Source organism: Armigeres subalbatus, chromosome 1 (genome assembly GCF_024139115.2).
Source record: "Armigeres subalbatus isolate Guangzhou_Male chromosome 1, GZ_Asu_2, whole genome shotgun sequence".
NCBI classification, from domain to species: domain Eukaryota; kingdom Metazoa; phylum Arthropoda; class Insecta; order Diptera; family Culicidae; genus Armigeres; species Armigeres subalbatus.
This window is the reverse complement of record NC_085139.1, coordinates 125,022,525-125,166,703: the sequence shown is the minus strand read 5'-3', so window position 1 is coordinate 125,166,703 and position 144,179 is coordinate 125,022,525. Positions and strand designations below refer to the sequence as shown.

Here is a 144,179-nt window from a genome sequence, read left to right as displayed (position 1 = left end):
TTGTGCCCATCGGATCGTTGTCGAGAACCATTTTCACCGGGTTATTGTCCGACATTCTGGCTACGTGCCCGGCCCACCGCAGTCGTCCGATTTTCGCTCGCGGTTTGAACGATGGATGGTTCTCCCAACAGCTGATGCAACTCGTGGTTCATTCGCCTCCTCCACGTACCGTCCGCCATCCGCACCCCACCATAGATGGTACGCAGTACTTTCCTTTCGAAAACTCCAAGTGCGCGTTGGTCCTCCACGAGCATCGTCCAGGTCTCGTGTCCGTAGAGAACTACCGGTCTTATAAGCGTTTTGTAGATAGTCAGTTTGGTACGGCGGCGAACTCTATTCGATCGGAGCGTCTTGCAGAGTCCAAAGTACGTACGATTTCCAGCCACTATGCGTCTCTGAATTTCTCTGCTGGTATCGTTATCGGCGGTCACCAGTGAGCCCAAGTACACGAATTCTTCAACCACCTCGATTTCGTCACCACCGATAGAAACTCGTGGTGGGTGGCTCACTTTGACCTCTCTTGAGCCTCTTCCTATCATGTACTTCGTCTTCGACGTGTTGATGACTAGGTAAAGGTATGATATGGAAATGCTAATATCATCTTCCAAACTCGGACGTACATGTTCATGATAGCATTAGAGGCGAAAGTATAGTATAATGCTATCATGAACATGTACGTCCGAGTTTGGAAGATGATATTAGCATTTCCATATCATTGTAAATCGTTTAACTTCACGTAGAAGTAACACACACGAAATCATTAATTTAGGTAAAGGTATGTCATGCAGTAGTTGAATTGAATTATATTAGTTAAAACGAAATTTTACTTACAATCTAGGGTACCTACTCTCTATATTAAGCTAAACCTACATTGCCTCTGGACTTGGTGAAGTAAGGTGTCTATAAGACCAATTGAAATACGAGTACGAAAGTATACGAAACATAAACGGCAAATCGAGAAGTGATACGATTCTTGATAGGTCACCAAAATTGTGAGTAATGAAGAATGAAATTGAGCATTAAGGAACCGTTTTAAATAAAATATATTTTGTAGCTGAAAGCTTACCAAAGCAAAATCTGTGGTCTGCTATTCGGATTTGGAAACCCCCACAACGTTCTTTTAGAATTTTGTACGTGGTACGCGATGATGGAACATCACGAATCGTCGATGTACCAATGCAAAACATGCTTCCATGCTGGTTCGAATGACGCCCGCATGTTTACATGTGATCAATGTCGCCAGTAGGAGCACTTTCAGTGCGCTGGCATCGACGAAGCTGTGCATAGGCGTCCATTTGTGTGCAAGAAGTGCATCTCTGAGCTACCAGGAAACCAACGAGTGCTGAGATCCTACACTAAGGGAATAACGATCACCAAATCGTCCGAGGCTAGAGCCCTCTCCGCTCACCATGCCAACAAAGTACCGTCAATGCGCAGTGGTGATAGTTTCCGGTCATCAGCCGTGAGAGAATGGCTGAAATTAGCGGAAGAAGAAGTCAAGATTAGGCAGAAGGATCGAAGAGGAAGAACAACTCCACAAAAGCGAACTTGCGGAAGCACAGCGGCAGTTGGAAGGAAAAAAGAAGCTATTGGAGGAAGAATCCAATTTGCGTCAGCGAACACTGCACGGCTCGAGAAACAATCGATCCGGCGCCTTCAGAGTCTTTAGAGAAACGGAGCGAAATTCTCTTGCAGCTTTCCGAACGTGGGAGTATTAAAGAATCCGTTGCGGATTCGGTCGACAAAGTGTCGAAATGGTTGACATCTCATCCATCAGGAAGAATGACCGAAACGAAATTAGCTGGTGTACCATGTATCCCTGCTATCAAAATGGTTCCTTTGGCTCCGACTGAAGTACCTGGGGCTCCGTGGGCCTACCAATCAACCACAAATGAAAATAGCTTTTGCATCCAATTCTGCCCAACAAACGGCCTTCGTATCAGTAGTTGCAGCAAAAATACAACCTTCAAGTACAGAACCTGTTCGGAATTCAGCACGATAACTATGGTCGCGATAACCCGTCTGCGATAACTATGGTCGCACAGCGCGAACAAAAGCCTCTACGAGACATTCGTTTGGTTACGGTCAGGGAACCTTTCCAACAATTTGTATCAGCTTCGCATCCTTTTTACGATACGCGGCCTATCCCCGCCAGGTTGGCGTCGTGTCCACCGATGATACGTCATCCTTTCGATCGACATACAGCTGGGGCTAATTTTTTATCACAAGGGCCGTCATGGAGCACACCCATCCAACATAATCCCCTGATGTCATCCAGAACTACGGATTATCTTAATACTTCGGGCGATTCGCGTTTCCAATATCGGGATCCTCTTCAGGAATGTGGCCATCCCATCGCTAGTATAAATACAGGTCAATTTACAGATCCACCACAAGTACGCTACGAAGAGAATTCGTTTTCATCAAGAGAGCAGCCAGGGGTTCTCAACACACAACAGATAGCGGCGCGGCAGGTTGTGGGAAAGGATCTGCCCATGTTCAACGGAAATCCAACAGATTGGCCAATGTTCATCAATAGTTTTGAACAGTCCGCCGTTGCGTGCGGATATTCGAACGCGGAAAATCTCGTACGCCTATAAAGATGCCTCACAGGGCATGCTCGGGAGACCGTGCGTAGCCGACTTCTTCTTGCTGCAAATGTACCGCAGGTTGTCAACATGCTTCGGATCCTCTACGGGCACCATGAGCTGCTAATTAAGTCTCTTCACGAAAGAATAGGGAGAACTCCAGATCCTAGACAAGATAGGCCTGAAACCATTCTTGAGTATGGACTGGCAGTTCGAAATTTTGTCGACCATGTCGAAGCACGTAAGCGCGGCTAGTGAAGTAAGTTTTGAGCTATCTGGGCTCCTAAAAAGCCAGAACGACGGGAAGCAACAGCGTTTAGCAAAAACACAGGAGAGAGCGCGAATCCAGACACATTCCACTGAAGAGCATCCTCGTGTCGAGTGCAAATACACGAATATTTCCGAAACCTTGTGCTGTTTGCGATCGTGAAGGGCATAGAGTAGCTGAATGTTCGAAGTTTAAGCAGCTGAGTGTAGATGAGCGTTGGAAGACAATACAATGCAAAGGTTTGTGCAGGACGTGTCTAAACAACCATGGAAAGTGGCCGTGTAAGTCGTGGCGCGGTTGAAGGATGTCAGTTAAAACACCACATCCTGTTGCATTCGTCGTCTGTTTCAGCCACTCCGACTCATTCGGTGAACATTTCCTCGAGCCCGCTTCCATGCGGCCGAAACCAAACACTGTTCTGGATCACCCCGGTTTTTCTTTATGAAATCAAGAAGAGTGTTAATATATTTGTTGAAGGATCACACATCACAACGGGGACGGACGGGGAACGTGAAGCGCAACGTGTGGCATTCACAGGAAGTGAGCATGCAAATAGCAGGGAAAAATAGCAACAAAACAAAACGTTTCGAATTTCGTAAGGCTCGAACGGTGAGCTGTTTAGTCTTGCCCACACGTGAAATAAGCGATCGTTTTCAACATCTTAAAGGGCTACCGGTTGAAGGATATGATTATGTTCGGCCAAAACTGTTAATCGGGTTGGATAATCTTCTCCTTGGTGTACCGTTAAGACTACGTGAAGGGGGACCCAATCGCTGCAAAGAGTGGAGACGAACTGCTGGAGACGAACTGGGGAGATCGAACCAGAACCGTCAAATGATGATGGGAGAGTTCGGCAAGCATACGTCCGGATATCATCCGGGGTTCTACGGCGACCTGCAGGGAAGCTGGCGGTACTCGACGTGCGAGAGGGCTGTGAACTTCTGTCTGGGGCTCTTACGGACCAAACAAGGTTCACGGAGCGGGGATGTCACGAATGATCGTATGAAGGAGAGATAAATCTCGCTATCGATGATGATGGACACCGACGAATGGGACCAAAACAATAAGTGGGAAGAATTGCAAATCATCCAGGTACAACGAAGTTGGTGTGATTCTCTACAAACTAAATCTTCTTATAATAGTGATTAAAATCTAAAATTCTTAAATTTAATATACGGCTAGATCAACAAAAATCCACGGCATATGTTGCCTATATTAAGATTATATTAGATATTAGATTAATAACGTGAAATATTCCTAAAGGTATGTCATGCAGTTCAACTACTATTATATTAGTTAAAACTAAATAATTAGTTGAAACAATTATATTAGTTAAAACGAAATTTCACTTACAATCTAGGGTACCTACTCTCTGTATTAAGCTAAACCTACATTACCTCTGGATTTGGAAAGGTGTCTATAAGACCAATTGAAATCGTGAGTAGCTCATGCAGTTATAATATGATAACTTATTATAATAATATGTTATATGCAGAGTAAACGAAACATAAACGGCAAATCGGGAGATGATACGATTCTTGATATCGTACGTCTCCAAAATTTTTAGTAATGAAAAATGAAATTGAGCAGGACCAGCTCCCGGCTGAACTTCTCAAACATGGCAGTGAGCAGCTTTTTGAAGTTCTGCACCATACTATGTCGAAAATATGGGGAGACGAGGAATTGCCTGCTGGCTGGTTGGACGGACTAATTTGCCCTCTCTTTAAGAAAGGGTACAGACTGGAGTGCGCCAATTACCGAGGAATAACCCTCATTAATTCGACGTACAAAATTATGTCCCGTATGCTGTTCAACAGATTGGGCCGATCAACGACGGATCAAATGTTTACCCTGAGACAAATCCTTGATAAATTCCGGGAGTACAACATGCAGACACATCTCCTTTTTTTTTTATTTCAAGGCGGCGTACGATTCAGTGAAAATGAATGAATTATGGCAAATTATGCTTGAACATGGTTTTCCGGCGAAACTGATACGGCTGATTTGTATAACGTTGGACGGATCGAAATCAAGTGTAAGGGTTGCGGATGAAATATCGACATCATTTGTTACCTTAGATGGATTAAAGCAGGATGATGCACTTCTACTTGTGGAGCCTAACACAAATAGAGTAAAAATGGTAAATAAGGCCGGGGTTTATCAAATTAATTGTTCACAATGTGATAAAGTATATGTAGGTCAAACAAAAAGATCGATAAATGTAAGGTTCAAAGAACATATTGCAGAAGTAAGTAAGGCTAAGAGGGAAACTGATAAGGGATTCAATTATGAGTTTAGGTCTAAGGTAGCTGAACATGTATATCAGGAAAATCATTCAATTACATCAAACATTAAAATTTTAAGAAATGTCTCTTCTCTGTGGAAACTTGATGTTGCTGAGAGCCGTAGTAAAAGTACCTAGATAAGTACCTAGATAAATTATTATACCTATGCATAGTATAAATAGTGTAAGCTGCGATCATTCTCTTCAAGTCGAGTCAAGTACGACACACTGAAGACGGCCTTACTGTTGTGGTCGAAAAAATTGGTGGAATTCAATGGGATTGTACAAACTCGTCTTACGACAAGTGGATGTTAGGATTATTAAACTCTCATAATGATAGAGAATGCATTTAACTTTTTCTTTTATGGACACCAATAAAAAAAGTTAAATGCATCCATAATCCTAATATTTTCTAACTAAAGAATTGCGGCTCTTCCCAGCGTCATACCCCAAGTAACATTTTAAGTTTTATTCCGCTCTAGGAATGGTTTTCAAGATAAAATAATAAGATCTAACAATAAAACCCGCTATTACATGACAACCTTGTGATGACCACTATAAGAGTAAGATATGTCCAAGTGGCCCTCTCTAGATTACCACTATAAACCTATTATAAGCAGGTATCTGGCAACCCCAATCCTACCCACTACGTTTGACAATAGCCAACATCTTTGAGTTTCCCATTGTTCTATTGAAATTGGGTTTCCCACTGACAATTCTATTTTGTAAACAAACCACTATTCCGAAGTGATTTTTTCCAAATAGACGTAATTATTTTTCATCATTTTTCAAGAACTTGTGCGAAAGTATGAATGCGCGGTGCTATTTCAACAAGAATATTGATACCATTAATAAATTTGTATATTTCAATCGGCACCAAGCGCTCTACTTCGCCAAAATATCACGATATTCAAAATACATTTTCAATGGCAGATTTAAACGATTATGATTACGCCTTCGTATTAAATTAATCGATGATTTTGATGCTGGCATCAGAAAAATGGCCGCTTCGCAGACCCCTGATTATAAGAGTATTTAGAAATCCTTTTTAAACCACTCGCAAAAAAGGGAATTTGGCTGCGGCCGCTGTCAAAAATGTTGCTTATAAAAAGGGAAACAAAACTTTGAAAATGGCAACAAAATAAATTGTTGATGGCGATCATGATGAGGATGACTATAAAATAATTTTCTTTCAGGATTGTTTTTTAATTCACTTCTATCCAAATAAGTGCGCGTTAAATTTCATGGTGAAAGGTAGTGAAAAAATAAAATTGAACACCACGCGCCCTCAAAATAATGTAGTTCTGGACATTTAATTTGAAATAATTATAACAACAATATCGTAGATCTCAATTGAATCAATTGATTTTTCACCCTAATGTATTTGTTATGCATGTCAATCACAAAAAAATGGGTTTTATGCGGTGGAAACATTGTTCAATCATGAATTTCAGGGATAAATTGCTGTGACTTAAAATACTTCTCCATTTTCAAGATGGCCATCTCAAATTTATATCATGAAAATGTTGCTCTTATTAAACACCGTCATAAGCTCTTTGCAATGCAAATATCCTTATTGGGGTAATCCATTTGACCACATTACGACCGAAAATTGTAGCTTTTATCGAGCTTTGAAAATATGGTTTATCACGCTCTTTATCACTACCGTAGAGCTGCTCATAAGATTAATAGGCGTTTGACGTTTGAAGCTTTTTCAGCATACTTATAAGAGATTTATTGATAGCAATAAGAATGACAATAAACCTGAGCACCAGGCTGTGGCGAATGCTATGATAAATCCGCCATAAGAATTAAATAAATCCAAGAAGCAGGGAAATTGTTACTTGGGACACGACTAAGCATACCATATAAGAAAACAAACTATTTAAACAAATCCTAATATTTGCACTAATTTTTTAGATTCAGTAAGATTTTTGTAATTTTTTCTTAGTTTTATAATTCTGGAAATATTTTAAGGATTTTTGAAAAAAAAAAACCTTTGACACCTAGAAACCGGATTTTAATTAAATTTCGTGAAAAACGAATGGCGATAATCGAATTTTCTTCCATTTTCGGGTGTTGTAACTGCATAGCGAGTAGTGTGCACTGTGCATCTATGCCCCACTCGCGAAGTAGTTGAAACATCCTGAAAGGGGGGAAAATACGACTATCGCAAAAGCTCACAGAGCTTCAAATTTCTTTAAAAACCATAGTTAGTGGGAATTCAGAATGACCCTAAAACGAAAAAATCTTGGAATCATTCCACTATTTTTTATTAATTAGTGTAATTTCCCGGGTAGCACAATTCAGATCGATTTGGTTCCAGCAACTGTTTTTGGTCGTATATAGGTCACAGTAGCTCGTGTATGACAAGTGTGCTGCTTGGGTTCTCATAATTGTTCAAGTTCGTTACTATTCATTCAATTAGTCTATGAAAGAAATATTGATTGTACATTATAACAAAGAACCATGGCTCCGTAAAGTGTTATACACGCCTGAGCCTACCAAAAAAACGAAATTGAAAAAAAGTCTACGAAATACCTATTTTTCCTTATTCCACAACTGTTTATCTGTTCAGAACAACGTTCTTCTTCTTCGTCTTCTTATTGGCATTACATCCCCACATTGGGACTGAACCGCCTCGCAGCTTAGTGTTCATTAAACACTTCCACAGTTATTGACGTAGGACTTACGTCTTTCTTTACTATACTGGGTGTCCTTTAGATTTTTGGAAATCGAGAGCGTTACGCTGGAAGGAAAGAATTTGAACGTTACTAGCGCCTTTATCTTTCGATGGATTTTTAAGATTTATATATCAATCGACTCGGACACTCTCCACCATTTTGCCTATTCCATTGAAACTTAAGATTATTAACAATAAGCTATTGAAAATTTCAATTCTTGTCGAAGCCAGTACAAATTTCATATGTAACCAATCCCGTGCATTCCTAACACGGACATCAGAATGCAGTATGTCACGGGCCTTCGGATCTACCGGAAGATTTTCTTTGTGTATAAAAGAAGCAGTGCCTGTCGTGTGCGAGTCATTTCAATTTGTGACAGCAGCGTGTACTGACGTGCTTTTTGCTCGCGCATTTTTCGTTTCGTTCTTTCGTAAACACAGGTAAACACAGCGACAGCATGCAGTCACCAGCGGTAGAACTGCCGGTGGGTCGGCGAATATGCATGAAAGAAGTGGGCGCATTTTTTTGTCATTCTGTGTATGATGATGGTCGGATGCAGTGGTGTCGGTTGCGATGGATGCAATCGCCCATCGCATCGTTCGGAGGTTAACGGCTAGATGCCGATGATGGCTAAGGTAGCGAGGGCAGCGGTGGTGGATGAGGAAGAATAAAATTAGAGAGATTTGGTCTGCTCATCCAGGTGATTGGTTTCATAATCCACATGATCCCAGGATGGGTATGAGTCATGTCATATGAATGACCATATGTTAAGTTGTGCTTGGTACTAAACGACACGTGCATTAAAACATGGTTATACTATAACAGTTCTGATTGCCCAGCAAAAAAATCAACAACACTGAGGAAAATAAAAATTTGATCAAAATAATTACTTTCATTTATTTGCAGAAGGCATTAGCAATTAAAGATGCACAACCAGCAATAGTGTTAATATCCATTTAAGATTAGAAAATTTTGCTGTATTACATGTGAATGTTTTAAAAAAAAGTCCGCAAAAAATAATTTCCAGAGGAATATTAAAATAAAATTTTATCTTATTCTTTGTTTTTCATTTTCTGAGAAATTGTATTATTAAACTTGACGTAGACTCGGAGTTTGGAATAAAAAAAAAAAAAAAATTCGTTGACGTTTTAGCAGTACCTCCTCTATTTTAGTAGGGTTACTGCTCCTTGACTTGTTTCTTATTGTTGTGATTTTTTCAGCAGTAAGCACGCATGTTAGCAAAAAGAAGCAACGAAATTGATGCTGTATTTCTTCGCTTGAAAAACGGGACAGTTCCCCTAAAATAGCACATTTTGCCCAAGTCTGAAAATTTTATAAATAGAATTTTTAAACTTCATATACTATCATCAATAAGAAATCTATAAATGCCCTACATTTGCTTGAGTAAAGCAATTCTAATTATGTATTTAATTATTAGTTTTATTTCCAGAAGTTTTGAATAAACAAATTGCTAATAATTCTACACAGCATGGAAGTTGTCGTTTCCAATATCAATACCTATAATCAATATCCATAGATCCAAAAGTTAAATGTAAATACGTTACGTTTATACAAGTCCTACGTCTACTCGCGGTTATGTTTTGTTGAATAATGAAAAATAATCTTTTGGACTTGTACTAGTACTTGAAATGACAACTTCGGTATTTAGCCGAAAAGTTGATCAAAGAAGACATACGATGCAGTGAGGAATGAGGAAATGTTTTTGTGGTATATGAACATTGACAGTATATGAAACTTGTCATTATGACAAGTGAAGACATTCCACTAAAAAGCTCAAAATATTTTTTTAAGTATATGAAAATTTTCTTGGGGGGGGGCACACGTTGGTCTTGGGAGGGCCAGCCCCCCTGCCCTCCCGTATTTACGCCAATGTTGACCGTCTTTTTGAAGATCGGTCCTTCTGTGCATCCCAGCTGCCAAATGCCCGAATTAGCTGCTATAATTCCCTAATTCCGAATCCTAAGTTCCATTCATTCAAAAAAATGGTAATCTAACCACGAGTACGTTGGCTTCTGGAATGTGTCAATTCATACTGAAAACCATGAAAAATCCACTTTGCACTGAGAGCGAGTCAGTTTCAGGTTAAACAATTTGCTTATTCTTATAACTATATTTATTGCAGGTCTTGACTCAATGGTGTTCGTATACTACCAAGAACTCACGACAGTAAAAGAACTACTTTTAATCCAAACATATACCTAGTTGCCAAACTGATAGTCAGAATCTGGGAAACCGAACAGCTACCGGAGGAGTGGAAGGAAGGGGTTATATGCCCCATCTACAAGAAAGGCGACAAACTGGAGTGTGAGAACTTTCGAGCGATCACCATCCTTAATGCCACCTACAAAGTGATTTCCCAGATCATCTTCCGTCGTCTGTCACCATTAGTGAACGAGTTCGTGGGAAGTTATCAAGCCGGCTTCGTTAACGGCCGCTCGACAACGGACCAGATCTTTACTGTACGGCAAATCCTTCAAAAATGCCGTGAATACCAGATCCCAACGCACCATCTGTTCGTTGATTTCAAGGCGGCATACGACAGTATAGACCGCGTAGAGCTATGGAAAATTATGGACGAGAACAGCTTCCCTGGGAAGCTTACCAGACTGATCAAAGCAACGGTGGATGGTGTGCAAAACTGTGTGAAGATTTCGGGCGAACACTCCAGTTCGTTCGAATCGCGCCGGGGACTAAGACAAGGTGATGGACTTTCGTGCCTGTTGTTCAACATTGTGCTAGAAGGTGTCATGCGGAGAGCCGGGTGTAACAGCCGGGGTACGATTTTCAACAGATCCAGTCAATTTATTTGTTTCGCGGATGACATGGACATTGTCGGCCGGACATTTGCAAAGGTGGCAGAACAGTACACCCGCCTGAAACGTGAAGCAACAAAAGTTGGACTGGTGGTGAATGCGTCAAAGACAAAGTACATGCTTGTGGGTGGAACCGAGCGCGACAGGGCCCGCCTGGGAAGCAGTGTTACGATAGACGGGGATACTTTCGAGGTGGTCGAGGAATTCGTCTACCTCGGATCCTTGCGAATGGCTGACAACAACGTTAGTCGTGAAATACGAAGGCGCATCATCTGTGGAAGTCGGGCCTACTACGGGCTCCAGAAGAAACTGCGGTCGAAAAAGATTCGCCACCGCACCAAATGTGTCATGTACAAGACGCTTATAAGACCGGTTGTCCTCTACGGACATGAAACATGGACAATGCTCGAGGGGGACTTGCAAGCACTCGGAGTATTCGAGAGACGGGTGCTTAGAACCATCTTTGGCGGTGTGCAAGAAGACGGTGTGTGGCGGCGAAGAATGAACCATGAGCTCGCCCAACTCTACGGCGAACCCAGTATCCAGAAGGTAGCTAAAGCCGGAAGGGTACGATGGGCAGGACATGTTGCAAGAATGCCGGACAGCAACCCTGCAAAGATGGTGTTCGCTTCCGATCCGGCAGGTACGAGACGGCGTGGAGCGCAGCGAGCGAAATGGGCAGACCAGGTGCAGAACGACTTGGCGAGCGTGGGGCGTATCCGAGGATGGAGAGATGCGGCCTCGAACCGTGCATTGTGGCGTCAAATTGTTGATTCAGTGTTATCTGTTTAGATGTTAACTAAATAAATGAAATGAATATGCCTAGTTGGTGTTAAACAGCTTGTTTATTCTTCAAAAACTGCCTGCATTACGAAGGCTAATCTTCAGATCTACACTCTATGGAGTTCGTAGACTATCTGGAACCCATGACAACATGTAATACCACTTCGCATGCAAACTTTTATTCTGTTCCTAGAACAACCGAAGTACTCAGCTCATCTACAATAGTAGTTTGTGCAACAAGTTGCAAAAAGATGATTTTTTCAGCACGAGTTGTTCGGCAAGCCTCGTTGGATAAATACTACGAGTGCTTAAAAAATCGAGTTTTGCAACGAGTTGCACACGCTATTTTTTGCAATGACGAAAAATAAACTTTAATTTGATAAATCTGTTCCAACATTGTAGTCTAATTTTCTCCACATGATTATTCTTGCCAATAAATTATGTTGCTGCGGAGAAGAATTAGATTCCATGTTACCGTGCCACATTGCAAAGTTCAATGAGCCGTGAAGCGATAGATATCTTGCCTTTGGAAATTTTTGATGTCATGACCGCCAAACTATTTAATTTATTACGGGGCGCATAGAATACACTATTTGAGTACTTACCCAAGCTAATTTAGCAAAACTTAGTCACGTAACGACTGTTCTGGTGTCGGTTTTTCATTATAGCACCCAAATGAGTATTATAATGAATATTATGCAACCCATTTGAGTTGCATAATGTTCATTAAAGCATCCATTTCGTTGGTATGGAAAAGTAGGACGTTTTATCACTCAAAGACAAACTGTAAACCAGATATTATGATCAGGAATTGCAAAAAATAACTTTTTTAAACTTTTTTTACGCTCCTATAGAGCGTAATAAGAGGAAGCGTTATTTAAAACTTTGAGCGTTGAAAGAGAAAGCGTAAAAGGAGGGAGCGTGAAAAAAATGTTTTACAGTATAGATTACGCCGCCATGAGCTTCAGGGTTTGCCTTTGCTGCGAAGTCTTGCTGAGTTCCAAACATGTATACATTTTTTTCCATTGGCCATATCCAGCTCATCTTTCAAACTTCTACAACTCAACCAAAGTCAAAATTGCAGTTCGACGCTTTTCTTTCCAGTTGATCAGCTGGTTTTCAACAATCCTTGAGATTGAGTTGGCCTTCTAATTTGCACCACGAGGAAACCGGAACCAAAAAGTATAACATCCCTTCAGCAGAAAACTGAACAGCGCTCTCCAATCCGTTGACACGCTCCGATGAGCATGCTCCCTCGATGGAATATAATTAATGACATTCAATTAATCACCTTTTTCGCTTGTTCATCATCTGAACGCCGCGCCGTCGTCGTCGTTGTCGTGAGCCCAGGAAGCAAATTTGCTTCGATGCCCTCAGATCGGAAATCATTATTGGTCGCGGCGATGCGATGTCCAGCTGACCGGCAATGGTGTGGTAGCGGTGTGGTGTGGTGACAGACGGCAAAATGTGGTTTATACCGTGCGATCCGCAAAAACTAGTTTCCGTTAGTTTTTAAGCGGAACGGAGGCGTTTGACTTTGAAAGTTGATTCTGAGTCCAGAGTCAGGTCTGCTGGGGTTCAACTCCGTGGTACAGTTCAAGGGGGGTACCGAACGATTGAACCCGTTTCTAGGAAATATCGTGTGTACGATAATCGACAGCTCGATAACTGACGTTGCTCATTGCTTGAGCAAGCATGAGTAGTTTGCAAATGTTTATGGAGAAAGGATCTCTGTTACTTTGTTGAAAAGGTTCCAACCATTATGATGAAGGTTAATGATATTCATAAAAGGGATCCTGAACGGTAAAAACCTGTCAGTGTTTCTGTTATGAAAATAATAACCCTTAAACATATTCTGTTATTGTCAAGATAGTCTTCCAATGATTTTTGTGGTGCTCGAATTAGCATATTTCGATGAGTTGTTTGAAAACCTTCCATCAATATACAATACTACACTGCCAAAAATATCTATATAACATATATGTGTCGCCGTTATAAATTTTTGCAATAGCTTCACCCTAATATAATCAATATAGAACCACACATAAATTAAATTATTGCTTATTCGGGACCACATATAAAGTTTATTTAGATATATATTTTATTAGTAGTTCGCGTGGAGAATGGTTATGTGTGTGCTGATATACATCATAAGTTAAATCTATGGATTTTTGCCAATAAATATGTGTGGATTTTTAGTAGTGATAACTGTACAAGGTTCTCACATGTATTTATTTTGCTCTTGATTTTACCAAATCGTATTGAATCAAGGTTTAGATTAAATTGAAATCGTTTCGAATAGTTTTTCTTTTTTAGATTTTACGTGATTTCTTTAAAGTTAATTTTTAGTTCATCATTGAAATTGCAGAGTTGTCTGAATTTGTGTTTTGGTGCTTTTGATTTTTATCGTCCTTTCTAGACTGTACATATCTAAACCATCAATACGTATATCGGGGATTGATTTTCCGAGTGAGAACGTTCTGGAAATCCATTTTCATATTCAATTCTATAAAAAGAAAACATTTTTATTCATTCAATTCGGATTAATATCCAAAAAAGGTGGCATGCACTTTTTCAGGATCCTTTGGGACTTTGGGAGGTTTTTAAAAAATAAGGTTGTTCTTCATCTTCTATGGATTTTCTTCACAAGATTTCAAGGTTTTTTTTTTATTAGGTAAACCTGTTTATGTCTGAAACATACATACTTCCGGGAAGCAGAAGAGGGAAGTAGTTACAGATAAAAATAATAACAAACCTGATCCACTCCCAATTAATGAGCTCGCTTGTTTGCTACTGGTGGTCACGCTCTGGAACATCGCCTACACTAAACCATTAACTGGAACTGGATATCCTTGCTCGGGTACAGTCACTTTTAATCGATCAACAGCAAAACATCCTGGACATGGAGGAACAACGAGCCAACAGATGTCTATCGATCAGAATTCGCAGCTTGCGGATTTTTTCCCCCTTCAGCGTATCAAATTCCGCGTCTGCTGATTGTTGGAGTAGACCATCGTGTCCAATGTCGGGGACGTGCATCTAGTTTTGCAACAATTCGTGCCATAGTTTCGTCCTTCTTCTGGTCGGTCTCACATTATAAGCATTTGTGACCACCGCGTTAACACCTAGCTCCATCGGATTGCGATCACGCCTCACGTAGAAGCAATATTCGCAAACTGACACGTGACCTTGTCCGTAACACCTTTGCGTCGATTTACCATCATGATACCATAGCATGAATTAACAAATTGAGAACCAACCAACGGACGATCGGTAGCTCAAGAGATCTGATCGCCCATAGATAATATTTCGGAACGGATATCAAAGCAGTAAGATTGGATTTATCCGGTTCGGTTACTTTTTGTTACTTTTAGTTGTTCATATATTCAAACCGGGTTATTATACATATATTACCTTCAACTTAATAATAGTTAACCATTACAATGGTTGTAAATTGGTATTCCAAAATTTAGTAAATGAATTCGAGTGATTCCAGAATGATTCTTTGCTACGGGAGTCTAATTCAGCGCATCTGGATTGATTATAGCAGGCTTCAGTACAACGGAAAAAAGAAGGGCTTCTGCCTTGCTGGGTCTCGCTCTCGCTTTTTTTTTTTCGCTTCCAAGAACTTGTTCACCTGTTCCTGTTCGTGCACAATCTCGGCTGTTCAATCACTATTGAGATCGCAGCTGCCCAGGCAGTCGACACCGTGTGTAGTCATCACCGTTGCTTATGTTGGGCAAATCTGCGCGCGATTCAGTGACTGGTCTTGAACTTGATCATCGAACTTTACTCGATTCAACTTTTTATTTGTTCGATACCGCTTTTGGCAGCTGAGTTCATCGAAACTGATAGGTATAGGAGTTGTTGAACTTTATGTTTTTTTTTGTGTTGTGAGGTATAACTGAGAACGGATTCGTTCTTTTGTCACATAAAATTCCGCTGTAAAACGTCTAACTGTTTATTTGACTATAATGGATGCCTTCTTGCTACAGTATTGACTCGATTTGGTCACTCTCCGATTTTGTCTACCCCCAATTTTATCATGTATTAGACCAGATTTTATCACCTTTCCACCCAAATTTGTCACCTCATTTTTTTATGAATTTTAGTCGTTCTTTTTATTTTAGTAAACAATACAGCAAACAACAATGATTCTCATTATATTACTTTCGCCGCCTGTGGATTATTATTAATCATTCCTGAGTACCTGTCAAGCATTTTGTAAGTGTTTTTGACAATAAATTACGGTTCTGTTCACGTATTTTGCTCTTCCAAAGCATAAACTAATTCATACTTGTGAAACAAATTAAAAAATTGAAAACAAAAAAAAATCGATTTTGTCACATTTCCTATGCTATCACTCCAAAATTCACCGGGGGTGATAAAATCGGGATATTACTGTATATGTTTAGTTTAGTTTGGAAAATGCCTGGTAATATATTATGTCCGCGTTACTTTGTCTGCAGGATACAGGAAATTGCAAATACCTGAAATCGGGGTAGAGGAAACAAGCATTTGCACACATATGTGATTCCATCACTATACTTTGGGTACAGGAGATTTGTGGTGCAACAATAGACACAAATTTGCTTCTACAAATTCACCAAACAGATATGCAGCTTACCGGAACAGCACCGTCAATTCAGTGTTGGGAAAAACTGAAAATATCAAAACTCATGAACGATTTTAATCTATAGTAAGTAAAATCGCACCCAAATCAGCTCCTGAAAACTCATGGATTTGGATCATCATTGAGTTCTTTTGGGCCTCTGGTTGAATTGAGTCATGTAGGAATTACAATCTTTTAAACTTAAACTACACTTAGCCTAATTTATACTAAGGGTACAAGGAGCTAATTGTTGCAAGCAGAATATTGCAACGATTGTTGTCTAAAATTGGAAATTTGCAATTTGTTGCAATGTCTCAATATTAGAAATTCTATGAAGTTCATTGACCTCTCAAATACCACGAAAAATGGAGATAGAAGAAAAAGAGAACGTCATTTTTGGCAACCGACCCGACGGTAACGAAAGTCGACGACTAACAAGCTTTTCCGGGACGATTTTCTTGTTCAAGGCACTTTATTCTTACAAACATACTTTTCTAGTTATTTCCCTTGAAGAAAAGAAAATAAGCTTAGAATATGCTGCGTTCACCCTCCTGGCATCAGACGAGATATTAATTTGGTATGAGCGCCTCAGATTAGCCATATTGTATTTAATCTACTACTGTGTCCGCCCTCATAGACGCAAGCGAGCGTTCAACCCACTTCTCACACCTCAGATCAACATAGAGACTATTCTATTATTATTGCCTCTGATTACTACTTCGTTGTCAGTCAAATTCGATCACGGTTGACAACTGTATCGAACGAAAGAACACAGCGAACGATGCGTTACAATATCTAGCGATTGTCGGCAGAAGGAGCATCGGCTGAGTACCGCCAGAATCTCGACGAACGGATAAGTGCCATCAACGATAGCGACATCATCAACGATCTATATAGGAGTAAATCCATGGAGCGGTGAGCACAACAGCACGAGAGGTGGTAGGCACTGCACAGAGGCGACCCAGGACGGGTTGGTTTGATGCGGAGCGTCAGAAAGTGACAGACGAGAAGAACGTTGCCAGAAGCCGGATGTTGGTGTCGGGTACCCGATCGAAAAGAGATCGGTACAAGGAAGCAAGAGCAGCCGAAAAACAAACCAACCACAGGAAGGAAAAAGAGTACGAAGTACAAGTTATTAGTGAGGCGCAGGAAAAAATTAAGCAGAACGATATGCGGAGGTTTTATGAGTCTGTCAATGGCGTGCGGAGAAAGACAGCGCCATCACCCGTCATGTGCAACGACCAACAAGGGAATTTGCTGACAGTGGCTGCCAGGTGGAAGCAACACTTCGAGACTGTGTTGAATAGTGGAAGTGACGGTGTATCGGTGAACAGAATAAATATTAGCGACGATGGACAAGCTGTGGAGTCGCATACACTAGATGAGGTTAAAAAAGCTATTAAAAAGCTGAAAAACAATAAGGCTGCGGGGAAGGACCAGCTCCCGGCAGAACTTCTCCAACATAGCAGTGAGCAGCTTTATGAAGTTCTGTACCATATTATGTCAAAAATATGGGAAGACGAGGAAATGCCTACTAGCTGGTTGGACGGCCTCATTTGTCCTCTCTTTAAGAAAGGGCACAGGTTGGAGTGCACCAATTACCGAGGAATAACCCTTAATTCGGCGTACAAAATTATGTCCCGTATTCTATTCAACAGATTGAGACCGCTTGAAAAGTCCTTCGTCGTACTAAGCAGGTTTTCGTGAGGGCCGATCAACGACGGATCAAATGTTTACCCTGAGATGAATCCTTGATAATTTTCGGGAGTACAACTTGCAGACACATCATCTGTTTATTGATTTCAAGGCGGCGTACGATTCAGTGAAACGGAATGAATTATGGCAAATTATGCTTGAACATGGTTTTCCGGCGAAACTGATACGGCTGATTCGTATAACGTTAGACGGATCGGAATTAAGTGTAAGGGTTGCGGATGAAATATCGACGTTATTTGTTATCTTAGATACATGGATGTTAAAGGAGGCTGATCGGAGAGCTTTCGCAGTGTTTGAGCGTAAGGTGCTGCGGACATTACTCGGCGGTAAACAGGAGAACGGTATCTGGCGGCGTCGCATGAATCACGAATTGTACCTGGTGTATAAAGGACTGGATATTATTAAGCTTATACAACACGACATCCTTCGGTGGGCTGGACACGCTGTTCGTATGCCGGAAGTACGTCAAGCGAAAATAATATTTAGTAGAGAACCTGAAAAAGGCCGGAGGCTTTGTGGAAGGCCGTGTACACGATGACTTTTTGCAGTTGAAGATGACTTGAGTGCGCTCAATGTTCAGGGCGACTGGAAGCGATTGGAACAGGATCGAGTCCAGTGGAGAAGGATACTCCATTCGGCGTAGGATCATCGAAGAGCTGTAGCCCATCAAGTATCAAGTAAGTGTGACGTTCATTGGTACTTTACCATGGAGGCAACTTCAGAATCATTTTCAAAATTCGAATGGTCAACAAACCGAATAAAATTTTACCATTGGAATTATTTTGAGCATTATTCCATGAATAATGGCATTGAAGTAACCAATTTTGAAAAAAAAAATGGATTTGCTGCGAGCTAGAATTTGGAGATCAGCTCCAATCCAAATCCAATCCAAATCCAATTCAAATCCAATCCAAATACAATGCAAATCCAATCCAAATCCAATCCAAATCTAATCCAAATCCAATCCAAATCCAATCCAAATCCAATCCAAATCCAATCCAAATCCAATCCAAATCCAATCCAAATCCAATCCAAATCCAATCCAAATCCAATCCAAACCAATCCAAACCAATCCAAACCAACCAAACCAATCCAAACCAATCCAAACCAATCCAAACCAATCCAAACCAACCAAACCAATCCAAACCAATCCAAACCAATCCAAACCAATCCAAACCAACCAAACCAATCCAAACCAACCAAACCAATCCAAACCAATCCAAACCAATCCAAACCAATCCAAACCAACCAAACCAATCCAAACCAATCCAAACCAATCCAAATCCAATCCAAACCAATCCAAACCAATCCAAATCCAATCCAAATCCAATCCAAATCCAATCCAAATCCAATCCAAATCCAATCCAAATCCAAATCCAATCCAAATCCAACGTCGCCGTTCTTCTGCACTTCGTAGATACTGCAATTATCGTTCCACGTACAACAAGCAGCAGTTCAATAGTGCCAGCAGTGTATACAGAAGTTATAATCAGTTTTTGTATTCCCGATACATCAGCCGCACACAACGAAATCTGCGTCTAAATCCCAAGCAATTCTGAAAATTTGTTAGGTCCAAACGGAACGAAGATGGTCTTCCTACGTCAATGCAACTGAATGGTGTCTCTGCTGACACTCCCGCTGACAAATGCGAGCTCTTTGCTACACAGTTCAAGACCTCCTTCAACGATTTCGCAGCTCCGCTCTCTCATGCCGTTGAGGCTTCTCGCGACGCTCCTCGTGATGTACTGGATTTAGACATCTTTCCCATCAGTGATGAAAATGTGTGCCGGGCGATTCGGAAACTGAAATTTTCTTTCCGTGCTGGGCCGGACGGGATACCCGCTGCTTTGCTGCGCCGGTGTTCAAGTGATTTTATCAAACCGTTAGCAAAATCTTCAATCTCTCGCTTCGAACCAGAAAGTTTCCTATGTGCTGGAAATCGTCATACCTTTCCCAGTACACAAGAAAGGGAACAAATGCGATGTGAGCAACTATCGTGGAATAACCACTCTCTCCGCTTGTTCGAAAGTTTTCGAAATCATAGTGAACGACACGCTCTTCGCTTGCTGCAAGCAGTACATCTCAACGGACCAGCATGGATTTTTCCTAAGAGAGATCGGTCCGCGACCAACTTGACAGAATTCACAACAACTTGCATTGAGGCTCTTGATAACGGGCGGCAAGTGGATGCTGTATATATAGATCTCAAAGCTGCTTTTGACCGTGTTGATCATGGTATTCTACTTAGTAAACTGGAGGGGAGTTGGGCGTTTCCTCTGCGTGCGTGGATTGGTTTAGATCCTACCTGACGGATAGAAAATTGCGTGTGAAAGTCGGATCATCTTTTTCGGATCCTTTCGTTACTCCATCTGGGGTACCACAAGGGAGTAATCTGGGACCATTATTGTTTTCAATATTTGTCAACGATGTGACACTGGTGCTACCACCTGGAGTGAGACTACTCTATGCTGACGATGCAAAGATATACATTGTCGTCAATAGTCTTGAGGACTGCATTAAACTACAAATGCTTTTAACCCGTTTAGAGGGGTGGTGCGAGCGAAACCATTTGTCACTCAGTATCCATAAATGTCAGACAATAACGTTCAGCAGAAAACGAAAACCTATTATTTACAATTACATGCTGGCTGGGACAGCTCTTGAGCGAGTGCAACAAATCAGGGATCTTGGAGTTATACTTGACGACGCACTAACCTTCCGTTTCCACTACGATTACGTGATTTCTAAGGCAAACCGACAACTTGGCTTCATAATGAAAATCGCCAAAGGATTTCGTGACCCATACTGCCTGCGATCGCTCTATTGTGCGCTTGTACGATCAACACTGGAGTTTGCTGTCACTGTGTGGTGCCCTTATCAAGCCACCTGGATCTCGAGGATCGAATCTGTGCAAAAAAGTTCGTGCGCTTTGCTTTGCGCAATCTTCCTTGGCGTGATGGCCAACATTTCACTCCATATGAAAACCGCTGTCGGCTGCTTGGGCTGGATACTTTAAATGTTCGACGCCGTGTGGCACAGGCCATGTTCGTAGCGAAAATCCTCAATGGTGCTTTTGACTCTCCAGCAATACTTAGTAAGATGAATTTTACGCTCCTATGCGTCCGCTGAGGAGAAGGGACTTCATTCAGCTTGGTGCTCGAAACAGTCGATATGGTCAGCATGATCCAGTTCGATATATGTCATCCAATTTCAACGCAGTGTTCCACCTCTTTGATTTTAATCTATCGCCAGCAAATCTACAGCGAGTTTTCACAACACACTTTCGAGACACCGTTTGACACGAACGTAGTTTGTTAAGTTCTGTTTTACTGTAGTGATTAATTCTTGTGTATTATGATTATGTATTATGTGTATGCTTGTTAGATTCAGTGATAAGTTTTACCCTTGTAGTCATTGAGACATCAGATGTCAGATGACAATTACTACTAAATAAATAAATAAAAATAAATAAATTAATAAATAAATAAATTCCAAATCCATTCCAAATCCATTCCAAATCCATTCCAAATCCAATCCAAATCCAATCCAAATCCAATCCAAATCCAATCCAAATCCAATCCAAATCCAATCCAAATCCAATCAATCAAAAATCCAAATCAATCAAATCAATCAATCAAGATCAATCAAAATCAATCCAAATCCATTAGGTCGATCAGTCCCAAATCCAATCAAGATCCAATCAGGTCCAGTCCAGATCCAAATCCAATCAAATCAATCCAAATCAATCCAGGTCAATCCCAGATCCAATCAATCCAATCAAATCAATCCAAATCAGGTCAGATCCAATCCAAATCCAATCCAAATCAATCCAAATCAGTCAGATCCAGTCAAATCAGGTCCAGATCCAATCAAATCAGTCAGATCCAGTCAGATCAGTCCAAATCCAGTCCAGATCCAGTCCCAGATCCAGTCCAGAGTCAGTCCAAATCGATCCAGTCCAGATCCAGTCAGGTCGGTCAGAGTCCAGTCGATCCAGTCCAGGTCGATCCAGATCAGTCAAGTCAGTCAGGTCGGTCCAGATCAGTCAGTCCAGATCCAGTCCCAGGTCCAGTCCAGATCGAGTCAGATCCAGTCAAGATCCAGTCCAGATCCAGTCAGGTCAGTCCACCAGATCAGTCCAGATCAGCCCCAGATCCAGGTCAGTCCAGTCAGGTCAGTCCAGATCCAGTCAAGGTCCAGTCAGGTCAGTTAGATCCAGTCAAGATCCAGTCCCAGATCCAGTCAGATCCAAGTCAGGTCAAATCCCAAGATTGGTCCAAGATCCAGATCCAAAGTCAGATCGAGTCCAGTACCAGTCCAGATCCAGTCGAGATCGGTCCAGTCAGTCCAGATCCAGTCAGATCCAGTCCAGTCAGTCAGTCCAGATCCAGGTCAGTATCCAGTCAGTCAGTCCAGTCCAGTCCAGATCCAGTCAGATCCAGTCCAGATCCAGTCCAAATCCAGTCCAGTCAGGTCATCCAGGTGGTCATCGAGTCCAGATCCAGTCCAAGGTCAGTCAGGTCAGTCAGGTCAGTCAGGTCAGTCAAGATCCAGTCCAGATCAGGTCCAGATCCAGTCCCAGGTCCAGTCAGGTCAGTCAGATCAGATCCAGGTCAGTCCCAGATCAGTCAAGTCAGTCAGGTCAGTCCAGATCCAGTCCGTCAAAGTCAGGTCCAGATCAGGTCAGTCAGATCCAGATCCAGTCCAGATCAGTCGGTCAGTCAGGTCAGTCCAGGTCAGTCCAGATCCAGTCCCAATTGATCCAGTCCAGATCCAGTCCAGATCCAGTCCAGGTCAGTCCAGATCCAGTCCAGATCAAGTCAGATCGGTCAGATCAGTCCAAGGTCGGTTCAGTCAGTCTGGTCCAGGTCAGATCGATCAGGAATCCAGTCCAGGTCAGTCCAGGTCGGTCCAGATCGGTCCAGATCAGTCCAGATCAGTCAGAATCCAGTCCAGGTCGGTCCCGATCCAGGTCCAGATCCAGTCCAAGATCCAGTCCAGGTCAGTCGATCCAGATCGATCAGATCCCGGAATCGATCAGATCCAGTCAGGTCAGTCCAGTCGGTCAGTCGGTCAAGTCAGATCAGGATCAGTCCAGATCCGGTGGGAGTCCAGGTCAGTCCAGGTCAGTCAAGTCAGTCCAGGTCAGTCCAAGTCCAGTCCAGATCCAGTCCAGGTCCAGTCAGAGTCCAGTCCAGTCTGATCCAGATCAGTCCAGGTCAGTCAGATCCAGTCAGATCCAGTCAAGATCCAGTCCAGATCCAGTCAAGATCAGTCGATCCCAGATCCAGTCCAGTCCAGATCGGTCTGGTCAGTCCAGATCAGTCCGATCAGTCCAGGTCAGTCCCAGATCGATCCATAGGTCCAGTCCAGGTCAGTCCAGATCCAGTCCCAGATCCAGTCAGGTCCAGTCTAGATTCAGTCAGGTCCAGTCCGATCCAGTCAGGTCAGTCCAAGATCAGGTCCAGATCAGTCAGATCGAGTCAGATCAGTCCAGGTCGAAGTCCCAAGATCAGTCTCGATCCAGTCCAAGATCGGTCCGAAAGATCCAGGTCCCAGAATTCAGTCCAGATCAGTCAAGATCAGTCCAGTCGGTCAGGTCAGTCGATGGTCAGTCCAGATCCAGTCAAGGTCAGTCCAGATCAGTCCAGAGTCCCAGTCCAGATCGGTCAGATCCAGTCAAGATCAGTCCCAGGTCAGTCCCAGATCCAGGTCCAGGTCAGTCAGAGTCGGTCCAGGTCCAGTCAAGTCAGTCGGTCCAGACTTGAAATCAGATCCAGTTTCCAGATCCCAGTCCAAGAGATCCGGTCGGATCCAGTCAATTCCAGTCCAGATCCAGTCCAGGTCAGTCCAGTCAGTCCAATTCAAGATCCAGGTCCAGAATCTGAATTCCGTTCCGATCCAGATCCGGTCCAGATCCAGTCCAGTCAGTCCAGATCCAGTCGATCCAGTCAGATCCAAAGTCCGATCCAGATCCAGTCAGATCCAGTCGGTCCAGGTCAGTCAGATCCAGTCCAGATCCAGTCCAGATCCAGTCAGATCCAGTCCCAGGTCAGTCAAGTCCAGTCAGTCAGTCCGATCCAGTCCAAAGATCCAGTCCAGATCCAAGATCCAGATCAGTCAGATCCGAGATTCCAGTCCAGGTCCGTCAGGTCGGTCAAGATCAATCCCAGTCAAATCAGATCAGTCCGTCCAGGTCAGTCCAGATCCAGTCCAAATCCAGTCAGGTCCAGTCAGGTCGGTCAGGTCAGTCCGATCCCAGATCAGTCAGGTCAAGTCGATCCAAGTCAGATCGTTGATCAAGTCGGTCAAGGTCAGTCAGATCGAGTCAAGTCAGTCCAGGTCAGTCCAAGTCCCAGTCAGTCAGTCCAGGTCAGTCCAGGTCATCAAGTCCAGTCCGATCAGTCGATCCAGTCAAGTCAGTCCAGGTCGATCGGTCAAGTCCAGTCCAGATCCAGTCCAGAATCGATCCAAGATCGGTCCAAGTCCGGTCCAGATCCAGTCAAATCAGTCCGATCAAATCAGGTCGATCCAGGTCAGTCGATCCAGTCAGTCCAAATCAAGGTCCAGTCCAAGTCAGTCCAGGTCGAGTCCAGGTCAGATCAGTCCAGTCCGATCAGAGTCCAGGTCAGTCCAGATCAGTCAGATCGTCCAGATCCAGTCAGGTCAGTCAGGTCCAGTCATTTGATCGAATTAGATCCAGATCAGTCAGATCCAGTCCAGATCCAGTCAAGATCCAGTCCAGGTCGGTCCAGATCAGTCCAGATCCAGTCCAGATCCAGTCCAGATCCAGTCCAGATACCTGGAGTCAAAGATCCAGTCCAGAGTCGATCCAGTCCAGTCTAATGCAGATCCAGTCCAGATCCAGTCCAGATCTATTACTGAGTCAGATCAGTCAGATCTCGATTGATCCAGATCGGTCCAGATCAGTCCAAGTCCAGTTCCAGATCAGTCCAGATCAGTCAGATCCAGTCCAGATCCAGATCCAGATCGGTCAGATCCAGTCCAGGTCGGTCCAAGTCAGTCCCGATCAGTCAAGATCCAGTCAAGTCGAGTCCAGATCCAGTCCGATCGGTCCAGATCCGGTCCAGATCAGTCCAGGTCAGTCAGGTCAGATCCAGATCGGTCAGGTCTGGTCAGTCCAGTCCAGATCGAGTCAGTCCGATCAGGTCAGTCCAGGTCGAGTCCAGTCCAGATCCCAATCCAGATCTGGTTCCAGGTCGATCAGTCCAGTCAATTCAGGTCAGTCAGTCAGATCGGAGTCCAGGTCCAGTCAGGTCAATCCCAGTCAGTCCAGATCCCAGATCAGATCCAGTCAGATCCAGTCAAATCAGGGTCCAAATCCAGATCCAAATCCAGATCCAAATCCAGTCAAGGTCAGTCCAAATCCAATCCAAATCCAATCCGATCCAGGTCCAAATCCAATCAAAGTCATCAGTCCAGGTCAGTCCAAATCCAGTCGATTCCGAATTCGGTAAATCCAAGTCAAGTCAAGGTCCAAATCAGATCCAAAGTCCAGTCCAGATCCAGTCCAATCAGTCCAGATCAGGTCCAGTCCAGATCAATCAGATCAATCCAGATCCAGTCAAATCAATTCCAGATCCAGTCAGGATCAATCAGGTCAATCCCGATCCAGTCAGGTCCAGTCAATCCAAAGTCCAATCAAATCAATCGATCAATCCAAGTCAGTCAAAGTCAATCCAAATCAATCAAATCAGGTCAAATCAATCAATCAATCCCAAATCCAATCGATCAATCCAATCCAATCAAATCATTCCAAATCAGTCCAAATCCAATCCAAATCCAATCCAAATCCAATCCAATCCAAATCCAATCCAAATCCAATCAAAATCCAATCCAAATCTTACCAAAATTCAATTCCAATCTAATCTAAATCTTACTCAAATCCAAATCTAATTCTTTCACAAATCCAAATCTAAATCTTACACAAATCCAAATCTAATCTGAATTCAACCAAATCAAATTTATCAAATTTAAATTTAAATAAAATAAATTAATTTAAATAAAATAAAATAAATTTAAAATCAAATTTAAGCCAAATCTAATTCAATTTCAATCCAAATCTAATGTAAATCTTATCATGTTCTTATCATTATTGTCAGTTTTGCTGGTAACAAAGTCGCCGATCACTTTTTAATCACCTTAAAAATCGACGCCAATTTATTTAATTTGAAGCTGTGTTATTTCAAAGCCAAACCATGAAAATATGCACGAAAAATAGTACTCAATTTCTGGAAATAATGTGATTATTGAAATCAAACAATTTTGTTCACAGTTGATCTGACAGATCTTATGGCCATTTTTGCTGGCGAAGATTTCAAATCGTCGCAGCCGATAAGGTGGGAAATTGATAATATCCAATCCAAAACCAATCCTCCAATCCACTCAGTGCTCATCCTTTTATTCATTATGCAATTCTTTCTACTTTTTTCCATATTTTGTTTTGGTTTCATTTGCTCATTGATCACGTATTTTAGACTTCAGTTCTGGTTTTTCCAATTGTGTTTATTTTTTTCCAGCTATTCAACTTTACTTTCAGAAAGCCTACCAGAGACGCTAGCATTCTTTATCGTTTTTGTTTATCTTTTACCAACTTTTTTGCCTTCCATATTTGTTTATATCTTTGTGCCATTTGGTTGCACTCTTTTTGTCACCCGGCCTACTCCTCTGCTCTTCCGTCAGGGAACCTTTTTCTCTACCAATATGCCTTAGCTAAGCAAACACTGCTTTATTGTCTTATTTGTAACGCTATTCATGGGTATTTTCACATTATGCATCAGTTCAATAAGATAACTAGTTGATACCATTTAAAAATTGTCAACAATCTTAATCATATTGATAATATTCACATTTAAAAAACAACTCCGTTGTTATACAAGATTAACGATGATATTAAGCTCATTGTTCATGAGTAGATGGGCCAGCATAGGTCCTTGGCGACATGCACTAAAGCGCCTTTATAACTACACCCGATTCTTTTTTTACACGGGGGATGCGTTCCGTGTGAAAAAAGTTTTCAGTTCAGAATTTGAAAATTCGTGTAAAAAAGTTTCATGATTTCTCGATAAATCATGCAAAATGGAGCAACTTTGCAAAAATTTTGTATGGGATTTTTTTACGCGACCGTGTAAAAAAATCCGCGTAGAAACGGAATCGGGTGTATATACATATACACACATCATCTGAGCAATAATGACCTTTCCGATTCAAAATTAGTACATTCAAACTCACAATTGATCAAAATAATGAGCATCATTATTGTCAATTCTAGCGGGGCAACTACGGTCCGTACGGTTATCAGGGTACATGCTCAAGTTGAAACAAAGTGATAGTGAACTTATGTAGGCAATTTCTCACATTACCGAATGATTTGAATCAAAGACCTTCGGATATGTATTTAGTGTGCGATTCGGATAGCAACACGCAAACCGAACTGCAGCAGCTTATTCTATAAAGCCTTTTATCTTGTATAGAACATCTACTTCTGAGCGAAAAGCTTTTAGCATTATCTCACGTTAACTCATATAAATTAAAATTTCTAGAATTAATGGAAGGTTGATTTCCTACAATTCACAATCTCCGGAAACCATTTACCGTTAATTTTGTATTAACCTCGTGCCCTAATCGATGCGGCAACAATCATTTAAATGCATATACTGAAATCAGTCAAATCTGCAATCGTAGACCAGCGAAGTTGGATTGTCTTCCTGTACCTGTAATCTAACGTCGGAAGTGGTGCGCTTTAGAGCGCATCGATAAATGAAAACAGCGGACCACATTCGACGTTAGGTTTAAATTGTTGTGAGAAAAATCCTACTCTGCTAATCATTCCTATTTTTGACTTGATTGAATGTTCTATAATTAAAAGGGTTGCATTCTGGCCCCTTATCTGTGCGTTTCAAGTAAGCTCTCTCTTCATATAGAGCAAGTAAAAACTAAATTCGATAGTATTTCTAAGTTTCACCATTGCCGATCGATAAAACGACGAACCAATCGCAGAACAAAACCGGAAAACCCCCACAATCAGTCAGTGCAGCGATGCATGGCGGCACACTTGCCGGCTGGGGCGCGCCGACGAGTCATCGGTGAGGTGATGCCTTATTAATCCCAAGGTCGAAAGAAGAAAGTCAATTCGCCGGAAAGCTGAACACTATCGATTGATATTCCCGCGTCGTCGTCGTCGTCGACGGCGAAGACAATTCCACTTCTGATTGATGTGAGCGGGAATGCGGTAGTGAAGTGATTGTGGAGATCAAGATCACGAACGCAGCCACCGTTCAGTGGATTCTTGCTGAAATTGACCAATCAATTGCTTGCAGTTTTCCGATTGATTGATTACTTGATGTGGGTTTAGTAAGTGCTAACAAACATCTATCATGAGGATGAATGACAGAGGAATTCTATGGATTGTGTTCAAGAAGGCGATATTGGTTTTGGCCTTGGATTTTGTTAAGGCGATTTCCCACTGGAATCAAATTACATATTTTGATCTGATTAGAAAACTATTCACAGATTTTTAGTGGAATGTCTTCATCTGTCATAAGACAAATTAGTACTATCACATTTAATTTCAAAACTTAGGTGATGGTTAATAATTGCATCTCCGGAACCCCTCTCTAAAGTTCATTGTAGGGGATCAATCCTAAAGTAATTTTTGCATTGGCTTTTGACGTCCTTCACTTCAGTGAAATCTGTAAAACCCCACCTTAGGCAAAAAGTATAAAAATTTCCATTATAGAACAATCAAGTTAGTAGTTGAAATAAAAAACATGTTTTTAAAAACGTCTAGCAACGATAATGTTCCTATCAATTATATGTAGAAGCAAAACTGTTAATGGTGATGAAGTTTACATTAAAATCTCCATACACCGGTTTATTTCCATAATTAACCTTCATTTTCCCCGGGTAACCGCCGACAGCAGATCACGCCAGCAACTTACCGGGGAAGCGTTGATTGTTTTTATTACGATGTTCACCACCACCGGAACTAAGCGTTCAGATTCTTGCTTGTCCAGCCGTCTGTTCGTGTACCGACCAAGTACCTATACCGCCTGTGCTGCTTGGCAACAGTCCCGCGAAACTCATTTGATCTTGTCTACAGATCTTCGTATGTCTGATCGCTACTCGGTGGTGTTCCACAGTACATAAGACAACATGAAAAATGCATTCAGGTCTGCCTCGTTTGTTTAATTATTTCGCGTCTATGCGCAACCCGCAAAGTTCTGAAGGAGACAAACGCGACCCCAAACTGCAGCACGCTGGCGCTGCGCCGTGGGAGATTGGCAAGCGTTGGTTTTCCAATAAGGGGGTAGCGTCGGTCACGTACGCCACCAAGATCCGATAGTTCCGCACGTGCTCGCTCCGGTTACCGGAGAGAATCTCTTCGCGGTGTGCAGTGCAAATGCTCTTTCTCTTGTTTTTATTGCGGCTCTCGATCAAAGGGGTTCTAGCGGAATGTTTTGTGGGACACTTTTGAATGTGTTGAAAATTATTTATTTAAAACTGATAGTTCCACCAGTTTTGTATAACTTCTTCAAACATCGAATCTTTTTTAATTTGAAAAATATTTATTTCCGCGAAAAAAAAATGCGAATATGTTTTGAATGTTGAGGCACTCTATATATTCAAGTCTCGGTAAAGTTCATATGAAAAATATTCGGATCACAACAAATGCAAAAGTTTATATTCATAATAATTATTCGAATAAGATTTTTTTTGTGCCGAATATGTAAAACAGAGAAAACATGATTGCTCAAACATCAAAACCAAAACAAGACGCATCATCAGAAAGATCACTTGCAAACCCCTGCATTGTTTGCTTGCTGGGAGTTGGGATGCATCTCGGAGTGTAGGCGCACATGGTAGCGGCGGCATCATACCGCATCGATCGCGGTTTTTTTTTTCATTTCCTGATCGTCGCCGCTATACTCGCGCGCGCTCTCGGAGGCACATCGCTCAAAGCTCCATCTGTGGCTACCACTCAGGAAAAAAAAAACCGTATACGAGAGACGAAAGCTTTTTTTCGGGGCTCGATCGGCTAGTCGTTTTATATTATATAAAATCAGCCACCGCGGGCTACCCGTAAGTCATTTAGTGTTCAGAGTTCGAATCGCTAGGATTTCCCAGCTCCAGATCCTTCGGGATACTTTCTGCACCTCATCTGTTCAGATCGTTTATGTGCGCGTGTGAGTGAATGAATTGCAGCTGCAAGGTGTTGTAGAAGATCATCTCCCGCCGCTGTTTCCTGTCCATCATAACATCGAATATCCTTAGATCCTGTAAACAGTGTTCCCAGCTGTTTGTGCCCAGCCAAAAATTGAATCCTGCTAGTGTTTGAATCCCGTCTATCAAATCTATCACAATGAAAGCTGTAAGTTTTCGTAATGAAATATGAGGCAATGAGTGAGATAGTGATTACAGGCTTAAGAATTGCAACTTAGCAGAAAATCAGGATACTCGAGCAAAGATCCAATGAAAGGGAAAACAAAGGAAAATGCAAGTGCTCGTGATTAACTTTAGTTTGGCTGCTTTGGGGTATGTGTTCATCAAATGTGGTGGGAGCTCACTGAAGGTATGCCGATGAAAAACGTATGGCGAAACAAACGTTGGACAAAGATAAAAAAATGCAATCAAAATTAAAGTGCTTATTACATTGCCAATGAATTGTTGCCGTGCAGCACTTACTTCGGCGGGTTGTGTGTGAACCGAACATGTTGGTCATATCGACAACGGACAAGAGCGTATGGGTCTCTTGGTGGGACCAACAAAGAGGCGGAGACCTGCGACTTGTTGGGAGCTATGTACAATCTCGTGGGCTTTCTGGTTCTGCACAGGGAAGTGAATTGGATTGTATCTGGGTCTGAGTCTGCGGTGACGACCTTCGGCCACGAATTACTGGCTTGCGGTTGATAGATTGAAAATTGTTCTTGTTCTGGTTGATGCTGGTTAATGGCTCTACGAATCTGAGAAGAGTTGCTGCTGTCTGTTACATATACTTTATTTTTCTCAGCGATTATAGAAGGGTGTACAATTTGTTTTCAAAGAATTTTAGAATGGCATATAGAGGATTAAATAGTGTCAGATGCTCCTAAAAGTATGAAACAAAATATTCATATTATCATCATAATACCAAAAAAACTCAAAATAACTGGGCAAAGATTTTAAAGGACTAGAACTGCCAGGGAGGACTATTAGTGATAGTGTGTGCCACAAACGACAGAAGTTATGAGTTTTGAGCATGAGCCAGCGATATGTGAACGTTTTATGATATATCAAAGCTGTAAACTTCCGTTCTACACATAATTGTTTCATGTTTGCTGGAATTCTTTTATGAATGGGGTAACTATGCGTGCAGCGGCAGCAGACTCCGCATATATATTTTCTAAAATTTGTTATCACTTTTTTCTATATTGTAATACAATGAAAGAAATTTTTATCTTCATTGTCGATTCTAGTCGTTCACTGTTCATGATGGATTATGGGACGGTAATAAAATCAGCGACTCATATATTAGAACTGCAAAAAATCCTCAAAAAAAAAAAATAGTGTGAAAGCAATTACTAGATATACAATATGCATGAATGTAATAATTCACAGCAAATATTTCAAAGTAAATCAAAAGTAGGGGAACTGTTCCGATTTCCATCTCACTGAACATAGGGGAACTGTTCCGATTTCAATCTCACTGAACATATATTCATCTCATCGCGAAACAAAGAAATACGACACCAATTTCGTCGCTTCTTTTTGCTAACATGCGTGCTCACTGCTGAAAAAAATCACAAAAATAATAAACAAATCAAATACCTTTTCATTGCTTTGTTTTTCGTAGGACCAATATCGGAGCTATGAGATGAAGTCCAGGAGCAGTAACCCTATATTCATCTCATCGCATAACAAATAAATACAACACCAATATTGCCGCTTCTTTTTGCTAACCCGCGTGCTCACTGATGAAAAAAATCACAAAAATAAGAAACGAACCAAATCCCTTTCCATTGCTTTGTTTTTGATGAGATGGAAATAGGAGCTATGGGATGAAGTGCCGAACCGTTCCCCTATATAAAGATCTCAATTTCATTTCACTAAAATATTTACAATAGTGTTGGAATTAGATGGAATAGTTCTTTTCTTTTCTTATGACGCGTGATTAACTTTTAAATTAACTTTCAAAAACAGTAGGGGAAGGTGGGTAGACTTGATCCCCGGAGAGACTTGATCACCCCCTGTTTTATCGAGAACTAAAGTAGTTTTGTTCTAGCGTATTTTTTAGTATAGATCCTCTAAACAAATGACCTTTATGTGGTGAGTTATTTTTTGGATTGACAACCTTATTTATTCTGCAGGGTGGTTTGTATGTTTTGACCTTCCCAAAGATTTTTTTATTGGTCACGCAAAATTTGAACAACTTTTCATAACAATGACCAAATGCTTTCGTTTTTTCACAGCACAAAGCCATAAATATGCTTAATGATCTGTACTGATAAAAATGTCAACATTCCATCAAAGTTTTAGGATATTTTGATTTGAAGTTATTGCCTCAATATGGGGACACTTGATCCCCCATTAGTCACCCATACAAAGATTTGGCGAAAAAATTCCAAAAAATATAAATCTGTATTCAGGCTTCTAATTTTTTTGTAGATTTGACAGATTTGATGAAGTTTTGGCAAGAAAAAAAAAATATTGCGTAGATATCATAAAAAGAGGATCAAGTCTCCCCAAATTTTAAAATTGCATGTGCACAGCAATTCGAAAATTCTGCGTATTTTGAAGAAAAAATATTTAAAAATCTGAGGGCATCTTTCTTATTTTATCAAAGCAAGTTCTTGGAGAGGGGTCAATTTTCCCCGAAAATTTTAAAAGTCGATTTTTGACATCACTCCAAAAAATCGATTGTGTATCAATAACAACAATAATTTGAGGACTGTCGTACATCAGTAAAGTTAAATACTATATTTCTTAGAGAGTCTGTGTGGAAATCGCGTATGTTTATTTATTTTTGGCTGTGATACATCGGAAATCAGAAAAGGGGATCAAGTCTACCCAGTCTCCCCTAGTGGTGGTACATGAAAGTCGGCACATTCAATTCGCAATTACTTAAAAATAGTTGTTAGTGCCAAAGAACTGCATATGGATTACTAAAAACTAGTCTATAAAACATTCTCTAGAGAAATTAGCTAATCCGCGAATACTTTTTTCCAAGCTTGCACTTGCAGGGCTTGCATGTATAGTCGACATGGCTGGCGAGGGTCAGCTTGTCGTCTATTACGACCCCAAGGAGCTTCAAATTCCGCTTTGATGCGATCACGACTTCACCCACATGAATCACTGCATGTTGAACCGACTTGCGGTTGTTGACGATAACCACCTCCGTTTTATGTTGAGCCGACGATCTTAACAGCAGGAGAGAACTTTAGCTTCAGTATCCCGTCATACATAAGGTTCCATAAAACTGGGCCCGGTATTGAACATTGCGGAAATCCTGCGGTAATGTGAACACTTCTCTGACCATGGCATCGGTCTCGTATAATAGTACACGGTTCTTGAAATAGCTTTCCAAAAACCGGTACATGCCCACCGGCAGGCTAAGCCGGAGTAAGGAGAGCGCGATGGCATCCCAACTTGCGCTGTTTGAATACCTCGCCTTTTCTGTTGGATAGCTATCTCGGCGGTCTTTACCACCGAGTTAATAGCGTCCAACGTGGACTTACCCTTGCGAAAACCGAACTGATTGCTTGACAGGCCGTTCGTAGCCTCTGAGTACGGGATTAGCCTGTTGAGGATGATCCGCTCTAGCAACTTGTCCCTATTGTCTATAAGACAGATTGGATGGGTCGCCCGGCGGCTTCTTGGCCTTCGGAAATAACACCAATTTTTCCCTTTTCCCTCTTTTGGGGAATCTACACTCATCTAGGTATCTCTGCATAGCTAGCCTGAACATGTTCGGGTTCGCTAAGATTGCTGCCTTGAAAGCGCTGTTCGGAACTCCATCAGACCTCAGAGCTTTGTTCGTTACCAGAGACTCTTCGTTCGTCACCGGAGCCACCATTTCGGCCGCACTCATATTGCCTTGCGGTGCAGGAGACCAGGGACTTGTGGCTCGGGATGGGAAGAGTACCTCGATAACCCTCGCCAACCTATCCGGGTAAGGGTATGCGATAACACACTTTTTCCTAACGAAACGAAACGGAACAAAATTTAAAATGTCTTTGATGCTTCGGATCGAAACGAAACGAAATATGGATTTACTTTCGAAACTTCGAAACGAAACGAAATCAAGGTTCATTTGATTCGATATTTTTCGAAACGAAACGAAATTTCAATTTTTTCCGCGGAATTTTGATTAAATTGGTTTTACATTATGTACGCAATTCGGATTTCACTTTTTCGAAGTCAAATAACTGTTTGACGACCAATAGAGTTATAATAATAGAAGAGGCAGTCTGTTATAAATCACCGCATTCTCGCCGCATATACCATTGGCGATAAGGCAATAACCCAGCATTTATGCCGATCTTGAAAGGAGGCTTCCAACCCTTTTGAAAGGAGGCTACTAACCTTCTTGAAAATAGGCTTCACACCCTCTTGAAGGGAGGCTTCCGAGCCTCTTGAAAGGAGGCTTCCGAGCCTCTTGATAGGAGGCTTCCGAACCTCTTGAAAGGAGGCTTCCGAGCCTCTTGAAAGGAGGCTTCCGAGCCTCTTGAAAGGAGGCTTCCGAGCCTCTTGAAAGGAGGCTTCCGAGCCTCTTGAAAGGAGGCTCTGGAGCCTCTTGAAAGGAGGCTCTGAGGCCTCTTGAAAGGAGGCTTCTGAGCCTCTTGAAAGGAGGCTTCGAGCCTCTTAAAAGGAGGCTTCCGGAGCCTCTTGAAAGGAGGCTCTGAGCCTCTTGAAAGGAGGCTTGGAGCTCTTGAAAGGAGGCTTCGAGCCTCTTGAAGGAGGCTTCCGAGAGCTCTCTTGAAAGGGAGGCTTCTGAGCCTCTTGAAAGGAGGCTTCGAGCTCTCTGAAAGGAGGCTTCTGAGGCCTCTTGAAAGGAGGCTTCTGAGCTCTTGAAGGGAGGCTTCGAGAGCCTCTTGAAACAAGGCCTCGGAGCCTCTTGAAAGGAGGCTTCCGAGCCTCTTGAAAGGAGGCTTCCGAGCCTCTTGAAAGGAGGCTTCCGAGCCTCTTGAAAGGAGGCTTCCGAGCCTCTTGAAAGGAGGCTTCCGAGCCTCTTGAAAGGGTTCTTCTCAGACTTTTGAGACTTAGTTCCAAACATCTTGAAAGAAGAACTCCGACCCGACCCGACCCGATCTCTTCAAGGGATGGCTTCGACCTTCTTGAAAGAGGCCTTCTGAGTTTTTTGAAAAGAGCTTTACGAGCCTTTTAAAAGAAGCAGAAAAAACTCAAAGGTACAGCCCAATCGGGTTGTACGCAAAGGTGACGTTGAACTACGTAGCTGTATGTAATGTACAGGTTTTCGACTATTCTGTGCGATGAGACCAAAGCAAGCGTTTTCAAGCCCAGCCTGAATCTACTTTCGTGGTTTATCCTCTGCTCCTGAGATTGAATGAGCATTACGAAAACTGGTGATGTACATATATAATTTTTGGACCAACATTTGAAAAGAAAGATAAAAATAAAATTTTCAAATTATCGAGGATGAACAACACTCTCAAGCGTTCACATATCCAAATTATTCTTCTTCTTCTTTAAGATAATATTGGCATTACATCCCCACACTGGGACAAAGCCGCCTCCAAGCTTTGTGTTCATTAAGCACTTCCACAGTGATTAACTGCGAGTTTTCTAAGCCAGGTTACCATTTTTGCATTCTAGCAGGGCAGGCTAGCACGATGATACTTTTATGCCCAGGGAAGTCGAGACAATTTTCAATCCGAAAATTGCCTAGACCGGCACCGGGAATCGAACCCAGCCACCCTCAGCGTGGTCTTGCTTTGTAGCCGCGCGTCTTACCGCACGGCTAAGGAGGGCCCAAATATCCATATCCAAATTACCAATTGATAAAAACTCACTAGAGAGTAAGAACCGTTCGATAATTGTTTCTCGATTCGAAGCATTGGTAAATGCTACTTTTGAAGTTATTTTCCCACATAACACCAACACACAATGCCAAACATCCGATTGAACTTCATTGTTGACATTAAATTTGTATTAGTTAGGTTTACAGGTTAAATGATAATCGATTCCAAAATTTGAAAAGCACAACCCTGGCTGATAGTGTACAGCTGCAACCATCACTGACCAGCACCAGCTAAAAGCCCTGCAATGGCGGACATAAAAAACTTTCAATTAATAACTAAAGAAATGCTAATAGATTACTAAGTTGAAAAGCAGGCCAAGTTCCAGTTGGAATGTAGTGCTATGGAAGAACAAGCTTGTGATGCACTTACGAGATTGACCGAAACCGAGTGCTAGTTAGCAAGTTTTTAATAGTAAATATTATCATACATAGATATTGTAACACACTAGAGTCGGTTTTCACGCGGAGGATATGGGCCGCGTAAATTAAAAAAAACGTAAAAAACCGCTTTAATCCCAAAATATGTCTGAATGAACCGTGGAAATCCAGAAATTCGAGTAAAAAAATCGCATAAAAAACGATTCCTGTAAAAATAACCGCGTAACAAACGACTTCAGTGTACATCGGGTATGAAGCGTTGACTCTTCCTCGATCGAATGGTCCAAGAAAATTGAAAATCCATCGTGAAATTGCTGAGATATCAACGATCGAAGTCTATCATATTTTCGTGACGTTTTTCAATTTTTTGCAATCGTAAAGTGTACCCCAATATAGAAAAGACAGACGTAGTTCTACTTCAAAAAAAAAGAAAGTTTAAAGAAGAAAGCTTAAAAGAAGATTTCCGGGCCTCTAGAAAGGAGGCTTCCAACTCTCATGAGAGTAGGCTTCCGAGCCTTTTAAAATGCGGCTTTCGAGCCTGTTCAAAAATTCCTTCCGAGTCCCTAATGTCCTAAAGATCCGAGGCTTTTAAAAGAAGCAGAAATAAAACGAAATTTCTAGAAAAACAGCTTGGCTTCCGGGCCCTTCAGCAGAAAGTTTTTGAACATCTTAAAATGATGTTTCCGGGTCACTTAAAAGGTGGCTTCCGAGCTGCTTGGAAGCAGGCTTCCGAGAAGCGTAGCAACTGAGCTTTTCGGGAAAAAGTCTCCATGTCTTTCAAATAGAGGCTTTCGAATCTGTAGACTCTAGATTTTAGTTAAGAAGAATATTCTTAACATATTATTCACCATTCTGTTTTGACCCGGTAGATTGCATAGAAGATTTTTTTAATTTGTTCATTCGAGGTTTTGCCCTTTTGATCTTTTGTCCCACATCTCTGTACTGGTTGTGGTGGACAGGATTCAATAGGCCATGATAGGCAAATTCCTCTTTGTGGTCCAAAATAAGAGCCCACGTAAGGGTTGTCCAAAATACATCCTTTACCCTATTATATACAAGACAAAGTTTAGAAATTAAAAAATACAAAAAATTATCAATAAGTTTGGATTAAAATTATAATTCATACGCCATTAAGCATTTCGTCCGAGGTCCTGGGCCCGGCGAAAGTACCCCCAGGGGTACATGTACCCCAAGTTTAGAACCGCTGTTATAAAAGACCGAGGAATGCTCTGCATCTCCGTGAGCGCTACGGGAAAGGAATTGTTGGTTAGTAGAGAAGGTAATACATGTGAAGCCCCTGGGTAAGCGACTGAATATTTATTCTAAACAAAGTTATTTTGAAAACAAGATTACGAAAACTGTGTTTCAAATCAATCCAACACAATTCAATGTGCTTCGTTTAATAAGCTTCCATAATACGATCGATTCCGCACAAAATAGTTCTGTGCTCTTCGATGCAGACATTAGTTTTATCACTTCGCGTTCTCACACTAGCTGGCTGATCAGCACCTACAAGATCGATTGTACACTGGTTAAACAAATTTCTGCTACGCGAGGTAGATTTTTTTCACTTCGCGTTCTCCCGGACTAGCTGCCGTCCCATGACCAGCAGCAACACGATCGATTCCGCATTAATATTGTACAAATAGTAAAAAATATCACAAAATATAAATTAGAAACTTGGAAGCACTGAAGACGTTTTATAGAATACGTATTTGTTTACTAAAAATGGGGTTATGTAGTTAGCGTTAATAGAAAAAATTGTATAACCTAAAGTTTTGAAAATAACGTAACGTTTTGTTCAGCGGCGCAGCCAAAATTTTTCGTATTATAAAGAATGGTTTAAGTTTAAATTTGTTTCGAAATTCCGCGGAATTCCGTTAAATTTCGTTAGAAGCTAGTTTTTTCAAGCGAAGTTTTTGTAATTTTACAAAACGAAACGAAATCAAGAAATGCGATTTCGCCATCCTAAAATTCCGCGAAATTCCGCGGAATTTCGTTTCGAACAACCTGAAACGAAATTTTTCGAAATACCGCATATGCTTATATCCGGATACCGCTCGAGGGGTTAAGAGCTCTCTTTGGTCTTGACCACTACTATCCTGTAGGCTCACCGTACGGATTCAAGTTGGCTCCTCTGCATAGGTTGTCGAAACACGCTCTCTTACTGCTCTTGATGGCCTTGTTAAAGGCCACTTTCGCAGCTCGAAACACTTCACGGCGGTCCGCTCTTTCATCCTCAGTGCGGGCACATTGCATCCTTCGTGTAGCCTTGAAGCAGGTTGATCGAAGGGCCGCAATCTAGGCACTCTATACCGGGCGTCTGCCATTTATAGGCAGGGCTTTCCTCGGCATGGTGGCGTTGGCTTCCAGTCCCAGGGCCGCGGTAAAACTTCGCTGTCGAAGTGATTGTTTCTCCACCCACGGACCTGTTAGGGATGCCCGGACCTCGGGTGTCAGGAGAAACTAAAATCAAAATTAGGTGCCACTTCGTTGAATACCTTTTGACCTACCAACGCTTTACGTCGCCCGTAACTCTTTCTTCGAAAAGGTATCCTCAGCATTCCGTTATTTTGTATTTTCGTAGGACAAATGTGTCGTGGCCGAGCGAATATCCTTAGGACATCCGTCGAATATCTGAATTATCATGGGCTGTGTTTTGACAGAAAGAGTAGCACTAGTGATACATAGGCGATGTACCTAATATTCGGATTAGTATCGTCTCTTTCTTTGTTTCGTTCTGTCAATCGAGCTCATATTCGTGTGCTAATGGGCGCCTACTATTCGAACGCCGATTGCTTCGATTTAGCAATTCAAATCTCATTCAAATAATTCATGCTTCCATTTCGTATCTTTGGTTATTATTTTAACACAATCCGCTACTACTACAAAATGTTCGAGTTGACTGATTCCAGACATTCTGGGCAGTCAATTCTGCCTTGGAGCGACAATGCACCGTGCTATGAGCTTCCTCCTTTCAAGATTAAATAATTGACAACGGCTGCTATATCTGGGTAATCAGAATGGGTCTCGAAAGATGAATCCCATCGTTCTGAAGGCCTTCTCAACCACCTAAGAGACATGATGCTTGAACGTTATCATAAAAAAAAATCCGGTGGAAATTCCAAAGAATTTCCGATGAAATATTCCGCTCAAGAATTCTGAATAATTTTGTAAACGAATCCTCGAGGAAATTACCGAGGAAACCTCGAAGAATTTGCCGATGGAATTTTGTAACCGTTTGATTTGATTTATTGAAAGACAGGAAAACCGTCTTCAGTCAGAGATCGCATTCGTTGGCATTTGATCGGATTCGAGCAGTTTTTTTACAAGAGCATGGTGCCACAATAGTGTGGTCTCCAGTTGGCCTTGCGACCAGGGGTTTCCGGCGTAGGGTTTCCAATTAGGAGATGGTGAACTCGATTCTCAGTTCGGACTAGGATATTTTCGATCATTTAGTAAGTTGTCAATAACTAATTCCAGAAGCTAAATTTTCAAATATGTTGTATGGCGGACTTCTAATGCGAAGACAACTCTGCCTAACAGTACGCCTGTTTGATTTTAACTAATAACGGAGTAAAAGCGCTAGTTGCAGTAACTTATACTAAATGATAACAGCATTTCAATCAATTAGTTTAGGTTACAGCAACTAGCGCTATAACTTTTTTATTAGTGAGATTCAAACACAAACTATTAAGCAGAGTTTAGAAAATTCTTCACAATAGAAGTCCACAACACAAGACATTTAAAATTTCAGCTTCTAGAATGAGTTATTAACAAACTACTAAGTGATCGAACCCAGATTGTTAAAAGTTTGAAACTATCTTTGACTAATACATGCAAAATATACGAATACAAACAGTTTTAAAAACAAGAAAAAAATAATTAATATACCAGAAAACGAAAACGAATTCGGTTAGGTGAAGTGACGTTACGGGGTACCAGTGGCGTAGCCAGAAAATTGGTGTGGGGGGGTTTCCAAACATTTTTTTTGGAAAAAAAAAATTCTTCTAAAAATTTTGTTCCTTGGGGGGTTTTATGTCCAAAACCACCCCCGTGGCTACGCCACTGCGGGGTACTAATGCTTGATGGCCAGGTCCGTGATAAAGGACCTTTTTCTTTTAAACTCTACTCAAGTCTCCTGTAGTGCAGTGGAGGTGCTTTCTGGCGAATCTCGGTCAAAGTTTATTCCGAAGCCACTCGCGTCGTTTAGTGGACTCCCGTGGACCATCCCGACTGTTTATCGTCCGTTTGCATCAGGCCGCCATCTTCATATGTCCACCGAAATCCACACAGCACAACCAGGATCGTCTGTCCTTCCCGTCGTTCGACTTCTGCCGCAGTCGACCAGCAACCACAATCATCAATTGATCCCTGATCGGTCTAGATAGGTTGCTATCGTAATGTTTGATCTGCTGCCTAGAACGATCAGCAATCAAGATCAGCTACCATCACCAGGATTCGGATGACAAAGATACAATCAGCCATGCAAGTACCCCTAATGTGTGACGTAGCTCAATAAATATATATGCATAGGGTCATAAAGGGACCTATATCTCCTCCCTTTTGTATATTACTCTGTTTGCCTGACCTTCATATAAGTGAGCTCCGCAAGTAGAGGTCCATTAAAAATTGACTCGAGTATAATACATGCCTCTTGAATATGGTGTACGAAATGTGTGTAACTACCCTAAGATCCAATTGGCCGGTTTCAATTTTGAAGAATTTGCTGAGGACATTGCGAAGAATTTACCGAGCAAATGGCAACGAAGAATTTGCTGAGGAAGTTCCAAAGAATTCATCGGGGGAGATTTGAAGAATTTGCCAAGGATATTTCGATAAAATGGGCGAGGGAATCCGAGGATTTTTTAAAGAATATGCTGAGGAAATTCCAAACAACACCCCGACAGAATCCTGAAGAACTTGACGAGGCTATTCTAAAGAATTTGCCAGGAAAATTTTGAAGGGAGTTAAACGAATCGGTGGAACGGTTCACAGCCTTAGAATTTGCTTTGGATATCTAAACGTTCTGTTACACTCTTCTACACAAGATTAGTGCAAGTATTTACCTCAGTGTATATCAGGGTGACGTAGACCACCACCGAAATAGCACAGTACAAAAGTAGAAAATATCAACTAGTTTGATCAGAAATCAAACCTTGATTGACGGAATTAGAATTTTCTTGACTGGTATGTCGCAGGCACTAGTCGCCCTTTGGTTTGGGCGCCGCCTTAAGCTAAATGTCGGAAACATTCTTGGAAATCCTTAATATGAGTCCCAATGCTCTTCAAGTTTTATCAACAGCGTACGAGATGTGCTGCTTAAATGTTAGTTCTACAGGACTACAACGAGGTCCTTGATGTAATTCGTGCGTTTGAATGTCGTGCCAAGTAGGTTGTAATCAAAAGTGATCGGTTGTTTCTTTTTGGGTGAACGTTATGATGGACATTACTACCTTGCTGCGCAGCTGACAATCCCTGATTCCAGTTTTTTCGTTGGAACGCTTATTTTTTTCCACACTCAGGGTTCCCTACAACATACATTAACCAGCTTGAAACAGGGCCACTCCTGATTTTCAAGTTGTTTGTGCACAATATTTTTTTTATCTTTCGAGTTTCATTTGACGTTATTTTTGAACGCGATCGCCACTAGCACTTTACTGTCAAATATTATCGATTCTCAACCAGGGATTAGCAACTTCTACAGACATTTGTTGTTTTCGAAAACTTTGGGCTTTCAAACAGAATCCTTTTGAGCTGTCAAACTGAACTATTTCTGGTTTTTAAACGATATCCTTATGGGATTTTATACGCACAGAATATGCTTTCCGTATGGAATCATTTTGGAATTCCGAAGGGAAACATTTTGACTTCTAAACGGAATTCTTTTTGGGTTCCGAACGGAATTTATTTTGGGTTCCGAAAAGAATCTTTTTAGAATTCCAAATGGAATCTTTGAGAAGCCCATAGAGTTTCCATTCAGAAACCCAAAATAAATTCATTCGGAAGCCCAAACTGATTCCGTATGGATTTCCGTTGGCACAGAGTTTTGTGAACTTTTTTTTAATCTTTATTATCGAGATTATTATAGAGATTCCAAACGAATTTTTTTTTTGGGCTTTAGAAAGGAATATTTTCGGGGTTTCAATTGAAGCCTTCTGGAGCTTCTGAACGCAATCTTATACTGCTTCTGGATAAAGGATTCCGAATAGAATCCTATCAAAGCCCTAAAACGATATTGTTCAGTTGCGCAAGTGGAATCGATTTGAAAACCCAGATGAGTTCCTTCCGAAAGCCAAACAAAACTTCGTTCCGAAGACCAATAGATCTCTGTTTCTGAACCCAAAAGAAGTCCGTTCCGTGCTCTGGTTTTTCGAACGGAATTCTCTTGGGCTTTCAAAACAGAATTCTTTTGGGCTTCCAAATGGAATCTTGTTGGGTTTCCGAACAAAATTCACTTTCGAACGGATTCCTTTTAGACTTTAGTTAGGAACCATTTAATCTTCCACCTGATCGATCCACCTTGCCCGCTGCACACCTCGCCTTCTTGTGCCCGTCGGATCGTTGCCGAGAACAATTTTCACCAGGTTACTGTCTGACATTCTGGCTGCGTGCCCGGCCCACCGCAGTCGTCCGATTTTCGCGGTGTGAACGATGGATGGTTCTCCCAGCAGCTCATGCAACTCGTGGTTCATTCGCCTCCTCCACGTACCGTCCGCCATCTGCACCCCACCATAGATGGTACGCAGCACTATCCTTACGAAAACTCCAAGTGCGCGTTTGTCATCCGCGAGCATCGTCTAGGTCTCGTGTCCGACCTCTACGGTCTAATGAGCGTTTAGTAGATTGACAGTTTGGTACGGCGGCGAACTCTATTCTATTCGGCGAACTCTATTCTTGCGGAGTCCAAAGTATGTACGATTTCCAGCCACTATGCGTCTCCGAATTTCTCTGCGGCTATCATTTTCGGCAGTCACCAGTGAGCCCAAGTACACAAATTCTTGTACCACCTCGATTTCGTCACCACCGATGCAAACTCGCGGTGGGTGGCTCAAATTGTCTCTTCTTGAACCTCTTCCTATCATGTACTTCATCTTCGACGTGTTGATGACTAGTCCGATCCGCTTGGCTTCCCTCTTCAGTTTGATGTAGGCTTCCTCCATCTCCTCAAAGTTACGTGCCATAATATCTATGTCGTCGGCGAAGCTAAATAGCTGGACGGACTTATTGAAAATTGTACCACTTGTGTTAATCCCTGCTCTTCGTATTACCCCTTCCAAAGCGATGTTGAATAGCAGACACGAAAGATCATCACCTTGCCGTAACCCTCTGCGGGTTTCGAAGGGACTCGAGAATGCCCCTGAAACTCGAACTACGCACATCACCCGATCCATCGTCGCTTTGATCAACCGTGTCAGTTTATCTGGTAATCCATGTTCGTGCATTAGCTGCCATAGCTGGTCCCGATCGATTGTATCATATGCAGCTTTGAAGTCGATGAATAGATGATGTGTGGGCACGTTGTATTCGCGGCATTTCTGCAGTACTTGGCTAATGGCGAACACCTGGTCTGTGGTAGAGCGTTAACCCATAACTCCCGCTTGGAACTGCCCCACGATCTCTTTTGCAATTGGTGTAAGTTGGCAGCATAAAATTTGGGAGAGTACCTTGTAGTCGGCGTTCAGCAATGTGATTGCGCGGTAGTTGCTACAATCTAGCTTATCGCCCTTTTTGTAGATGGGACACACGACACCTTCCCACCACTCCTGCGGCAAAACTTCCTTCTCCCACATCTTGGTAATGACCCAGAGCAGCGCTCTTGCCAGTGCCTCACCACCGTGTTTGAATAGCTGTCCTGATAGTTGGTCAACCCCAGAGGCTTTGTTGTTCTTTAGTCGGCCAATCTTCTCCTGGATTTCTTGAAAATCCGGAGCCGGTACAATTATGTCCTGCGCGCGTTCCCCCAGGTCCATCACCATACCGCCATCTTCGTCTGTCACATCGCCATTCAGGTGCTCTTCGCAATGTTGCCGCCACCTTTGGATAACCTCACGCTCGTTCGTAAGAAGGTTCCCGTTTATGTCCTTACACATATCAGGCTGTGGCACGTGGCCCTTACGTGAACGGTTCAACTTCTCATAGAACTTTCGTGTGTTATTAGCGCGGTACAGTTGCTCCGTCTCTTCACGGTCTCGATCTTACTGCTGGCGCTTTTTCCTCCGGAAAATCGAGTTTTGTCTGTTCCGCGCCTGTTTATATCGTGCCTCGTTCGCCCTCGTGCGGTGTTGCAGCAATTTCGCTCATGCTGCATTCTTCTCTTCCACTATCTGCTCACATTCGCCGTCAAACCAGTCGTTTCTCTGATCCGGGGCACCTTGCTTAGTGCAGCAGTTGCAGTACTACGAATGGTGGATCGAATATCTCTCCAGCCATCTTCAAGAGACGCTGCGCCTAGCTGCTCTTCCGTTGGGAGCTGCTGCGTGTAGCCTTGGGCTAGTCTACCATCTTGTAGACGCCCAATGTTAAGCCGCGGCGTCCGACTTCGACGCGTGTTGTACACCGTCGAGAGTTTTGAGCGCAGGCATACTGCAACAAGGTAGTGGTCGGATTCAATATTCGAACTGCGGCAAGTGCGGACGTTCGTGATGTCGGAGAAGAATTTACCGTCGATTAAAAAGTGGTCGATTTGGTTTTCCGTTTCTTGCTTAGGTGATTTCCATGTGGCCTTGTGAATATTCTTGCGGGTGAAGAAAGTGCTTCGGACTACCATTACGCAGGAGGCCGCGAAGCTTATGCATCGTTGGCTGTTGTCATTCGATACGGTGTGCAGACTATCCGGTCCGATGACCGGTCTATACATTTCCTCCCTTCCTACCTGTGCGTTCATGTCACCGATGACGATTTGGACGTCCCACAGTGGGCATCCATAGAACGCTTCTTTCTCGTCGTCGGGTCTCCCTTCGTGTGCGCAGTGCACGTTGATGATGCTATAGTTGAAGAAACGGCCTTTTATCCTCAGCTTGCACATCCTTGCGTTGATTGGCTGCCACCCAATTACACGTTGGCGCATCTTACCCAGCACTATGAAGCCGGTTCCCAGCTCGTTGGTGGTGCCACAGCTTTGGTAGAAGGTAGCCGCTCGATGCCCGCTTTTCCACACTTTCTGTCCTGCCCAGCAAAAATCCTGCAGCACCACGACGTCGAAGTTGCGGGGATGTAATTCATCGTAGATCATCCTGTCGAAACCTGCGAAACCTAGAGACTTGTAATTACATGTTCCAAGCTTCCAATCGTGTCGTGATCCTTTATTTGTCGCCTAGGTTTTTGCCGATTATATCGAATCGAGTGAACTCATCTGGACTTCTGAATGACCGTCGACTTTCAGTCGAGTCAAGTACGAGACACTGAAGACGACCACACAGTTGTGGTCGAAATACGTATCTGCAAAGATAACGAAAATTAACTGGTGGAATTAAATGGACAGTACTTAATTCGTCTTAGACGGTTGAATACATTCCACTAAAAGAGCTTAATATATTTTTCTGTCTTCTGAATGAATTTTTGTTCTGCTTCTGTACAATCAATATCCTTTTGGAATTCAGAACGAAATCCTTCTGAGATTTGACTACCGTCGTGCGGGGCTTCTTTTGACTCCGGGGGCTACTTTGGATTTTTTGTTTTTTTTTTTAAATAAACGAAAAAAATACCAAATTTGAAACAGAAAGTTGCCATCCAACTATCAACAAGACACCCGATTGGTGATAATGACAATTGAATAGTAATTTTCATTATTATCCTTGTTTTAAAATGTAGCCCCTGATTTGTCAAAAGAAGCCCCGCACGATAGTACGTTGGATTTTCTACGTGGTTGTCGACTAACATTATGTTTTTATCGGTTTCCATCTGTCATATCTCTTTTTTTGTTCAAATTTTAACGGATCGTAACATTTTTTTCAAATAATTGGAAAAGGAAAGCTTTCCAAACAATTCGCAGTCGAAATATTTTTGAACAGATCACTAGCGCTGTGAAAAAGCCATGAATCAAGCTTTACAGATTTGATTCAGTTGAAAATTTACCTTCTAGCTCAAAATGACTTGCATTGCAATCAACGATAATGAAGAACTCAAAAAAACATTGATAAAGTCAAAAAAGTTTTAGTTTAAGTTTTAAGTCCCTATGCTCATGATGGAAATGCATACTTATATGTACCACTGTCACTTTTATTTTGGACTTCATACAAGTGATGTGGCTAACAATTTTACCCAGGCACAATTCTTGCTAATAAAATCTCTTTGCGATTCGTTGCATAAATCATATTCTTTTGTTTTCCACGAATCAACCAAAAAAGAGCAATTTTCGAGCCACAACAAAGCATAATAATGAAGCATTTAACAAAATTGTGCATAATTTCGAATATCACTGCTACCCTAGTTCAGTTTTCCCGCATTTCCACTGAAAGCTACCACTTTCCTACTTCCATTTTTTTGCTGATTCATTTCACTCTCGTTTTCAACTTTTTTTTTCGCAATTCCTACAACACATGTGCAGCTGCGTTCGTGGTTTCCGCTCATCCCAATAGCTGCGCATGGCATTTTCCGTTCGTTGCCTGAGATTGTGCATAAATGCTCGATCAAACCTATGCCCGAGAGACAAACATCACTGCGAGGAAGAAATCTTTTATGTTGACTGATTGTTTGGTAATCTTCCACAATGTATCACTGTCCCCACCGTCTCGAGGGAGATTAGGTGGTGTGAGGCATAACGTTGGTTGTCTGTTTGGTTGTTGCAGTTGTTTGTTCGGATTCACATCAGCTGCCTTCGAATTGAACATTGTTTCTGTGGCTATGAATATTATTTCCAGCAAAGGTGTTTATGTAAAGTAGGTAGGTACAGCTGATTACGATGTTCAAGTGAGCGATGGTTGCTATCGTTTTGTACGTATAGCCCGTTCCCGTTGCAGACTATGCCTAATTGATATCGTTTGTTTGGTGCTAAAACATGATGTTAAACATAATTTCATAAGAACTTCAGCTGACTTGAAACGATAATCAATAAAATAAACCTTGATTTCATCTAAAACTAACCTTTCTTTTCGAAGCATCACTGATGGTCAATAAGCATAGTTTATTAAATTTTTATAGTCTTGAAAGGAATCCGCAAATATGATCAAGGTTACAGTAGACACTGTGTGCTACTTTGTTTAGCTCACTACGACAAATGGTTCATTTTGTATAATTAAGCATGCCGAATAGAAAAGATCCGGATCGGATTCCATGCGAGTGAATCATTCACCATATTGTTTGCAATGATCAGAAGTAGAATGGCATGTTAGTTCCGTTTCCAATACGCGTTTTCGACGACGCCAAGCATGGAAAAGCGTTCCATAATGCTTATTTACATTTCAATTGGCTCGAGGAAACCTCTCGCCTTGCCGGCGATCGATTTTTCATCAGCCAAACCCGCGGCACGTTGCGGCAGTGATCGATCGCTTACCCGTCTCTTTTGAAGTCTCTTCAATTAGCTCCGTCGTCATCTCCGTGTACGGTGGAAGCCAAACAGAGGTTGAACGTATAATTGGTCAATTGTCATTTACCCGGTGTGTATGCGTTGACGACACGGCCGGTTCGTGTGATCCACGCCACCGGGTGCTGCAAGTCGCTGTTTAATCTGAAAATGATTATAGAGTTTGATTCATCGTTCTTGCGGTTGAGGGGATCGTCTGTGGCTCGACAACCTTCAAAACGAACGGGTTCGCTATCAATGTCAACGGTTACGTTTACAGTTAATTAATACTTCGAATCGAAGAGAACCCCGTTGAATGGAGATGTAATTAAAACTACGAAAAACTGATTCTCAACCTCGAACTTGGTTTCGGTTGAACCGTTTTGTTTTTTCAGGGTTACGAACAAAAATAGACGAAATAGACGAAAAGCGAGTCCGCGAACTAAACGACGACAAACCACGCCAACCAACAGCGAGCATGCATGGGGTCAAAAACACTACGCGTACGCGCGCTGCGCACGCATGCAACCAATTCCATCGTAAGCGGTGCAAAACGGTCTGCTGAAAACGGGTTTCTCTACCAATAAATAATATCACTACTGGCACTGCACTTCCGAGTTGTGCCGGACGCGTAATAAGTGCCGTTCGTTGCAATTAAGTGTGCAACAAACTGCATACATATTTCACTTTCCATAAACTGCACACGGTGACAGCTTTCGGGCCGGAGCAATTCGCCAGGTGAGAGGTGCCTAACTGCAAGCACCAGGACACTTCATGCGACAGCCGAACTGGTCAATCAGACAGGCACCACCATTGACTTGCTGTGAGAGTTGCGTATTTATGCGAGTGTGGTGCATGTCTCGGTGGAGATAAACTTTGAAGTGGTCTCTGGGGCTGATTCGTGTGCTGCCTACCAAATGCGTTTACAAGAAGTTGATCCGAATTGACATGCGCGAATGTGATGCAGGTTTGTTTTGGTTGCCATTTCTGGAGCAATTTGGCAGTGAACTTGAAATTGACTTGGGTTGAACTATTCCGTTTGCCAACCATATGCGTTCAAGGTTGCAGTAATGCTAATAGGGGAAAACACGGCTTTGGCAGGTTTTGTTCTATTATTGGCAGGGGGTTTTTGTCGACCGAATTTTATGAAATTTGGCCACAATATTCTTTGATATGCAATGCTCAAGCATAATCACTCATAAAAAACCCTGACAATAATAGAACAAAACCTGCCAAAGCCGTCATTCCTCCTATTTACTTTAACTTAATTAAATTTATTTGCTGTAATTGAGGAGACATAAGAAAATTATTATTTTTTAAATGTTATTGTTATTATGTATTAACGATTATCTATGAGTCTTAAAGTGACGATAATTCTATCAAGTTTGTATCACGAATTCCATAACTGCAACCAGAAGTCAGAGAAAACATTAATGTAAAGAAGCTATGAATAATACTGAGATTCAGAGTTGTAACCGGAGATACCAATTCTGTTCGGAATTCTTAGAATTCTTTTGATAGAGTGAACTCGGACTCATATGAGCCGTCAATCGAGCACCAAATTTTTTACAGCTCAATATCTGACAAATCCTAATGTGGATTAAATCCAATTGAGAAAAAAAAAATCAAAAAAGCATATCTTTGTTTGATGCAATTAGGACGTACTAACGGTAGAATAATAATCAAAATTCAGTGCTTTATTTTCTCTCAGACTTTTTTTTTCCTAGGCGCTTGTCGGAATTTCCAGATTCTAAAATCAAACGGAATTTGATAATTGTGAGGGTATGATATAATAAAATGCAGATGGCTGAAAAAGTAACAGTAGGTACCTACTTTGAAAAATGTCCTTGTTGTCAATGGTAGCGTCAACTAGGCTGGGTAAAAGAAGCACAAAACTGTAATATTATCAAATTTGCAAGAACATTTTTGGAAAGCCGTTTAGAACCCTGTGATTCAGAAAGTGTTGTCCAATGAAGCTTTGAAAAATGTTTGATTCGATGAAGTCGTTTAATAGGGAGTAAGTGCTAGTAATGGACCCCCTGAGCAAAACCCCAAATTAAACGTTGGTATATACCATTTACTGTAAACTTCCCTCGGATGGAGTTAATTTATGTAACAGGACATCAGTTCCATATATTTGTAATGGACTGGGAAGCAGGAATTTAGCAGGAATTAACTGATTTGTAAATTTAAATACAGTAAAGGGCCCATTACTAGCACACAAGGGGGGTCCATAATAGGCACAAGGAACATATGGGAGTGGAACGTGTAAATCAAATGGGGGGACCATAATACATACGTATATAAACAAATTCGACGTTGCGTATTATGGACTCGGGGTGTCTATAATAAGCATGCTAGCTACATCATTGTAAAATGCTTGCTTCAGTAGTAAAAAATAAATGTTTTGGCTAGTTTTATGTACGAAACACGTTGCTTATACCTGTTGCTTTTCATCTGATGCAGCAGAACTATAATTTATCAAGAGGCTCGTCAGACTGGGAAAAACCTCGGTATTCTGAGTTTTCGAAAAGAATTCTGTGGATAAACGATGAACGGATAGAATTTCAAAGATGGTTGACATTATTTTTTTATTGATATATGTATTTGCATTCTAAAATTATTTTTCCAAGATGGTTTCTTAGGAACTCAGTAGCAGTGATTTTCACGTGCCGGTAAATGACATCGTAGTTAGTGCTGCAAAGGTTGACATCTGGAGCTCTATGGGCAATTCCAATGCAAAGTACGGTTCCGCCAATACGGATTGAGAGCGTGGCATGGGTCGTCATAGATCTAGGATGAATGAGCGAAATCCGTTGGCTTGTATAATTTTGTGCCACTGTACATCAGCGCTCTTCACCTTGGAGAAGGGCCGAAAGTTACCGCCGAAGGCAGGAAGTTGTTTGGCCGAATATTACTGGACCGAAACCCATCGGGTTGATAGTCATTTTTCCGAAAAAGCCGTTGGGTCAAACAGGTTAATTGACCGAAAAACTCTTTTGGTCGAATATGTAATTTGTCTGAAAATACAGTTTGGTCGTTTGTTAGAAATTGCCTTCAAGTCTAAAATGTCATTAAGTCGTGAATACCGTATACTGAACGTATGCCATATGGTTTAAGTTTATATGAGCAATTGTCCACGCTGGGGGAGTATGAGGTATCTAAAATTGACTAAAATGGTAGAAGATTCGGGAATCGCTTAGATTAATAGTAGGGATGCCAATTTGAGTTGACCGCAGGATCACAAACCAGCATTGACCACAGGATTGCAGCCGAAAGTTGGCTGCTAAAATGCAAAACCGAGTGGATGACGGAATTGCAGGCCGGGTTTGTCCTGGATTGCAGATCGGAGTTGTTGCCGGGATTTCGAAGTAGACGATACAGCGAATAGTGGGATTCATTGGTTGTGCACAGTGACGGTTAGAAGGATGACTGATACCAGCGGCTTTGAGACTGTAGTTCACTGTTGCGATGGAGCTCGGAACGGGTTTCGGCTCCGATCGGTGATATCGCAAGATGGCAGTCACGTTGGCTATTTCCATTCCAATCACTTGATACCCGTGTATGCTGTTTCCCGTGTGGTTCGTGGTGCTGCGAAATACCAAGAACAAGAAAACTGAAAAAAATCTGCGATGTCACTGTAACTTACATGTTAATACAACATTTTTTTTCAGTTTCTGGTTTACTATAATTTAAGTTTACATTGGCTTTATTTTATCAGTTTAGCGACCACATTAACACTTAACAAACATTTCTTATTATTTTAGTAACCTTTTTCATAATAGATTTGAAATGATTTCAATAGGTTTAGCATAGATGTAATACTTAGTCATAACCAAATTTGCTGTAAGGTTTGATGTATAACACATAACAACCCCTAAATAATAAACTTAACAAACGCACACACTACAATCTACAATTTCGTTCGAGTATCACACAGACAAGAGACTCCTTCTTTTATATGCTACTAGCAGACCCGACGGACTCTGTTTCGCTTAAAACTTATTTATTCTCTGATTAGTTCTCGAGCTATACAGAAATTATGTTTCATTTGTATGGCATCCCCCCTTTCCAAAGGTGGGAGGGGTCTCGAGCCATCTTAAGAACTTTCCCCGGCCCCAAAAATCTCTGCATACAAATTATCACGCAGATCGGTTCAGTAGTTTCCGAGTCCATAAGGGTCAGACAGACAGAAATTCATTTTTATGTATATAAGAATAAGGTTTATCATATTTTTTGCATAATACACTAAAATTTATGCTTTGCCTGCTCACGCTGTTGTATCGTCGTATCCTCTATTAGTAAGTTTGACAGCAAAAGGGCTGGGTATCGAGAGGGTAGCTCGATGGCGATAGTGTGGAGTAGTGTACCTCGATAGTTACCATCACCGTTACCACAGACTGGTCTTTTTCACTTCGTGAGAGGCATCACTGGCATGTCCAGCATGGTTCTGATTGTGCTTGTGCGCACTCTACTCGATTGCCCATTCTCGTTATAACCGAACTGGATATTTAAATGCTAAGCTTTCATCATATCTGACCAGGTAGTTGATGTTCCAGAATGAGACAGCGTAGAAGCAGTGTTGGGAAAGACTCAAATTCTCAAATCTCATCCACGATTCAAATCAAGCGCGAGTCAAACCCCAGCCGATTCATGGCCCAGACAATCGACTCGCGTTTTGCATAATTGCATGATTTCAACGTACAGGTCGGACTCGATTATCCGGAGTGTCGATTTTTTTTTCACTCCGGATAATCGAATCCTCCGGATAATCAAATCACCAAAAAAAAATCAAATCTGCAATTAAATGACGAAAAACTTATGTTTTATTGTAATAGAGGGGGTCAAACGCAAAGGGGTGTAAGTGACAAAAAGTTTGTTCTGAGAAAAATGGGTGCAAGGTTTTTCAATATTATTTCTCTTCATACAAATTGTATGGGAGCTAAAAAAATTACTAATTTTCTGTGAATTTTCTCATTTTTGATAAATATCGTACAGCCTATACCAACATATTGCCGCAAAGCTTGAGAACTAAAGTATTTTTTTGCTGTAGTCAACTCAATTTTGACCGAAATGTTACTTACACCCCTCTGCTTCTAACCCCCTCAATATGAAATGATGAGGAAGGATTCCCATTCGAATCGAACTTGTTGGTTGAGAATAGGTGCCAGAATAATAACTAGACTATTCACGCATTTTTTGTAGAAAAAATAGTATTTTGGCCATTATTTCTGAACCCAAAGTTTGATCTAGACAATTTTCACCAGAAAGCTATGAAAGTTTTGAGTCAATTGTCCAAACTATCCATTTTTCAATAGGAAGCAATGTAAAGGCTCCCCCAGACCTGAGTGATTTAGTCCGGCGAAAAGTAGTCGCGCGATTACTCTTCTTCCAGTTACTCTTCCACTAAAACGGCGACAGGGGGAACCTTAATAGGATTTTCCAATCAATGCAACCATTCGCAAACAAATTGGAGAAGGATAAGTGCCAAAAAATGGTTTAGATTGTGTGTACTCAAACACACAGACAGCGCCCCAATTCACCGACCATAGATGATCGGTATATAATACTATGGAACTCCGAGCCATCTAAAATATACAAAAAAGGGTCTTTAGAATAAAAAAATTAGGCAATGATCCGCACATAAAATAACCATTTACAGGTCCTTGAAATCTCTGCTGGGTAACGTGTTTCCGTTTGTTGCTGTGGAAATGTGCGATTTTTGAGTTACGAAACTAATGGATTATTCCTCGAAGGGTGATATTCTGCAAGATAAATTACCTTAGAAAAACTCCAATTGTATGGACATTGGAGCATTTTGACTTATATTACACATGAATCTCAATGGCAATTGTACTAGAACGAAGCGTTTTATCACAACGTCGGTGGGAAATATTTCTCTGCCCCTTTTTTCGCATTTGTATCAGGTGATAAGCAATTTGTTTTCATGTCTTGTTATGATAAAAAAGCCTTATGTTTTATATCCATCGTCGTTAATTTCAAATTGAAAGCGTATTCTGAAATCCATGTTATGCACCAAAAAACATCTTTCTATGGTGGCGAGGTTACGTTTTCATCTGTCGAATGAGCGACTGTTTTGTCTCAAATGCAATAGCTTTATTGACAATCAATTAAGTAATTGCATGAAAGGAAAAGAGGAAACGAACTTCCAAGGAAAAGTTCTTGAAGCGAGAAGTTTGTAGACATATTCTAAAGAAAATAATTGATTTATGGAAATAAAATTAAATATATAGACCACCCCTATTTTAGTCCCTCGCTACGTTCATATTTCCTCAAATAATCCTATTTTGTAGGAATATAACAGTAATATAATCATTTGAATTCATGAAGTTGATATACACGCCTAAAGTTAAATTTCAATATACAGAACAACCCCTTTTTCAACCCCCTCCCACAACCTAGATACGTCCCATTGTTAAAACAATCATATTGCATATTATAATATTAAAAATAAAAATTTAGAGTTTAAAAAAATCGAAGGAAAAAAAATACTCCGGATAATCGAGTCTAAAATTCCGGATAATCGAACCCCGGATAATCGAGTCTCCAGATCATCGAGTCCGACCTGTATTTTTCTTCATTGAATTCATCAAAATAACCTTCTTTACTTAATACAATGGATAATAAATCCATACTTCTGTTCTGCCAAAACGCACCAAGCGGCTTTTTAACTGACTTGTGATATTTTGTTCATAAAAGAAAAACGGAAATAATTTCATAAAAATTTACATGTACTTTTATTATTTTATTATTTTATTACACGCTTCGATTGCATTTTGACGCTTTTAGGAGAGAAATCACTTTTCGGCGAATTAGAGAAACGATGCGATTCTGCGTGAAGAACTTTAGCGCGATGCCCTCTCTACAGAATCTCAAGCGAGTTTGCTCACGCCTGAGGCTTTGACGATTGAGATTAGAGCATGATTCTACCAACACTGCGTAGATGAGCGGTTGATAGTCTTCAAGAATGTCTTTATCAGAACGGACGAGAACAACGAGGGTGTGCTAAGCATTTCGTAAGAAGAGCGGACTACTTATGTGGCCTTGGAAAATTGAAGAGCGAAGATGCAAAGGTCGCGATAGAGCGCTCGTTCTTGGGCCGTCAGTCTCTTTGCATAACGGCCGAACACGCTCTTTCACGATTGATCACAGCCAGCGAAGGCGGGGTCTACCGCGGAGCCATCGTCCTCTTCCAGGTTCTTTGCCATACATCACCTTTTTAGTCTCTCGTCCAGCATACGCACTACACGGCCAGCCCACTGTAATCTGCCGTATTTTATCAGCCTGCCGATGCCTGCACTTTTTGTACTTGGCACAAATCGTGATGTCATTCGCAAAACCAAGGAACATGTAAGACTTGTTGATGATGGTAATGTTTCTATGCACAGCAGATCTTCGAATTGCACCTACTAGAGTTATGTAGAATAGCAGATTAGATAGCGCATAGCCCTGCTTCAATCCATCTACACGAACAAATTGGATGTCTTACCAGATATTCTGACGCTCGATTTGGATTCATCCAGCGTCGCACGAACCAGCCTCATAAGCTTTGCCAGAAAGCCTTGTTCTAGCACTATGTTATACAGTTTATTCCGTTTCGCTAAGCTGAACACATCAACAAACAGATAATGAGTTCGCAAGTTGTATTTCCGGAATTTATGATTGATTTGTCGCAGAGTTAACATCTGGTTCATTGGTAATCGTTCTTCTCAAAATATTTGCCGACAAAAGTCTCCGCAAACAGGAGCAGTCTGCTAAACAGAATTCGGGAGATTACCTTGTAGATAGTATTGAGGTGTGTTATACCTCAATCATTAGCACAATCGAATCTGCCCCGTTTCTTGTAGATAGGACATATGAGACCATCAAGCCAGCTCAAAGGTAATTCTTTTCCCTCCTTAATCATTTGGTGAATTTTTTTCTTTCATTCGCTCACTTTCAACTTTTAGAAGCTAGCGCGATATTCGTCCTTCTCACTGGCCTTACTTGGTACTTTAGCTCTCGAGAAGCCTTTCTCACTTCGTCTAGCGTTAGTGGCTCGACTGCTTGGCCCCGCCAACGCTATTAAGTTCTAAAAGTGGCGGTCAAATGAGATGTAGAAGGCAAAAGTTTGCGAGGGGGACTTCATGGCTGCTTCACTGACTGTCTGAACAACGAGAAGTTCTACAGAACGTGGCTTTCACGAGAAGAGTCCAGCATAACGGAGCTTTGTTTGACCACATTTGGGCTATCGCAGAATAAGGCAGTTTAACTCCGAATGGCCGGAGCGAAATATAATGGATGCATGTGTACACCACGGAGCTCTAACAAGATAATTACGAGCCTCGGCTTGCTGTTCACTATTTGACAACCGTTTTTGAATCATACATTCATCTGTCAATGCTAAGTGGGAAATCCATTCAACGGCTGCAGGTGTTCATCATTTGATGCATTCACGAAATATATCGAAACTGGAGGCCTCAACAACACCAACTGAAATTCAGGAGTGGAAGTAGGGCAGGGTCGGCTACGGCTGACGTAGGGATGGGAAATCTACAAACAAATGTTAGATTGGAACCCAGCAGGGCATCGTAGCAGAGGCAGATCCAAAGAAACATGGGGACGTTTCCTTCATAGAGGCATAATAAAAGTCGATCAAAATCTGGAAACAGCGATAGCATGTATTCAACTTTGACAACAAGTCGGAAATCAAAAACCAATAAACACACGCTAAAGGAATGCATTCTATTATCGTTACAGTTCGTCTACATAATGAACGATCCATCTGCTAAACCGTGGACTGCTCTCAAAGCCTATTACTGTGGAGTTCCTGAAGGACTTTGATTTGGCTGATGATGTAGTTTTGCAGCAGCTCTTCATTCTTTATTCGGAGCTAGGAAAAGCCCGCTTGAGTAGAAAAATATTCCTTCTTCAATCGGGTACAAAACTTTCTTTTTTACATTTCTTAATTTAATGTTTTTAACAGAAATTGCTACTTCCAACAGATACAATATTTCTTAGGGACGAACTTTTCGGGATCCATTTTTATTCCACCTTCCTTTTTCAATGTCACCACTTTCAATAATGATGCAACGATCAGCTGCCATATTTTTGTTACACGCTTGCTGCGACGCAGCAAAGCTAAACAACGACGTCAGAGAGTAGATAACGAAATATTTGGAGATCAAATTGATCAAAGAACTAAAAATAGAATGTTGCACTCTGTTGTGTTGTACTTTAGCGAGGCGTGTTATATATCAGCAGATTTTTTTTTATATCTTTATCAATGTGTTTTTCAAATTTTATATTAGGTTAAACACAATATCAGCAGAAATGACTCAACCGTTCTTCATAAACGCTACTTGTTGTGTCTGCGGTTTGGTACACATGGAACTGGGTATCAAATACTGTGCTCCATCAACGATATAGTGGATTTAGTTGAAGAATTCCAAAGAATTTTTGATTGGGGTAGTTTTAAATCACCGTTCCGATCTAGGGAGAATGTCCATGCATTGGACTGATACAGATACTACTACAAGCAATCTTATTATTGTTGGTTGAAATAAAGCTGTATAACTGTAAATTAGTAATACTTTGTTTGGTGCATCTTAAAAATATGTTTAAAAACCATTGGATTACTTTTCTCGTATATGTGATGCATTAATAAATGTTTCTTATTGACTTACAATTATCCACACTTCCAAAAGCACGGTAATGTACCCTTCGACACGTCCTGACGCCTAGCCAACATCAGCGTTGGAAGCAAAACAACGTGGGTATAGGCTGTCAAATGGAATCAAAACAAACAGCAATGAACATGCAAGGATCTTCCACACGCGTTACTCCAATGCGAGCGTGAACGAAAAATGTCAATTTCAAAGCCAGCTCTGGAAGCTCTCTCATTATTTTATCGACCATCAATTCGAATGTCGATTAGATGGACCGGCTATTTCAAACCACCGGGTCTAGTTTCAAATTAAACGTACAATACCATCAAAAAACGATATCAAGAAAAACGGCAATACACGACGAAAGAGTGGTGGACTAAAGCCTGGCAGTCCAGGTCTAGACTGAAACGAACAGCCGCTCATGATAGAAGCCCACCATCATGAGTGATTTGGTGAGTGATGACACAGGAATTATTTTGCTGGCAAATAGCTAACTAATTTTAGCTGAGCTAAAATAGCTGTTTGTAGAGAACCTTAAGTGTAAGCATAGATCTTTGTGATTCCACATTAAGGTATTTGGTATTCGGAATATTTAGCTTTCCACGCTCGGTAATGGCCCGAGCAGGATCGACGATCTCGATAACAGAAATTGGTATGAAATAGCCTTGCATAAGCGGTAAAAATCCAAAAAATAATACCAAAAATTTATATGTAAACTACTTTAGGCATAATATGCTTAGGTATTTCAATACCAAACGCATCTCAAATTATTATTCGTTTGGTATTGAAATACCTAAGCAAGTTATGCCTAAAGTATTTGGCATATTAATTTTTGTATTTTACGTCTTATGCAAGGCTATTTTATGGCTGAGTATGGTATCAATAACAGAATGAGGTATTATTTTCCTGCTCGGGGGGTCACCGGACTTCAAATAGAGTTTTGCAATAAAGAAATAAATCCTAATATTACAAAACGATTGGGCTAAGACAAAGGAATATGCCATTCCGTTTCTATTTTCAATGACTCAGAAGTGAATTGAAATTAGTTGCCTTATTCTAAGGTTTTAACCTCCTTTTGACCTGAACAACCGACAGTCCTACGCGAATTTATTAGATAATTCTTTTATGGCTCTACATTCCAACTTTAGTATTATATGAGCATTCCCTCAGTTAGCTTTTCTATGATCGCCATTGCCTGAATATGTTTCTTGTGTGAAAAGAACAATGGATACTATATGCCCATGAAGTCAAGAATGTTTCCAACCCGAAAACATCCTTGACCAGATCCTACGCCTTTCCTTGCAAGGCTAACTAGATAAGAATTACCCTATTTTCCGAATCGAAAACCAATACTTCAATTGAGCTATAGTTGGACAACTTTGTCCTGGATTAAGCATCAGTGTAAGTTTTTTTGTTCAACTGTTAAATTATATCTGCTTAAAAAAGATTAGAATAGTAAATAGTGCGTCTATGTGTGTCAATCCGCAACAAAGTACTTGCCATTCCGCAAGGCACGAGTCACAAAACCACAAGTCATGTTCCATGGTTTTGCATCTGCTACCGCACTCCTAATATAATGCACACTGATTGATATGCTATCCTTACACACCTCCGTCAACAGCGAACGCAATGTAAACAAACAAAAAGCCCAATTAATTCAGTTCCTATGAACTTGCGAACGGATTTCGCAGCTTGGTTTATGCCTCCGTCGTCATCCCCAATGGAATGCATTTGCAACGCGAACCCGCGCACGGGGTTCAGATGAAGCTCAATGTGAGTGAGTTCATTTGCGGTAGTGTCATACGTAGCGCCTCTGCTGTGTTTACCACCTGGTAGTAAGGTAGCTCGCTCGGCAGCTCTTGGTTCACGTCCTCCTGTTACCCGGCGACCCCGTCGAACTCCACATACCATCTGGGCAGCCTTGATATAGATATGCATTGCGTCGTGGTCGCCTCCACTTCCACACCCGGGCTCCGTCGGCACCAGCCAGAGCCGTCACAGTCGCTATCGACCAGCAACCGCGACTCAGCGCAGCACAGGAGAGGGCGGTTTAATTACCATGGCGCGGCTTGTATAACAGATTCGATCTACGACAGTTGAACTGTGCTGTCGGTGAAGTAATGCCATTTTCCTTCGAAGACTCTTGAGTCTCTCTGCAAACCACCGTGCGATATTTATTCAAATTATCCAACGTTAGCATTTCCCCCGAAAGGACTGTTATTTAACCAATCCCTCTGGTTAGATGCCACATCAGGTCAATCACTGTCTACCCAGCGCACAATCGATCGACGTGATCCGGGAAGAAGATCCATTTCGCTTCCTTGATCGGTTGGTCGTGTACGTGAAACGTTTTGTGGCTCAATTAAACTGTACTTACATTCTTCAATTAGCCCCCATAGAAGGTGCTAATTAAGATTAGAATCTCGAATTGCGGTCGTGAATGCGATGACGGCGGCACGACTGGAGCTGCAGGCTACTTGAACGCTAAAATGCGCGTGAAGTATCAGCTGCGCGCGCGATGATTGTGGACCGCTTTGCTCTCAGGCTGCTGTAACGGATCTGCTACACTTGTTGCAGCTTATGAGTTTTAATGCTGGCAGACAGTGCAGTTCTAATGGCTTCGGGGAACCAGTGCGAATGCAAACAGACAAAACGTAAGTAGGCGCAACGACAAGGAAGTAATTAGTAAAATAGAGTGTTATGATTGTGAGATCATTATTCGTGAGGTACCGTTTACTGGGTTTTTAAGTGTATAATAGGGTAAATGATCTAATGATCAATCTAGTCTGTTTATCACAGGATCCCTATAGCTAGCTGTTATTTTATAATTTATAATACGTCGCCCCGTGCTCGTGAGACGTAAATAGATTTTAAGATTTAATTACAGTTCAATTGATTGCGATGTACCAATTACAGTGCACTGCAGTGAAAATGTGATATTGTCAGGATTTCGAACAAATTGCTATATAGAAATTACTACACTGATGGAAATAATTATTACATGTACCATTGATTTCCATGCAAAACAGTTTCGATACCTAGCGATTAGGTTGAGTTGAACTTTAAATTCCCAGCTAAGGATGTACGCTACCGCCGCCAATATTTTTACATCAGCGCGCCACTGTTCAATAATTCCTCACTTTGGTTCAATTTTGTAACAGTCTAGACTAATCAATTACGAATACAAACCATAATATTATATTTTTTTAGCGATTGCATTGCTTCATTTTAAAATTAATTTTTCAAATTGCTAACTGAAATTTAAAACATTAATAATTATTTGAGAATAAATGCTGGACGAGTATGTAGGACGAAGGATATCAATCACGATAGGAATAGGGCCTTCAATGGCCCATTCAATGCGAAACGAAGAACGTTGACTGGATTGTCCAACAAGGGCTGTACTGGATGATCCGAAAATCAAAACAATTAATAAAGGCGTTGTTCTTCGGAGGCGAGTCGCTAGAGCCAGAAAAGGGGATTCGAGCTTAACTCGCACAGCATTGATCCATAAAACCAACCAATAAGGATGAAACTTTTAGAGCGGAAAATTATAATGGCGCTAACCAGAACCCCATAGTTTATGCGATGCAAAGTATTCCCCAAAGTGCGTTGGCAACTCTTAGTGGATCGGAAATGGTATGATCTTGTAGGTCGAGATGCACGGGGGAAGATCTGCGCTAGCTACTAGGTACATTAAATTTTCATCACAGTTTGGAGTCAAGGAAGTCCTCTCTCCTGCATCTTGAATGACCGTTCAACACTCGTAATGTTTTTGTTTATAATTTTACAATGTATCACCTACCACCAACAAAGGGCTGCATGTCAGGTCCGAGAACTGGTTTGCGGGAAAGATGAACCATTTTGTCGGTTTTGGAGAAGTCGGGAAGCGTTAGCAGAGTATTATGATCTAACGCGCGTCGGATTCTGTTGTTAAAAGACTCCCAGTCGGCGATACACGAAACTAAAATGAAATCTTATTTAATCGAGCTACAATTGCTTCTTGGTGAACCTACGACAAATGGAGTAACTCCCTCTACTGGACTCGATCCTGAGCCAATTGCTTCTAGTCGCCCGAACGTTCAGCGCCCAAAAAGATCCTCATCGGCGATTTTTCGGCTTTGCAGTCACTTCAGCAATGAATACGAAAAGTTTTTTCTTTGCCCTGAAGTGACTGCAAAGGCGAAAAATCCACGATGCTAAATCCAAACAGTCGAAAGCATCCAGTTGAATATACGATCTTGTGGTGATGGTACCGCTCCTATGCACACCAGCTCCTCTAATTGTACTTTAGAGCGCTCTATTAAACAACAAATTCAAGAGGGCATCGCCACAAACAAACAGACATAACACATTGAACATTCCTTCATCAAATTCATCGTCGTACAAACACTAACGACATCTGTTGTTTTCACTAAGTTGGGTAAATCACAAACCAGATGGCGGTAGTGAGATAACGTCAAACTCGAGCAAATCCGATGCGCGCGCCACGAGTGAGTGATTGGCCAACTAATGATTATTCAAATTGATCAGTAAATCAGTGAACGATTGAAATTTCATGAGTGTTATGTCTGTTTGTCTGTGGTATCGCCCTGCTTCAATCCATCTAAAGCTACAAATGATGTCGAAATCTCATCCGCGACCCTTACACTTGATTTCTATTCGTCCAACGTTACACGAATCAGCTGTATCAGTTCTGCCGGAAAACCATGTTCTAGCATAATTTACCATAATTCATTCCGTATCACTGAATCGTACGTTGCTTTGAAATCAATAAGCGGATGATGTGTCTGCAGCTGTACTCTCGGAATTTAACATGGATTTTGTCGTCGTCTAGTGCCGAACTTGACTCCATCGCCACCGCCGTCGGTACGTGCCTTTCTCGTTCAACTCAATCCGGTTGGTCGCTTCCTAACGCGTCGTCTGGTCTAGCCTTGTCCGGCTGACCGATTTATTTCGGTTGGAATCGAACGGTCCCAATCACTCCGTCGACCAGTTCGTTCCGGTTGGAAACAAATGATTCACTGATTCTTCTTCTTCTTCGACGGCTCTACATTCCAACTGGAACTTGTCCTCCTTTTCAACTAAGTATTCTATTTGCATTTCCTCAATTATTAATTGACAGCTTTTCTATGTCCGCCATTGCATGAGTATGTATCTTTTGTGGCAAGTACAATGGATACACTACGTCCATGGTGTCGAGAAAGTTTCCAAAAACATCCTAGACAGGACATAGAATCGAACTCGCCATCTCTGGATTGAAAATCCTACGCCTTTGCTCGCAAGACTTACTTACTTACTTACTTATGGCTTCTGTACACCTCCCGTGGTGCAAAGGACCGACATGAAAGATCTCCATCTTGAGCGATGTCTAGCTATCGTATTCCGCTGCATCGCCTCGTTGCTGCTTCGCTTTGGTACTGCTTCGCCTCGGTGCTGTTTCGCCTCGGTGCTGCTTCGCTTCGGTGCTGCCTTTCAAAATGCGTCACAAGAAATCCGTCCTAGTGAGGCAAACCCGCCAGTTTTATATATCTCAAACATGGACCCCTATCGATGTGCAAGCTAGAACTTAACAAACTGAGCGGTGAGCATATCAAGAAGACGAGAGCGGGTGGAGAAATCTATTCTGTATGCCAACTGCAGTGCAAATGCAAGCTTTTTTATTTGTTGGACAAGATTTTGGAAATTTCTTTCAATTATCCAGGGTGTACTTTAGGGGGCGAATGAATGGTATTTATTTTTTTTTAAATTTATTAACATAAAATCTGTTTCTTTTTCCTTTTGTTTATTTTATTATTTTACATACATTGAACGGTTTCACTACAGATTTGTCTAAGTGTAAACTTTGATCCGTCGTTTATCGGCCCTTACCGTTTTCGCCGACGAAAGACTCTTCAAGCGGTCTTAATATGTTGAACCTTGTTGAACAGAATACGGGACAAAATTTTGTGCGCCGAATTAGGGAGGGTTATTTCTCGGTGTTTGGCGCACTCCAGTCTGTGCCCTCGCTTAACCGATTCAATACGGATTTTTTCTTCGTCTTGTTTCAACATAAATGCTGGACAAACTGCTTCAAAAAACGGATGCTATCCATGAAAAAGTTGAAATACGGTGTAAAATTTTTTTTTTTTGAGATCTTCTAGGGCTTCCAAACCTTCCTTGAGTTCAGATCTTGATGATCTACATAAACAACAAAGCGTTTTACGGGGCCTCAATCCTATTTTGAAGTTGTAAATGGTACTTGAGACATAATTAAACTATTTTTATCAAATCTCAGTGTTACCAGAACATCAACGGTACTCCAAACTATTCTTGAGTTCAGATCTTGAAGGTCTACAAGATCAACAGAGTAATTCATAGGTTTCCGAGCTTGTGTTTTAGTTGGAGAAGCCCCATGGGACATTATTACACCAGTATATACAAAATACAACATTCCCAGAATATCTACGGTACTCCAAACAATTCTCGAGTTCAGATCTTGGAGGTCTACAAGACCAACAGAGTGATTGATAGGTTCCTGAGCTTGTGTGTTAGTTGTAGAAGCCCCGTGGGACATCATTAAATCAGTATTTAAAAAAATCAACACTCCCGGAATAGCTATGATACTCCAAACCATTCTTGAGTTCAGATATTGAAGGTCTACAACACCGATAGAGTGATTCATACGGTCCTGAGCTTGTGTGTTAGCTGGAGCAACCCCTTGGGACATCATTACACAAATCACAACATTCCCAGAGTTCCTGCAGTACTCCAAATCATTCTTGAGTTCAGATATTGGAGATCTTCAAGACCAACAGAGTGATTCATTGGTTTCCGAGCTTGTGTGTTAGTTGGTGAAGCCCCATGGAACATCATTACATCAGTATATAAAAAAATCAACATTCTCAGAATATCTAAGATACTCTAAACCATTCTTAAGTTCAGATCTTGAAGGTGTACAAGATCAACAGAGTAATTCAAAAGGTTCCCAAGCTTGTATGTTAGTTGGAGAAGCCCCACAGGACATCATTACATCAGTATATAAGGAATTCAACATTCCCAGTATAGCTACGGTACTCCAAACCATTCAATCGATAATATAATTGGTTCCAGTATCGCACGAAAGTGGTTGTCACTAAGACTAACATTTATATGTAAGAGTAAAGTAATTTACGTGTGAATAATTTCACTTCAAACGCTTTTCACCATACTTATCCCAAAATGAATTGAATTTAATATCTAAGACAAGTTGTTAAAAAATCTATTTCTCAGCTCCTCTGCAACCATTTGATGGGATTCTGGGAGATTGTCAAAAGAAGGCGCTTCAGTAAAACTTTCATTTTAGTTCTGAAATCATCAAAAACAATCAGATTCGAATCGACACGTTAAGTTTTGGTACACTGCTGAAAACATGCAGCACACTGGTAACAACTCACAAAGTGCGTCCTTACTGGGACGGAGGAGTCTGAGCAGCGTGACGAATAAAAAAAACTAGTGGCTTATTACAAGAAGTGTAACGAAGGGGAGAGGGGTGTTGAAAATGGTAATTGTTTTGCTTTACGTACTTTATGGATCTTCCCTAGATATTCTTCGCCATACACGGTTTTCGGCTCTAAATTCATGCTATACCAAGGTAGATCTTCTTGTTGATAGATTTGAATATAAAGAATTAAACTCATGGACAGTTTGGAGTGTCGTAGATGTTCAACGAATTCTATCATATGTCTATAATGGTGCAACGAAATCCCGTGGAGCTATTCCAGCTCATAAACATAGTTGAGACATCGAAGATCTTCATGTTGATTGATTTGAATATTAAGATCTGAGCTCAAGGACAGTTTGGAGTGCGGTAAATGTTCAACGAATTCTGTATTGTGTTTGTAATGTTGTAATGACGTACCGTGGAGCTATTCCAACTCATAAAACTAGTGGGGACATCGAAGATCTTCATGTTGATTGATTTGAATATTAAGATCTGAGCTCAAAGACAGTTTGGAGTGTTGTGGTTGTCGAACGAACTCTGTAGTTTGTATATATTGGTGTAATAAAGTCCCGTGGAGCTATTCCAACTCATAAAACTAGTGGGTACATCGAAGATCTTCATGTTGATTGATTTGAATATTAAGATCTGAGCTCAAGGACAATTTGGAGTGTCGTAGATGTTCAACGAATTCGTTATTGTGTTTGTAATGTTGTAATGACGTACCTTGGAGCTATTCCAACTCATAAAACTAGTGGGGACATCGAAGATCTTCATGTTGATTGATTTGAATATTAAGATCTGAGCTCAAAGACAGTTTGGAGTGTTGTAGTTGTCGAACGAACTCTGTAGTTTGTCTATATTGGTGTAACAAAGTCCCGTGGAGCTATTCCAACTCATAAAACTAGTGGGGACATCGAAGATCTCCATGTTGATTGATTTGAATATTAAGATCTGAGCTCAAGGACAGTTTGGAGTGTCGTAGATGTTCAACGAATTCTGTATTGGGTTTGAAATGTTGTAATGACGTACCGTGGAGCTATTCCAACTCATAAAACTAGTGGGGACATTGAAGATCTCCATGTTGATTGATTTGAATATTAAGATCTGAGCTCAAGGACAGTTTGGAGTGTCGTAGATGTTCAACGAATTCTGTATTGGGTTTGAAATGTTGTAATGACGTACCGTGGAGCTATTCAAACTCATAAAACTAGTGGGGACATCGAAGATCTTCATGTTGATTGATTTGAATATGAAGATCTGAGCTCAAGGACAATTTGGAGTGTCGTAGATGTTCAACGAATTCTATCATATGTCTATAATGGTGCAACGAAATCCCGTGGAGCTATTCCAGCTCATAAACATAGTTGAGACATCGAAGATCTTCATGTTGATTGATTTGAATATGAAGATCTGAGCTCAAGGACAGTTTGAAGTGTCGTAGATGTTCAACGAACTCTGTATTGTGTTTGTAATGTTGTAATGACGTACCGTGGAGCTATTCCAACTCATAAAACTAGTGGGGATATCGAAGATCTTCATGTTGATTGATTTGAATATGAAGATCTGAGCTTAAGGACAGTTTTGAGTATCGTAAATATTGAAAAAGATCTGTTATACCACTGGACAGGCGCAGAATTTTATCATAAAGCATTTCACTTTTAATTATTCAACCAGAATATGTTAAAGTATGGTGTTGATTCCTTAGAACATCAAAATTACTCTCAAGGATAGTTTGGATGCCCTGATTTTTGACAGCTGATTTCGGTTTAATAGGGGACAAATGAGGCCTTCTACCTAGCTAGCATTTAATCTCTTGATTTCTCATATTTTAAACACAATATGGTACAGAACTGCATAATCTAATCTAGCGCAGGCGGTTTCACAGATTGTCCTTCATCGCTATTGTTTATTCCTTTCACTGATACACCGTCTAATCAACCGTCTTTAGCAGCACAAAATAGATCTATTTGGTTGCAGTAACTGAATTGTGACCAAACTCGGTTGCATTCAAGTCACAAAAACTGTTGTACCACATGTGTGCTGCTCGGGGTTCAACAAAGTCTTGAAGTGTTCCTTCCGCGTAACTGCCACTTGGATTTTATCTGTTAGCAGATTTTCTTCCTGGTCTTTGACGGGAGATGGCGCTGTATTTCTGCGCACACCATTGACAGTCCCGTAAAACCGCCGCATATTGTTTTTCACCATTCTTTTCTTTGCCTCGATAATCACTTTTTCTTCATACTGTTTTTGTCTTTCTCGCACAACAAAGTTGTACCGAAAGACTATACGATCTGATCACTCAAAAAACGACTTTTTGGTAGGAGCCTCGGAGACCTATAGTGTTATATACCAATCGACTCTTGCTTCTTTGAACCGATATCTATTTAATCGTGACCCCGACCCCGACACCACCACCCGGCTTCTGGCAACGTTCTTTTTGTCTGTCAATATCTGACACTCCTCATCGGACCAATCCATCCTGGGTCGCCTCTGTTCAGTGTGTATAACTTCTCGTGTTGTGGTGCTCGTCGATCCATAGATAGTTAATGTTGTCGCTAACGTTGATTGTACCTAACGTATAAGTGGACGAGCCGCTGGCGGTACTCAGTTGATACTTCTTCCGCCGACTATCACTGGATATTGTTACGTATTGTTCGCTGTGATCTTTCGTTCAATACAGTTAACAATGATGCTCGAATTTCACTGACAACGAAGTGGTGGTCAGAAGTACGGGCCTCTGAATGTCCGTATATCGATTACATCCGACAATTACTGCTTATCTACCCAAACATGGTCCATATGATTGCTAGGTAGACCATTTGGGTTACTTCAGGAGTGCTTTCGGATATTCTTTCGTTCAAAGTAAGTGCTACTGATGGCAATCCAACTCCATGCTCTGCTTTTTTGCTGCCACTGCACTGTTGACACGGCTCTGAGTTCACGTTTTCCAGAACTAGGCCATCGAACTTCTTGGATAGCGGACACGTTCACTTCAACCTTCTGCAAGTTCACGAGCCAGAAGGCTCACTCGTCCTAGTTCTTTAAGGTCCTGGAATTCCAGTCACCGACTTTCCAATCATAGTCCTTATTTCATTGCCGAGTCGGTTGGGAAAAATAACGATCTCGTTTTTATTCTTTCTCCATTTTTCATGATACTCGAAAGTCTTTGGTAAGCTAGCTTACCGGGGTCGCGTTACCATCATCGCGCTGGTGAAACCTTAGTTATAGCTCAAGCCAGGGCCATAAATCCGTCCCTGGCTCAAGCGATACAGCATTTCCTTAATCAGCTGCTGCAAACCAGGGAGACGCTATACGCAGATGTTTGGGCTGCACCTCCTGGTGGACAGACGCTCAAAAAGACGTACCTTCTCACGCTAGCTGATGTCAGAACAACAATGTCCAGGCTGCACTACCAGCTAAGTACAAAACCCTTAGCTGGCGGTCTTTTGTCATCGGTCGATCCATGGAACTTGTGGTGACCAGAGCTGTATTGGACGCTCCTTCCTTGATGTCAACCCATCAATGTGCAGCCCAATTATTTAAGAAATTGATATCAAATAATTTAAAAATGTGAGCCATATGAACCGGCCCGAAGAATTGACCTGATGCTGGTCCATCAGGCGCCTGTGGCCAAACAGTTTACAAATATAATTTTAATTTTTTGGATTTTTTGATTTTATTTCATTAGAGGTTTTGACCAAAGGATCGATTAGATTTAAGCGAATAATTTGTTTTTGACCGGAAAGGACAATTGATCTTGATTAATTGACGTATTAAGTCATTAAATAGCCGAACGAATATGATCCATTGAATCGAAATCCGTCAACGGTGGATGTATTTTCTCAGGAGACGTTTGCTTTGTTCATTATCTCAGCAAACAATTCGTGGATTTTTTGCCTTTCGCGTATACTAAGTATAAGTAAAGGCTCTAGGATCACTCCAAAACCAAACTTTTAATAGAAGGCTCGGAGACCCATAGTGTTATATACCAATCGACTCAGCTCGACGAATTGAGGTGATGTCTGTATGTTTGTATGTGTGTGTGTACAAAAAAAATGTGAGAGCCACTTTTTTGTACTTAGCATTATCCGATTTGCTTGCAACAGATTGCATTCGACGCGAAATCCTAATTTCTAATTTTTTGCTTTTGAAAGTTGGCCCAATCGGCCATTGCGTTCAAAAACATTCTTTGTTTCCCCATTTTTACCAAGGGGAAAAAATTTCAAAATAAAAAAAATAATTTTCAAATGAACGCAAATGAATTTGAATTGATGAAAATAACTTAATCTATCGCCTTAAAGTGCAGTTTGGACTTCTCTTATGTGCTTTTCTTGTCATATTTTATAATACACGAGAAAAGCACCATTACCGCTAGGTGGATTATTCTGGGTTTTTAATTATCAAAATACATTTCGAAAATGTGCACCAGGATTCGGAAACCTTTTATTTATATTCGAAACACATTTTCCTAAAATCAATCTTTCAATCAATCTTTCATCAATCTTTCCTAAAATCACATTTTCCTAAAATCAGACCTCATTCGATTTTGGTAAAACAAATTTAGAATTTTTTTTTATAAACTACGTAAAACTAATTTTCCGCTTGAGAAACTGCGTAAATAAAAATTGCGTAAAAAGATTTTTTTTAGAAAAACGCTTAGATTTCAAAATCCTTTTTTAAGGTCACTCCTCACGGAATCCAAGTTTCAAAGTGCTCGCGTTTTCGGGTGCACACCACTCGATACGGAGGCGGCACACAATTGTCATTTTTGTTGATTTAGCTTTGCTGCATCGCAGCAAGCGTGAAATTATAAAAATGACAGTTGTGCGTTGCTTCCGTATCGAGTGGTGTGCCCCTGAAAACGCGAGCACTTTGGAACTTGGATTCCGTGAGGAGTGACCTTAGCAAAGTGTCACATTGTGTCTAGTGTCACAATAAGTGAAGAAATGTGAAGAACCATGTAAAAACAAAAACCTTTCGATTTTGGCAACTTAAGTGTACCGAACGTTACATCATCACATCTCTACAAATATGAAAGATCGTGTACATCGGGCTGAAAGTCTCTATAATAAATATTAGGATAGATTCGTGTGGATTCGATGCCCCAACGATAATCTTATTTTTCTCACCTTTATTAGAAGGCCATACATTGTCGAGCTTATTGGTTTGAATGTCGAGCTTCTAAAGCAAATCAAAATATTACACCTGGGTGCTATTAAATAAGGCATCAATCCTAAAAAAAGAACAAAAGGTGCTAATTGGACTTAAAAATACAAAAGACTATACGAATTGATAATCATCAGATCTTTTCAAAACTAGGTGAAAAAATCTTCAAACCAGTATAGCAGACGTCGGACCGCCGAGCAATCAGACGTCAACTGCATAGACAAACAGATGTAACAGGTAGAACATTTCTATAAAAAAATAAAACGAAGCTTCTAACTTTTTTTTTGTGAAAAATTACATCTGAAGCAGCATTATCATTAAACGCAATGCATTATGCTTATTTGAAATGTGAAATTCAACTACTATGTAGTTCCTCAAAACATATGAAATGTTGTGTTGTGTTATTTTTTGCCCTTACGGAAACCTACTTACTGTGTGACTTCAATTAGGGATACCACTGGCTTTGGATTTAGTTTTTTTAATTACTTCAAGCAGAACATTGCTAATCTAAACTTCGCACGAATTGAAGGTAGGGGCGATCATTGGCGACTACAATTTCAAAACTAACTCTTACAGCTTCATGCGCGTTTAGCAATGAAACGTAAGTGGAATAATAAATTCACCTATGCAGATCGTCTAGGGTAGTAACAATGCGTGATTTTCGCATTGGCTTACGGCCGGTTTGGCCGATGGTTTGCCGCAGAACGAGCATTAACTTAGATTTGGGCCATTAACTCGACATTGGCCGACAGACGTTGCAATGCCACCGACGACGGACGTCCCCGCCGTAGTTGCGATTTTCATCGTGATCATCATCATCGTCGTCGTCGCATACGCGATTAATCGAGCTGTTTGCCAGATCCGCCACCGTTGAGAACCGATATGCTCGTAGGGGGACAGTGGACCCAGAGCCGCACCACCGTACCATTACTCGGCGCTCGATGCGGTGATAAGTGGAAACGCGACAAACTTGACCCAGTAAGAATGATGACGGTGGCAACGGTATGGTTAAAGCAGCATGTGATGGATTAATATAGACCATATACATAGTTGGAGGCGGCTTGTTCCAGCTGGCATTTCATCTGTGTCATATAGTTTATGGTACCCGATCTTGAAACGGCCCTGTGTTTGTTTATTATAAGTGGAACTCTTTGAGTAGAACAAATCACTGCACGGATGGCAGGCGCTTGATTCAACAGTTGCATTCCAAACCTACACATTTAATAACTACGGTGGTATGCTTTTGAGACTACGAAATAATCAAAAATCTTAATGCAAACAATAAATTCTATAACTATAGATTGCTTGAATTATTGATTTCAGAGCTTGGTTATCATACGTTTCGAACCACCTGCCATTAGTTCCTTGATTGAAGTATAATTATGATAGTCAATATTTTTGGGATATTTGATTATTTACGATTATAGCATAGATTACTGGACAGCTGACTTAGAATAGCACTGCTGAAGATACTTTACAGTAGTAAAAGCTCGCATTATGTTACACACTCACGAGAAGTACCATTTCGAGATAGGCCGTTGCAGAATCGGATTTACCTCCGTCATGCAAATTCAATGAATCAGATTGTTAACTACATCTGTCATAATAAAAAAAACTATTGTATGTACTTTTTTCGAAAGGATGAAGTTGATTTTCATTTTGAATAATGTAGCGACTTTTGATTCATTCAAACTTTATGTGACCGAAAGAAAGTTTAGAATCAGTTCTATTTGCTAGTAATGTAAAATCAGTTAAGCGAAATAGGCCGAAGTAAAAGTTTTTAATGTTTAACCACTCATATTACCTTAGTGCAATGTTCAAACCTTGATTCCTAACGGAACTCCGCAGTCGTATCTTGTACTTAGTTGTGCGTGCGGAAATCCCTTCATACATAGATTTAACCACTGCTTCTTATATTGCATAAGCTGCTATTTTCGCACCTTCAACTTATTCTAACAGAAACACGCTCCAAAAACACCAACGCCACCCTCGCTAATTATAGACCCCAGGCCAGCGTGATACTTAATCCAATGGGCCACAATTTGAGCGGATCTACTAATCGACCGCAGCAAAGTTGCCAGACAACTCAAGTAAGTCTTCTCAAGTGGAGCTGTGAAACACGATTGCTTCGTGTGAATCTGTTTTGCGTACAACAAGCGGTGAGGTACACAACAAGCATCTCTAATGAAGCATGTTCTACATCACATTAACCAATCTTAATCTGTGGGTAATAAAGGTGCAACTTGTCGACGTTTGGGACTCGTTAAATGCGCTGAGATGTAGGCGGTAATTTGTAGAAATGAGAACAGATTAATCCGATCATCGGCGCTTTATGAACTTTTTGATTTATTGATTTAAAGACCAATCAATCAAATCAAAGTCAAGGTCATCTTTCGGTTGTAATGCCACATTCCAACTGGGTCGAAACAGAACCTATTGCTGGGTTCACAGAGGGCAAGACAATATAGCTAGTCATTCGATTTTAACGCCTTCATACCTACCGATTATTGGCTCTAAAAGTTATGGAATGTGGTCGGCTTTACTAGCCAAATATTTTTAGATAATAAAGACAGTTGTTCAATGCGACATTGTTACATTCTTGCTAAATGTGAGCTTTATCTTTGTTTCCAATGGAACTTGATCAGCAATACAATTCCCCATCATCTGTACAACATGATCAGATCCATTAATTATACAAAAAACAAGTCCATCATAAAAATCGTATTTATGCAACGAAGGTGCTACTTTTTTTTGCGTAACACTCATGGCAGTCCATTGTAATGGTAATATTGACAATTCACAAACCATACCATGTTGTCTAAACGACTGGTTCATGGCCATATTCACGTCTTTTTTTTAAGTCACCACATCTGTACCAACCTATACCAATAAGAGGCATTCCAATGTGCATCTGAAACTTGTACCAACATTGTTTTCATGCCTAAAAACCGGACCAAACGAAAGTAACAAACAAGGAAGAAGATTCAACGAAACAGTTTTTCATCACCCAAGATTTGCATTTTTTGAGCGACCAATAATTCACAACTTTGGCACGTTCTGTCAAATCGCCTAAAATATAGTGTGGCAAATTCAAATTAGCTGGTTTGGATAACATTATTGGCTTCTGTCGAGAAATGTCGTTAAACTGTCGCTGATTTTATTTTTTTAAACGAATATCATCATAGAGATAGAGAAAGACAGTGACGATGAGATAATCTCATTGGCCATGAGGCACAGAAGAAACGCACCGCAGCGAAAGTTACTGACCGGTTTTTATCGACTGTTATGCCCAATTATGGATGGAGATCACCCATTGAACGGAACGAGTGAGATTTGTTGCACTTCCATGGCCCTTGAATTATTATCTACACGAATGGAATTAATGAGCCTATGGAGATGATATGGAACTCAAATGGATAGTGTTTAGTATTCCCTTCCATTGGAAGCGAGTCGACTTTCGTTGTCTAATTTTCGAGGTCAGACTACATTTGTTCGTAGTAAAGAAATATTGGAGTGATCATGAGTTACAATTAGGTTGATATATAAGATATAATATAGATGATATATACTGGAGATTATTTTTATTATTATATTATATTATTAGATTATATATACATATAATACTGACTCTAAGTGTGCGTATTGTGCCATCGTTCTATTTTTTTAATCAAACCTCAAAGTTATATTACATGAATGTTCATTTATATGTTCGTATTTCAACTTCTTCATGGTGTATATCACTTTAATCAATTTTGAAGCAAGTGTACAAAATTTAAAAAATACTTTCTTCCCCCATGATTGATAGGACATCATTTTAATTAGAAATTTGAAATAACTTATTTCCATGACATATTTTTGATATGTTTTCGTTCAGGTTAAAGCTCCATCTTTGTTGATCTTAAAGCAATATTCCGTCTCTATTTATATACTGTGCATTTTTATATCTGGATATTACTAAAAATGTATACATTGCTGGCAATGTATGTTCTCATAAGGCTTGTATGAATGTTATGAATTATGATTCATGTGAATGTTAAACAGAGGTATGTTAGGCTTGCCCATGCTATAGTCTAATTACGATTACATCCTCCATCTTTTGCAAAGATATCTACACTAGGGTGTCCCAAAATTGGACCAAGTCTGGGATTTTGGGGGCTCAACCTTCAAATGAAAGCTTAGGGTATAACAAAAGAAAAATTGTTCTACGACAACTCTGGGAAATGACGTTTAGGGGTGGCCTCGACGCGTTTTATAAAAAAAGTGCATTTTTTATAGGTAACATCGAAAATACCGGTAAATCGGAAAGAAATTCGATGAAACCCATCCATTTTATATTTTTTACATTTAACTTAGGGTCTATACTTTATGGTAAAACTTTGATACCGCATGTTTTAGCTCTATATATTTTTCACTGATGCTTTAAATGCCCAAAAATGATGAATTTTTCTTAATATTTTTTTATTAATGCATCCAAAACGGGTATCTATCATAAGGCTTTAGATTTTTAGCTTTAGATATACATAGAAAGATGGGGAATTTTATAATGAATATTTTGCTAAAAATAGCAACCTTCTATCTCTATCCGTTTAAAAGTTATTCACGATTTACTGCAGCTTGGAAAAAGACTTTTTGAAATTTCGGATCATAATACCTACCTGGATCATATTTAAGTAAAGAAACGCCTACTTTTCCATACCTACCAAATGAGTGCTTTAATAACCAATATAGCATTCATATGAGTTGCATAAAATTGATTTTAATACTTATTTGAGTGTTATAATGGAAACCCAAAGATGGACCAGCAGTAACATGACTGACTACAAATTGTTCAGTTAGTCTGGGTGAGTACTCAAATAGATTGATGAATATGGTTTCAAAACTACCTAGGTAGGTTCAGCTATCGTTTCATGGTTTGGTGAGCTGTGCAATGTTTCTCGATAACTATTTTTCTTTTGTTATACCCTAAGCTTTCATTTGAAGGTTGAGCCCCCAAAATCCCAGACTTTGTCCAATTTTGGGACACCCTAATCTACACCCAACCAGAGATTTTAACATTTTATTACAAATGCTTCCGCATACAGTTGGGCTTAATTTGAGACAAATGCTAATAATGGATTAGGTACACAGGGGTTAGACAAAAAATGTTGAGATAGGCAAAATTTTGACGAAATTCAAATCAGCATAACTTTGCGTAAAATAATCCGATTTATATACTCGGATTGTATACTCGGATTGGCCCTTGGCAACCAGGGATGTTCCGGGTTTTCCGAGGGAATGTTGAAAATGTTAATTTTTGCTTGTTTTATGTGACGTTTACTTCCATCTTGTTTTATGCTTCCACAGAAACTAGAACCATAATATGCTGACTACAGATCTAAAATCCGTCAGGTATACGCAGAGATATGGTCATTTCCGTGAAAGCGGTACGGAAATGGCCATGTACCCTGAGCAAATGTCATTTTCGAACATACCCTTTAAAAACCCGGAAAATCTCCGTTGTCCTAGGACCGGTCTGCGATTTTGGAAGAGGACAGAATACTAGAAGACTGTCCCTTTCTGATGATACCGGTTTTATCAAAATCCGATTTTACAAAAAGTATTGTTGTCATTACCTCGAATGGCCTCGAATGGCTCTCCGCCTTCTTAGGAGTAGACCCTTGGAAAAGGGGTTTACCAACTCCATGCCTAACGTTTCGTCGGAAGAATTATTTTTGGATTCACTAGTTTAATTGGCGCCCCCTCGTGGCTGTTGTTGAATCCTACTGGAGTAGTCTACTTTAATGATCCCATGGTTAACTTTGCATGCCTTACTGCATGCAGGGAGGCCATGCAAGAGTTGAGACTTACGTGTATAGAGCCAAATCAGCGCAAGTCAGGAAAGGGCATCTGAGTCTACTTCCACCCAGCAGGCAAAGCTTGGTGGCAGGATTCTACAGCGTGCTTCAAGGCCCGCCACGGTTTTAGGAGACGGAAGACAACCTAGCCATTAGCCCACTTGCCGTTTCGAGTCAGTGTCACCCGGCTCTACTAAGAGAGTAGAATGTCAGATTTCCAACCCTCGCTTTCACAATATTAGAATATCCAAGACAAGGTCCGTTAACACGTGGCCAGAATGCCATAATCAGGATCTCACTGGTATTGATCTTGATGTGTCAAATGGCACTCCCTGGGCTCCAGTGCGCTTTGCGCGGCACATGGTCGCTTTGATAGAGCATGCTTGCGGATACATGCAGATATTTGTAGAGGTTTAACACAGCCCACTGCCCAGCCTCACCATGTCCTAGTGAGGCCCCCTAACTCGCTGAGGCCGTGGAGAGGGGTCGTAAAGCCCCTGCCCGTTGATTGTTTGTCGGATTTACTCGAACTGTTATTCAACGCCATTATCACCTGGGATAGTGCCATTCTACGAAATGAAATAAGAGAAGAGATAACGTCTCCTTTCAAATAATTAGTCTATTCAGCATAAGGTGAACAGATAAAAGTAAATTGCTGTAAATTGCTCGGTATACGGCGAATAGAGAAGATTATGCTTTCTTTAAAAAGCGTTTGCTCAGTATAAGGCAAGCAGAGAAGATAAAGTCTTCTTGAAATAAATGCGACGAAAAAAATGTCATATGTAAACAGAATTTTTCTGAGCTCCTGATGCATTTTCATGAATTTTGTGCAGTCACACACCCAGTTTCATTTTAATTGGAGTTATGACTCTTGCTCTCCCCATTTTGACCCCTGAATTCAGCGCCTTTCCAAATTACAAAAGGTCAATTTTATACAAATGAGTTTCGACTAGAAGATATTGTATGGATTTCTCAGTCTAATTGATAATCTATAATCTAATTGTAAATCTATAAGAAATTTCTTCGGAAACTCTTCTAGAAACTTCTCCGGGCATTCCTCCAGGAACTTTTCCTTTAATTCCTCCGGGTAACTTCCAATAATGTTTCCGGGAATACCTACATAAATTCAATGGCGAAATTCTCCAGAATTTTATTGTGGAACTCGTTTCACAATGACTTCAGAATATCCTTCAAGAATTCCTCTAGAAATTTCTTTAAGAATTTCTCCAGAAATTCTCCTAATTATAGGAGGTATTTTCCGGGAATTCCTTCAAGTACTTCTCCAGGAATTCCTTCTGGAATTTCTCCGGAAATTTGTACACGGAATTGTCCTAGAATTCTTTCCTGGCTTCACTCGGAATTTACTTCAGAAATTCATTCGGAAATTAATTTGAGAGTTCTTCCAGAATATCTTCCAAAAGTTCTTCCAGGAATTTCTTCAGCAATTCATTTGGGAACACTTTCAGGATCTCATCTGGGAATTTCCTTGTGGAATTCTTCCGGAAGTGCTTGTGGGAGTTCCTGCGGGAGCTTCTCCAGGAGTTTTTCCAAGAATTCCTCCGGGAATCCCTCCAGGAACTTCACAGGGAATTCCTGGAGGATATTTGGCAGGAATTTTACGGTAAATGGGATTTCGGAAGTTCCTCTAGAAATTCAACTCCGGGTATGCCACCGGCTGTTCCTCTGAAAGTTCCTCCGGGTGTTCCACCCGTAGTTCCTCCGGGAATTCATTTAGGCTACCCTTAGGAATTTATCAACATATTCCTCCAGAAGTTCCTCGAAGAATTTCTCTGGGTGTTCCTTCGGGAATTCCCCCGGGTGTACCTTTAAGAATTCTTCCATGAGTTCCTCCTGGAATTCTTACTCATTTGGGAATTCATCCAGGAGTTCTTAAGAGAGTTTCTCCAGGATTTCCTCCGCAAACTCTTTCTGTAGTTCTTTAAGAAATTCCTCCAGAAGTTCCACCGGCAGTTCCTTCGAGAATTCCTCTGATAATTTCTCCGGGAATTCTTCCAGAAATTCACCCGGGTGTTCCTCCTCAGAGGAACACCCGGAAAAACTGTCGGTGAAACTCCGGAGGAATTCCCGAAGGAACTGTTGGAGGAGCTCCCGTAAGAACTCCCGGAGGAATTTCAGGAGGAACTCCTAGCAGAATTCCTAGAGGACCTCCCGGAGGAACTCCCAGAGAAACTATCGGATGAACTTCAGGAGGAATTTCCAGCTAAGAAAGCCCTAATGATTTCCTGAAAAAAACCTGAATGATTTCCTGGAAGAGCTACTTGTGGAACTCCCGGAGCAATTGTCGGAGAAACTCCCGGATAAATTGCCGGTGGTATTCCCGGAGGAACTCTTGAAGGAATTTTCGAAGAAAGTCCCGGAGGAATTTCTGAAGAAACTCCCGGGAGAATTTTCAAAGGAACCTCCGGATGAACTGCCAACGAAACTACCAGAAGAATTGTCGGAAAAAATCTTGGATAATTCATCTTATAGACAAATCTCGTCTACCTGAAACCTTTGTAGGGATATGTAGCTGGATCATCATCATCTTCATCATCCCGGAGAATTCTCGGAGGAGCTTCTGGAGGAATTTCTATATAAATCCCTGAAGAAGCCTGAATGAATTCCCGGAGGAAATTCTGGAGAAATCATTCGTGATAAAGGTTTTATCGCCAATGAAGCCCGCTGACATGCATAATCGACGTGGCTCGTAAAATTGAGCTTATCGTCGATCATCATGCCCAGATGCTTAAGAGACCTCACGAAGTTAACTGTGCTGGTCCCTACTCTTATCCTCCCTTGCTGCAACCCATGGCGGTTATGCACCAAAACAACTTCCGTCTTGTGATGTGCAAGGGACAACCGCCTCGAGTTGAGCGATTCCTCCACTCTGCCAATCGCGTATGAAACCTTCAGTTTGACTTCGTCGAGAGTGTCTCCTATCACCTCTAGCATTACGTCATCCGCGAAGCCTTCTATTTTCACACCGGCCGGGAGACTTAAGCGTAATACTCCGTCGTATATAATATTCCACAGAACCGGTCCGAGGATCGATCCCTGTGGAACACCCGCAGACACTACGATCGTTTTCTGACCAGCACTTTTCAGTATCCTGCACTGGTAATCCGGAACTCTCAATCGGTGCAAGGAGTCAGCAATATCTGCCCAGCTAGCATTGTTGAACGCATTTTTTACATCAAGTGTAATCAATGCGCAGTATCTAATACCTCGCCTGTCCAAACCTCTCGCTATCTTGGCCGTATCGGTTACCGATCGAATTGCTTCGACGGTGGAACGACCTTTACGGAAGCCATACTGGTTGTTTGATAGCCCACCAGTACGCTCGGTATAGGTCAACAATCTGTTCAGAATAACCCTCTCAAGCAGCTTACCATTTCCATCGAGGAGGCAAATCGGTCTGTATGCTGAAGGTTCTCCCGGGGATTTCCCAGGCTTGGGCAATAGCACCAATTTCTGTCGTTTCCAACGATATGGAAAGTTTACTTCATCCAGACAACGTTGGAGGCAGCTCCTGAACATATCTGGAGCGGCAAGAATCGCGTGTTTAAGGGCCAGTTTCGGAATACCATCTGGACCCGGCGCCTTGTTGAACTTAAAACCTCTTGCGGTTTCGACAAGCTCTTCGATAGTCACTAATGGGACAACGTCAACCGACCTATACGGTGTATCAGGCCAGTCTGATGAATCATGCTTCGGGAACAGCCCTTCAACGATCCTAGCTAACATCTCCGGAGATCTCTCAGGAGGTGTGCTATTTGTTTTAGCCATCACTATCCTGTAAGCATCCCCCCATGGAGTGTTGTTTGCCACACTGCACAGCCTTTCAAAGCAGGCTCTTTTACTACACTTTATTTCGTAGCTTAGAGCTCTGCTTGCTGTCTGGAACGTCCGGAGTGTCTATCAAGTCGATCAACCTCGTTTCTTGCACGTCGTAGTCTTCTTTTGGCTTTAAGGCAAGATCTACGAAGTTCAGCTATCGCGTCAGTCCACCAGTACGCTGGTTTGCGATTCCCATATGGCTTACACTTCCTTTGCATAGCTATGTCGCAAGCTCGTGTCAAGACATCGGTCAACTCGTCACCATTAAGGTTCAAAGTCCGATCTTCCCACTGTAATGATTCAATCAGCAGTTCTCGATCGAACTGTGAGGTGCGCCATCCTTTGTCAGCACCTCTGACCTTTCTCGTAGCTCTAGATCCAGTGGGGGCATAGCTAACCATAAAACGAAGTTCCTGATGGTCACTAGCTGTATATCCTTCATGTACTCTCCAATCCGGATTCAACGTCCATCCCGTGCTGCAGATGGTCATGTCGATGTATGATTCACCGTTCGGTCCTCTGAATGTTGACATTTGGGCTTCATTCAGCAGGACTACATTAAGTCCCGCTAGAGACTCTAGCAGAATAGAATCTCTAGCGTTGGTGAACCGGGATCCCCAGTACACTGTCCACGCGTTGAAGTCACCTGCGGCAATGTCCCAGTGGTGGATGTAATGCCAATAAAGAAGAAAAATCCTATACTCTTCCATTGTGGTCCCTGAATCCGGCCCTGAATGCAGTCAATTTTACCCTACTCAAATAGTGAAACCATCAGAACCGACTAGAAAACTGTACAAACTTCGGGCCTGAACACGTCCAGAACAGGAAAAAATAGCCCCGCGCATACTTTAGCAATAACTCGGATCTGAGTACAAAACAAACCGCAAGGAATTTCTACATTCATGTACTGAATGCGAGCCATTTGAAAATAAAAGTTCGTCCTGGGTCTTTGAGGGTTATTGGGATCAGTTTGTTGAATAAGGTAAGCGTTACAATACGTTACTCTTTAAATCGAGCTTCTTTAACGTTTTCGATAATTTATAAACAATAAGTGCATGTTAAAATTATTGTGAATTTAAAACGCAGTAATCTTCTCATTTATGCATGACAATGGAAAAATAAGACCATGCATTGGATCATTCGACCAACCGAACATGAAAATTCGATTCAATTTAATTTGGAGTGTCCAAAATGTGTACATTTGGAGGGCTTCTCAGAAAGTTGCAATTTTGGGACATTAATCAACAACTGATGCTCATTTCAAATAACTATTTCATAAATAAGACTTCCATCCATGGTATAGTGTGATTTCCGTTTGTTTCAAACTTGCCCTTAGATAGATACAAGCCGTTACTCGTAAGCACTTTCTATAAAGGTCCAATATCGACATTTACGCTAAATACGTCTTTAAAAAGTCTTTCTGATTGTACCAAGCTCAGAAACACAATTGTTTAAAGATATAAACATTCCTATTCCATTAAACTCGATTATTTCTCGATTAGATCCGATCCACTTCAAAAAAGACTGAAGCATTTTAGAAGTACATCAAAATGAGTACATGTACACAAGTCCGGGCAATGAAATTTTGAACGATCATTGTTTCGAAAATCTCCGATTTAATCGCAAGGTGTGCCGCAAATAAGTTGATCAAATTCCTTTGAAGCTTTTTGGTTTCACTACTCCATTTAATTCTGCCACAGATAGAAATCTTTGTTTCGACCTTATCATCATTGGAAATCTGTTACACCGGCGTTGATTACCCGGTCTTCCCTAAGGTTGCTCGTATCCCGGCCAGTGCCATGGGGAGGTAGGGATGGGAGTTGCTGGTTAAGAGGCTAAGGACCGCGAGATGGGGTCTATTTTATCCCTTCAGGTACGAGAACCAATGGTATGCATTACTTTGCATTTGCCGTTCTATGAGAGATTTGTGTCAATGCTGGGCAACTGAAACTATGACTTAAATTCTCAAGGATAAAATAATAGGAAACATTTAAATATGAAACTATTCGCGTCGCTCCACCATTCACGTTAATTGTTTTCACTTATCGCCGTCAGTAAACGACATGTTTTGGGTCTTTAAAACCCATTATAAAGTGTCCATTAAAAACGGGAACGCAATCGGTGTACCTTTAATGCTGCTATATGTCAAATATGTAGGTCCATTCTGAGTTTGTATAGAATTGCACCACTGAATGGAGTAGGGACCGGCGATCTCTTGGTTCACTGCACACTTCGAAAGAACCTGCTTTCTTCGAAGCGGCTTAGCATGTAAAAGCGCGAAAATAACCTCCAGGGGCACCCGTAAATGTGACAATAATTGAGAAACTGCATCGGCGGTAATTCTATTAGCTGCCAAATATTACGGCCATATTGACAGGTTGCCACGACGCAATGATCGTTTGTTGTGGTTAATTGGCGCGATTTTGGCAATTTGCACGCTGGAACGCTGTTTCTCTGCAGGGGCAATACAAGGGTGGTAAAAGTGTATACAATCTGACCAGATCGTAAAGATCGTTACTGCATACCAATACGGCTATTCGCAAACAACACCATGTGCAACCGGACAATTGCATAACTTGCTATTTTATATGCATTCTTTCGCCACAGTCGGTACACACAACAAACATGTGACTTCAGGCATTGTGGGAGTGCACCCGAACCGTGTAGATGCTGCAGATTGCGGTTTTGGGGCTATCAAGATTCTCTCTGCAGAATGGAGAAGATAACCATCGCCAGTATGTACTTACGACCTAACCATCAGCGGTGAGCTCCTACGGAAATCCGTCACGACCTAGATTTGATCGGCTCGTGTCCCTGTCAGTTGGTAATGACATTCTTTTATTGCACAGCACGCTGATGAACGACGCGCGGCTGTAACAATTCATAGGACTCGCACGTCGGCATGGTCTTCTAGGTTCGAACCGCGCATAATTTTTAATGCATAATAAAAGCAGAGCGAGATCCACGCGAAATCATCACGGTTGGACATATGTAGGGTGACCATATGAAATTTTACCAAAGGAGGACAAATCACCAGAATTGAGCAAAAAAGGAGGACATTTGGTTGAAAAAGGAGGACATAAAAAAATTCGATCGTTTGTCAGTTGTTGATTAAGAATACCGTTTTGGCTCAAATCCCGAACATGACTCATATTCCGAACACTAGCGTTTTAGCGCCCTAAAACTAAAACTTTCATTGGGTTTCCGCACTGAGGGCCAAGATTTAAAATGAATTGAAGTTCCTGTGGAGAAAATTACACGAATAAAGTCAAAATGGCCATTTAAAAGCGAGTGTTCGGAATATGGGTCATGTTCGGAATTTGAATCGAAACGGTATTATATTTGTTAGATTTTTGCACACCAAAGTCTATTGGAAGATGTTTTTGTAATTCAATGCAAATAACAACATCTTCTTATGTTTTATTAACTTAACAGATCACTTAATCAACTTCAGTTGGAACGTTTCAGACTCTCATAACAGTCTACATAAAGCACTTTCTAATTATAAACTACCCGCAACATCTTTTCAATGGAAAGATTTCAGCTTAACTAATTTTAAAATTTTTGACACTGTAACTCACGCATTTTGTTTTCCATGGAACATATTAACATTATTTTTATTCCAAAACTTAAAGGAAAATACTTGAGAATTAAAACCAGAAACGCAAACGTGTGCAATGTTTTGTTCCATAATGGACTTCTGTTGTTACATAATGGACTTGTTGTATTATTGTTTGTTAAACTAGAATTTCTTCAGCAATAGTTAATCATGCAACTGTTTTCCAAAATTCCCAAAAAGGAGGACATTTTAGCGCAAAAGGAGGACATCTGGTTTTTTAACGAAAAAGGAGGACATGTCCTCCTTTAGGATACCATATGGTCACCCTAGACATATGAGCACCAGACGTGTGTGTGCTAACCCGAGCAGGAGACAATATTTTACTTACTTATTCAACATATTGTTCAGTTACTCGATTAAAAGAAGTAGTTCTGCACACTGAATATGAGTATCATGCGAATAATGAAATACTTGATAATACTGAACAATGTTCTAGTGTAGCAATTCCAAGATCAGGTATTCGGATGGTTAATAATATCGTAATCAAAACCAACCGTGACGTCGAATATTTTTTTCTGAGTTACATGTTTCTTTTTTTTGTCGTGTCTTTAATTCAAAGTATGGTACACTACCAGAATGGGTACCTATATATAAAGATAGGAATAAATCATTGTGTGCCATTCGGGTACTGGTAAAGTCCTGTCCATCAAGTAGTCAATCGTGGTGCAACTTGTGGTCCATGTCCAAGACGCGACAGTGAGTAGGTACATGTGTTGTTGGGCTGATTTTCATAATTGCTGACAATCATCTAATGAAGGAAGCATACGATGAGGAAGGGTATATTAGCTAGGAAATTTTCAATTTGTTGTGATCCATTTCGTTGCATCATAATCGCCTTTGCTTTTATTGTGCCATACTAAGGGAAAGAAAGAATTTATGGTTGGGAAGTACATAGCACATATTTGTCTATAAGTATTGCTATTCTTGATTTTGTCTGTTTTTATAGTGTAATGTACATTGAAAAATTGGTTGAGAAAGAATTGGCTTGTAACCGATAAAGTTTAGGTAAGATATGCCAGTCTACGATTTTTTGTCAGTGAAAAACTAAAATAGTTCTTAAATTAAGTACAGGAACTGTTCCGTTTTCCATCTCATCTCATCGCAAAAACAAAGAAATATAGCACAAATCTCGTCGCTTCTTTTTGCTAACACGCGTGCTTACTGTGCTAAAAATAAGAAAAAAAAACAAATTCCTTTTCATTGCTTTGTTTTTGATGAGATGAACATGGAAGCTATGAGTTGAAGTGCCGAACAGTTCCCCTATAATAAATCATTGTTTTTTTTTGCAAAAAAAGCTCGTGATTTTTTATACTAAATGTGTTTCTCTCCTTGTACCAGTATGCATTGCTGCAATAGCTTCATTAAAAATGTTTTTAATGGAAGTTAAGCAAAGCCGAGTATCCGGAATATTCAGTAATGCTTTTATATTTCTGATCAGCCAGGAATGCATTTGTGAAATTCTTCTGAACACTTGTTAAACAAAATTTCAACTTAGTTAAACAAAATTTCAAGAACTTACGAATTGAGCAGGTCCAGAAAAGGTTCTTACGGATAGCTCTCAAACAAATGGTTCTACCGTGGCGTGATCCGGCAAACCTTCCAGCGTATATCGACAGATGTCAACTACTTGGCCTCGAAACCCTTGATCGGAGGCGTAAGGTGCAGCAAGCTACATTTGTTGTCAAATTGCTCAACGCTGACATCAATTGCCCCTGTCTTTTGTCGCAGCTTAACTTTAGGACTTCAGGAAGATTGTTAAGACAGCGATCTCTTTTGCAACCGAACTTTCATCGTACTCTTTATGGATTGAACCAGCCAATCTGTGCAATGATCCGCATGTTAACTTCCGTTGAACATATGTTTGACTTTGGTATGTCGGCATCTCAATTCGCTTACAGAGTAAGAAAATTGAATATTATGTAACCTTGGCATATTCATTAAGACTATTTTTGTCATATGAATTAAATTACAAATACAAATGGAATCGATGTTTTGACCACACACTGACCAATGTGGCCACCGGGTGGTCCCCTGAAAGATCCGAAACATTATTATTATTATCTTTATTAGAGAGGTTTTCGGCCCATCCGAATAATCATTAAAAAGATCAGTTCGAAAATTTCAACGTAAAGCGGCGGGATTTTTTAGAATCATTTATTGTCGAATCTTGAGTACGAAAAAGATGTTGATTCACACATGGACCAATGTGGCCACCGGGTGGTTCCCTGAAAGATCCGGAATATCCATGAAATGGTCAATTGGTAAATTTAATCGTATTCTAAAACATATTGTTATCGTATGGAATTGATGTTGTTACCCACACACGGACCATTTTGGCATACGGATGATCCTATTGAAGATCCGAGACAAACAATGAACGATTAGTAAATTTCATCGTGGACAGACCATATTTTGTTGAACCCTGAGTGTTCTTGATTTTCCAGGGGATCATCCGGCAAACACAATGGTCCATGTATGGGTCACAACATCAATTCCGTGCTCAAGGTGCTCTACGATGAAACTCTCGAATTGACTATTTGTACGGATTCTCCGGATCTTCTAGTGGACTACCGGGTGATCAAAACGGTCAGTGTGGGGGTCACAACAACAATTCCATATTCAGGTTTCGACATCAATGGGGTTTAAAAAAGCTGCGCTCTACGATGAAATTCACGAATTGATCGTTCTTTTTCGATGTTCCGGATCTTTCAGGGGACCATCTGGTGGCCACAATGGTCCATGTGTGGTCAAAACATCCATTCCATAGAGTAGAGTGAGGCAAGAGTGCGCGTGGGGTAGGAGTACGTTTTCGATGTTTTGAAGTTCTAAAAATGATAAACTAGCAGCACTGCTTCGATTTGACAGGTGTTCTGATCAACGATTGTCATGTGTAATTGTAAACTATTTGAATAAATAACGAGGAAGATATTAAGACAGACATTTTTTTAGTCATATTGCTAAAAATAATTGTGTTTCCGCAAATAGTATTCCATTGCCATATAAACGTTCAATATGGTGAACATTATACCATTTTGATAATATACCCGGGCAGAAGCCATGAGCAGAATAACAAAACATGATATGGACTTGATTGATATAAGAGATAAAAGAACAGGTAATAATATCAAAAATTTGCACCGAAATATCATTATAAAATCAATTTATGTTATGGATAAGAACAAACGAATGGCACATGATATTGATCACTTATTACAAATAGCATAACTTGATCTCCTCGATATTTCAGTGCAAAATATTGATATTGTCGTCTGATCTTTTATCTCTTATATCAATCATGTCCATATCTCATTTTGCTATCTAATCAACATTTGATATCATTGAGCTATTTTCGTCTACTCGGGTATTGTTATGAGTATTTTATGGCGCAGAATATCAATCCGGCTGGTTTTCCAAGAGAGCGAAAACATTAGCTGAATAAATATTGGGACTGTGGGGCAAGAGTAGGCAAGGTCTGATGTTAAACGTTCCATAATAAACGTCTTTAAACGTTCCATAATATACTTTCAATGAACATCAATTTAAAATGTTATTAATTCTTAATTGTATAAATATATACTTACAATCTACAATACATGATTCGAAAGCTGCGTACTCTTATCCCACCCAATGTGCACCGGTGGGGTAAGAGTACGTTTTTCACGTGTATTGCAATAAGGGTTCTATTAAAGCGAATTTCAATAATTTCAATTTTTTTCCGCTAGGTAAAGGAAAAGTATCCAGCTTTTTATTATAGCTACGGATCAACTATGGTATTTGAATTTTGACACATGCTGTGTACATTATTAAATTTTATAGGACCATCCTAGTAACCTTGGAGTCCTACTCACAATTGACACGTCAAAAGTTTCGCTTTGTTTTTCTATTCCCACCTTACTAATATTTATTTTATTTTAGATGTTTTGGAGATAAAACCATATTCATGGATATCATATGAAGCTTTTTCTACAATATGATTGCTTGACGGAATGCCTGGAGTTGGAAAATGTTTGAGTGCAAGAACTGTCCATTTAAAAAGCCCAGCTGATTAGGTAATAGAGTTTTTGAGTCAATGTATTCACGCGTCCTAAAACCGCCACTGATATTGTAATTATTCGTTTGGGTAGTTCGTGGAGCCTCTACCCCGATGTCGGCTGTGCAATGCTTCGGAATAACAAAATACAAATTCAGGACGTAGGTGGACCAACACATGATCTTCAGGACTATCTTCCTAAAAAATAATTTGTGCAGACATAGTAAAAAACCCAATATCTTTTCTAGCATCTAGGTATTTAAACATAATTGTATTCTTTTCTTTGCGGCCCTGCGGAATTTATTGGGGCCTTTCGATGTTTTGTAGTGTAGCAATGATGTCAGGCTTTTATACCACCAGTGTGGGACTGCAACATCTATAAGTTTCTGTGGGAAGGTTTCTGGGTATACTCTGCGCTATTCTGCGGTACGTGACCAACAGTGGTAGCACTGTTTAGGTTTTGGCGAAAGGCCTAGTCCGCGGCACACTAAACAATTGCTGATTGGTCAGAATGTCGCGCAATATAAGGGCTGAGACAAGGGAATGTCGCGCAATATAAGGGCTGTGTGGAGGTGTCTAAAAATAATCCGAATAAATATAGCCATGATACCAAGAAACATAAGTTATTCTGTGCTGCAAAGCCATTAATCTTTGCTCCTCAGAATATTCCATTCAAGCACGCCATCCCTGAGATTTATTGTACTGTGGTCAGATAGTTTTGGGAAGGATCTATGCTGAGTTACCGGTAGTTACACTTGATCCACCTAAAATATAATAAATGTTAAAAAGAAGCCGATAAAACATTCCATTATACATAAATGTAAAAGATCTTGTGGACAAATCGTTTTCAAAATAAACAAAGTGAAAATTTTCATTTTATAAACAGTTTAGCGTAATAACTACGCAACAAGAATTTCACTATAAGTATGTCAAAGCAAATGTCAAAACTGAATTACCATAGTTGATTTATGGCTAGCGTAAAAAGCTGGATACGAATCGTCGACATTTATTCGATATGCAGAATGGGTCAAACACAATACGTTTGCGTGCGTTTTGACAATTTTCTCATGGGAAAAATGTCAAAACGCAAACAAACGTATCAATTGTGTTTGGCCCAGAAGTCTGCTTCATAAGGATCCTTCTTCTTCTTCTTCTTCTTCTTATTGGCATTACATCCCCACACTGGGGCAGAGCCGCCTCGCAGCTTAGTGTTCATTAAGCACTTCCACAGTTATTAACTGCGAGGTTTCTAAGCCATGTTACCATTTTTGCATTTGTATATCATGAGGCTAACACGATGATACTTTTATGCCCAGGGAAGTCGAGGCAATTTCCAATCCGAAAATTACCTAGACCGGCACCGGGAATCGAACCCAGCCACCATCAGCATGGTTTTGCTTTGTAGCCGCGCATCTCACCGCACGGCTAAGGAGGGCCCCTCATAAGGATCCTATGTTCGATTGAAAACTATGTGCGTACTCTTGCCCCACTCTGCTCTACTCAGGGTTCAATAACGATAAGTTTTAAAAAAAATCCGCAGATCTGCGATGTAAATTTTGAATCGACCATTTTTACGGTTGTTTCGGATCTTCCAGAGGACTACCCGGTGGCTACAATGGTCCATGTGTAGTCAAAAGAACTAATACATTCTCAGGGTTCGATAACAATAGGGGCGGAGTCAAAGTTGTTCAACTTAATGGAGCGTGTGTGGGACCCCTAAGGGTACTGGTAAGGTACTGGCAAGGAACCACCAACGAGCTGGGAGCCGACTTCATAGTGCTGGGCAAGATGCGCCAACGCGTGATTGGGTGGCAGCTAATCAACACATGGATGTGCAAGCTGAGGATAAAAGGCCATTTCGTAAACTATAGCGTCATCAACGTGCACTGCCCACACGAAGGGAGATCCGACGACGAAAAAGAAGCGTTCTATGGACAGATGGAGTAGACATACGATGGATGCCCACTGCGGGACGCCAAAATTGTCATCGGCAACAGGAACGCACAGTTAGGAAGGGAGGAAATGTATAGACCGGTCATCGGACCGGATAGTCTGCATACAGTATCATACGATAGCGGCCAACGATGCATAAACTTTGCAGCCTCCCGCGGAATTGTAGTCCGAAGCACTTTCTTCCCCCGAAAGAATATCCACAAGGCCACATGGAAATCACCTAATAAAAAATCGGAAAACCAAATCGATCACGCTCTAATAGGTATTTTTTTTCTCCGGCATCACGAACGTATGCGCTTACCGCAGTGCGAATATTGAATCCAACCACTACTTCGTAGCAGTATGCCTGCGCTCAAAACTCTCGTGGTGTACAACACGCGTCGGAGTCGTCCGCCGCGGTTAAAAACTGGGCGGCTGCTACTACGGACTACGAAGAGCACCTGAATGGCGATGTGGCAGACAATGGTGGTGATATGGTAATGAACCTAGGAGCACTCGCGCATGGGATACATACATCGGGACCAGCTATGGCAGCTAATGTAATGCACAGGGATTGCCGGATAAACTGATATGATTGATTAAGGCGACGATGGATCGGGTGATAGTTCATGATAGTACTTAGTTCGAGTTTCAGGGGCATCCTCGAGTCCCTTTCGAAACGCGCAGAGGTTTACGGCAAGGCGATGGTCTTTCGTGTCTGCTATTCAACATCGCTTTGGAAGGGATAATACGGAGGGCAGGGATCGACACGAGGGGTGCGATTTTCACGAAGTCCGTCCAGTTATTTGGTTTCGCCGACGACATAGATATTATGGCACGTAACTTTGAGAGGATGTAGGAAGCCTACATCAGGCTGAAAAGCGAATCTACGCGGATTGGACTAGTCATCAACACGTCGAAGACGAAGTACATGATAGGAAGAGGCTCAAGAGAGGACAACGTAAGCCACCCACCACGAATTTGTATTGGTAGTGACGAAATCGAGGTGGTTGATGAATTCGTGTACTTGGGCTCAAGGATGTTATCGATCATTTAGTAATCTGCTTCGATCATTTAGTAGTTTCTCTATAACTCATTCCAGAGGCTAAATTTCAAAATGTATTGTATGGTGGACTTCTAGTGCAGAGGTTTATCTACAACTCTGCCTAACAGTTCGTTGGGCTCACTGGTGAACTCCGATAACGATACAAGTAGAGAAATTCGGAGACGCATCATGGCTGGAAATCGTACATACTTTGGACTCCGCAAAACGCTGCGATCGAATAGAGTTCGCCGCCGTACCGAACCGACTATCTACAATACAAAACGCTTATTGAACCGGTAGTTCTCTACGGACACGAGAACTGGACGATGCTTGTGGAGGACCATCGCGCACTGGAAGTTTTCGAAAGGAAAGTGCTGCGTACGAGTAGCATCGGCTGTTGGGAGAACCATCCATCGTTCATACCGCGAAAATCGGAAGACTGCGGTGGCAGTCACGTCAGTCAGTCGGGCACGTAGCCAGAATGTCGAACAGTTATCCGGTGAAAATGGTTCTCGACAACGATCCGGTGGGGACAATAAAGCGAGGTGCACTGCGAGCAAGGTGGATCGATCAGGTGGAGCACGATTTGCGGACCCTCCGCAGACTGCGTGGTTGGCGACGTGCAGTCATGGAACGAGCTGAATGGAGAAGACTTTTTTGTGCAGCACAGACCTTAGTCTGAAATATGGATTGAAACACAAAAATAAAGCAGATATTGCACACTTTTATGCCCTGTGACGGAATTAAAATTGTTTTAGATTTTTGTAGCATGCCTTTCATCCTTCGCGTTTCTATAGAGAGGGGCAGATATGTAAACATCGCGTGACATCTCTCATTGGAAGACTTGCAATGCTCCAGTGCGAGCTAAGTAATTTTAGTGTAACCGATGGCTAATAATTTTTGATGAGTTCATTTTACACAAGGAGAGAGCAGCCAGAAATCAGACCTAGCACCAATGATGACCAAAACAAAGCACCATGATTATATTCGCACATTTTTATTGTTTTGCCATCCAAACAGGAAAAGAGGAAAAATTCTTCGAACTGTTTGATTAACACTGTCCTACGAGATGGCAATGTCCCAGTAGGGGATGCAATGCCAACAAAAAGAAGAGTGCATGCGAGACACATTCTCCACAAGGTGGATTAGTAAGTGTTTAATCAGCTGGGCCAATCAACTTTTGTTCCACTATTTAATTCACAGCAGCAGTTTCCTTAACCTTGATCGTGATTATATCAGTGCCGTTTGAGAATTGTTTTTATTTTCCATTCCCTCGTATTCTTCCCATTCATATCTATGAATGAGAGCGCATATTATGCAAGCTCTCCTATCGCAATCGTAACTGGCGTACTTCTATAGCATAGCGCCTTTACAACCTAAATTCGCGATTAGATTATGCAACACTAGGCCTATTTCTGCGCTATCTCATTCAATCAAAATGTATTCAATCTACCTACATAATAACAATCATCTTCTCTTCTTTTACCCATCTTTCAATCACAGTTCGCAGTCTGCTTCGCCTTCATCCTATCGCTGGCACTTTCCGCAGCCCAGCATTTTGGCGGTCCCCTTCCAGCATTCGGACTGAGCTCACTGACCGGAGACTTCGGCGGACCGAGCGCCTTTGGTGGACAGGACTTCAGCTCTAGCAGTTTAACCGCCGCCACTAACGCCGGTCGCGATCCACGACAGAACAGAGGTAAGAGTGCCCATAGCTTCCGAGTGATCAAGTGAAGGAACGGTATCGATGCAATATGCTTTTTTTCAGGCGGGGACTGATGCTGTCGATACCTAATTGTGTGCGGGACAGGGGTGGTTTTAGATGAAGTTTAAATTATTCCATCAGCTTGCTTTACGGCTTGTAAATTACCGTTGAAAACCGGTAGACGCAAGCAGCTGTGCTTGCTTGGAGCAGGAATGAGTCAGAAGCGCAACTGAAGGTGCAAATTAATGACCTTTGACGCTGAGCGATCGCGTGCGCGATCATGTTGATGAGGAATTAATCCCTTCGGTTTATCCAGCTGAAGACAACGCGGTTTGCAGTGTTGCACGTTCAGCTTGAAATATTTGTTTGAAGGATATATGTTGGAACCGATCAATCTGACCTCGATCTTCTAAATGCCAATTTCGTTCTTCGAGCTAGAAGAGCTGTTCCAAATTACTTTTTCAATGCAGATTCTATTAGTTCGTTTTCGTCTTTCTTGACTATACTGAACTGAGAACAAAATTTTGATGTTATATTATGGCCACAAGAAAATGTAATATTTTACAATTTTAAACAGTTCCGGAGACGAGCCAATCTAGGGCTGAAAGTCTCCTTAATAAAGATTAAAAAAAAAGAAACTTTTAAACAGGAGCATATTAAGAAACAGCAGAGGGCAATTTATAAAGACGGCTTGGAGGCTTGAACCGAAGAAATCTTATCGGCTTTACATGATCATCTTTATGATTAGCTGATCCACATTACAATTCAACTTATATTTTCATTTCCTTACAGGCCCAGTCGTGTTTCCAGCCCCACCAACCGATGGCCCCATGGAGTCCAGCGGAGTCGTCGTTGGTGCTTCCGGTTACGGATTCGTTCCCCCTAATCCGCAACAAAGTAAGAGGACCTAAACGCTTTGCACATAGATTTGCTTAGACTGCGCATGTTTCACTATCCCACACCGACTACTCTTCTAATACCGCTTATGTATCCTTCCCGATCAATGAGTTACTCATTCGAGTTGGACAATAGTAGGCTCATGCGATGATGGAACGCTCACACTAACCTATTTATTGTGGCCCACCACTTCCACTGGCACATGGCTTCCTGCGACTGGCTCTCGATAATTCTAACAACCCCGATTGACTGGAAGAAAAATGTATCTAACAAAATGCATGCTGCATGTGCAATCTTTTTTTTTGTTGATTCCTACTATTTTCCGCCAATTTCGATATGGCAAACTCTGTAAAAAAACGAAGCGGAAAGCAACGAATCCAATTAACAACTGTCTGCACGGTCCAGCGCCCCACGTGGGAATGAGTTTAGCTTGGTGCGATTGTTGGTGTCTGGCTCCGGTGAGGGCTGCGGCGCTGAGAAAGATCATGACTCAAACGGGCTGGAAAATTTAGAGAAAAAAAGCCGCTAATTGCATGAGCTTCGAATGAAAATTAATACATTGGTCATGAACTACTGAGTGGAGTGCTTAGGCAAAGAGAAAAATAATAACAATTATGCAGGCTCGCGTGGAATGTTTGTAAATATGAAAGAGACTAGACACAGCTATGCCCACATTGTGCTTAGACGGAAGACAGCAACTGACGTGTTTTATTAACCCTTTGGACACAAAGAAATTGTATGCAAATTGTATTCAAAAGGAAGCATGTTATTGATAGCCAAAGTGGAGCCATTGATATATTGTGCTTTATTTTCGGGAAGGCAAAGCCATAATTGTTCATGCAATTCTTCTTAGATTAAACATATTAAGCTCTAGATTATAAATATAATACAAACTTACTACTGTGAACCGAAAAAAATGTCCAAAGGGTTAAATCTTAGGAGCTAGATAAAAACTGCATGCATGAAATAGTTTGTACTAAAATTAGTTTCTAATATTCCTAATTAACTTCCCTGGTATGACTGCCTCAAAATGTAAATAATCCTAAAATGTATATTTGTCTTGCGATTGTTTATAGCCTACTTTTAAGATCGTTCATCCCCACGATCTTGGTCGAGATGGAGCAACTCCCACAACCCCTTTGGCATGATATGTATTAAAATGTGACGATAACATGCGTGAATAACACAAATCTATTGGTTAATGTTTGTCGAACGTGAAAGGCGCTCGCTAGCTCCCAGCTTTAGACCCTAGATAGCGAGCGAAATACAAATTACCGGTCGAACTAACTATAGTAGTTGTCTGCATTCCTATCTCAAACAACAATTTCGCTAAAGCATTTCGTTTGTCTTTTCCCCGCAGATACTTTTCACTCTATTTACAGAAATCTGAGATACTTCTAAGTCATGGTTAATGTCTACGCTAAATATCTGCTTTACCCCATCGAACTTGACTACTGATTAGTTTATTTAGAAAAGGAACAACAAATGACGCGTCGTATTAGTCTAGTTTCTAATTGTACAAGAACCCATACCTTATAGATAGCCAATCTCGGGCCGCCGCTCGAGCTGAATTTGATGCCATATCAAATTTTGACCAGAACTTTGAACTCCCCAATTCCGAAATAGTTGTATTCGATGGAGCAGAAGACCAATATTTGTATTTATTTGTAATTATTTGTATTCGTATAGGAACACACAAATTTAATTTAAAGCTTAACGATAAGTAGCGTTGTACAAATCGAATCAATGACAAAACGAGAACATGGATGGTGTAAATTTGAGACCCTGTGTATGATTAGTTTGAAATGATGGTTGTATATTTAATAAATTATTTTTAGTTGACTCTCTAAATGTGAACGAACGGAAACAACTACAAAGGTGTTTGGCTAATTTTAACGTTTACCTTACCATTGTAAATAGTGTGCGAGTTGAAGATTACATTTGTTTGACTTTTCTCTAATTTTTCACTGACATTGACAATACTAACTAAATGGCAATTAAAGGAAACTTGGCAAATAATTCAAACTATTCGGTAAGTTATGTGTTTGAACATCCCCTTTTACGTGTCAATTCGTTTTTATGCGATCGTTATAAAATAGTTCAGCAATGGAAGTAATGCTTTCTGAAATCGTCATATTTTATTTAACTTCGTAATTATCAGATAGATTATTTTTATTATTTATTCAGACAAAGGCCGAAGTGGCCTGTGCGGTATATAAAAGTCTTCTCCATTCGGCTCGGTCCATGGCTACACGTCGCTAATCACGTAGTCTACGGAGGGTCCGCAAGTCATCTTCCATTTGATCGATCCACCTTGCCCGCTGCGCACCTCGCCTTCTTGTGCCCGTCGGATCGTTGTCGAGAACCATTTTCACCGGGTTACTGTCCGACATTCTTGCTACGTGGCCGGCCCACCGCAGTCGTCCGATTTTCCCGGTGTGAACGATGGATGGTTCTCCCAGCAGCTCATGCAACTCGTGGTTCATTCGCCTCCTCCACGTACCGTCCACCATCTGCACCCCACCATAAGATGGTACGCAGCACTTTTCTTTCGAAAACTCCAAGTGCACGTTGGTCCTCCACGATGATCGTCCAGGTCTCGTGTCCGTAGAGGACTACCGGTCTAATGAGCGTTTTGTAGATTGTCAGTTTGGTACGGCGGCGAACTCTATTCGATCGGAGGGAGCGTCTTGCGGAGTCCAAAGTCCGTACGATTTCCAGCCACTATGAGTCTCCGAATTTCTCTGCTGGTATCATTTTCGGCAGTCACCAGTGAGCACAAATACACATTCTTCAACCACCTCGATTTCTTCACCACCGATGCAAACTCGCGGTGGGTGGCTCACATTGTCTTCCCTTGAACCTCTTCCTATCATGTACTTCGTCTTCGACGTGTTGATGACTAGTTCGATCCGCTTAGCTTCCCTCTTCAGTCTGATGTAGGCTTCTGCGGGTTTCGAAGGGACTCGAGAATGCCCCTGAAACTCGAACAACGCACATCACCCGATCCATCGTCGCTTTGATCAACCGTGTCAGTTTATCCGGAAAACCGTGTTCGTGCATTAGCTGCCATAGCTGGTCCCGATCGATTGTATCATATGCGGCTTTGAAGTCGATGAATAGATGATGTGTGGGCACGTTGTTTTGGCGGCATTTCTGCAGATGGGACAGTTTTGTAGATGGGACACACGACACATTCCAACCACTCCTGCGGCAAAACTTCCTCCTCCCACATCTTGGTAATGACCCAGTGCAGCGCTCTAGCCAGTGCCTCACCACCGTGTTTAAATAGCTCTCCTGGTAGTTGGTCAACCCCAGGGGCTTTGTTGTTCTTCAGCCGGCCAATATCCTCCTGGATTTCCTGGAGATCCGGAGCCGGTAAAATTATGTCCTGCGCGCGTTCTCCCAGGTCCATCACCATACCGCCATCTTCAGATAGATAGGAATGTTTTATTTTTTCTGATTGAATGGTGTTTCAAAACCAAAAATCTAAATCAATAAAAAAAGCCTACAAAAATGTGTTTAGGGCCGATACAAATATTTTAGAACTCATATTCGTTTTTTTCGGTCATATGTGTCCAATAATAATTGGATCTGTTCTCCATAACCAAATAGCCACTGCATGAAATACAGGAGGCGTCCCAGTAAACGTTCACTTTGATATTACCCATCGTATAGCTTGGCTGGCTCATCTTAATAATCTTTTGAACGAATTTATTCACCTCCCTTTTGAATATAAACTCAATTGAAAATTAAATTGTTAAAAATTGTTAAAAATTGAAGAAAATTGAAAAGTACTGAAAAAATTGCCAAAAAATTGCAGAAATTGGAGGAACTGAAGATAATAGAAGAAAATTGAAGAAATATTAAGAAAATTGAAGAAAATTGAAGAAAATTGAAGAACTTGAGGAAAATTGAAGCAAATTAGAAAATTGAAGAAAATTGATAAAAATTAATGAAAATTGAAGAAATTTAAAATTAAAATCCAAAATCCAAATTCCTAAATCCAAAATCCAAAATCCACAAATCTAAATCCCGAAAATCAAACTCCAATGAGATGAAATTTATAAATCTGGAATACAAAATCCAGAAACCAAGTCCAAAACCAGATCCAGATACCCAAAACCTAAAAAAAAAACAAAATCGAGCAGCACATTTCAAAATCTCAAGTCCAAGGTTCAAAATCCGTTCAACATCGAAAATAATAAAGCCAAAAAATTAAGTACAAAATCCAAAATCCAAAATCCAAAATCCAAAATCCAAAATCCAAAATCCAAAATCCAGAATCCAGAATCCAGAATCCAAAATCCAAAATCCAAAATCCAAAATCCAAAATCCAAAATCCAAAATTCAAAATCCAAATTCCAAAATCCAAAACCCAAAACCCAAAACCCAAAACCCAAAATCCAAAACCCAAAATCCAAAATCCACAATCCAAAATCCAAATTCAAAATGTCAAATACCAAATTAGAAATTCCAAATTTCAAATCACGAATTTCGATTTCCAAATTACAGATAAACTCCGAATTTAAAATTTGAAATTCCAAATTCCGAATTTTAAATTCAAAATTCCAAATTTCATTTTCCAAATTCCAAATTACAAATTCCAAGTTCCAAGTTCCAAGTTACAAATTCCAAATTCCAAATTCCAAATGCCAAATGCCAAATGCCAAATGCCAAATGCCAAATGCCAAATGCCAAATGCCAAATTCCAAATTCAAAATTCCAAATTCCAAATTCCAAATTCCAAATTCCAAATTCCAAATTAAAAATTCCAAATTCCAAATTCCAAATTCCAAATTCCAAATTCCAAATCCCAAGTTCCAAGTTCTGAATTTCAAAATTCAAATCCTAAATTCCAAATTCCAAATTTCAAAATCTTAAATCAGAAATTTAGAACCCAGATTCAAATCTGAAAACCAAAATTCAAAACTCGAAATCAACAAATCGAAAACCCGAAATTCAAACTCCCCAATATCTCATTGAAATCCAGAGTTTTATGGCCGAAGTCCAAAATTTAGATTCCAAGTACAAGCCAAGTCCGAATACAGAAACAAAAATCAAAAATCTCAAATCCAAAATTCAAAATTCATAATACAAAATTCGTTGAAAATCGAATATTTTGAAACCAAAATCCTTAATACAAAATCCAAAATCCAAAATTCGAAAAACATAATCAATAATCCCAAATACGAAATCTGAAATGCCGTTTTCCAAATAGAAAATTAAAAATCCAATATCCAAGCCAAACAAATTTTAATTTTCAATTTCCAAATTCCAAATTCCAAATTTCAAAATCCAAATTCCAAATTCCAAATTCCAAATTCCAAATTCCAAATTCCAAATTCCAAATTTCAAATTTCAAAATCTTAAATCAGAAATTTAGAATCCAGATTTAAAATCCGAAAACCAAAATTCAAAACCCACAAATCTAAAACCTGAAATTCAAACTCCACTATCTCATCGAAATTCAGAATTTTAAGCCCGAAGTCCAAAATTCAGAATCCAAGTCCGAATCCAGAAGCAAAATCAAAAATCTCAAATACAAAGTTCAAAATTCATAATGAGAATGACGGCTTTGAGAGGTTTTGTTCTATTATTGGCAGGGGGTTTTTATGACTGACTAGGCTCAAATTTGGCCTAAACATTCTTTGCATATCAAAGAATATTGTTGCCAAATTTCATAAAATTTGGTCGACAAAAACCCCCTGCCAATAATAGAACAAAACCTGCCAAAGCCGTCTTTCCCCCTACAAAATCAGTTGAAAATCGAATATTTTGAAACCAAAATCCTTAATACAAAATCCAAAATCCAAAATTCGAAAAACATAATCAATAATCCCAAATACGAAATCTGAGATGCCGTTTTCCAAATAGAAAATTAAAAATCCAATATCCAAGCCCAACTAATTTTAATTTCCAATTTCCAAATTCCAAATTCCTAATTCCAAGTTCCAAATTCCAAATTTCAAATTCCCAATTCCAAATTCCAAATTCCAAATTCCAAATTCCAAATTCCAAATTCCAAATTCCGAATTCCAAATTCAAGATTCATAATTCACAATCCAAAATTCAAAATTCAAATTCCAAATTCCAAATTCCAAATTCCAAATTCCAAATTCCAAATTCCAAATTCCAAATTCCAAATTCCAAATTCCAAATTCCAAATTCCAAATTCCAAATTCCAAATTCCAAATTCCAAATTCCAAATTCCAAATTCCAAATTCCAAATTCCAAATTCCAAATTCCAAATTCCAAATTCCAAATTCCAAATTCCAAATTCCAAATTCCAAATTCCAAATTCCAAATTCCAAATTCCAAATTCCAAATTCCAAATTCCAAATTCCAAATCCCAAGTTCCAAGTACCAAATTTCAAATCCTAAATTCCAAATTCCAAATTTGAAAATCTTAAATCCGAAATTTAGAACCCAGATTCAAAATCCGAAAACCAAAATTTAAAACTCGAAATCAACAAATCTTAAACCCGAAATTCAAACTCTCCAATATCTCATTGAAATTCAGAGTTTTAAGCCAGAAGTCCAAAATTCAGATTACAAGTCCAAGCCAAGTCCGAATACAGAAACAAAAATCAAAAATCTCAAATCCAAAATTCAAAATTCATAATACAAAATCCGTTGAAAATCGATTATTTCGAATCCAAAATCCTTAATACAAAATCCAAAATCCAAAATCCAAAATCCGAAAAACATAATCAATAATCCCAAATACGAAATCTGAAATGCCGTTTTCCAAATAGAAAATTAAAAATCCAATATCCAAGCTCAACATCCAATATCTAATTGAAATTCAGAATCTAAAACCCGAGGTCCAAAATCCTGAACCCAAAGTCTTATATCCAAAATCCAAAAAACACCGAAAAATTTTTTGAGTTCTGAACTTTGGCTTTAGGATTTCGGATTTTATATTTTGGTTTTTGAAATTTGAATTTGGGATTCTAGATTTTGAATTTTGATTTTTGAATTTTAAATCTCGTATTTTGAGTTTTGAATTTTGAATTTTGAATTCCGTTTTTTTGGATTTTGGGTTTTGAATTTTGGATATTATTTATTTTATTTATTCAGACTAAGGCCGAAGTAGCCTGTGCGGTATATAAGAGTCTCCTCCATTCGGCTCGGTCCATGGCTACACGTCGCCAACCACGCAGTCTACGGAGGGTCCGCAAGTCATCTTCCACCTGATCGATCCACCTTGCCCGCTGTGCACCTCGCCTTCTTGTTCCCGTCGGATCGTTGTCGAGAACCATTTTCACCGGATTACTGTTCGACATTCTGGCTACGTGCCCGGCCCACCGCAGTCTTCCGATTTTAGCGGTGTGAACGATGGATGGTTCTCCCAACAGCTGATGCAACTCGTGGTTCATTCGCCTCCTCCACGTACCGTCCGCCATCTGCAACCCACCATAGATGGTACGCAACACTTTCCTTTCGAAAACTCCCAGTGCGCGTTGGTCCTCCACGAGCATCGTCCAGGTCTCGTGTCCGTAGAGAACTACCGGTCTTATAAGCGTTTTGTAGATTGTCAGTTTGGTACGGCGGCGAACTCTATCGAAGCGTCTTGCGGAGTCCAAAGTACGTACGATTTCCAGCCACTATGCGTCTCCAAATTTCTCTGCTGGTATCGTTATCGGCGGTCACCAGTGAGCCCAAGTACACGAATTCTTCAACCACCTCGATAGAAACCCGTGGTGGGTGGCTCACATTGACCTCTCTTGAGCCTCTTCCTATCATGTACTTCGTCTTCGACGTGTTGATGACTAATCCAATCCGTTTAGCTTCGCTTTTCAGTCTGATGTAGGCTTCCTCCATCTTCTCAAAGTTACGTGCCATGATATCAATGTCGTCGGCGAAACCAAATAACTGGACCATCACCTTGCCGTAACCCTCTACGGGTTTCGAAGGGACTCGAGAATGCCCCTGAAACTCGAACTACGCACATCACCCGATCCATCGTCGCCTTGATCAACCGTATCAGTTTATCCGGAAATCCGTTTTGTGCATTAGCTGCCATAGCTGGTCCCGAGCGATTGCGGCTTTGAAGTCGATAAATAGATGATGTGTGGGCACGTTGTATTCGCGGCATTTCTGCAATACCTGACGTACGGCGATCACCCATAAATCCCGCCTGGTACTGCCCCACGAACTCTCTTGCAATTGGTGTTAGTCGACGGCATAAAATTTGGGAGAGTACCTTGTAGGCGGCGTTCAGCAATGTGATTTCGCGGTAGTTGCTACAATCCAGCTTATCGCCCTTTTTGTAGATGGGACACACGACACCTTCCATCCACTCCTGCGGCAGAACCTCATCCTCCCAAACCTTGGTAATCACCCAATGCAACGCTCTAGCCAGTGCTTCACCACCGTGTTTAAATAGCTCTCCTGGTAGTTGGTCAACTCCAGGGGCTTTGTTGTTTTTCAGCCGGCCGATCTCCTCCTGGATTTCCTGGAGATTCGGAGCCGGAAGTCGCATGTCCTGCGCGCGTGCTCCTAGGTTCATTACCATACCGCCACCGTTGTCTGCCATATCGCCATTCAGGTGCTTTTCGTAGTGCTGCCGCCACCTTTGGATCACCTCACGCTCGTTCGTAAGAAGGTTCCCGTTTATATCCTTACACATATCAGGCTGTGACACGTGGCCCTTATGGTCTCGATCTTTCAGCTGGCGCTTTTTTCTCCGAAAAGTCGAGTTTTGACTGTTCCGCGCCCGTTTGTATCGTGCCTGGTTCGCCTTAGTGTGGTGTTGCAGCAATCTCGCCCATACTTCACTCTTCTCCTCAACTAACTGCTCACATTCGCCGTCATACCAGTGGTTTCTCTGATCCGGAGCCACCGTGCCTAGTGCAGCGGTTGCGGTGCTTCCAATTAATTAATGATAATTAATATACGTTGAACATTTAGGATGAGTGGAAAATTGAGAAAATGTAAATCGTGTAAAAACAAAATCCAGTGTACTCAAGAAAAAAATTGGTAAAATCTTGGAAAATTTTCCGGCAATCAAATGCAATAAAATATTTCCACATCGATTCACACCGCCGCGCCACCGCTGGATAAAATGACTCCCGGCCGTAAACGCCACCGCTGACGAGCAAAATCACGACAAACGCCGTCTCCGTCGATTTCTGAATTCCAAATCCTAAATCTAAATTTAAAAACTGAAACTAAAAATCCTAAACGAAAAATCAAAACTCAAAATCAACAACCAGATATTCAGAATCTCAACCCTGAATCATAAATTTAAGATCAAGAACCTTAAATCTTATTTAAAAAAAATCTGATAAAAAATCTGAAATTTTGAAACCAGTTATCACGATATATCGGTGTACACTTGCTAAAAATATTGTATAAAACGTTCAATCTGATGAAACTAAAAATAAAATGTGGGCTCTAATCCCCGAACAAATAAATCATGTATGCGCTGCTAATACAGAACGATCATTTAAAATTTGTTTACTTACTTACTTGCGAATTAAGACTGTAATGAAATAATTTTTCAATTAAATGTCAACCCAAAAATGCAATAATTATTATTGTTGGGAGTACAGACGTAAATACCTGAGCGTACGTAAATATCTGCTCGGTGGTTTCGTGTTCTAGTGATACATAACGGAATTTCAGTTGAAACATTTACTTTCTTCTTATGAAATAAACATGTTCATCCAATGCTTACCGATTACATTTCCTAGGTAGTAGATACAATAAGGAAACACATTTTCGACTAAGTAGTACTGCTCACAATTTCTCGACAATGAAGTTCGCTAGATTCAAAAATGTCATTCTCATTTCAAGGTCCAAATCCTCGCATCGGTGCAAATTGGTCCTCTTGTTCGGACCTTGGGGCGGTAATTTCGGTACCCACTCGAGAGATACCTCCCAGCTAGGCTGGTTTCCAAACGCTGATCGGCTGATCGGGGCAAGACGGTTAATAAAAGTAAAAATCTACACGATTGTACTGGCGATGGTGACGGTGAATTACGCTGCATGTGGTGTGCTTTGGAAAGAATTAATTTTTATGGTGCAATAACGGTTGCTCCCTTATTGTGTACGGCTGCCACCGTTGTTGGTTGTCATCGTCGGTCGTCGGCTTGGGTACCACTCTGCCGAGCCGCTTACATGCCGGGGCCGTGTATGTAAATGGACACACAAGTAGCCGGGCACTAATAATAATCTGATCGATTCGATCGCGCCAATATGGGTAATTCTGTGGCAGGCGCGAAAGAGGTCGTGTACCGGCGCACTGTGTTTGAAGAGACACACATAGTCAGTATTTGTCGTTGGCGGGCCGTTTGTTTTGAACTACAGTCCCCTCCAATTTGTGACATGATGGACAGATTGCGAAGTATGTGCTGTAGTTGGTGCAAGATGTTTGGTTCAGCGGACTTAAGCTTCCTTGTTAGATGGTAATCAGTGTTTATGAATAGATTTCATAGATTGCGATGGAATGTGCGAATCTTCGTAATTTGGCGTCGGCTGTCAGAACTATAATTGGAAGGTTAATCAGACAAGCGATTAATCAGTTAAAGCGTTGTTGGGTAGTTTCAAATATTACGAAAGTTTAATTGGATTTTATCGTCTTGAAATTGTTTAGTGATTTAATGGAAAAGCCTCTAGGATATTTTTAAATGCTTCTCCAAAAACTTCTATTTCTTGGAATTGAGAATTTAATTCATTTTATAATTCTTCCATGAATTCTTTTGGATATTCCTACGGGGATTTCTTTAAAAAATCTTCCGAAGATAAATCCAGAAATTCCTTCGGAACATCGTCCACGAATTCCTTTAGAAATTCCCATTAAAATTCTATCCGTCTAATGAGCGTTTTGCAGGTAGTCAGTTTGGTACGGCGACGAACTCTATTCGATCGGAGCGTTTTGCGGTGTCCAAAGTACGTACGATTTCCTGCCATGATGCGCCTCCGAGTTTTCCTGCTGGTATCGTTATCGGCGGTCACGGCGGTACACGAATTCTTCAACCACCTCGATTTCGTCACCACCGATAGAAACTCCTGCTGGGTGGCTTACATTGAGCTCTCTTGAGCCTTTTGCTATTATGTACTTCGTCTTCGACGTGTTGATTACTAGTCCAATCCGTTAAGCTTCGCTTTTCAGTCTGATGTAGGCTTCCTCCATCCTCTCAAAGTTACGTGACATGATATCAATGTCGACGGCGAAACCATATAACTGGACGGACTTCGTGAAAATCGTACCACTCGTGTCAAGCTCTGCCTTTCGTATTACTCACTCCAAAGCGATGTTGAATAGCAGCCCTCTGCGCGTTTCGAAGGGACTCGAGAATGCTCCTGAAACTCGAACTACACACATCACCCGATCCTTCGTCGTCACTTTTCCACACTTTCTGTCCTGTCCAGCAGATTTCCTACAGCGCTACGACGTCGAAGTTGCGGGGATGTAATTCATCCTAGATTATCCTGAACCAACCTGCGAAGCCTAGCGACTTGCAGTTCCATGTTCCAAGCTTCCATTCGTGATCCTTTATTCGTCGCCTAGGTCGATGCCGATTGTGTCGAGTCGTATTATTATTCTATGTCGTTCGTAATGGTTGTTTATAAAGGTAATTATAAAGGGCCTGCGCAAACCTCCTGTCTCGTCGGAGGGCCGTCGTGTCAGGTCTGTTTAGCGTCCCACCTAACACCACGACTTGAACTTGTGCGCTTTGAGCGGCACTCGGTCTCTTTGGCGGAGCTTGATTTCGGATACTTGCAGCTTTTTATAGAATTTTAACAGAGCCCACTGTCAAACCCCACCACATCCTAGACAGGTACCACAGCTCGCAGATGACTTGGGGAGGAATCGTCAAGCTCTTGGACTTACTGGGTTTCGCCGACGTGGTGGCGGTGAACCGATTCGGAACGGTGGTGTCGAACCTGTTCGTGGCGATGGCGGCGAAACTGACCTTTAAGATGGTGGCAAAAGAAGAATCGTCTAGCTGCAGCATGGTGCGCAGCTGGTGAGCCCGTGCAAGTATGGCCAAACTAAATATGCGAAGTGGGTGTGGCTCGACAGAAGGCCTGTGATTTCTTCGAGAAAGCTGCGTCGACAGATGTCGCGCTTCCCGGGTTGATCCTCCCCTCCGGACAAGGGTTGGGAACGTTTTGGACCACCGTCGATTAATTGGCTTTACTCACGAAACTTTATCACACCTCGATTCACTACAACAAAAACTCCTCCAAACGATCAAACGGCGGAAATTTCGCAAACCATTTTCGTCGACTCCGAAAATTCCAGCCCGTACCAAAAAAGCGCCACGCGCTGGAAGTCCAACGCGAAACATAACCAACGCCTGGAGTAATTTCCGGAGGAGCTCCCGGAGGAATTTCTGGAAGAATTTCCGGAGAAATTATCAGAGGAATTTTCGGAGGAACATTCGGATGAACTTCTGGAGGAATTTCTTAAAGAACTACAGAAAGAATTTCTAGAGTAACTTTCGTAAGAACTCCTGGATGAACTCCCAAATGAACTTCCGTAAGAATTCCAGGAGGAACTCCTGGAAGAATTCTCAAAGGATCTCCCGGAGGAACTCCCAGAGAAATTCTCCGAGGAATTTCTGGAGGATTTTGTAGATAACTTCCCTAAAAAAAAGGCTGAATGAATTCCCGGAGGAACAGCCGTTGGAATACCTGGAGTTGAATTTCTAGTGGAACTTCCGAAATCCCATTTCCCGTGAAATTTCTGCAATATATCCTCCAGGAATTCCTTGTGAAGTTCTTGGAGGGATTCCCGGAAGAACTCTTGGAAAAACTCCTGGAGGAGCTCCCGGAGGAACTCCCACAAGCACTTCCGGAAGAATTCTCACAAGGAAGTCCTGAACTAATTCTTGGAGAAGTTCATGAGGGTATTTCTGGATAAATATCTGAAGGAATTCCTGAAAAAATACCAGGAGGAATTAATGCAGAAACTCCCAGATGAAATGCTGAAGAAATTACCGGATGAATTCCCGGAGGTTAGTTCTGAAGAAATTCCAGGAAGAACTCTTGGAAGATATCTTGGAGGAACTCTCAAATTAATATCCGAATGAAATTCTGTAGTAAATTTCTAGTGAAGTCCGGAAAAAATTCTAGGACAGTTCCGCGTAAAATTTCGGGAGAAATTCCTGAAGGAATTCCTGGAGAAGTACCTGAAGCAATTCCTGAGAAAATACCTGGAAGAATTTCCGAGGAAATACATGAACGAATTAAATTTTTAGATGATTTCTTGAAGGATATTCTGAAGTAATGGCGGAAAGAATTCCAGAATGAAATCCAGGAGGATTTCGCTATTAAATTTATGGAGGTATTCCCGGAAAAACTTCCCGGAAAAACTTCCTGGAGGAATTAAAGGAAGAGTTCCTGGAGGAATGCTCGGAGAAGTTCCTAGAAAAATTTTCGAAGGATTTTTTTTTCAGATTTAAAGACAAGGAATAGTTTATTCATTCTAAAAGCCAGGAGACGCTAAAAAACTCAAATCAATTCACCTAGTGATGATGCCTCCCTCGGTGCATTAAGGAGGATGTTGAAAAAAAAATCACATAAGAAAGGTTTAAAATAGCACTTTAGGTAAATGGGTTTAAATTTTTCATTGATTTACGTTTGATTGGTATGCATAACAGTCAAAAAATCCTGATTAATCACCCTAGCGGCAATAGTGCCTTTCTCGTTCATTACAAAAAATAATATTTTGGCCATACATTTTGATCTCATAGTCCAATCTGACCAATTTTTAATAGGAAACAATGGGAAAGCATTCCCCGTCGAATGCAACTTGTTGCAAACAAATCGGTCAACGTTTTATTCAAAAAAGTGTGTTGAATAAACTCATTATTTCGAACAATTATGTCAAAATAATTATAAAAACTGCATAAAAACGTTATTAAACATATGTTAAGGGACAACTCAAACGATATTGAATGATTTATCAATAAAATGAGGGTGTCCATAACCAAACCAATAAGGGTGCCCACAAGCGAATTTCGCAGCATTTTAGAAAAGTGGGGAGGAAAAATATTTCGTGCTAAAATTTTGATGGCAATCGACATTGGGTTTTAAAATAGATTAAATTTACTGTGTAAATACGCATTAGAACTCACTTTTTGAATTAAATCACTTCAATTTATGACACTTTTGTGTTGTTTTTCTTGTAAAAAAAATTATTTGCTTCTAGTTCAAAGTAGAGATGCCCATCCGGTTTGATATTTAGCACAAAACATCATGCTATTATAGCAAACAAATGACGGTTGTATAGCAAACAAATGACGGTTGTCAGAATGACAGCATCTCTTATCTGTCATAAGATACATACACGGAAGAAAAAAAGTACCCAAAATTGAGTATTTTTAAACTTACTTTTGAGTTATTTTTTCTCTTCTCTTTCATCCACTCTTTCTTTTGTTGTCAAAAACAAAAGAGCCAAACAATCCAACGACGCCAGTTCAATACGGGAAGCCAATTTTGAGTTTTATTACCTGAGGTCGAAATTGAGTGAATTGAACTTAAATTTGGGTCAATAAATTTTACGTTGGGTACTTTTTAACATGGGAGTAAAGGCAAACTACTTCGACCCAACTTACTCAATTTTGGCTTCCCGTACGGATGTTCGAGGTTGGGTGAATTAAACTCACTATTGGGTAGTTTATTTCTTCCGTGTAGGGTGCACACAACCGAACCTCCTCCCCAACGAGCGACAAATCGCTTTTGATGAATTTTTCGCAATAGCTCGTCAGAAGACCTTGACCAGTTGGCAGCGGAAATGGAAAAATTGAAATATGGGTAGATTATTGCATTCTATACTCCCGCAGGTATCGATCGAAAAGACCATTTTTCAAAGGTTTGAATATGGGACGTTATTTTTTTCGAACTCTGTGTCGGCTTATCTCTAATTGCCAAATGCACATACGTTTCGGATTGGCCTTTCGAAAAGTAATCTCTGTGTCCGCGGCGACTATCGGGATATCAGTGCGTCGAGCATATAGCAGGCCACGTCGTCGTAGTCAGTTGGAAAGGTGGACGGAATATTAGTAGGTGTGTATTGTAGTTTGAAGACTGTGTTGATCTCTCCACAAAAAAAAAAAACACAGAAAGGGATATAATTTAGTTGATTGGTATTTATGAATCTAGATTTACTTTGATAAGTGATGTTTGTTTTCGTACATAATGATTATGACGACCTAATTGGAATCCGTACCGAATAATTATACTATGGTTGCCCAAAAACTTTTGTCAACAGTGGAGTCGACCGCATCATATGTGGACCCACAGGTCACTGTGCCACAAAAAGGGAGTCGACCGAAGCGACGCGACATTCCACCAAACGATCCTCCAAACACCAATTAACCACACCATCTATGCCACATGGTTTTACTAAGCGATATTTTTCTCCTGAGGGAAATTCCGAAATAATTCGTAAAATTTCTTACTAGAATTTGCGTAGGATTTCTTGGAGTAACTGCCGAAGTAATTTCTGGAGCTATGTCTAAAGGAATTCCTGGCGGAATTATTTGCTTTATCATTCTTGAAGAATTTCCCGATAGAATTTTAGAAGGATTTTATAGAGAAGTTTTTGAAGGAATTCCTGAGGATGCGTCAGCCTATCTGACAACTGCGTGACCGTCGACAGTCACTTTACCGCGAGATTTGGTATTCGACATTCAGAATCGGAATTTTCCGAATCTTCCAAACCTGATATCAGCATTAGCAATATTAGAATTCTTTGCCGCATCATTATTTATTCAGACTAAGGCCAAGGTGGCCTGTGCGGTATATAAGAGTCTGCTCCATTCGGCTCGGTCCATGGCTACACGTCGCCAACCACGCAGTCTACGGAGGGTCCGCAAGTCATCTTCCACCTGATCGATCCACCTTGCCCGCTGCGCACCTCCCCTTCTTGTGCCCGTCGGATCGTTGTCGAGAACCATTTTCACCGGGTTACTGTCCGAAATTCTGGCTACGTGCCCGGCCCACCGCAGTCGTCCGATTTTCGCAGTGTGAACGATGGATGGTTCTCCCAGCAGCTGATGCAACTCGTGGTTCATTTGCCTCCTCCACGTACCGCCCGCCATCAGCACCCCGCTTAGCTTCCCTCTTCAGTCTGATGTAGGCTTCCTCCATCTTCTCAAAGCTACGTGCCATAATATCTATGTCGTCGGCGAAGCCAAAAAGCTGGACGGACTAATTGAAAATTGTACCACTCGTGTTAATCCCTGCTCTTTGTATTACCCCTTCCAAAGCGATGTTGAATAGCAGATACGAAAGACCTTGCCGTAACCCTCTGGTTCCGATCGATTGTATCATATGCGGCTTTGAAGTCGATGAATAGATGATGTGTGGGCACGTTGTATTCGCGGCATTTCTGCAGTACTTGGCGAATGGAGAACACTTGGTCTGTGGTGGGGCGTTCGCCCATTAAACCCGCCTGTTACTGCCCCACGAACTCCCTTGCAGTTGGTGCTAGTCGACGGTATAAAATTTGGGAGAGTACCTTGTAGGCGGCGTTCAGCAATGTGATTGCGCGGTAGTTGCTACAATCCAGCTTATCGCCCTTTTTGTAGATGGGACACACGACACCTTCCATCCACTCCTGCGGCAAAACTCCCTCCTCCCAAATCTTGGTAGTGACCCAGTGCAGCGCTCTAGCCAGTGCCTCGCCACCGTGTTTAAATAGCTCTCCTGGTAGTTGGTCAACCCCGGGGGCTTTGTTGTTCTTCAGCCGGCCAATCTCCTCCTGGATTCCCTGGAGATCCGGAGCCGGTAAAATTATGTCCTGCACGCGTTCTCCCAGGTTCATCGCCATACCGCCATCTTCGTCTGCCGCATCGCCATTCAGGTGTTCTTCGTAGTGCTGCCGCCACCTTTGGATCACCTAACGCTCGTTCGTAAGAAGGTTCCCGTCTATGTCCTTACACATATCAGGCTGTGGCACGTGGCCCTTACGTGAACGGTTCAACTTCTCATAGAACTTTCGTGTGTTATTAGCGCGGTACAGTTGCTCCGTCTCTGCACGGTCTCGATCTTCCTGCTGGCGCTTTTTCCTCCGGAAAATCGAGTTTTGTCTGTTCCGCGCCTGTTTATATCGTGCCTCGTTCGCCCTCGTGCGGTGTTGCAGCAATCTCGCCCATGCTGCATTCTTCTCTTCCACTAACTGCTTACATTCGCCGTCAAACCAGTCGTTTCTTCTGATCCGGGGCACCGTGCCAAGTGCAGCGGTTGCGGTGCTACCAATGGCGGATCGAATATCTCTCCAGCCATCTTCAAGAGACGCTGCGCCTAGCTGCTCTTCCGTTGGGAGTGCCACTTCCAGCTGCTGCGCGTATTCTTGGGCTAGTCTACCGTCTTGTAGCCGCCCAATGTTTAGCCGCGGCGTCCGACTACGACGCGTGTTGTACACCGTCGAGAGTTTTGAGCGCAGGCATACTGCAACGAGGTAGTGGTCGGATTCAATATTCGCACTGCGGTAAGTGCGGACGTTCGTGATGTCGGAGAAGAATTGACCGTCGATTAGCACGTGGTCGATTTGGTTTTCCGTTTCTTGGTTAGGTGATCTCCATGTGGCCTTGTGGATATTTTTGCGGGGAAAGAAGGTCGCTTTGGTGGGGCCTACTTGCGGATACATGCAGCTTTTTATAAAGGTTTAACAGGGCCCACTGTCAAACCCCACCACATCCTAGGCAAGCCCCACCACTCGCAGATGGCCTGGGAAGGGATCGTCAAGCCCTTGGACATAATCCCTGCTGCCGCATCAAGGATCGGTGAATTAGTTCAACGGTTGAACAAACTCAACACCTGCATAGCCTTGACAGTTGTCTTCGGTTTCTACCCACCGGTTCATAATCTGAATCTCCTTGATTGGCATTCCTGTCCGAGGCATTGTTAAATGATGGATTCCTTGGTGTGACTTATCTGTGGGATGCATTCGGATGTTCCAGAACGTCAAACATCCCAACAAACATTTTAAGCTAGTTTTTTAGCTGAAGAAGCATATTTTTAATGGAATTAGTGATTTTCCAGTTTACATTGTTTGTTGCGAAAATTTGTGGTGGACTTGGTGGACTGATAATGATGAAAATCATTAAATCCTTAAACAATTTCCTTCTCAAACTTTATCAATTTTCACCAAACCACAAACAGATTACAAAATAACTAATACCTCCATCCCTGCCAATGGGTCTAGGGGGTGACAATAGGTCATCGCTCTTATCGACAGTCTGGAAGTCGGATAGCAAAAACGTTCAAAAAGGTCTCTTTTAATTTAGTTTTCTTTACTTGAGATACATTGAATATATTCTACATTCTATGTAGTTGAAACAGTGTCCCATTCTCACCCCCATTTGATCCATTGTCACCCCCGATGACGGTAACTCTTAGGTGCCCGCCAGAGTAGACGCGACGTGCGATGCGACGCGACGCGACTCACGTAAAAGAATAACAATCATTGTCAACAGGCTGTCAAACTTCACTGTCGCGTCGCATCGCACGTCGCGTTTACTCTGGCTTCGCCCTTAGTTGTATCTAATGAGGTCTTTACTCCTGTATAACGATTGGCAACCTTGCATTTTGTTTGTCGGGAAACTTTATGCACTTTGGCCGAATCGATGCTGCCTCCCTAATGTTTGTTCCTGGTATATAATTTACACATCCTTAAATAGTTCCCACATGATTAGAAATTGATTGTTGCTTTCGACTGTGATTGATTATTGACGACGATATTTTTTCGGCAGTCTTTATGACAAGCTAAAATGGGGTTTGCGTCTACTATAAGACGTTTCGGTGTTTATTACTCCTTCTTCATTAGAGAAATTAAATAAATATCTATTACATGAAATGTTCATTACTTAAATTTTACTACCCAAACAGTGGTCAGCACATTGTTTTAAATTTTCATTTCTTGGTTCTACTTCTTCGCTTTGATCTGAAATAACGACATGAAGAACAGTGGTAAAAACTGTATTTTAAACCAATCAACTTTAACGCCAACCGATTGAGACGTCAGAAGAACGACGATGAACGTGACACATTGTGCAACAACACTACCAAATAAATCGATTTAAATTGGATAACTTACTAAACGCGAGCGCCCACAACCGCGTTTAAAACGCTAGGAATGGGTCACAAAAACACCGAAAGCCACACAATGCGAATGATTGAGAGTGCAGAAATCTGCATACCTATATGCGCTTGTGTCTGAGCTCCTCCTATGACTTGGTCATCACGGTTAGCGCGTTGCATTCTTGCAGGACGACAAGACATGACGGCACTATGCAAACTCGCCATCCACCACACACCACATCGTTCCAAGTCGTGTATGGCAGTGCTGTGGTGCACTGCAGAGCATAAACAAACCTCCGCCGACGTGCTCCGTGTAGAGGTTCATAGGAGTTAAATATAATCATCACTCACTCACCCTCCTCGATTTAATGATCTGGTAGCAACACGACACCAGGTGCTCCCATTTGTTTGCTATTACTACCTACCTGTCTATCGATCAGATGTGGAATGCTCACTCAGCACAATCTGCTCCACCCGTTCAGGAAGTTTGCATCAAGATTACGACGTCTGGAAATCGATACGAGTTTAAGTGCTAATATTGAATTATTTGCCATGTGTTATTGGGTTACGTTGTTATATAAGGCCTGACTTACTGTGTAAATACTTGACCCCGGGCAGGAATTCCATTAATCGGTATAGTCCCAACAATTCTGCAGAACCGGTCTGCGCTCCAATTTTTCATCTTGATTGCGAAACGGTGGGACATACTCAAAGAGAATCGCCTTTCAAGGTGATAATGAACTTGTACAGAATTTACATACTTGTTCTCGACTACTGTAAACACAATACTAAACCAAGCAGAACTTGGACCCTAGAATAGACCATGAGACTAATCGACACCACACAACTCCCTCGCCACCGATCCGAAATCTCCCCGTACCTCTCCCCGCCTTGTGTGGGCTTTTCGTCTGCTTCTTTCCTTTTCCATTTCAGAACCCCGGAAGAAGTATCAGTACCATCGACACAGAAAACCGGTGTCTCATTGGGTCGTTCCACCGAAGAAACCACGCCCTCTACAATACACCACCGTTGGCAAGAAACCATTGAGATACCCTCCGCCCTACAAAATCAGTCGACCGGTTGCGCTGGAATCACCGCGGCCCAAGCGAACCAACGTCAAGTACGTGACGGCTTTTACGGTTCCCGGATCGTGAGGTCGTGACCGAATGCGGCACGTCACTTGATCGGCTGGCGCGCGCTTGTTGTTACCGCATGTGTACATAGTGTTGTTCTAATGTTAATTTATGTGCAATAAGTAGTACAAAATATAGCCATAGAAGATCGATAGAATATAAGAGCTCATGTCATTGATCCGAAACAGATCCAAACTTTTTCTTTTGGTTGTAAAACGACCTTCACAGATAGGAAAAGTTGTTGAAATTTACACGAAAGGTAATGCACATAACGGGAAGGCATGAAAGAGCGTAGATTCGAACGATTATCACTTAAGGTCACTCCTGACGGAATCCAAGTTTCAAAGATCTCGTGTTTCCGAGGGCACACCACTCGATACGGAAGCAACTGTCATTTTTGTTGATTTAGTTTTGCTGCGTCGCAGCATGCGTGAAAAAATAAAAATGACGGTTATGCGTTGCTTCCGTATCGAGTGGTGTGCCCCCGAAAACGTGAGCACTTTGAAACTTGGATTCCGTCAGGAGTGACCTTAAGTGATAATCGTTCGAATCTACGCTCTTTCATGCCTTCCCGTTATGTGCATTACCTTTCGTGTAAATTTCAACAACTTTTCCTATCTGTGAAGGTCATTTGATCCGCGCTACTATGTCAAACTTGGTTCCGCTGTCCGATGCTAACTGGTTTTAAGGATATTAAAAATTTTCGACCATGCTTTGCCGGTTTTTTGTTGATGTTCACAGATAGAAAAATCCACTGAAATTTACGCTAAAAATCATGCACATAAATGGAACGCCATTATTAACGTAATTCCATACGGGATATAGCCTAAATGTATACAATATTCGACGTGAATCGTCAATATTGCATAAAAGTTGTAAGCAATCTTGTTAGCAAGAGTACAATTTCAGCGTAGAATAGCGTAAATTTTCGCATGTCAAGTTTTACGCGCTGTTTATTTTTCATTACTTTTTTCTGTGTTGATGATGAAATCCGCCGCGCATCCTTGCGTTTATTGACTAACGTAAGTCGTAAAATCCCGATTAATTAATTACTAACTAATCGATTATTCTCGATTATTAAATCGATTAATCATTAGGTAGTAATCGATTCAAAATTATTCGATTACCACAACGATGAATCGATTACTGGAAGTAATTGATTAATTTACGACATCTCTAGCAGCACTATGAAGCGGTTTCCACCTCGTTGCTGATGCCACCGTTTTGGTAGAGGGTAGTCGCTACTGTCGCTACATGTCGCTAGGGGCTCTCCTTAGCCGTGCGGTAAGACGCGCGGCTACAAAGCAAGACCATGCTGAGGGTGGCTGGGTTCGATTCCCGGTGCCGGTTTAGGCAATTTTCGGATTGGAAATTGTCTCGACTTCCCTGGGCATATAAAAGTATCATCGTGTTAGCCTCATGATATACGAAATCAAAAATTTTAACCTGGCTTAGAAACCTCGCAGTTAATAACTGTGGAAGTGCTTAAGTGAACACTAAGCTGCGAGGCGGCTCTGTCCCAGTGTGGGGATGTAATGTCAATAAGAAGAAGAAGAAATCGCTACATGCCTGCTTTTCCACACTTTTGTCCCGTTCTCCCGTTATGATTTATGATATGCTCGGCCCTATTTATGGATGAAAAAATTGCACATTATAAGGAGGAAATGATACATTCACCCTATGTTTAATCTTGCTTGCAGGGGTTGCATGAAATATTATTTCATGCAACATTTCTATTCAACATGAATTGGTTGTTTCAATATGTAGGTGGCTCACTTCATCGCAAACTTGTATGCAATTAGAAATGCAAAAGCTATTGTCTGATAGGTGGCACTGCAATTATGCAACTTTTTTTTAATGTGAACGCATGGATTAGGGTACGAGCTCAATAAGCGACAGCCTGAGAGCATATTTAACGTCCAGAGTTTGAAAATGTGAGGGATGCGAACGGATTTGATTGATACAGGCTTCGATAAGGTGATTTCTGAGAGAGTTCTTTGAAGTGAAGGCGATGACCACGCTGTGTGGCAGGAAAAAATGTCCATTATCTTACAAGTATCTAAGGTAGTGTATTCAGAAAAGTTGTTAGTGGTTGGATTAGACGAATACCGGAACAACTTTCCAGGTTGATATTAAAGCGGTTCGATTCAACTACGAATATACAGGGGTACGACTAAAAAATTGAAACAGGCCTACTTTTAATTTGAATTGGAAAAAATATGCGAAAAATAAACCAACATTAATAAAACCGTTACCATTTCATTGGATGGAGAAATTGTCCTTTTTTTGCTAATTATCTAATATTCATGGACCTATATTTTTTGTTCTTCTAAGTAATGTATGTAGTTCAAAGTTAGGAACTGTAAATTGATGTCAATAATGTCAATTCCTGGTTATTATTATGCAAATCAGACTACCAGCTTTACAGAAGAAATCAATTAAAGAGGAAGATGATGATGATTGTCTTTATTTAAAATACTTGCTGCCCTAGACAAGAGGAAATTTTTTGCTGCGGTTACTGGCAAAATCCGGCCCCGCCGTATTAATTTCAAAACAAATACCGCAACCGAAACATATTTTTTATTTAGATATCGGCATAAATCGTGTGATGCTAATATAAAAAACTCGGTGGTGCCAAACTCGGGTGAAAGGATAAAAACACAGAGATGTCAGCTAATGCATCAAATGTGATACTATTCTTCCCGCATATTTGCACCATCTTACCTTTGAAATTTTTTCCCTTGTCATAAGACGAGTTCGTACTATCCCATTTAATTCCACCACTTGATTGTACCTTGACATATACGTATTTCAACCTCAACAGTAAGGCCATCTTCAGTGTCTCGTACTTGACTCGAAATCGAGTCGAAATACGTATCTGTCAAGGTACAATTAAGTGGTGGAATTAAATGGGATAGTAAGAACTTGTCTTATGAGAAGTGAAGAATTTCCACTAAAAAGCTCAAAATAATTTTCGTTATCAAATTTTTCCCATCATTTTTTCGTTTCGTATCGCGTCGCATAACGCGTCTCTTCTGAGAGCTACCTAATATTGGGACTATTTTGTATAAAGAGACTGCACTCATAACAAAGAGATGGAGTGTCAAAATTGGAACAGCGGATTTGTTGTCAAATCGGTTGTTCCAATCGAGCACAAGCTTGTTAAAGGTAGGAGTGTTGCGCCTCTTTGTTTTTAATCCAGGCTCGTTAATTTTGTAAACAATTGAATTGTTGACAGATGACATTCGTATTGACTCCTCCTTGCATTCAGTGTTCATTGCGAATTCTCGCTTAACTTTTCAAAAGGTCCTAAGTAACATTTTTTTCATGAATTAATTTGACTAGCGCAATCAACAGAACAACATGCAAGCTTTTGATTGCAGTACTCAAATTAATTCATGAAAAAAATGTTACTTAGGTCCTTTTGAAAAGTTAAGCGAGAATTGTGTATTCCTACTTTGTTACGCTCGGCAAGATAAGCAAGATGGATATTCGGAAGTTTTTCAGCAGTAAGTTTTTCAAAACTTTTTTATTATTAATTATACAGCAGAACTCTATAACATATGTTGATACAGACGCTGCTACTTCTGAACGAAAACCACAAGATATTTTCGAAAAAGCAAGCGGCTCAACGATTTCCGAATCGCAGGACGATAATCAAATATTGGAAACACATCCGGTTGGCGCTTCTGGATCTGATGAAGCGGGTAAGTTTTGTTTTACCTTCTATTATGTTTTTCATCAGACTCGGGACACAACCTGCGCAATTATATTATGGATTCATTACTATGAACGTGCCTCATTTTTGTTTCAAGATTATGAGCAAAACAATTATATTTGATTAAAATTAGATCATTCGGATCGTCGGAAGTTAAGCTAACTGGGCAAACATGTAGGTATTTTTCTGTGCGCTCAATGTTACAAGTAAGAGAAAAAAAATCAAGCAACAAGATAAGCAAGTGTTGGAACCATCAAATCTTATGAGTAGAGGTGTGCTGTGCAGCGTAGGCAGCGGCGTTTATCGTATTTTTTCAGCGGCGGTTTTTTGGGGTAAAATATAATGAAAATAATAAAAATAAAATATAACATTCATTCGAATTTCTTTGACAAATTCATCAATATAAAGTACTGAATACTTCGTATTTCGTCTCTCCCAAAATTAATTAGTTAACACAAACATTTATTTTGAATTCATAATCTTTATGGATCGTTTTATTTATATGGGAGCCCCCTTTCCAGAGGGGGATAGGTCTCGAACCATCGTAGAAATATGTGTGTCTATAAAAGCCTCCACTTCCATTTGCTTGATTATTTCCTGAGTTATGTAGAAATTGGTGTTTCATTTGTATGGGAGCTCCCCTTTCCAGAAAGGGAGGGGTTTTCAATCATCTTAAGAACCTTCCCCGGCCCTAAAAACCAAATACAAAATTAAACATCGATAGGTTCAGTAGTTTCCGAGTCTATAAGGGTCAGACAGACAGAAATTAATTTTTATGTAGGGTAGATGTACCAGTCGTGGTTATAGCCTCAATTGTCGCACTAGTGCATTATACGCCAAATGGCACATCAAATTACCTCAAAACATGTTCAGATCAGTAAATCATATTCATATGATACGATAAAACTTTTGATCTCACTCAAAACTCAAAACATAATTGTAAAAATTGATTTTGCTTAATTTTTGACGTCCTTTGCACCAGTTGTCGCCACTAGCCCAACATCGCCAATCTTATAAGAAAACAATGGGATTTGCCATAATAGGAACCAGAATTAAGAATAGTGCCACAAATAGTACATGCATTCCTATTATGGATTAAGCAATTTTATGCATAATCATGTTAGTCGAAAATCTCGAATTAAAAATAAATTTTGGAAAAAGTTATTAGCAAATTAGTAAAAGTAATCCCATGACATTTTTATGACATTTCCCATCACAGGGTACACCTACCCTATATAGATTGCTCCGAAATTCAACAGAAATTTCCTTTGAAGTTTGGGAAATTTCATAGTAAATTTTTCAGAATTTCATTGGAAATTTTTTACCGAATTCATTTTTTTTATTTTCGCGCGTTTTTTTATTCTTTCAAAAAAATCTTCAGATTTTCCACGATATAGTGCTCGGAATTTCTACGATAAGTTACACACCTTTGAAAAAGCACGCTTTTCGTTCACAACAGAGGCGGGACTGCGTGAGCGGTTCAGGACGAAGCGAGTCCCGGAAGGTGAAGACTTTCCACTAAAAAGCTCAAAATAATTTTCGTTATCAAATTTTTCCCACCATTTTTATCAAATTATCAAATTTTTCACCATCATTTTCCCTTGTTAATTAATGTTATTCCTTCACGTGGGCGTTTCGTATCGCGTCGCATAACGCGTCTCTTCTGAGAGCTACACAGATAAAAATATGTTGTGATTTTAAGTGTATTTTCATGCACATATTTGGAGCATGCAAATAAACATTCAATCGATCCCACTGTCCTCTTAAATCAAAATAAATTTAAACTGTGCTTGCTTGTAAAATTCAGTAAAATTTGATTGAATTTCAAATGTTAATTCGTTTGATGGCTGCAATTTTACACGTCGTTGAATTTTCAAAATTATTTGCTGTATACCTAATATTGGGACTATTTTGTAAACAATTGAATTGTTGACAGATGACATTCGTATTAACTCCTCCTTGCATTCAGTGTCCATTGAGAATTGTGTATTCCTACTTTGTTACGCTCGGCAAGATAAGCAAGATGGATATCCGGAAGTTTTGCAGCAGTAAGTTTTTCAAAACTTTTTATTATTAATTATACAGCAGAACTCTATGAAAAAGCACGCTTTTCGTTCACAACAGAGGCGGGACTGCGTGAGCGGTTCAGGACGAAGCGAGTCCCGGAAGGTTAACAAACTCCACAAAAGATAGGTGAAATTTTAAGGATTGAACAGAATCATAGCAGCCAAGATTCAGTCACCTATTTCAACTTACAGGGGATACTCAAAATAACTGAGATAGGCAAAATTTCGGTATAATTAGATGTGTTGTAACTTTGTCGGATATCATCCGATTTTCACAATCCAGGGATGCCTGAACTAGAAATTTAATGTAGTTTCATGTCTATGTATGTCCATGGAACTGACTACGGTTATCCGATTCCGGAGATATTCCTGGTTTTTCAAAGGTAGGTTCAGAACCGTGAATTTGTGGTGGAAATTAGAGTACACTAATAAAAATCCACACATTTTTATTGGCAAAAATCTAAAGAAATTTCCAAATAAATTTTATGTGTGCGTTAATAACCACTCGCTATAGGAGAATCCACATAAAGGTTATTAGTTAATAACGGTTATGTGTGTTTCCACATATATGCTATGCGAATTCACATAGCCGTTATGTGGGAAATGCTATAGTCAAAATTTATGTGTGCCACACATAATGGATATGATTGGATTTTTGTCAGTGTAGGTTGTGGTCTAAAACGGAACAATATTAGTAACTACAGAAAAAAAATGGTGAATTGGTGAGTTGACATCCGGGAAGGGGCGCCTAACATAGCTCTGGTCCTCACAAGTTCCAATACTCACGCTTCCACGGGTCTTCCGATGACAATTGACCGCCAGCTAAGGGTTGCGTACTTAGCTGGTAGTGCAGCCTGGGCACTGTTGTCCTTCTGACATCAGCTAGAGTAAGAGGGTGCGTCCTGTGGGGTCTGCCTAGGATGTGGTGGGATTCGACAGTGGGCTCTGTTGAACTCCTATGAAAAGCTTCATGTGTCCCCAAGCAGGCCCTATCAAAGCGACCGTGTGCCGCTCAAAGCGCACTAGCCCCTAGTCCTGGTGTTGGGTGGGACTTTAAACAAATTTGACCCGACTGACCGAGCGTCTGTTCACCAAGGAGGTGCGGCTTCAACAGCGTCTGTTCTGGCATCCAGCGGCTGAGTATGAAATGCTATTCCCCGGAAGCTATACCTAAGATGGCAACCCCATCCCGGTGGATAGGGAACCTTGGGCCAACAACCTACTGTTCCCGAAACATCAATTTGTTCGAGAATCCGATAATGAAAAAATACGGACTGATTTAACGGCGACGACTCTTAGCGCGAAACAACGGACACGAATAGGAACATGGAACGTTTTAACCCTAGCCCAGCAGGGTAAATTGGCTCAACTTGCCAATGAGACAGAGGCATGAAGCTTGAGATCCTGGGACTGAGTGAAGTCCGTTGGCCAAACTTTGGAGAAAAAAGAATTCTGCTATATTCTAGTTTACGAGGAGAACACGCTCCCCGGCACGGCATCGCGGAGTTGGCTTCCTACTAAGCGCCCAGGCACACTCTGCGCTTATGAAGTGAGAACCTACAAATGAAAGGATAATCGTTGCCAGATTTAGAACACGGGTCCGAAACCTTACTATAATCCAATGTTATGCGCCAACCGATGCTGCCGATCTGCAAGACAAAGAGAACTTCTACAGTTAACTCAATGCCGTCGTAGATAGAATTCCGAAGGGTGATATCAAGATCTTTTTGGGCGACTTCAATGCGAAGATCGGATCCGACAACTCGAACCATTATGGGACGCCATGGTCTCGGAGAAATGAGCGAAAACGGAGAGCTGTTCGCAGAATTTTGTGGTAATAACGACATGGTGATCGGGGGATCGCTCTTCCCTCATCGACCGGTTCACAAGGTCACGTGGGTCTCCCGTGACGGCTTTACAGAAAATCAAATCGATCACATCTGCATCAGCCGAAAATGGAAACGGAGCCTTCTTGATGTACGGAATAAACGTAGTGCCGATATCGCGTCTGATCATCACCTCGGCGAAATACGCCTGTGCATTGCGCGGATTCGTCGGCAGGAGGAAAAAATTGGACGACGATTCAACACACGCCGACTGGAAGATGCCACGGTGAAACAATCCTTCGTTGAAGAACTGGAGACGCGTGCTGCAGATATTCCGGAAGGTGGCAGCGTGAAAGACCAATGGACCGCCATCAAGAATGCCTTCATCACCACCAGCGAGAACAATCTGGGCGAACTACGCACCCAGAGAAAACAATGGATCACCGATGAGACCTGGAGAAAGATAGAGGAGCGAAGAGAAGCCAAAGCTGCGATAGAGCGATCGAAAACCAGAGGAGCCAAAGTCTTAGCCCGTCAACGATACTCGGCTCTTCAGAAGGAAGTAAAACGCTCATGTCGACGGGACAAGCGAGCGTGGGCAGACTCTCTGGCCGACGAAGGAGAGAGAGCCGCTGCAACCGGGGACATTCGCCTCCTCTACGATATCTCACGACGCTTAAGCGGGGCGAAGATAAATGCAACGATGCCTGTGAAAGACACGAATGATCAGTTATGGACCGACCCAACTGACCAGCTGAAACGCTGGTTCGAGCACTTCGAACAACTTTTTCAGGTGCCAGCCAGGCCATCACCACCTTGGCATGATCTGCCTAGGATCCGACGTATAACACGCGTCAATACCGAAGCTCCATCACTGCTAGAGATTCAAACAGCCATCCAAAGCATGAAATCTAATAAAGCCCCAAGGGTCGACCGCATATCAGCCGAGAAGCTCAAAGCTGACCCCATGACATCCGCTCAACTACTGCATCGTTTATTTCGTAATATCTGGGACACCGAAACTTTCCCGGTCGACTGGATGCAAGGTATCTTAGTGAAGGTGCCCAAAAAGGGTGTCCTGACTGTATGCGATAACTGGCGAGGCATTATGTTGCTGTGTACCGTTCTCAAAGTCCTGTGCAAAATTATCCTAGCCCGGATTCAGGAGAAGATCGATGCGACTCTCCGGCGGCAGCAAGCCGGATTCCGTGCCGGAAGATCCTGTGTGGACCATATTGTCACGCTCCGCATCATTCTGGAGCAGGTCAACGAATTCCAAGAGTCCCTTTATTTGGTATTCATTGACTACGAAAAAGCTTTCGACCGTCTCAATCACGAGAATGTGTGGAGCGCCCTGAGACGCAAGGGAGTTCCTGAGAAAATCATCGGCCTTATCGAGGCACAGTACGAGGCCTTCTCGTGTAGAGTACTGCACAATGGGGTCTTGTCCGACTCTATCCGGGTCGTAGCTGGTGTGAGGCAAGGATGTATTCTATCACTGTTACTGTTCCTCATCGTAATCGACGAGATTCTGGTAGATGCGATTGACCGTGAACCAAACCGCGGGCTGTTATGGCAGCCTACACACTAAAAAATAATGAAACCTACATGTGACGTATTTAGTTCAACTTGTAAATGTTTGATGACATAAACGAACATTTGACTGGAATTCACGTCCCAATTCATGCGTTTTTGGAAATTGATTAATCAACATGCCTTGGCATACATACCATTTAACTTCTTGTTCCAATAGACGTAAAGTTACATGATGTGCGGAATGCTGACAGAAAAGAGAAGCGTCATGCAGATCACTCAGTCTGGACTTGAATGTTCTCGGTAGTACGTGTCGGTTTCGGTTTTTTATTTTCAAAACCGAATGCAGTGCGATTGATTAAAAATATTGGTGCTAGTGTTTTGTGTGATTGATAAACGACAAAAGGTGTGTTTAGCTAATCGATATGAAAGTACAACCTTTTCTACGGAATATTCGGTAGCAAAAAAATATGCGTTGTTTCGTGATGTGTCTTGTCCGCGGCTGAACGGCGAGTGTATGAATGCACATATTTCTGTTTAAGTACATGTTGGATAATTTTTTTGCTGCTTGAAAAAGGAAGGAAAGTAGCCTTCTTAAGAATGAGTAATTGGTGCATTTAAACACAAAAATGTTCGGTATGATGGTGATGAGTTAGACTTAGCCCATAATACCAGTGAATGAAGACGGGTGTTTTTTCCATAGGAATGCACATTGCACATATGATGCGACGGAACATAATATTGATGAGATCAGACAACATGTTCAGCATCGCAACCGAGAGTAAGGTAAGTGATTATAATTTTGACGCACAACATATGAAAATAACACAATAATCGTTAACATGAGCGGTTAGCAAAAAACAGTCAAATCCCGAAACAAACTATTTACATGTCATGGTGTATAAGCAAGCATGGCTTATTTTTACATCATGACATGTATTTTTTTTTGGTTTCCTGAGCTCATGTAATTTTAAAACCAGATGTAAGTTTATGTCTACGAGGACGCTCCTTTTATGTGCATCAAATGTGCCATAAATTTACATGAATATTTTTAAGTGTGTATAACCATGGAGAACCTAAATGCCTTCGAATTGGCGGATGAGCGCAACGGCGCTCTGATATGCAGAGTAAGCTCAACGACCTTGCCGAGCGCTCCTCTTCGGTCGACCATCCTGAAAGTCCATAAAGGTCCCGTGAAGTTTTGGCCAGATTTGGCGAGTTGCCACTACAGCCGGGAAGTGGTACCGCGATAATAACGAAGATTTCATCGATAAAAACATAAATCCACGCAATTGCCCACAGCTCCGGCCCCTCGAGACATTTTGGGCAGTAATGAAGCGGAACCTTAAGAAAAGTGGAAAAAGTGGAAAAACAGCTTGGGACGGGACTCAGATGACCCAAATGTGGAACAAATGTGCCAAGGAAGTTGACTCCGGAGGTGTGCAACATTTGATGGGCGAATAAAGAAGAAGGTGCGAATTTTCACTAGAAACAAAAAGAAATTGTTTGTATCAATATTTTTTCCTTAAAGTACAGTGAATTACCCTTGTTTTGATGTATGAACCTTATTTGTACGTCAATCCGTTACCGAGATACAGATGATTTCATTATTCCGGATTCTAAATGGACATAGCTTTAGGCGCACGGATAAAGAAAGCAAGGGCTGCCTTTGCGAGTTTAAGAAATATCTGGAAAAACAGGCAGATAAGTGAACGCACCAAAATACGAATTTTCAACTCTAACGTGAAATCTGTGCTGTCATACGCTAGCGAAACATGGTGTGTATTAGTGGAGAACACTCAACGGCTGCAGGTGTTCATTAATAGATGCCTGCGGTATATAATTCGGGCCTGGTGGCCTCACAACTGGATCTCAAACAACGAGCTCCATCGTCGTTGTCACCAGAGGCCGATAGCAACAGAAATTCGGGATCGGAAGTGGGGCTGGGTCGGCCACACTCTACGTAGGGGCGGAAACGAAATCTGTAAACAAGCATTAGACTGGAACCCAGTGGGACATCGCAGCAGAGGCAGACCCAGAGGCTCATGGCGGCGAAGCCTCAATAAAGAAATAAAAGAAGTCGACCGAAATCTAACCTGGCAACAGGTTAAAGCGATAGCCGGGCAACGCTCAGGATGGAGATCTTTCAAGTCGGCCCTTTGCACCACTGGAGGTGTACAGGATCCATAAGTAAGTAAAAAAACAGAAAAAGAAGTGCTCATGCTGATTCGTACCATATATTGATCTTTGGAATCGGAACAGAATCAAGTGAGATATGGCCATTTCTTTATAATCGTTCCGATCGCTAGCTTTAAAAGACGCCAGGCCGCAAATTTATTCGAAGCATGCATCTTGGTAAATTCTCCGTTACAATTTTATTCAAGAAAGCTTCTGATGTGTCAAGGATGAGAAATCATTCAAATAGACCGATCCTGGAGTCGCTGGGCTTGGCCCCGGGGAACCTGTAGAAGGGGACATTTCAGTTTTAGCGCCAAAACCAATCATTCGACTGCTCTTTTTTCATGGTTTTTGATCAGGAACCGAGGTATGATTATGAAATTTTCCCAGGAGGAAAAGAAAATCACACTGGAGTTTTCGAAGATTTAATTCATTTCAAAGCAGAATCAGGAGATACAGCTCTGTATGATCACGATTCAAGAAGGATGCCACTTATCTATCGCCACAAATTCAAAATAAAATTATCTCTATTTGTGGTGATATCGTGCTTGCTGAACTTTTGAATGACGCTCGAAACGCTGCAGCATACAGTATTCTGGCAGACGAATCTTGTGACATTTCAGGCAAAGAGCAACTGTCGATTGGAGTTTGTTTTTTCGACAGCAGAAAAATAGAAACTCGTGAGGAATTCTTGGGATTTATCGAACTTGACACCATAGATGCTAATGCAATTGCTACAAGCATCGCCAATTTTCTTCAAAAAACTGGTCTGGATCCGGATAAATGTGTTGGTCAAGGATATGATGGATGTTCTACAATGGCAGGAAAAGATAATGGAGTACAAAAAAGATTACGCGAAGTTTATCCGAAAGCTGTCTTTGTGCACTGTGCCAGCCATCGATTGAACCTAGTCGTTAATGACTTGAATCAAGTCCCACAAATCCGGAATGCAGTGAGTACGGTCAAGGACATAATAAACTTTTTTAAGGTGATTATAGAATGAAGCCAGAAATCGGCCATTTTGTAAACCACGTGCTTTTCCAATTTTTTTTTCAAGAGCACGAGATGAAAGAACAATAACGCGTATGGGGCTGAAATAATGGCAGACCATTTGCTTAGTTATGTTGAACAATCATAATTTGAGTTTCAGCACTGTACGAAAACTATTACGCCAGATTTGGGGTTTTGGGAATGTATGTAGATAAACGTGTGGTGAATTTGAAATTCACCACGGGCTTCATTCTATAATCACCTTAAAGAATCTACCATTCGTCGGAAATACATACCCAATATTCCAAGCCCTTGCGAAACACGTTGGTCTCAGAAATATAAAAGCATTTCGGTTTTAAATGCAAATGTCAATAACATCATTGAAGCATTGGAAACACTTGCTGATGAAGGAAACGTGGCGACACGTAAAAATGCATATCAATTACATAGCGCGGCGACAAGTACGGATAAGATGGGATGTTTTGGCTTAATCAACTTGCTTTTAAGTAATTTTTTATATGGTTGGAGCACAAAAATGAACTTTGAAGTTCTGTTAAGGTGCTTAGAACTCGATGTGAACCAAGAGTGAACTTTTTGGTTCGGTTAGGAACAAATTTAAGCAAAATGCGAACTTTTGGTTGCTTGGGTAATGCAGGGAAAATCCATTGACATGTTGCAATGTAAGAAACAAATTCAAAACATCCTCTGCATAGTGAAAAAAACATCGGGAAAATGCGGAGAGCGTGACAAAAGAACTGTTAATCGAAGCATCTTCAACGGCAGAGGCTGCATGATTTGAAATGACTCCGCCAAGAACTACGCAGCGACAAAAGCACAGGGTAAATCCACCCGCTTCCTCAGCTATGGAATATTGGAATCGAGCACTGACCATTCCGTATCTTGACTCCCTTATCATGTCACTGGAAACTCGATTTTGGAGAGGATAGTGCCCCGGCGTATGCGTTGTCATTGTTACATCCCACACACATCAAAAAGTTGACATTGGAAGAATTCAAGCGTGAAGCAAAAATTTTTGTGGATTTTTACGGCATTAACGGCTTTTTGGGGGAGGCAGAGTTGTGGTACCAGCATTGCATCAACATGATCTCAACGAAAAAAATGTTGAAGAACTCGATCTTATCGATCTTTATGACGAGGCTCGCCTGTTTTTCCCTGCTACTGCAAAAGCTATTGAGATTGCACTCGCACATCCTTGTACCACATGCACAATAGAAAGATCTTTCAGCACAATGCGCAGAGTAAAAACCTGGCTGAAGTCGACTATGGCTGAGCAGCGATTAAATTCTCTTTGCTTGCTGAGTGTCAATCGCCGAGCATGCGGTAGAGAGATTTTCAGAGGATAAACGAAGAATTATCCTCAATTAAGTTCACTAAGAACTTCATACTGTTTTGAAGCTGAATTCGAAAATTGTTTTGTGTTTTAATGAACTTTTAGTTGACTGACAAGTAAATCTTATTTTGATCCTAATGGAAACTAATAGAATTATATATCTAAGTATGTAAAACATTCCACGTCGAGCATCCGAGCGAGACGGTTGTAAGTCCGCGTACGGTCTGCTTCTCTTTTGGTTTTTTTCCTGAAGTACAGGTAGAGGTTTTTTTTCCGAAAGTGTTTTGAAGCATAGTGCTTGAGTGGAAGTGGTGCTTAGCTGAAACAGTAGCCATTTCGTTGCTTTTGCAAGACAACGCAAAGTTTTGCAGTTTCTTCGGCGTCCATCGCAGGCGCAGGCATCATCGCCCCACGCCGACAGTCATCATCCATCGTGCGTCTCCACCAACACAGACGCTGCCGTCCTGCCACCATCCATCATCCCAGTTGCAGTGTTGTCTGCGGCAAGAACACCAACAACAGCGTGGTTCGCTTCGACCGCACCACCGCCCCGGCGATTGTCCATCCAGTCAGTGTGTGCTGCCAGAACCGTTAGCCGGCGACACAGCAGTGTGAACGCAAGTATTTACTTGAGCTCCCTCTCGTTGTTCCCCTTTCTTCTCCATCTTATTGGAATAGTTTTTTTCCTTTTTCTTTAACTCGTCTTCCCCTCTCATTAATTTGTGTGTGTGTGTGTGTGTGTGTGTGTGTGTGTGTGTGTGTGTGTGTTTTTTTTGTCCTTGTGATAATTGTTTAGTTTTAAAATAGATTGTGCCTCGCTGCAGCGGCGCATTTCGTGTCCGCAATGCGCGAAGGCGAAGATGGCGGGGGTACTTCGTATTCCATGTCAGATGTTTCGTTGCATGCGGGTGTTCCAAACCCAATGAACACCAGCAACACTAAAATTTCCTCTATGAGCCCCCGTCCCAAGGTCTACCCTCACGACTCTAGTGGGCCGTATGTTGTTTTCTTTCGACCCAAAGGCAAACGTTTGAATATCAGCCAGATTAGCAAAGATCTGGAAAAGCGATTTTCGTCTGTCACGACCATTGACATGGTTGGGTCCAGTAAACTCCGTGTCACGGTCAGTGATCGCAAACAGGCCAACGAGATTGTCACCTGTGAGCTTTTCACTCTCGAATATAGGGTGTATTTACCGTCAGCAGTGTGTGAGATCGCGGGGTGGTGACGGAGGGAAGTATGACATGCGACGATTTGAAACAAGGTTTCGGTCGTTTCAAGAACGGTTCTTTGCCTCCTGTTGCGATACTGGATTGCAAACAAATGTATTCTGGTTCGCAGGAGGGAGTGGAGGGGGGTTGTTCCGCGGCTGACTCTTTCTGCGTCACTTTTTCCGGGTCCGCACTGCCTGACTACGTAGTGATTGGCAAACTTCGTCTACCTGTTCGGCTGTATGTACCGAAGGTGATGAATTGTGTTAATTGCAAGCAGCTGGGCCACACCGCTCAGTACTGCTGCAATAAACCTCGCTGTGCATCATGCGGAGAGAAGCATGTGGAGGGTGCGTGCAAGACGGCACCGAAATGTGTTTATTGTAACGAAAGCCCTCCACATGCTCTTGAAGCTTGCCCAACGTACATACAGCAGCGAATACACCAGAAGCGGTCTCTTCAGCAGCGTTCTCGGCGAAGTTACGCCGAAATGTTGAGGAAGGCCGCTCCTCCACTCGTTTCTGACACCATCTACTCGTCTCTTCCTTTGGACGATCAAGGTAGCTCTGACTCTGAGGTTGGAAATGGGGTTCCCTTTGTTTTCAATGGCTCAACGAGGAAGAGAATAAAACAGAGCCAGCGACCCTCAAAAAGCCTAGAAAACAGCCTCAAAGTGAGCCCCAATCTAACATGGTCAAATTCAAAGCGGGTGGAAATACTCAAAACGTTCAACTTTTGTGGTTTCACATCGGGATGATCGAGAGTTTCCACCGCTTCCGGGAACATCTAAAATCCCAGATGCCCCATTTTTTGCGATTTCTCAGCCAGAAAGAGAGCATACAGAGCGAGCAGAAGAACTCCTGAGCGCTCCAATGTTCACACTTTCTGGCATCGTGGAGCTCATCCTCAACTTCTTTGATGCTTCCGACCCCGTGAAGAACATGGTCAAAACTGTTCTTCCTATTCTGACTCCTCTCCTGAAGCAGCTGGCTTCGAAAATGCCCCTCCTCGAGTCATTTGTATCCTTCGATGGCTAACTTAGTCAATAAGGGTAACATGATTTCGATTCTACAGTGGAACTGTCGAAGTATTCTTCCAAAATTAGATATTTTTAAATTTTTAGTTAACAAATTGCAATGCGATGCTTTTGCTTTATGTGAAACATGGCTAACACCAGATGTGAACCTTCATTTTCCTGATTTCAACATAATCCGCCGCGATCGGGCAAATCGATATGGAGGGGTGCTTTTAGGGATAAAAAAACAGCACTCCTTCTATAGAGTCGATCTTGCGCCGATGTCCTGGCACCGAAGCTGTCGCATGTCGGGTGACTATTTGAGGAAAAGATCTCAGTATCGCCTCGATATATTTTCTCTCCAAACACCGCGATATCTCGAAGAGATCTCTCGCACATCTGCTCGGTTATGCCTGAGCCACGGTTGCTCCTGGGAGATTTTAACTCCCACGGAACAGGCTGGGGGGAACTGTACGACGACAACCGTTCATCAATGATATACGACCTCTGCGACGACTTCAATATGTCAATTTTGAATACATCAGAACTTACACGAGTGGCTCCACCAGCCGTCTAGATCTTTTCATCTGTTCGAGTTCATTATCGTTGGACTGTACTTGGAAGGTGGTCCAAGATCCCGATGGTAGTGATCATTTGCCGATCGAAGTCTCGATTTCCAATGGACATAAGCAATCTGCTTCCATTGATCTTTCATATGACCTAACGAAGCACATCGATTGGGGCAAATATGCGGACGCCATCAGCGATGGCATACAGTCGATAGAAGCGCTTCCCCCGCGGGAAGAGTACAAGTTTCTATCGCAGTTGATTCTTGAAAGCGCTCTTCAGGCACAACGTCGGCCGGTGCCAGGAGCTTCGGTTCGAAGGAAACCCTACAGTCCGTGGTGGGACATCGAGTTTACGCAACTTTATCGCGAGAAATCCGCCGCGTTCAAAGAATTTCGGAAACACGGGGCGATCGTTCTTCACAAACGATACACTGCGCTCGAAATCCAGTTCAAGAAACTGGTCAAAGTGAAGAAGCGCGGATATTGGCGCACTTTTGTTGAAGGTTTATCGCGCGAGACTTCAATGAAAACTCTGTGGACCGTCGGGAGAAGAATGCGCAACGCGTCGTCCGTAAACGAAGATCGTGAAAGCTCGTCGCGGTGGATACTTGACTTCGCAAAGAAAGTTTGTCCGGATTCGGTACCGGTGAGGCAAGAGCTACGTGATGCTTTTGCTGACAGGGATGATATGGATCGTCCCTTTTCGATGATTGAATTCTCACTTGCTCTCCTTTCATGTAACAATTCCGCTCCAGGGATGGATAGAATCAGGTTCAATTTGCTCAAAAACCTCCCAGACGCCGCGAAGAAGCGCTTATTGAATTTGTTCAATCAGTTACTGGAGTGCAACATTGTTCCGGATGATTGGAGGGAAGTGAGGGTGACAGCCATCCAGAAGCCCGGAAAACCCGCGTCGGATTGTAACTCGTATCGCCCCATCGCGATGCTGTCATGTCTTCGGAAGTTGTTGGAGAAGATGATTCTCTTCCGGCTAGACAAATGGGTTGAATCGAATAGTTTGTTGTCAGATACACAATTTGGTTTCCGCAGGGGCAAGGGAACGAACGACTGTCTTGCGTTGCTTTCTTCAGAAATTCTGCTTACTTTCGCTAAAAAAGAGCAAATGGGCTCAGTGTTTTTGGACATTAAGGGGGCTTTTGATTCAGTTTGCGTCGATGTCTTATCTGACAAACTCCACGAGTGTGGACTTTCACCAATTTTGAACAACTATTTGTACAATTTGTTGTCAGAGAAGCGTATGAGTTTTTCTCATGGTGACTCGGCAACTTCACGAATTAGCTACATGGGTCTCCCCCAGGGCTCATGTTTGAGCCCCCTTCTTTACAATTTTTACGTCAGAGACATTGATGAATGTCTCATGCCAAATTGCTCGTTGAGACAGCTTGCAGATGATTGTGTTGTATCCGTTTCGGGACCAACAGCGATTGATCTGCAAGGACCGTTGCAAGATACTCTGGACAATTTGTCCACTTGGGCTACGAAGCTGGGTATCGAATTCTCTCCGGAGAAAACTGAGATGGTTGTCTTTTCAAAAAAACATAAGCCGGCAAAGTTCCCGCTCCAACTGATGGGTGAGACAATCACTCATAGCATGTCTTCTAAATACCTCGGGGTCTGGTTCGACTCGAAATGTACCTTCGGGAAGCACATTGTGTATCTGACACAAAATGCCAGAAACGGATCAACTTCATGCGATCAATAACCGGAACATGGTGGGGAGCGCATCCCGAAGATCTTATGACGTTGTATAGAACAACCATTTTGTCGGTCCTCGAATACGGTAGTTTCTGCTTCCAGTCCGCGGCTAAAACACACATGCTGAAGCTTCAAAGGATTCAGTACCGCTGTCTCCGTATCGCGTTAGGATGTATGAATTCGACACATACGATGAGCTTGGAAGTACTTGCGGGAGTACTGCCACTAACAGATCGTTTCGCGGAATTATCGCTCCGGTTCCTCATCCGCTGTGAGGTTCTCAATCCATTGGTCATTGACAACTTCGAGAAGCTGCTCGAACAAAACCCTCAATCTCGATTCATGAGTATTTACCACTGGTACATAACGCTGGAGGTAAGCCCTTCTTCGGTAGATACCAATCGTGCTAACTTCTTAGACTCTTACAGTTCCTCTGTTACTTTTGATCTGTCCATGAAGCAGGAGGTTCATGGAATACCAGACTTTCTGTGTGCGGAGGTCATACCTCCATTATTTGCAAGCAAATACGGGCACGCCAGTGAGGAGAGAAGCTTTTTTACAGACGGGTCAAAAACTGATGACTCCACTGGTTTCGGTGTTTTCAACGTTTTTCATAGCGCCTACTTTAAGCTCAACGAGCCTTGTTCCGTGTATACTGCTGAGCTAGCAGCTATACACTATTCACTCGAGCAAATCGCATCCCTACCTCCTGACCATTTTTTCATCTTCACCGACAGTCTAAGTTCCTTGGAGGCTGTTCGGTCAATGAAACCGGTTAAGCACTCAGCGTATCTTCTGAATGGGATACGGAAAGCTTTGAGTGCCTTATCACAACGGTCTTACACAATCACCATGGCTTGGGTCCCTTCTCATTGCTCGATCCCGGGAAATGAGAAAGCGGACTCTTTGGCTAAGGTGGGCGCTATGGAAGGTGATATTTACGATCGGAAAATCACCTTCGATGAATTTTTCATATTAGTTCGTCAGGAAACCTTGAACAGCTGGCAACAGAAATGGACAAATGGGGAGTTGGGTAGATGGCTGTATTCAATTCGCCCGCAGGTGTCGAAGCGTCCATGGTTCAAAAAATTGAATATGGGACGAGACTTCATTCGAACCATGTGTCGTCTAATGTCCAATTAGAGTGTAGTGCTAAATGCACATCTTTTCAGAGTGGGGCTCTCGGAAGGAAATCTCTGTGTTTGCGGCGAGGATTATCAGGACATCGATCATGTCGTGTGGGCGTGCGAGGAGCATCGTGGCCCCAGATCTGCGCTAACTGAACATCTCCGGGTCCGAGGAAAACAACCAAAGCCTATTAGGGAAGTGTTGTCGGGCCTTGATCTCGAGTACATGTCCCTGATCCACCAATTTTTGAAAGTTGCTGATGTAAAACTGTAATCATTGTCTGCCCATTCCCTTGTTTGTCGTACCCCATATCGAATGTCTTCATCTTGTTGTACATTTCCATGTCTGTCGTTAATCCCTTCCGTATGTCTTCCTTTCGTCGTTGTCTCCCAAAAAAAGTTTGTTTGTCCCGTTACAGATGTAAAAATGCGAGGAATGTCAACTTTGTGAACATCAGCATCGTAATTACTTAAGCACCCTAAAATCCTTTCCTTTCCTACTGTATTATTGTATTCCCTAACCTCGACTAAACCGCGAGTCTTTCGGTTCCCCAAAACTAACACTATGTATAAGAATCAAGAAATGTATTGTTAAACTTGATTTCGGCTCCGTAACGCTTCACGGCAAATGAGCCTTCCAAATAAATGAAAGATAAAAAAAAAAAAAAAGTATGTAAAACAGATGATTAAAAATTGAAAAAAAATGGAAGTTTTAAAAGTTTTGTTTTGGTTTTATTTCTCGTGATATACGACTTGTTGCTTCAGAAGTTCACAAAGTCATTTGCCCCCCCCCCCCGTGATCCTAATCCTGGCTACGCCCATCCTCGATATGAAATTCGCTGCCGGCTCCTTGGAATGGAAACTCTATGTAGCCGTAGAGAGGCTTTTAGGGCAGTTTTTACTGGAAGTTGCTGTTAGACTCGATTGATGCGCCACCGATAATTACCTTACGGCCAAGAAACCCCTTGAGATTGGACTTTAGGAGAACTCACTAAGGACTAAATGAACCTATCACTTCTATTTGCCTAGAATTCAACAAGGTTTACCCGCTTTTCGACTACAGCATCTCTGGAACTATCTTCAAGAACCGGCTCAAACAGCTTCATCTCCAACCAGAGCTTATTTTAGACAACATAGAAAGGTGAGTAAGGCAATTTTCGGATTGGAAATTGTCTCGACTTCCCTGGGCATAAAAGTATCATAGTGTTAGCCTCATGATATACGAATGCAAAAATGGAAACCTGGCTTAGAAATCTCGCAGTTAATAACTGTGGAAGTGCTTAATGAACACTAAGCTGCGAGGCGGCTCTGTCCCAGTGTGGGGATGTAATGCCAATAAGAAGAAGAAGAAGAAGAAGAAGAAGAAAGGTGAGTTTGTTTAAAATTACTGTTAACTGTAAAAAAGTTGCTCCCTGTTATTTTCTTTTGTTTCCGGTGAGTTGGAAAATGGATCAATTGACGTCATCATTCATCCCTTCATAAGTGTTGTTATTTTTATCAATTGACTATTTAATCATAAGAGAAAATATTGTATTAGTATAATATGGTTTATTTACTACTAGCTTTATGTACCCGGCTTTGCTCGGAATTGCCAGTTTGGTTTGCAGTTTTTTTTTTTACAATTGGAAAATGATAAAACCAATTGGTCAACAGGGTAATTGTGTTTACTTATTCATACTTTATCATTTGATTAAAAGAAGGCTTTTGGAAACATTGACTGATTTTGAAGAAGGGATCGTGGGTTTGAAAGGTCTTATTCCGGGCAAACATCTATTTCTAAAGAAGGAAAAACATTCATCGATGCCATATTCCGGGCAACGCATATTTTTAAAGAAGGGATCACACCCACCATTGCCTTATTCCGGGCAAATGCCTACTTTTAAAGAAGCAATCACATCCACCATTCAGAAGGAAACACATTAATCATTGCTTTTCACTGGGCATACCATTATTCCGATGAACAACAATACCCAATACCAATATCCACCCCCTCCCTCCCATTCCAAAAGTCCCTTCCAGCCTATCTATAATAGTTTCCTTTTGGTAGGGATTACGTGTTTACGTGTTTGGTTTGAATTGACCTATGCGATAAAAAGGTATGCTGAACTGTTCATTTAATGAATATACCCTCTCTCTCATTTAGCTATGGCACTTATACCCAGTCTGATATAGTCTTCCTTAGACAGATAATATGGGTTCCAAATTTGATGGACATCGATAAATGGGTTCAGAAGTCATGCTGAATTGATCGATAACTAAACAATACCCCCTCTCCCACACCCCCCCCCTTCTAAAATTACTTAACCACATCCACTAAAATCGGATCTTTAGGACAGACAATATTGGATACAAATTTAGTTAAAATCGGTCATGAGGCTCAGGATTTACATTGAGTTGATCGATTACTAAACAATACCCCTCCCCCCATGCCCTCCCTTTTTTTGTAAAGAGCATCCCTAATCTCCTATCGTCGTCTCCTTATGACAAAGAATTTGTGTTTCAAATTCGGTTGAAATCGGCCAAGGGGCTCAGAATTTACACTGAGTTGGTCGATAACTAAGCAATACCCCTCCCCCCACACCCTCCCCCTTTTCCAAAGAGCATGCTTAACCCCCTATCGTCCCCTTTTTAAGATAAGGAATTTGTGTTCCAAATTTGGTCGAATTCGGCCAAGGGGTTCAGAATTTAAACTGCGTAGATCGATAATTAAGCAATACCCCTCCCCCCATACCCTCCCCCTCTTCCAAAATGCATGCTCAACCCCCCTATCGTCCCCTCCTTAAGATAAAGAATTTGTGTTCTAAATTTGGTTGAAATCGGCCAAGGGGTTCAGAATTTACACTGAGTTGACCGATAGCTAAGCAATACCTCTTAAAATTTGATTCTCGAATTGTTGGTTACTTCAAAAAATATTTAAAAGATGAATAAACAAATGCCTTTTTCCAAGGGGGATTTTTTTTCCAAGAGGGAAATACAATGATTTTTCAATAATTCAATGTCCGTTCGGGCTAATTTACAATGGCAAACCATGGGACCGGATTCCCCGTCGAATGTAACTTGTTGCGAGCTAATCTGTCCCAAAATGTGTCTATAAAACTTGTACACATTATTGAATAAACATTACACCCAGGTTTTTTTACACGGTTTGGTTTTGGTCGTTTAAGACCTGCAGCGTCAATGAAGCAATGAGGTAACCCCACGAAAAAAATCACAAAAAATCTAAGAAAATTCAGGGGGTATTCAAAAAGCTGTGATAGTTCAGGTTAACCGAGAAATTAATGAATTTCAACCGCGTAAAAAAACTGGGTGTATTGAAATTCTTCTCCGACATCACGAACGTCCGCACTTACCGCAGTTACTGAATCCGACAACTACCTCGTTGCAGTATGTCTGCGCTCAAAACTCTCGACGGTACACAGCACGCATCGGAGTTGTCCGCCGCGGCTGAACATTGGGCGTCTACAAGACGGTAGACTTGCCCAAGACTACGCGCAGCAGCTGGAAGTGGCACTCCCAACAGAAGAGCAGCTAGGCGCAGCGTCTCTTGAAGATGGCTGGAGAGATATTCGATCCGCCTTTGGAAGCACCAGGCACGGTGCTCCCGGATCAGAGAAACGACTGGTATGACGGTGAATGTGAGCAGTTAGTAGATGAGAAGAATGCAGCATGGGCGAGATTGCTGCAACACCGCACGAGGGCGAACGAGGCACGATACAAACGGGCGCGGAACAGACAAAACTCGATTTTTCGGAGTAAAAAGCGACAGCAGGAAAATCGAGACCGTGAAGAGACGGAGCAACTGTACCGCGCTAATAACGCACGAAAGTTCTATGAGAAGTTAAACCATTCACGTAAGGGCCACGTGCCACGAACCTTCTTACAAACGCGCGTGATCCAAAGGTGGCGACAGCACTACTAAGAGCACCTGAATGGCGATGTGGCGGACAACGGTGGCGGAATGGTAATGAACCTAGGAGCACGCGCCCCCACATCATCTATTTATCGACTTCAAAGCCTCATATGATACAATCGATCGGGTCCAGATATGGCAGCTAATGCACGAAAACGGATTTCCGGATAAACTGATACGGTTGATCAAGGCGACGATGGACGTGCGTAGCTCGAGTTTGAGGGGCATTCTCGAGTCCCTTCAATAAATCCGTCCACTATTTAGCTTCTCCGACGACATAGATATTATGGTTTGAAAAGATGGGGGAAGCCTACATCAGACTGAAGAGGGAGGATCGGACTAGTCATCAACACGTCGAAGACGAAGTACATGATAGGAAGGGGTTCAAGAGAAGACAATATGAGCCATCCACCTCGAGTTTGCATCGGTGGTGACGAAATCGAGGTGGTAAAAGAATTTGTGTACTTGGGCTCACTGGTGACTGCCGAAAATGATACTAGCAGAGAAATTCGGAGACGCTAGTGGCTGGAAATCGTACGTACTTTGGACTCCGCAAGACGCTCCGATCGAAAAGAGTTCGCCGCCGTACCAAACTGACAATCTACAAAACGCTCATTAGACCGGTAGTCCACTACAGACACGAGACCTGGAGGAGGACCAACGCGCATTTGGAGTTTTCGAAAGGAAAGTGCTGCATACCATCTATGGTGGAGTGCAGATGGCGGACGGTACGTGGAGGAGGCGAATGAACCACGAGTTGCATCAGCTGTTGGGAGAACCATCCATCGTTCACACCGGGAAAATCGGACGACTGCGGTGGGCCGGCCACGTAGCAAGAATGTCGGACAGCAACCCGGTGAAAATTGTTCTCGACAACGATCCGACGGGCACAAGAAGGCGAGGTGCGCAGCGGGCAAGGTGGATCGATCAGGTGGAAGATGACTTGCGGACCCTCCGTAGACTGCGTGGTTGGCGACGTGTAGCCATAGACCGAGCTGAATGGAGAAGACTCTTATATACCGCACAGGCCACTTCGGCCTTAGTCTGAATAAATAATAATAGGACAAAAGGTCAAAAATTCGAAATTGTTTAAAATTGAAAAGCCACAGTATTAAGAACAATACAACGCAAAACTGTGATGTAGGTGCCGTCATCGGAGGTAGCAATTGGCCAAATAGGGGTCAGATTGGGCCATGTTTTCAACAACTTAGAATGTCTTTATAATGGAATTTATGTATCTGGGTACAAGGAAATTGTAATTTAAGATACCCTTTTGCGCGATTTATGTCGTTTTCGTTTTTGCGGTGTAGTTGCACCGGGTGTACACTTTCTGCACTGAAATTGTTCGTTTTTGGTTTTCGCTCTACACTCAAACCCCACTTTTTCGTGCACCGTACGGAAAGTGTAGCACGCATAAAATCGAGAGTGTAGCTTGTTCGAATGGTGGTGTTACCAATACAGCCGCATGCCACGTGCTTGTTGCTGTCAAATTCTGTTTTGTTTTGGCTTCGGTTTTGATGTACCGGGTGCGCGTTGGAGTTAGATTTTTTTTAATAAAGTGGGAATGGTAATTGCGTATTTAAATTCTATTTATCTAATACAAAATAAATAAAAATGTAGTTTTATGTATGTCATAAGAGAAGGATAATTAAAAACAGTGAAGGACATTTAATAATCGATTAGTTTATAAAAGTTAGGCGATGAATCAAGGTAAACGAAATTGCTTACATTCAACCAGTTGTATTGTATACTAATTCATGTTCCTGCTATTAAATTTTATCTTTCGTTACTTTGACCATCGGTTTGAATATATTATTAGTCATGAAATTATTCTAATAAAGAAGTTTTTTTTGTGGAACTTGAAAATAGTTCCAAACTTTAGAATCAACATCAGAACTTGTTCTTCGAAGTATCTTTTGGAAAAATCAACTAGCTTGAGGTGAAGAATCATTCCATAAACTCTTTTGAATTCCAAGTTTTTGGTATTTGCAAAGGATTTTTACAACCTTTTCAGATTTTGAATATTCAGCTTTGATCTATTGAGATTTTGTTAATTTTTATTATCTTATAGAATCTAATGACTCAATAGCAATAATTACAGTCTTACAGAGACAGTTCCCCTACTTTGAAAAACTATAAAGGTTATTTATGTTACTATATAGATTAATAAACAAATAAATACACATACACACGCCTACAGACATCACCTCACCTCGTCGAGCTGAGTCGATCGATATATAACACTATGGGTCCCCGGGCTTTCTATCAAAAATTCGTTTTTGGTGTGATGTTATACTGCCGCTAACCGCAAGTCGAGCACATCTGAACTTTTGGCCATTTTGAGTAATTTTCATATTTCACTTTATTTTCACATGTACTATGCGTTAGGCTATTCTATTCGAGAAGTTTGTTCAAGAAAAGTGGGAAAAAATACCAAGTCAAATTGTCCCATATGGAAAAGTAACCGCAAGTCAGTCACATCGAGTCACTTCGTAGAATGGCATACAAATTGATCATATTTGTTCAATATATGTGCTCAGTACACCTCTCAAACACATAAATACACCTCTCAAATAATTTCGAAAGAAAAATACAGAAGAAAATTGTGTAAACATTTGTAATTTTAGTTTATGTTGTGGTTGGAAGTTAGGATGAATTTAAGATTGACGCATAGAGGAATATACGTTGCATCAGTAAATTCCAATATAACGTGTTGAAACTTGCATGCTACATATACACGGACCCCACAATCATGGGTCACACACTAATAAGAGTCATTTCCATTTAATCAACATGCAAATTTTTATTCTTAAGAATTCTTAAGAAGCATGAGATACATCCTGTAAGCTATGAACCAGAGAAATTCAAAGCCACTTATTTCAAGAAATTACCATTAACTTTCAGAAATCCTCAGATATGTATATGGAGGACTACGAATTACTTAGAAATCTTATGACCGTTCATGAATGCTCTAAAGTTCCGGGTCTTATTTCGGACAAGATATGTGGAATTAGGGATGATTATAGTTTTACAATGGACTTCCAACTATTTATCTAAACTTGGTAGAAATTATAACTAAGACTTGTAATTAATCATATTAGCAGATTTCAACAATCTTTATTCTCTACAGAAAGTCATATAGAATTTCAAACATTCTTTTGAGAATCCAGACATATTTTTAAAAGAAACCATTGCGTAAAGCTATGTCCATTTAGAATCCGGAATCATTTATTGTATTGCAGCGGCACGGAAAGTGACCGCTGCAAGAATTCTTTTACAGCGGTTTGTCTACCTAGGCGCCCACTTGCTGTGGTATAAATTTCACGAAGTTTCGTGCAGCGTGTCAAAAATTATTCCAGATGGAAGCCGAAAGGAGAGAAAAAAGTCTGCACAATCACGTTGATAATCCTGTCATCGACGATGGAACCTTGGAACCTACGTCAAAATGGATTTCGGACAGCTTCCTTCTACATGGTGACGGCACGAGGAGTAGTTCCTGCGAAGTTTAAGTTTGCTTTTTGGACAAACTTGCAAAAAAAACGGATGATTGTGGCAAGGGATATGCAACTGTGGGGCAAAGACCTAAGTGTTTGTGACGAATAAGACGATGGACTCGAAGCTGTACAAGGAGGAATGTCTCAAAAACCGCGGTCGACCTTCCCTAAAGCCCATAAAGGTCCCGTGAATTTTTGGCCAGATTTAACGAGTTGCTACTACAGCCGGGAAGTCATCCAGTGGTACCGCGATAATAACGAAGATTTCATCGATAAAAACATAAATCCACGCAACTGCCCACAGCTCCGGCCCATCGAGACATTTTGGGCAGTAATGAGGAAGCTTAAGAAAAGTGGAAAAAGTGGAAAACAGCTCGGGACGCGACTCAGATGACCAAAATGTGAAACAAATGTGCCAAGGAAGTTGACTCCGGAGGTGTGCAACTTTTGATGAGAGGAATAAAGAAGAAGGTGCGAATTTTCACTAGAAACAAGAAGAAATTATTTGTACCAATGATTTTTCCTTAAAGTACAGTGAATTACCCTTGTTTTGATGTATTAACCTTATTTGTTCGTCAATCCTTTACCGAGATACAGGTGGTTTTATTATTCCGGATTTCAAATGGACATAGCTTTAATTCCTGGAAATGTTTAATAACTTTAAGGAAAACCATCAAAACATATCTTGGAAAGCCTAAACATTCTTGATTCCTGAGCCTCTAGACATTCTTGGATTAAAAATACTTAGAAAACTTCTTGGATTAAAAATCCTTCCAGACTGTCAGGAGACTTCTTGGAAAAGAATACTTTCTTTAAAATTCCGGATACCTTCACGATTATCAGTTTAACCTTAAATTAATTTTGAAATAATTAGCTTGAATAAATTTGTTAGTAGTAAAACTTTGTGGAAAAGTTTTTGTTCAAAGGTGTGCTGCCGTTCTACACATAATTGTCCCATGTACATAGGAAATCCCAGCAAACATGGGACAAATATGCGTATGACGGCAATGTGTAACATATATGTTTTCCTTATTTTTTAAGCGGGAAATGAAATACTTTCATACTTGTTGAGTTTTGCCATCGATACTACATTTCCGACATTATATTATGCCTATAACGGACTACCATCACGATATCACGAAAATCTGCGATGTGGGCTTTCAAAGCATCCAAGAGTTTCAAAATGTTCAGATTGCATGATTCACCATGTTTGTTATTAGAGCATTATTTTTTTTTTTGCAAATTTGAGTTTTGCTCGACGGAATGTGACTGACTTGCGGTTACTTTTCACATTGAGATGAAAAGTAATCGCAAGTCAGTCACACTGCGATTTCCAGCACGGCAAGTGAGTTTTTCACTTTGTAGCCACTATGATCCATATTAAATATTCAAACAATCTTTGGTGTGTGACGTTTAGAGCTGATCAAAATTCCTTATACACAATTTTTGACGAGAAAAATTACAAAAACTTTGCAAGCGGTTTTCTCATTTGCACGTTTTTCCAGATGTGCTCGACTTGCGGTTAGCGGCAGTATAGCCTTTAGGTACAACTTTGTTGTACGAGAAAGGCAAAAACTTACCTGAATCAAACTTCAAATCATTCGAATAAATTTACCCTTTCCACTTACATCATAATTACCTTTAAACCAATTTTCATTTTCCTTTGTGATAAACTATTTTTCTCCAGGTGGAATAAAGTGTGATAACAGAGGTAACTCGCCGATATCATAAACTTATTTTTTAATGTTTCTAGATACACATTATTTTCAGACTTGATGACTGCGCGGTTTATATTGAAAACTGCAAACGGATGTTTCGTCAAGTTTGTCATTTTGCAAGTTTTATCATAAGTAGGTATGTTTAATTAAAAGTAGTGCATTCCAAACATCCATCAAATCAAGGGCCTCTGAACGATAGGACCACTAAGAATCATCCCATTTGTTCGAAGTATCCTTTCCAATTATGTGAGATAGGATAGGCTATAGAAACGCTTCACCAATATGAATAATAATAATCATAAATATTGTGTTTTTAATTAAGAATTTCCATATTGTAGGCCCGCCACTAGACGAATGTGGTTCCATCAAGTGGATTGGGTAAAAATTTAAATTTTTCCACCTTCAGCTAGAATTTGGTACCGACCATAAAACTGCTCGTCAAGCGGTGGCATCAAACCAAACGGAACGAAAACGGTTGAGTCTCAATTGAATAATTATGTTAATTTCTCCCTCCTAACCCTTACCCTCTGGTATTGAGTCAGGCACGCATTTTCTCGAAATTTCTACTTAGAATCGGGATGATAGTTATTGTTATTGCTAAATTTGCTCGGTTTTGGGAAACCAGAAGTGGTATCATTAAAAAAATCATTAGGATAAATCCACCTTGCAGTGATATACTTCATCACGTTCACTTGATAAGTACGGTCAACTACAAAAAAGCTTGGTTTTAACTTTAGTTCATTGTCAATAGCATCAAAGTGACAGTTTATGAACTGCTTGTGATTTTATAGATGATGTGAGAGCCATCGCACTTAGAAATTATTGGAAGACAAACTTCGCATATCTAAAGCGATTCATCTAGTAAAATTTAAAATGATGCTTGAAGCATGTAACTAATGGATGATGATACAATAGTGAAAGTTCCATCATTAGTTAAAATCACTAGAATTTTGAATGGCTTGCATGTCACATATGTAACTTGAGCAGTGAAATGCGTCTCGGTTTTGGGGTTTCAAGTTGGCAACTTTTCCTGTCGTTCGATTTGATTTGATCCTCACGAGTCGTGACTCATATCGAAAAGTTTTAATTAAAATGATGTTTAAACCTTTCCGCACACTTTAACGCACAAGAAAGCGATACCTATCGAACACGCACTTTCTAACCTTTTCATGAAAAAAGCTGAGGCTCATAATTTTAATCGTTATTGCTGAACAGATAGCCTACCGGAATTTTAATGTTAATGTGCGCTGCAGCAAATACATTCATCTCTCCTCAAAGAACTATAGTGCGTGCCCAACAGAACTAATTCCGATCTGCAGACTAGGGAGCGTTTCTAACGAGATGTCACCGAAAAAGGGCAAAAGGACACCGAAACCCTAACCCGAACCGCATGCCGGGAAATAAATGCGAGAACATCGACCGACCAAACGGCAGCAATATGGTACCAACAACGTCACCAGGCAGAAAGGCGATTTTATAATGAATTCAATTCATTAAATGTGGTTAAAGCGCTTCTATGGCGCTAGTTCTACTAGCACGTGAAGTGGAATGGGATGCTGTTGCTTTCACTACCCCAGCAGGAGCGGGGTCATACGAGAAATAGTGTGATTAGAGTAGAAAGCATAGAACAGACAGGATATAGAGCGGTAATAAAGTGCTGCAATATGTGCTCTAAATTGGAATCGCTTTGAACAGTTATTGCTTGGGTGGTTCAGCCGAAGGGAAAACGATTAGGTTAAATTAGTACAATTTTATCATATGTCAACTATTAAGGAACAGATTGTGTTGAAGGCGAAACGGTGAAGACGAAGAGCATCAGCAGTTGTCAGCTACAAAACTCATAGTTTAATGTGCCTAATTGTAAGTTGGCGCTGGTAAAACAGGCTGCATCAAAAGGAGTTCATATTGTCCTTTCATAACATCTTCTTCTTCAATGGCTCTACATTCCAACTGGTGTTTGGCCTGCTTTTCAACTTGGTGTTCTTTTAGCATTTTCATAGTTATTTAATGCAAGCTTTTCTATGTCCGCCATTGCATGTGTATTGTGTATAGAACCTTTCCGATAATAATAAATACGCTAAAAAATATTCAGCAAATGGAATGGCGTTTGATATCACATGAAAGTCCTCTAAGCTTAACATAATTTACGGATGTTCTCTAATACAGTTCGAGTGGAGCAAGGTGTTTTATTGGTTAACTGTCCACACTAAAAAATACTAAAAAAAGTTACGAAGTGGTCAAAATAGCGAATTTTGGTGTTTCGTAGAACTCATCGTTGATTAATTACTCACATGAAAATTATTTCTGTTTTTCATAAATTGTGAGGCTTTTCCAAATTTCTTTCTTCGCGTTCTACATTAACCTGCACTCATATGTGACGCAGGAAACAGTTTGCTCCCGAGCATGATTTCCTTCTAGCATTTTCTTTTTCTTTTTTTAAGGATCGGAGTAAGTTTCAGACTCGTTTGTAAATGCTATTTTGGATGGTTTTATAATCGTTCGTTTCTTTGAAATGCCAATTGCCGCGAAGCGTGTCGGAATGTCGGAAGCCGAAATCATGTTTTCCAATATTGTCTTATCTTGATTCTTATACATATTTTCAGCTTTAGGGAACTTAAAGACTAGAGTTTTTCAGTTTTGATTGTTTTAAATATTTTAGTTAATTTTCCTTACGTCGGTAACCGGAAGTTGAAAA

The 144,179-nt window shown here is 41.2% G+C and overlaps 1 protein-coding gene across 1 annotated transcript; it reads left to right on the top strand.

Annotated features, from left to right (window-relative positions):
- Nucleotides 1-29,818: 29,818 nt before the first annotated feature.
- LOC134205093 (uncharacterized) lies at nt 29,819-113,213 on the top strand. Its single transcript, XM_062680006.1, has 4 exons — nt 29,819-30,160; nt 91,784-91,979; nt 92,778-92,882; nt 112,863-113,213. The coding sequence occupies exons 1-4, from the start codon at nt 30,152-30,154 to the stop codon at nt 113,081-113,083; spliced, it is 531 nt and encodes a 176-aa protein (XP_062535990.1). The 5' UTR covers nt 29,819-30,151; the 3' UTR covers nt 113,084-113,213.
- The last annotated feature ends 30,966 nt before the right edge of the window (nt 113,214-144,179 follow it).

What these genes read in the sequence shown, in the direction of transcription:
- LOC134205093 (XM_062680006.1), top strand. An exon ending in CGATCCACGACAGAACAGAG is followed by an intron (nt 91,980 to 92,777) that starts GTAAGAGTGCCC and finishes ATTTCCTTACAG; the next exon opens with GCCCAGTCGTGTTTCCAGCC. An exon ending in TCCCCCTAATCCGCAACAAA is followed by an intron (nt 92,883 to 112,862) that starts GTAAGAGGACCT and finishes TTTCCATTTCAG; the next exon opens with AACCCCGGAAGAAGTATCAG.